At 41.6% G+C, this 115,393-nt stretch overlaps 1 protein-coding gene and 1 long non-coding RNA gene across 3 annotated transcripts; one reads left to right on the forward strand and one right to left on the reverse strand.

Annotated features, from left to right (window-relative positions):
• Positions 1-22,331: 22,331 nt before the first annotated feature.
• On the reverse strand, positions 22,332-31,795 carry NR2F1 (nuclear receptor subfamily 2 group F member 1). 2 transcript variants are annotated; one of them, XM_059694118.1, is made up of 3 exons: positions 31,336-31,795; positions 28,389-28,916; positions 22,332-23,375 (listed from the first exon to the last, which is right to left on the reverse strand). In XM_059694118.1, the coding sequence occupies exons 1-3, from the start codon at positions 31,793-31,795 to the stop codon at positions 23,095-23,097; spliced, it is 1,269 nt and encodes a 422-aa protein (XP_059550101.1). In that variant the 3' UTR covers positions 22,332-23,094. The 2 variants fall into 2 exon arrangements, with proteins under 2 accessions (XP_059550101.1, XP_059550102.1); XM_059694119.1 differs by lacking the exon at positions 31,336-31,795 and adding an exon at positions 29,578-31,102.
• Positions 31,796-35,391: 3,596 nt separating this feature from the next.
• Positions 35,392-86,080, forward strand: LOC132233429 (uncharacterized). The gene is made up of 6 exons (XR_009452625.1): positions 35,392-35,729; positions 35,824-36,057; positions 45,996-46,110; positions 59,157-60,369; positions 61,201-61,296; positions 83,365-86,080. It is a non-coding gene; the product is annotated as an uncharacterized LOC132233429 (long non-coding RNA).
• Positions 86,081-115,393: the final 29,313 nt, after the last annotated feature.

Below are 115,393 nucleotides of genomic sequence, written 5' to 3' on the forward strand. Positions count from 1 at the left end.
GGGGCTTAATAATATAAAATAAAAGACTCCAGGAGGTACTCCCTTTCAAAAATTGAATACTTTCCTTCCTTCCTTGTATGGAGTGACCGAGTGGGAGTCTCTTGAATTGTTCGTCTTCCTTTTATCTAATATTCTATTAATCTCCAAAAAGATCAGTTTGAGTCTGGGAAAGGGTTTTTAATCAACACTTCACAGAGCTTAAAGCTACCCTACCTAAAGTGTCAGCTTTGTTAGACGGTTTTAGATTTAAAGCATTGCAACTGTCATGCACTGTACTAAAAGTAAAGAATGTACACCAAGTGGAAGATGTTGAAAAGAGGGAAATAGCACAAAGTCGATTAACGGAGATTCAAGAATAGAAGTAACCATCAAAGCATTCCAGCGCTTATCTCAAAATCTATGTAGGGTTATAAAAAAAGCAACAATGATAGTTTTAAACCTCACACTTAGGAGGGATGAATGTTGATTTAATTGATTCATTTGGATCGATGTTTTTAAAGTTTCACATCACTGATCTTTCATGTAGTGATGTCTTTAGCAGTCAGTGGTCTGACATGAGCCTTCTCAGATTTCATCAGTGGGACTCTCCATGACATCTGAAATTATGCAACAGCCTGTGGGACGGTAACTTTGGAATTGGGAGACCTCAATGCCAAAGAGCATGGTTAGATTGAAGAACTCTTGTTAATTCTTAGCACAAAGGTTTTAGAGGAGCAGTAATTGTAAATGAACCATAAAGGTTAAAGTCACCAAATATTATATAGTGGGCTTTAATTGCTAGGTAGGAGAAAATCATCCTCAAAGATTGACCATTAAGTGGATATCATGCAGTGACCAGAATTTTCCCCTTGAATGTAAAAATCTTGAAAATGGAAATTTGACTTAATCCATGAGGCCTTCTAGGAAACTTTTCCCATTCCTTTGCCTTGAGATTTGTCAAAAAACTTTCACTATATTTTTGTATTGTTGGAGTTGAGTTCTATTTAAAACAGACATGGAACATGTTTCCAGGAAAAAAATCAAGGGAGGACCTGCATCTTTCCAGATCATTCAGCTTTTTCTTTCTTGGCTATTACATCTGGTAATATGAGAGACTGTCATAGGTAAAATAATGTTGAACTGTACTTTGCAGCCAGACTGCAGTACCAATACAAAGAATCTGAAATGAAAAGACAACCAACACCCTAAGAATGATATGTCTCTTTTAAAGTTTACAATTTGAATAATGAACTTGGATAGAAACTTGGCAGGAAAACAAATCATGGCACCATCACATCACCAACCATTTTCACTTTTCTGTCCAATTTCAGAGTGCATGTGTTTGTGAGTATTTCACTAGATCAGTGACAGCTCTTTATTTGCATAATTATATGCTCTGGTCTGAAGAGAAAACTAACCCCCAAATTTCATGGGTCACCAAACTGCAACAATCAATGTTTTATCACGTATGCTAAGCAAAATCTAAGAAGCTATATGAAGTTTCTTGGGGAGTTTTTACTCCTCAGAAAATTAAAGAGTTTTCCTCTCCTGAATAGATTCAAAATCTTTCCAAGTTCTTTGTAACTGAATTCTGTTTGAAGGCAAAACTAGAGATTAACATGTAGATCTGGATCTTAGACTCACTAGCATTACTTCAAAGTGACTTAAGAAGAGCAGCATTTTGGGAACACTAAACTTTTAAATTCTAAGTACTGCCCTTTATGCTATGAGGGGGGAAAATTATTGGTCAAATTATGCTTAGCCAAAATGAAGTCTGAATTAACTACAATTGAATATAAAGTTTATTTCTTTGAAATAACTCAGGGTTATTTTAAAGACCTAATAGAAAAATATGTATATATGCCACATACATATACATATTCAGCCATGAAATGCATATGCCCATTTCACCAGAAATAGATAATATATATAGAATGTCTTTTCAGTACCTGTAACATAGTAGGTACTCAATGTATGTTGGTCATAAGGATTGTTTGTAAACTTACTTTCTTTTTAATAAATTTTTCATGTTCAAATTCTGCAAGGCATTGAAATAAAAATTTTTAATGCCTCAAGTTCATTTGTATCTGTAGAGTCTCTTTGTATCTAATGTATGTTTGTGTATAAAGTGGCTTTATATCATTAAAGAAAAGTTTATTTAAATTGTTGGTGTCTTTAGTTTGTAGGCAATCTGCCAGACTTGAAATACAATGGAGCATAGAGACACATGCAGAGAGTGATTGTTTGTTGTAAGTTATTAAAATCCTGGAAAATACAACTTTACCTAGGCTATTCAGGAATACACTGGGTGCATGATTTAATTCTACTGCACAAGGGCTTAGTTAGATATGAGTTTCATTTAAAAGCATATAATAAAAATGCCTTTTATTTGAAGTGATTGGTTTGTATCATAACAGTTTATCAGGCATTATACTGTCATCAAGAAAAATGTTAGGAAAAAGAAACATGGAGCGGAAAAGTTTAAGAATTGCATAGTTTTGAAATATTCTCTACCTTGAAGGATGAGCGGTCTTTAGGTCAGGTATCAGAAGTTTCCTAAAATACTTCAAGTTTCACCCAAGTTTTTAATTAAAGTTGAATTACAAATGAAAGACTTTTTTTTTCTTTTAGTCTAAAAGTTTAAAAATCTGCTCATCAGGAACACTACCCCCAGTCACCCCATCTCAGCTTACTGAAATGTTCACCTAGTTATACTCCCTCTTGGGCTACCCCCATCATCTACCTCCCCAGAAATTGCTATTTGTACTGAAGATCTTGGATTCTTCTTGGTGAAAATTCCTCAAAATTGAGTCTGCAAAAACAAATACATACAAGGTTAGCATTTTTATCAAACAAAATGAGTTGGTAAGCGAATGAATTAATGCTACTGTCTAACTAAGAAATAAAGACAAGATAAAAAGTACTAGTAAAATCCTCCTAGATGACTGTTTAAAGGTTTATAGGTTGAGGACCTATGTGCCTCTGAGTTAGATGAACTTGCATTCTATTTTTTAAGGTATAAATTCTTAAAGGGGAAGTAATAGGCAACATGTATACCTAATTACTTTTTTTTCTTTATTTGACCTTTATGGGAACTTGGCTGTGAGTTTGACGGAAGGCTCTCAGTTTTATACTCTGCCTGGGACACAGAGAAATCTGTTATTTCCCACTGAATTCCACACATGAAGGGATTGACCGTAGAGCTGAAAGGCCTAGGTATTCTCTTTTTATCATTTTTCATTTCTTTTGGCTCAAGTGCCAGCTAATCCCATTGTGTCTGAAAAAAGTATCTCTGATCCAGTTCATCTTCATGTACCTCCAAATATTTTTTCCAAAGGTTTATTTTTTGTTTGTTTTTAATCACCAATGTTTTCCTAATAAATGTTTATAATTTTCCTGGGTACTTGCATAATCAGGATTTATCAACTGAAGAAATATCAATGGTTTGTTATGGTGCTGTGGGTTTAGGGGGGTGTTTTGTGAGTTTTTTAAATCTTTATTGTTGAAAATATTACATATGTCCCCCTTCTTCCTCCCCCCCCCCCACATTGACCCTTCTGCCTGCCTATGAGTGTTTTTTAATTCCTTTTTTGCTTTTGCTTTGCCTCAGTAAATTACTTAATATCATCCCCTGGAATAACCAGCTCTAAAAATCACCCTAGCACAGTGTCACAATTTGGCTTTCATACAGTTTTGAAAGAAAACCATTAAAATTGCATTGATCTCACAAATATTGATCTAGTGCTTGATATCAAATATCATATGAGATGCTGTCAGTTGCTGCTGATCATTGTGTCAGCTGTTTGAATTCCTGTCCTTTCCCTTCATTGTCACATGGATTCAAGTTACTGAGACTAACGTTTTCATGATTAACACAATTAAGATAAATTTTGTTCTTTTTTTTTCATATTTCTAGTTGCACCAAACATAGCATTCTACCTGCAATTGTGTCACATGATTATATATGTGTGTGTATACACACACTTTTGTAAAAGCATGTGTTTTACACCTGTGTAAAAACATTTTTAAAGTGATTCATCTACTAGGTAGCCTATGTTTCAATTTAGTTCTTTATGAAAATTTGAAATAATTTGTATCTGTATCCTGCTTTCTTTCTGGTCACCTGTCTTTTAAGAAATCACAATCTGTTAATAGATTGAAGTTGTTTAGAACTTAGAATAAAGTCTTAGCCATTTCAAATTTACACACATACACTACAATAATACGGTATGTCGCTCCTTGTATTCTTGCTGAAAAAAAATATATAAATGCAGCAATTGGCCAACGTGGCTGTTAGAGAATTATTGACATGAAATTGAATCTATATATTTTAAATACTTTCTCAATAAGCTCATGTTAAGTCGTGCTGTGCTTTTGTATCCTATCAGATCTGGAAATAGCTAGGTGCCTTTGGATATGTTTAAAATCTCAAATCACCCTTTTCCTACCCGCCTTCCTCTTCACTTTTACATCAAGAATTGATGGTTACATTACTTCGAAAAAACGGAACGCTTTAAGGAGGAAGCCATCCTAAAAAACGACCAGTTAACCCCGTTGTCTTCCTAAGCAGTGCAGGCTGCGAAAGGACGTAGAACTCCCCTAGAGTGCTGTTGAAATCGTACCTCCACGTGCGTACTTTCCACATTCGCGGGGAGAGAAAAAATTCTCAGCCGCGCGGATTGTTGGTTTCTCTTCAGCTCAAGTGCACCTGAGCTGTGTCTGGGTACAGTGAAATGGAGCCGCGGTCTGCCCAGCACCATGGACAGCGCTCGGCGCGCCCCTTACCCCTTCCCTCCCCGAGGACCCCCGAATCTGCCCCTGACTACTCTCTCCCACCACTACCTCACCATAGGAAACTAGCCCTTAAAATCTTAGGATCTGAGCCCAAAGCGACTATGAGTTGTTGTTGTTTTTTAAGTATGCACTGTATGGGTGGTGAGTCTTGCCTGGTGTTAACAGTGCCCCAAATGGAGTTAACACGCCATTTGCCTGCTCCCCGAATTTGCATCTCCTTTATAATGAAAGCAGCGCCACTCTCCGTCATTTTCGCGGTAGAAGTCTTACCCCACAACTTTCTTTGGCCAACTTTTCACTACCACCCCACAGCGGCCAAATCTGCGCCGCTCCAGGGCCAGAGGTCTGTACTTTCTCCCTGGGCTGATGACCTCCGTCGCGGGAGACCTGTGTTAGAGGAGACGTACGCCCGGACCCACCGACCCTCAGTCCCCAGGCGCTGCCGGGTCAGAGCCGTCGGTGGGGCTGGCGCACCCAGGTACCGGCTAATCGCCTCCCCGAGGGAGGGAGCTGTGCCGCCCGAGCCGGCGCCCGCTGAGGAGCCTGACAGCCACTTATCTGACAGCACTAAAAAGGGGGCGCGCCTGGCTCAGTACCCACCACCACCTCGCCTCCTACGTGCAGACCAACTCCAACCTGCAAATCTCAACACTCTCCCTGTCTGCTTCCTTTTAGCTGTCGCGCTAAGAGGAGTATGGTAAAGGAAGATCACTTCCCTGCGGTATCTTTCATTTCATGTCTCCCTGGAAACACTCAAGTCACCACTCCTAGGACAAGGCTAGTGTGTAAAGATTTCAAATTGCACTTTGCCTTATTGACACTCATCTCACTTTTTGGCTTTGAGTGAAATATCTTCCCTCCCACTGCAACCCTATTCTACTCATCTACTCCCTTGACCTGACTTTGAAGGCGAAAATATTACTTTTAGAGCAGGTGAGATGGCCAGAAACAAGTTTTTATTTAAATATCAATTGTAGAAAAAATAGTTTCAAACCAACTTAATCCAAACTTCACAAGAAAGGGCTGGGAAGGTGAAAAATAGAGAGAACCCTAGTGTCTTAAATTAAGGGGTTTCTTTCCTATAAAATAGGGTTAATAAACCGATTTCAAACTTGCTTTTTTATAGTAACATGCACTACAACAATTTCAGTATAAAATTATTCTCCACTTGACATAATATTACAATAAAATATTTTTGTGCTTCCTCCATGTAACAAGTTAGCTTCAAAACACTGTAATTTCATGTCCTTTAAGACACACATTTTACTAAATACTTCATGGGTTAACAATTAATCTTTCTCATACAGCGCTGCTTACACAAAGTTTTGGCCCGCAAAGTCACTGTTGAGTTTTCCCCAAAGATAATTTTTCCTCCTACTTTGGTCATTCTTAAGTCACAAGAGTCGTTTTGCTCAAATACTAGGACAAGTCCGTGCTACTAGAGAAACTGGGCCACTGCGGGAGCTGTTTAAACTAGCGGCACGGTCCTCCTACGAAAAAACGGTGGGGAAGTCACATTGGGGCAGTTTGGCAGCTGCAGTGTGCAGGACAGCAGCGGGGACCTGTTGAATAATAGTTAACTTGGAGACTCGCATATCCTAACCTGGGGTGCACCTCCCAAGATCGGAACCAGCAACTGAAATCTCTCCCTAATGTTTGCATGTCTTTCGCTGGTGTAATTTTCAGGAGCTTGGTCCATGAACTGAGCTTCCATCTTTGGATAAATAATATATTTCACTCTCACCTTCCAGAGGTTCAGGAGCAAAAGCAGGGGACCGGGTGTGGGGCAGGACGAAGCGCTTTGCTTTAGTGGTGCAGGGCGATTGTGGAGACGCGGGTGGGAGAGAGAGCACTTCACTGAACTCCTGGGTGCCTAGCACACATCTGGGTTTTGGGGAATCTCTTTCCTTCACTTGGGGATTGTCCTTATGAACTACAGGATGGGGTAGCTAAGATGTCTATTTAAATAATCAGGAATTTCTCACTTTTAGAAAAAGTGCATTGTTGACTCAATTTCAGAATGGCTTTTCTGGGTTATTCAAAGTAAATCAGAAACTCCCAGACCTGGGTGGATATTTCAGGACCACTTTGTCAGAGAAAAAAAAATGTGGAGAAAAGAAGTACAAGAAGCTCTTTAAAAATAATAATAATAAAACACTGAGTCATAGTGACTAGGTCCCCTCCCCCAAAAGGAGCGTCTCCAGGGATGTTTGCTCACCACCTGTTTGTGTTCAATGAACTTTAAAACACTTTACAGGATAGAGAGCATCCCCTCCCCTTTTATCAAGCTTTTCCTTTAATTCCAACTTTAGTTTTCTAAGGGATTGCATCTGCTCTATCCGCGTTTTTCCCTAAACCGTCTTTTAAAATAAGTTTCCTTGTCTCTTGCTCATTTGTCAATGTCAAATATACACTGCCTACTTAGTTAAAGAAAAGTGTGTATTTCATATGTTATAAAAGAACAGGCTTCTTTATTTGGTTTCTTGGAAATCAATAATCTCTTAAACACTTGCCAAGACCCCTTGGGAAAGGGAGAAATGTAAACAATAACTACCAAACTTCAACATGACAATATTGGTTAAAGTCTGCAGGACGACACGGGGAGGTAGGAGAGGGAACTACTGGGGACTCCGAGACTAGATAGAAAGGGACCAGAGGTATCTGCTGCCTTGCTCCACCCTCTGCAACCCACCCAGGGAGCTAGCTGTCTAGAAAGTCCAGAGTGAATTCTAAACTTCCTTATAAGACATCTTAGTAGCCACTTTGATCTTCAAATTATTGAGCTGGGAAATGGTTGGATAACCACAGTGAGGTTGCAAAAGACACCCCCACTTAAAAAAACACACACACCATAATTCCTTTCCTCGACATAATTAAAGGCTTTGGGAACACTGCTTTATTTTATATCATGCTGTAAAAAAAAATCACCTACTGCTCTGGCAAACCAAACTTTAAAGTAACTTTAAAATAAATTCAACCATTTAATTTCTGCTTTTTAAAGTTAGTATATATGTGAGAAAACAGACAAAGCATTAGAGCCGCTCAGTTACACATTAGCAGCTTAACATTAGAAGGAAGAGCACACCCAGTTTTTCACTTAGCCACTTTTAAAACTATATGTGTTCCCAGGAGGTAATACCCTGTTGTATTAGATTGGCAGGAGAGTCTAAACTAGGCTCTCGAGAAGGTAATAAAATATATGAACTTTCTTGAGTTAAGGGCTGGGAGGGATGTATAAACCTTTGAGGACCCGCTGATCCACTGGAAGCACAACTCATTCAAATTTGCATTTTCGTGATCAACTTTCAACCCTGAGAAAAGGAGAGCCATTTGCTCAACTTAATCTGGAACATATGTTTGCACCAGTAGCAGGCTTTTTGGTGTGTGGCTGGGGCTGATCAAGTTGTAAATTTTCCGCTTTAGGTTTTCAGCGCCTGCTAGTTTCAGCCTAACACCTAGAGAGAGACTTTGCGGGGTTCCTTACCAAAGCAGTCAAGTTTTGACAAAAGGTTTCCAAACCGCTTGGCTTTGATTGTTATTGATTTTCCCAAAGGTGGAACATATCTATACAAATGGGCTCTCTAAATCCTAAATGCAAGAACAAGTTAAACTCTCTTTTGTTAAAGGGTTTGTGAAATGTCTGCATAGAGGTTTTCTTTCTTTTTTCTTTCCTTTCATTTGCCTTCCTTACCTGCAACCTTTTCTTTAAGGGACACACAATAATAGGAGAGTGGTGGGTGCTGTGAAAGTGACATCTTCATTGGACAAAACAATACACAGGTCCTTTTGGCTCGTCTTAATTTTTTCCATCAGAAACTTAGAACTATTGGTTTTCCATCGCATTGTGCTTCAACACAAAGGAGTCGCCCCCCAAAGTGTTTTGAATAGTGATTAAAGTAAATATACATCAGAACCCACAAATCATCCTTCATGGGAAACAAGCTTTTTGGCAGCTTGTATGACTAATATTAAAACATACCTCACTATGGACATAAATGTTAGTATCTGGGCTTTAAACAAATTATAATTATTTTAGAATCGATTAATTATGTACCATAGTGATAAGTGAAAGTAGTAAGTTCCCTATGACCGGCTTAATTCATCCTGAAATAGGAGTGGGCAGTAGTGGTGGGAGCCGGAGGAGGACCCTGGTGGTAAACCTCAAGGATTGCAAATGCCCGTCTGGACTTGCTGATTTATCTTCTTCCTGAGAACCTCAATCAGATTGCTTAAGGAAAAGTTACTCAAGTGCTTTAAAATGTATCAGACCGAGCGATTGAGCCATAAATGTGCCTTAAATCCAGGTGCACAGTGGCACTCAATTTTATTACACAGATGGAGATGGGCCGCTCCCACTTGGATGCTACCTTCATCATAAAGTGAGCAAGGGTGACAAAAAACAGCGGCAATACTCGCATTACCAGCACTGTGCTAATCAAATGCCCACGAGTAGTTGAGAACAACGGTGCTAAAAAGCGGCTTTAATTCTGAAATGGAAGGTCCTGAGACACCGAGCGCCATCTAGCAAGCAAAGTTAGAATCAAAATGCGCCCCGGAGTCCAGCACAGAGTACAGACAGACCAGGGAATTGGGAGGCAAAGGGAGGACTTGAAGATGCACCTGCTGCGACTTAACCACCGGCACAGGCCCAGTTTCACCTGGGCCCAGCGCTGCCTGCAGGTTTCTGCTTTTCACCCCAGCAGCCAGCTCAAACAAACTTAACCACTGAGGTGAGACAGACCCTTCCTGCCGCAAGCTAAGGCTAAAGGACAGCTCCTCACAGGGTTGCTTATTGTCTTTAATTAGAACAAGCGGCCTTCCCGTTTCCAGCACCCTCAACCCCCAAACCAGCCTCGTGTCTAATTCTGCACCTTCCTCTCCATATGGGGACAAAGAGCAGCGCCTGAGAGGCTCACCTTGGACTGACATGACTCCCAGGGCTTCAGCGCAGAGGAAAGCACAGCGCAGGGAAGACCCAGCAGGGTTTGAGAAGTCATTCTGAGTTTACAAGGCTGCCCAAGGGCCTCCTGGCAGGCGATTCCAGCTATCTCCGAGTGGCATGAGCCACCGAGTTCCTGAACAAGCCATGGATGGTCATGGGAACTGAATGCTGCTTGCTATACATCACATATAACTTTATTCTTCCACAGGAAACTGCATCTTAGATATTTCCTTAGGCTGAAGAAAATCAAAGGTAGCTAGAATGCAACCAAATACTCCTGTTGGTTTGTGGCTTTGGGGGTAAAACAGACCTTTTTTATTTTTTATATTTGAATGAATGTACCTAATTACATGATATTCTGAGGAACTGGGTTAACAAGACAATGCTTCTGGGGTTATGATATGAAGACAGTAAAAGAGTAATCTGCTGGTTTCTGTATAAACAAGAACCCCATATTCTTCATTTAAACCAGTCGATCTAAATTCAAAAGACTGAGAGGGCTCATCTCAAAAATATGTCTGCTTTTAAAAGTACTTCTGTTGAGTCTTTTTGGAATTTCATTTTAAGACTAGGGCTGGGGGGATCCAGTGTACAGACATGCTGGCCTTAAACGACTCCTGATTTCCTGCTATTGAATATTGCCTTAGTAATAACTCATTGATTCACATTGTTCTTAGAGGACCGAGCCAGAGCTTGGGTTTTCTATTGTTCTGCCCTGCCTCCACCCCACACATACAGTTTTTCCCAGTGAAGTATTTTGTTTAGAAAACACACACATACATACACATACACATACACCCCCCAAAAATAACAAACACAAACCTTTGAAAATAAATATTAAACCATTACAGTGGAGCTTTAAATGCTACTCAGTCTCAGGTTTGCTTCTCCATGAAAACAGGCATAATAGATAGGAAATAACAGATCTCTTTATCTTCCTTCTAGGCTATTTACTGTGTAAAACATCCGCATTGAGAATAAAGGAAACATGAGACAAGAAAATGCTCCAAGTGCTTATTAAAATATCTCCATAGGTTATAGTATTTTACAGAAAGAATCCTACAAAAATCCCATCCCACCCAGCAAACTTAAGCCAATGCAGAGGGAATGTCAGAGCTTCGTCGACAATTTACAAAATATCTACAAGGGTTCTAGGAAACCTTGTCTCCTTCTGGCTGAAAACATGTGTAGAGACTTCAGCATGGAAAGTAGGTACAATTCAGGCTGCCTCTTCTTTCCGGCTTCCTCTCTGAGCTTCAGACAGGTTCCCAGGCCAGTCTTCCCTCGGATAACGATAAAAATTTAACTTTTTTTTGGTGTCTTGTTAAATAGCACATTTCTCCCATCAAGGTCTTCTTAAACAGGGAACCTTCCCCTCCACAGGGTACCCAGCTGTTTAATTTAACATTGATTTATTGCTTTTAAAAGTAAATTTACACACATGCCAGCAGCGCTCCGTTTGTTTCCCCAGACTCTGAGATTTATTTTCTACTTAGCGCTTGTCTGACAAAACAATGTCCTTTAACTTTATTACACATCGATGAGGAAATCCGTCTTATTTTTGTTCGGATTTATTGCTGTGCTGCTTGTGGGGACTTGTGTGATCCAGAAAGGCTGAGGTCCAAAAATAAATAGAAAATTAAACAGAGTTGATCACAAAATAATAGTCAAAACCTAGAATATGGCCCAGTCTATACCAACCAGCAGCGAGGGGGGGGGGGGGCGGGGGGGATGGGAGGGCAGAGGATGAATCGCCCTCGGTGAGGTGAGTGCTGTTGCTGAGAAAGAAAAATTACTTGGAAGGGAAAGGTAGCATTTGAGAGCAAAGTAGGCAGGGCTGGGCGCTGTCAGGTCTCCAAAGTGTTTGGAATGACAGGGCGGGGAGGGAGGCGCATCTGCATCCCTCCCCGCCCCGTGGCCACCGCACCTCCGCGAGAGAACTCCCAATTATCACACGTTCGTGATGGCTGAGCCCAAGGGAATTAAGATAGACTTTGAAGCAGCTTTTACGGTACACTTCATCTACATTTGAGTTTTCTTTAGTTCTCATTAAAAGGGCCACTTTCTTCTTTTCATTAATATACTGTCTTTGTGTCCTTCATTTCACACTCTTTTAAAAAGTTCTCTCATCAGATCAAGTGCAAAAAGGAGGGGATGACATAATAACCATCATAATCACGGTAACAACAACAAACAACTGGAACTGTGGCTTTCAATCTATTTCAGAGGCAGGTTTTCCTCTCCAGCAGGCAGGTCCTTCAGTAACTAAGGAAAACAAGCTGGGGCTGAGAAGGGAGATAATCCACGTGTTCCTAAGGTTAAATTGTAAGTACAGGCAGGCTTCTGAGACTCTGTGCGAGAGGAGGCTGCCTCCCCCAAGCTGATTTCTCACAGAGCCATCTCACAATCACCTGGGAGGTGGCTGAAACAAGGAGCCCATCTCTTTTCTGGTAAGGAGTAAAGATGTGTGTGACAGGCATGTCACTGGGGTGAGGGAGAACTTTGTCAGATAGTCCTTTGTTTGCCTCACCACGGTGCCACCCGGACTCCTCTGCTGCCATAAGCACTCTGGCCAGTGAGTCACAAAATCATGTGAAAAGCTTTCAGTCATTTTTTATCAACCCAACAAGATTGTTTAAAGTGAATGGTTCATCCTTTATCCTGAGACACACAAGACACGTTTGCACAGGCACTTCATACCTTAATGAAAAGGAAGGAAGGAAGGAAGGAAGGAAGGAAGGAAGGAAGGAAGGAAGGAAGGAAGGAAGGAAGGAAGGAAGGGAGGGAGGGAGGGAGGGAGGGAGGAAGGAAGGAAGGAAGGAAGGAAGGAAGGAAGGAAGGAAGGAAGGAAGGAAGGAAGGAAGGAAGGAAGGAAGGAAAAAGGAAAGACGAAAGAAAAGAAAAAAGATCCCTGTCCTACAAGGGAAGGGGGGGCGGGGGAGTAACTCTTCGGAACCTTGAGCATTCTCCCATTCACATTAGGAGCTGCTTCGCCCTCTCCTGCTTGCCCTTTGAAAAGGAGTCCTGTCACTCAGAAAGGAGCCTTTCCCCACCACCTCCCGCCCCCGGCCCCCTCGCCCCGCCCGGCCCAGCCCGCGGCCTCCCGCACGCAGTTCTCCCAAGTGCTTTTCCAGGGGGAGCCGGAGAGGGGAGGTGCGGCGCCTTTTCGGTCCAGAACCCCCGGGGCACCCCGACGGGCGGCCCCTCCCGGCGGCGGCCCGCGCGCGGCGCTGGGGCCCGTCACGTGCCCGCGCCCACGGAGCCCTTTGTTGCGCCCGCGGTCCCCACGCGCGGCCGCCGCCGGGGCGGTGCTGCCTGCGGGCTTCCCGGCCTCGCCCCCACTCTCCCGGCGGCCGGAGCCCCTGAGGCGGGCGCCCCAGCGCTGGGCAAACCCAGATTCCCATCACTTTGGGGGAAACAGACCTGGGCCACCCCCCTCGTTTCCACCAAAGGCTCAAAGGGGGGCCAGGGGCCCCGGGAGGGCGCGCCCCCGCTCGGGGGGTGTAACCACTGCGCGGCTTCCCGCCTCCTTGCCATTCCGCCTCACCGGTTTCGGGTCTTTTTTCCTCCTCCTTTACCCTCGGCCACGCTCAGAGGCGCAGTGGGTGGGAGTGGGAGTGCGTGTGAATGTGTCTGTGTGCGTGCGTGTGTGCAGCGAGGTGGAAATTTCATAAGAATATGGCCTACACTTTATAAACTTGCCGGGATGGGAAGGGTGCGGCGGAGTCCTCGCACCGGTGGGAGAGTTTAAGCGACTTATTTGGGAGGAAATAGGGGGTCAGATTTGGTCTAAGTAGAACATCTGCAAAACATTCAAGCAGCTTATTCAACAAAGAATCTAGCCATTTATTGTAGAAATAATAAAAAGCCACTAATGATTATGGTTCCCACCCCTTCCCCCAAAAGGCCAAATCCTAATGAAATAATTCAAAGGTAGGCCTCATTTCCTAATAGTGGAATTAAACAACAACAAAAAAGAGCCCAACTCAACTTTCCAGCTCTGCCTGCTAAGGGCCTGGGAACCTCGCTGAGAAAGTAGGCGAATGAAAGGCAAGTTGGAATTTCGGCGGACGCCGGCTGCAGGGCCCTGACTTGCACAGAGTTCTGCCTTGATATGCAATTAAATTACAGTAAATTCCTCTTTAAATAATAAAATTTGGAAGACTCTTCAGGATTCGAAGATGTCTGAGGTTAAGTAGCTTTTAAACCGTCAGTTTTTAAATGGCTGGTGCAATGAATAGCTACCTTTAACTCCTAAACCCATTATAAATATGCTATACATCTGGGTCCCCCGTTTATCTCTCCATATTTCTTTTTAAAATGAGGGAAGCATTCATAAAAAGCTACTTGGCACACTTTATTTTAGGAAAGCAGATGTTAATTTTTTCACGTATCATTTTATGACCAAGTACATGTGTAGCGTTGGAAAGCATCCAGAACGCCTCTATTATTTGCTAAATGACTGTTAGCTGAGGCATATTATTCTCAGCCTAACCATGGTATAGGTTATATCAATAAAGTAAACATCTGTGATTTTTTTTTTTAAACCAGAGGAAGGGGGCATAAAGAGTTACTATAAGCGAAGGGGGGAGGAGTTTAGGTAGGAAGAGCACACCTGCGTTGCAGCAAATACGATATTTACATTGTTCTGTGCAAAACAAAGTCCCTCAGCCGGGCACTCGGGGATATTTACATGGCGGGAGATAAAGTTGAAAGCCTTTCCCTGCGTGCCAAATGGGATTCTCCCTGTGGCCTTCTGCGTGGCGAGATAACAGGTACTGAGCGCTCCCGGTGGCGCCGGGCTTCCCCGCTGCACCCCCTCCCTGGCCCTCCACCCGCAGGCCCGGCGAGGTGAGCCAGGCGCTGGGCTGCGGGACTTCCCAGGCCCCGCGGAGACTGCGGCGGGGTTCCCAGCCTCGCAGTACGCGCAGGACGCGTCCTCATTTGCCCTGCGTCGCTCGAGGATGCCGGCGCCCAGGAGCAGCCGGTGGCGTGATAATTAATGGAATACAATATTTATGGTCCGAGGTATTGACTCTGAGGCCAGCGCGCCGGGTAGACCGTCCGTGGGGGTCTGACAGACAGGGGGGTGAGTGAACAAACATAATGACCGGAGTACTTATGTCTATCCGGTTTACTTACTGAAGCCCGAGGTAGGTAACATCATGATAAATATTAATATCCACCTCGACAGCCCTGCCGTCCTCCTAAGCTCTCCCTTCTTGAGCGCCGCCCTTACCAAAAGGCCAGAGAGGAGGGTTTAAAAAACAAAACAAAACACCAAAACATAAAATGCTGCAAATATGAAAAATAGGTCACCAATAAAATTGGTCTCAGCATGGAGCGTAATTGCAACAAAGTGCCGCCGAGTAAAATCGAGGAGTGTAGCTGGCTGAGGCGGCACAGTCGCGAACCATCTGGTGTGTATTAAAAGTGGTGCTGTAAATATTGCTGAGAGCTAATGCATTATCGGCTTCTATAAGTGCACGGGGCCTGTAAGCTTTCCATATGTTAGAATATGTAGATCGGGTGAGGGTAGAGAAAGGTGTCCTATCAATCACCAGCTTCTAAAGCATTGTTTTGCCCACTCTTGGTGGAATTTTGGCCCCAAAGTATCGGATATTCATTCTCATTCTCGCCTCCCCACCCCTCCCTCCATCCTCTTCTCTCTGCCTAGCTCTTTCTCTTTTTCTGTAGCCCTTTCTCCCAGCTCCTTCCCTCCATCCCCTCCTCCTCACTCCCTTCTCTCCAAGGGGATAGGACAGGCATTGCTGACGTCACTTCACATCAGTGAAGGAGAGTAACTGTTTCAGAGAGAGGGAGAAAAAATTCATCTGTTTTTCATCAGTGCTAAAGTTTTGCCTTTATTTTAATAGAAATGAGCTGCCCTGGCTGAGTACTCCTTCTGTTTTGAAGCTTTTTTGGGGGGTATGGGGGGGTGGTCTGAAGAGATTGGGAGGTGCTCTCCATCCTGTGAGTCCAATCATCCTACACCTGCGTCTAATGCCAGAATCAGCACAAATAGGTAAACATCATTAAAATAAGAAGCAAACCTGGTGTCTTCTAGAGAAGATTTCACACCCCACACTTACTAGGCAACTTTTGCCAAGGATGGTGGAGGGCTCCTAGCTCCATGACACTTCTGCTTTGAGTCCTGAAACTTCTTCCCTTCTCTGCAGTTCCTCTGGTTATAAATTCCACCCCCCACACACCAAAACCGCCACACACAGCACAGCTCATAATTTTCCTGCTGTCCCACTAGTTTTCTAGGGAAAACAGTCAGAGTCTTCCTTTTCCTGATGATACCCCACATTTAGGAGTTAACTACAATTATCCCCTCATCTCCTCTGAGTTCCCCATCCCCCATATTTCTCAGCTGCAAGTTTTTACTCAAATCTGCAAATCTGGTGTTAGGAAATTTCCTACATTACATGGTCCACAGAGATCATTTTCCCTCTCCCAGTGTTGTTGCCCTTGTCTCTTTCATTCTGCCTATTCCACACCATTCTCTCTTCCCCTTCCTTCCCTCCCCACCTCTCCCTCTTATGCACACACAGTACAAACCTCCAGCACTTCCAGTGTGGATAAACCTGCTGGTTATGACAAACCAAGTTCAATCAGCAAATAAATAAAACTCTTACTTTTTTTGGCTGCCGGCTGCAGTCCCCCTCTGGCCGTTGCCTCCTTTAATTATAGGAGCTATATTTCTTCCCTGGGAGACATTCGAGGGGATTTTTGGTTGGAAACTCGTTTCTGCTGAGTTATTTTGGAGCCAGGACCAGTGAGTGAGTGGCCAGTGCCCAGAGGCTTTGAGTGAAGTGCAGATTGAGACATATCGAGTTCCCTCTAAAAGGATCATTTCATGTGGGAGGTTGGACACAAAGTTTGTACTCGTGACTGGCATTCCAGTGAGAGACATGCATATTTTAAAACAACAAAGCAAGCTAGAAAGAAGGCGTAGGGGAGGGGGGAAACTTGGAAAGAAGTTACTAAGTGACAAACATCTGTCAACATGGGATAATTTGTACACTCTGATGTAAAACTACCTGCCTCCTTAGAAGAAGTTGAAGGCACAGGATCCAGGAGAGCCAAGTGGACACATATTTATTCCTGTGTGATATGGCTAACAGACACTTTCCCCAGAATAGGTATAAGGTGATTAAAGCTTCATAAATGAGTCTCATTTTAAAATGTTTCTTAAAGTAGTGGAGGCCTCATGAAATTGCTTCTTCCTGATAGTTGATACAAAATTAGGTCCATTTAATTTTGAACAATGTACTTTATTTAAACAAGGGAGAGTGATAAAGTAGGACATTTATTGTAGAAAAGAAAATGAACTTTATCATGACAAAAAAAAAAAGCAGAAAAAGAAGAGAAACAAAAAAGCTCAAACAATCCCTGGTTGCTATGCTCTAGAAGTCTTTAACTGAAAGTACCAACTTCACATGTGCATGTGAGCCAAACATATAAACATCCACCTCTCCGCAGTGTCAACAAGGAGAAATGGCAAAATGTTTTCAGAGGACATCTTCTCTCTCATTTAAGTTTGGAGTTTCCACGGCATGTTACACTTTGAGAGAGAAAAGCCAAAAAGTTCCTTCTTTAGGAAGGAAGTTTTTTTAAAAGCAGAGTGAACCATCAGGCAAGATCCTGGAACCTCCTTTTAAAAAAAAAAATAGCCTGAATCTCCAACAGTCACATGGAAGTTCAGGCTCCAGCTTCCACCGAGAAATCTTTCTCTCCTCCAGATCTGAAGACAAAAGGAGAGGAGGCCGGGTGGTGAGCGGGATATCTCTGTTAGTTGTCAGCGCAGGTCCATGGGCTGGGAATGCTAATGAGCCTCTTGGCCAGCTGAAGACGTGGTTCTCTCTGGCAGACCCTGCCGCTCACACACACGCGGGCTCCCGCCTGCCGACTGACAAGCACACAGACGGAGCCTCGTGCTCGACCCTGTCTCTCTCCTTTTTCCTCTGAGCCCAGAGATCGATCGCTGACCCCACCATTGGGCCAACGCTTTATTTATCTGGCTGCGCAATGATATTATCAGCCTTAAACGTTATATACAGCAAATGTCTTCGTAAATCAACACAATAGGATAGCCTGCAGAGACCAGCCTGGTCTGCCTTAAAGAAATCCCTCGCTATCTCTTTCTCCTTCTCCGTCTCCCCTCCCTTGCAGACGCCCCTTCTCCTTTCCATCTTTACAACCGGGGACATTTAAGACGCTGGACTTGAGGATTTGATCCCTTGCTTCCAGCCTGGTTGGAGAAGGCCTTAGCAGACTAGGAGATGGGTAGACACCATTATCCACCCATCACTGTGATCTCCATCAGAGATTCCCTTATCAGCCGGAACCAACTGCCTAGACCTACTCTATGGACAAGATCCGGATTTCTCAAAATTGGGGCAGGAGAGAAGGCGAGGGGTGGAGTGTGCCACCTTGCACCGTGTTAATTGTTTTCTTTCCTCTCAATTACATTCACAAACCTCTTTTCTGCGTTGCATGTTATTTCTTTGTGCTTTAAAATTGAAACCACGTGCAGCCTTCTCCCCTCCGCACACACAATAAATGCGCTGCCCCCTCCCCCAACCCATCGCACAACTATTTACATCTTGGTTACTCACTCCAGCTCCGGCCCGAAGAGGAAATTGGCCCCTTGGGACTAGGTGAGGCTTTGTGAACGCCTATCTCAAAGCCGTGTCCTGGGCCCCCAACTCCGGGAGAGGTTCCTCGGCCCCCCTCCCTCGCCTCCCTTCCATCCTCGCCTTGCACAGGTGGTTGAGGCTTCCTTTGGGGAGAGCTAGCAGGGGGACATCCAGGGAGACAGGCAGCTGTGTCTGGCCAGGCCCATCGGCTGCCCGCCCGCCCGCACACGGGCGGGGGCCAGCGGTGGCGGCGAGAGAGCCTCTGCCACACCCCGTCCCAGCTCGGGGCGCCCCGCAAGCCGCGCAGGCAGCAGTCGCGCCCCGGGAGCCCTCCTCGCCCAGGTCCTCACAGGCAAAGAAGTCCCACCACAAATAAAAAAATCAGTAAATAAATAGATAGACAAATAAATAAATAATCTCCAAGGGGGGAGGGGGCGCTGGGAAATGGCTTCGCTGACAGGGAGAGATAATAAATGAGAGGCGCTTTCAGATAGATATCTCAGACGTGAAATTGCGCCCAGCTGGTTGTGTAAGCAAACAAATAGTTTCATGTTAGGAACTCTCAACTTGTGGCTTGATGAATAGAACACGACAGAGGTAAATGGGTCTTTAACTCATTTAGGAATACAACTCTTTGGCTTTCCAAGTTAAAGGCGCAGTGACGCGGCGGACGCCGAGCAGGCCCTCTAACAAGAGTTTTATTAGTTGCCACTTGTGACTCCTGCACACCCACCCCACGCTCCTGCATGCTTTCCCCTCCGCAGGCATCAGGCGATTTGTCCTGAGGGACCAAGGAGCTTCTGGAGGTGACGCTACACTGTGGGAGATGTAAGGACTGCCTGGGAGAGGGAGGAGGAGGAGGAGAGGGAGGAGGAGGAGGAGGAGGAGGTGGAGGAGGAGGAGAAGGAGGATTTAAAAAAATAAACTTTTTGCCCGCTCCAAGCAGACAAGCTCAGGTGGGTCTCCAGTGCCCCCGAACGCACAGCCGGGCGGTGAGGCCTCTGGGACCTGGTGGCCAGAGACGGCCAACCCGCACCAGCCGGAGGGGCAGGGGTCTGGAAAGGCAGGGTTGTTCGCGTTGCCCCACCCCCACACTCACCCCCACCCCCACCCCGCCCTGGGGACCCGCCACGCCTGGTAGCAGATTGGGGTGTGCCCGCGGGGGCAAGGTCGTATTGGAACCCCTCGCGCCGGTTCCTGTCCGGGCCTCGGAGGAGGCAGAGGAGGCGCAGCCGCACTCCCCAGAGATTGCCGCAGGAAAGCGCGCCGGGATGGCCTTTCTGATGTTTTAAGGTTTAAACCGACTTCCAAGCCCTTAGAGTTCTGGTGGCTCCGGTGTTCCGGTGGGAAAGGGGACGCTTGACTTGCATATGTCACAGGTAGTTTCCAGAGGGGAGTCCTCCTGCGTGGGCCGCTCTGTGCAGATGCAGGTCGCTGGCCGTGGGACCCGTGGGCCCTGCCTCGCCCAGTCACCCAGCCTCCGCTCCCACTCCTCAGGGCGGCCAGGCAGGCCCAGGCCGCTGGGCGGGCGTCCGGGAGGCCGGCTGCTCCCCTGCCTGCGCCGCACACCGGGTGCCGGCTCCCCCTGGCGCTCAGCTCACCGCTGGGGGGACTCCAGGCGGCCACCCAGGCAGCGACTCCCACCTGCGCCGCGTCGCCTTCTGCCCCGTGGCTTCCAGGGCCGAGGAGGCGCGGGACCCGAGAGGGGCAGGCTGGCTACTGTGGAGCTGCCCTCGGCACCCACTGCCCGGCGGCCCCGCGCCTGGGCCCACGGGTCAGCCCTGCCCCGCAGCCTGTAGATCGGAGCCTCAAGGGCGATTCCTGGTGGCCAGAGGCTCACGCAGTGGCTCTGATGCCTGGATCTGGGATCCTAACCCTTCCCGGACGCACAGCTAGAGAAAGCCGCCTGTCCTGCCCCGCGGACGCCCGCCCGCCAGGCCCCTGAGTCGGGGAGGCTCTGTCTCCCTGGCAAAGACACACAGAGACCTCGTAAGACGGCTGCCTCTGTGTGTAATGCCGGCGAGGACTGCCCCAGCCACCACGGAGACAGCAGAGGGGAAGCGCACTGCTGCCAGCCCCCAGCCTGCCCGCCCAGCCCAGGGCCTCCCGGTTTTCAGCCTGAGCCTGTGGGGAACTCTGAGGCCTGGGATGGGCTGCTCTTCTTCCTGAGCTGGCTCTTGGGGGGGGGGGGGGGGGGCAAGGCCCCAGGGACTCCCAGGCAGTGGGCAGTGGGTGACATGCCAGCCTGCCTGGCACAGCAAAGTGAGTACTGACACCGCTGGGCCCTGGAGCGAGTGCCTCCTCCAATCCAGGCCTCGGTTTCTGGCCAGTCCCACACTGGGTGCCTTGAGCTTGGGCCTCCATATTGAAATTAATTGAAAAAATACGTTTCTGACCTATGAAAATGTTTATCTGTTTTCATCAGAGGGATCACACTGTAATGAATATATTTACATCTCATTTGGAGAAAAGCAGGAAAGATGGGGAGCTCTTGGTGACACAGCTTGGCTCCCCCCTCCCCCACCCTGCGCCCTGGCTGCAGCCCATCCCACCCCAATCCCCGCAGCTCCTCCATCAGCCCGAGGACTTCTTGGGAGGCGATCAGTGGTTAAATCTGACCCAACTGCCTTGGGTTACCCTAGGTACAAAGACAGAGCTCCTGAGTGCAGTGGGGAGGATGAGGGGCATTTCTGAGTGGGACCAGTTAGAGGGCAGGAGGGACTCCACACGCCACACGCCCTGTGGTAGGGCTCCGGCAGTCTGCAGGCGGGCTGGCTGGGATCATGGACGTGCAGGGCTTCTCCACAGAGTGCAGGGCATTGCCTGAACTGTGCTCTGCCCGGAGTATCCACACTCCACGCTGGTTGTAAGGCAAGCTGGTTGGAGTGTAGGAGCTCCTTAATGCGTTTTTAAAGGAGTGGGGTGGGGACCTGGAGACTTCTAGATAGCAAGTTGAAAGCAAAACTTTGCCAATTGCTTCTAAAAATGACACGCTAGCCTGAATAGGGCCTGTTTGGGGCTGGGGAAGGCGGGGGGGGGGGGGGCGGTTGAGAGGTGTTATTTTAAAAGATCTAGCTTTATTAATACGGGAAGAAAAAGCTCCTTTGGCAGTGTGTGCTCTCGAAGTGCCGCCTGTGATTTATAAAACAGCCCTGCTCTGAACGCTGTGTGAGAGAGCAGCCCCAGCACACCCGAGGAGAGGCCTGGCGGGAGGGTTCTGCCCTGACGGGGCCACTAGGACCCAAACACCCTTCTGGAAAGGACCTGCTCCAGCCTAGCTCCCCCACTCCCAGGTCCCAGGCCCACCACCCTTAGGGCCACAGCAAGGCCCTTCCACCCACCCAATACACCTGGAGGGCCCTGCATGGGACCCGTCACAGGGTATGGAAAAGGGCGTACCCTTGCCACCTCTGCAGGGGACCACAGAGGGAGCAAAGCCAGGGCTCCCAGCACTGAGGCCCCACCTCTCCCAGGGCTAGGGAGAGGCCAGACCCTCCCATCACAGGCATGAGGTACAGAGGTGCCCGAGCAAAGCTTTCCCTCCCTTGACCCTCCTCTTCTAGTGCTTCACACCCCTACAGCCAGGCAAGACCCACATGCAGTCCCGGAAGCAAGTAGTACCTGAGCCTGGACCAGCCATGTGACCAGGTTTGCCAGCCTGAGGCCCAGCTGCAGGCAAGCCCTCTAGCAGCCCACCAGCAGCCCACCACCACCACCCACAAGGTCACGTGGGATGTTTGCAACCAAGGCTCCCTGTCGTCTGGGACCACAATGGCCCACGCAGAGCCTGGCCCTCTAAATTTACAAAACCAAGCAGTGACTTGGTTTAGGAAATAAATCTAGCCAACTTGGTAATAGACCTTAAAAGTTTCCCCCTCTTAACCCCCCCCCTTCTAATAAGAATTGGAGTGGAGATTAATTGGAGTGTTCTTTTGCACTGATGACATCTGTCAAACAACCAGACGCATGGGTTTTGCTAAATTCTTTTATTTTTGTTTAAATTTTCACTTCAATTTTAATTCTTGAAGAACAGCCTTGACAACATATATCGCACTCATTATAAGAAGCAAAGGGTTATATCAAAAATTATTAGTATAGAATCACAGGAAATCTGGTTTGGAACCAGAAAAAAATACAAAACAGATATAGATACATAGACACAGGACAATTTTTTATAATTATTTGGAAAATGTTATTTTCCCCTAATTCTTGTTTCCTTTTTTATGTGCATACGATGTTTAAATTTTACAAAAAATGAAAATAAAGACTAGTATCTTACAAAATGAATAACCATGTTTGGGGGTGTGTGTGTGTTTCTACATAGGATTCAGTCCACTTCCATGTGTTGTTTTCTGTACAGAATATATCCACATCCGTCCACAATAAATCCTGGAAGGTCCATTAGTCTCCTTCTGTTTTATTAAAATTCTCTTGGTCCTCTCTTCCAAAGATTGTTTTCTTTTTCTCACCAGACACAAGGTCCTTTTCCTTTCCTTTCCAATGTGTTCACAGATCTGATCCTAAAAGAGTCTCTTTTTCTCCTGGATTGTAGCTTGGGTTGCATTTCTGTAGGGTGGGCTGCTCCTGCCTTCCCGGCCCTCCTCCCCCCTGCCCACCCTGCCCCGCACACTGCACCCTGCATCAGCTGCCCGGTCCCCCAGGCTTTGGAGTCCATGGCCCCGCAGGTCCTCTGAGTCTCTAAGGAGGTGGGGGCAGGTGGGAAGTGCCCAAGGATTAGGAACACTGGATGGACATGTAAGGCCAGTTGAAGCTGCTCCCAGACAGTAACATATCACGGATGAGAGTTTCGATGGGGGTTTTACCTACCAAACGGACGAAGAACAGCTGCTCGATGACTGAGGAGGACACTGTGCGCAGGGAGGGCAGGCGCAGCAGCAGTTTGCCAAAGCGGCTGGGCTGGTTAGGGTACTGGCTCCTCACATACTCCTCCAGCGCACACTGAGACTTCTCCTGCAGGCTCTCGATGTGGGCGGCATCCGACAGGCCACAGGCATCTGCCCAAGCAGCCACAGGAAGGAAAGACAAGGGGAGTGGGCACATGGTTAGGTCAGTGAACAGCAAAAGCACAAACAGCAAGCCATTAAAATAATCTTTTTTTGAGGAGAAAAGGAGAAAAAAAGAAATAGAAGAGAAAATGGGAGAAATCCACCCATCCATGCTTCCCCACTCCTCGACCAGCCCCCAAACAAATAAAATAAACCCACCCCCCACCAAGCCTAGGGGAGCTGGAGAGAGAAGCACTCACATGCAGAGGCAGCAACCTCTCTCATCGCTTTGTTTTTCCTCATTCACCTTTGGATTAAGTAACGTAAGGTGCTGGGGCCATGTTTGCTGTGGTAGCAACCTGTCCTCTGCCTCCAGGGGAGCATCCTTCCACTGTGCTCATTAAAGGGAGGACTTTGGCCCCACTCCCCCCTGCTTTCTGGGTGTTCAGGAGCCCTGCATGTGCAGCCTGAAGGCAGTTCTTAAAGGCTCCGTGGAGTCCCCCTCCCAACAAATGACCCCAACCAGAAACCTTAAGGAGCACCTGGACTGTGTAGTGAACAAACACTTAAGAGCAGGCAAGGAATCATGGGCTGGCAGTGCCTGGAATCAGATCAAGCCCAGGCGTTAGCAAGAGAGGATTTGAGATCCACTATCCATGCAAGCAAGGACTCCGCAGCAACGCCTTGGTGAGGGTGTACACTGCTATCTGTGCCTTAGATCAAGTAATTGAAAATTGGTCACATCTCTGTAAACTGTGTAATAATCAGAAAGAATGTGGCTCCGTGACCCCAGGCTGCAGAAAGGAGACATCTTTCGTGATCAGACACAAAGCTGGGTTAGAGGCAGCAGCAGCTGCTGCTGCTTCAAACTGGAAGATGGGGAGTTGAGGGGGGATTTGGGGAGATAGGCTTCCTTTATAGGACCAACGAGGGGGGGGGGGCTACACGCAAGGACGGCATCTCAAAACCTGTGTGTTTATCTCACATCAACCAAGGCTCCTCTTGGTCTCCTGAAAATATTTCAAGACAGCAGTTCATACTATATCAACTAGCTGGAGGCAAGCAAATGGAGGGGCTGGTGGAATCAGCGGAATGAGATGAAGGCTTCCTACTTTAAATGCCTGTGTTGTTTCTTATATTAATAATGAATATTTCAAAAACAGGAAGATCACAGAGGAACCCTTAGCCAGTCAGGAGGTTGACTAGAGATCAAAGGCAGAGTTTGCTAATATATAGATCTGGGAAGAAATCCATGCGTGGCAATGCCCCTAAAAGGACATTGTATGTTGGTGAATGGCAAGTGTGACCCTACAAAGACATAGCAAATGATTCAAAGTGAAACCTGTGTCTGCTGGGTTTCTGAGCTTTATGTCTTCATATTTTAAGAACCAGGGCTTACAAAACATTAGACCACCTTCATTTACAAGGCTATGGCCTTGAGCAAAAATACAAATAAAACTAGTGATGATGATTCAAGAACTTCTGAGGCAAGTGTCCTTTGACCCCAGATCCAGACTGGGTTCCTGTCAGATGTCTAATTACTCCAGCCAGCTGCTAGGGTGCATCCACACCCGCCTGCCTTGGGAAATCAGTCAGGTTTTATGGCTAGCAGGGTGAGGGCAGGAGCACTTTGGGGCTTTGCTCCTTAGAGAAGGGACCCTGCGGTCTGCCCTTGGCCCTGCTTGCTAACCTGGCTCTGCTGAATAGCCACCATGCATGCAGACTCATATTTACATATATCTTGCTTTACATGCATTATCTGCCCATTATACCTCAGGATCCCTTTCAGCCTCAGACAATGCAAAATGAAAAGGACCCACTGATACCCCAGCAGATTTTTTTAAAAAGACCCATATGGCATCCCCTCAGGTCCGTAAAATATTTATCTGATATTTATGACGAGGGACCCCAGAGTGCAAGGTCACTACCCTTCTCCCAGCTAGGCCACTCCAAGGGAGAGAAGCCCAGGAAAGTCTTGCTTGGGCCCTGTGCTGGCTGCTTTGATATCTTTCCTCCTTTGAAGGCAGAATGCCTGTAGCTCAGCAGCGGACTGCCAGGTGCCAGGAAGCAAGCCCTATGGCCCTAGTCCGGGCCTGGCTTCTCAGTGTAGATAGTCATCCCCACTCTGGATATTCCTGCAATAGGATTCCCCCAACTGTGGACAGACGGTGTGAGCTCTTAGATGGATGGGGTGGTTGTGGTAGCAAAGCAAGGTGAGCAGGGGGTGTAATGTAGTCCATATTTATACGCCATGAGTTATATATACCCCAGATCAGAAAAGGAGTCAGCATGTGCAAAATCCATGTCTTACTTTTTATGTGGCAGTGTCAATGTGGGAAACCTCAATATTTCTTCTACAGTATATGGAAAAGAAATTATGTAAATAAATAACCATTACTGTTCAGGCCCTCCCGGCTTAGCCTTTGTAGTGCAGAGAATGTATTTCATGTTGTGCATTCAGAAGAGTTTAGTGTTCAGGAAATATAGATGTAATCAGCTGCCATAACTAGAAATCAAAGTTATTATTGTACTGAAAATGGATTTATTGTATTTATGTTAACTAGATGGCTCCTTTCAGGGAAGGTCTCATTTATTTGAGGGAATATTTAGGTGTATGAATTAATGAATTTTTAAAAAAAGTAAGTTCAGGTCATGACCTAGCCTTTGGATGCTGTCCAGAATATTAAGGATTAAGCATACCATCCGGAGGCCAAATGTGAAAACCACCACAGGGAACCCCTGTGCCAGCTTCAAATACTTAACCAGAGCAAACCTCATTGGACAATATGTCTAAAACTGTCTTTTCCATCATTCAAAGTTTGCTCAAAAGTTGGATGACTTTGAGAAGGCTTCCCATGAATTCCCTTCTGGCTGGCAATCAAAACAAGTTTAGTCAAAAGTGGAAATGTGTTGTATGAAAGAGGGGGGTGAATTACTACTGACAGCTCTATTTCCATTTTCAGATACTCTGCTTGCAATTTTCCAGCAAAATAATGTTATTGTTCACTTCTTGCCTCCCCCTGGCACCTTGAAGACTTGAAGAAACTTCTTTGGGACTTTTTTTTAAAGAAACACTTTTCACAGGGATGTTTTAGGATGAAAAGTTGAAAGAAAAGCTAAGTAACTCCACAGTCTACTCTGCAGCCTGCACAGTCCTCGCCTCTCTCTGGGAAAGGGCAGGGGATCAGAAAAGTCAAGGGAGTTCAAAGAACCTTAGGAAGGACAAGGACAAGGGAGGGGAGACCTTTCTTGAGAAGACCTCTGTCCAGCTTCAAGTCACATATCTGCTTCAAGACACCTCACTGGATGAGATTTAAAAACCCCAGCCTCCCTGACACTGGCTTGCTTCCTGATTAATTTGGCTAAAGAGCCGGGGAGTGGAGAGCCAGCCAGGCCCAGGCCTGCCAGAACTAACGCAGCCCGGTCATTGCTTCCCAGGCTCTTTGTCACTTGTGAAAAACACGTTTCTATCAAGAAGACTTATTAAGATAAAACGCATTCAAACACCAAGGAGGCTATTCAATAAATCTTCCACTTGTTTTAAGGTTCTCACTTTATCCTCTTGCAAAGAATAACTCCCTCTCCCACTAGCAGACCTGTATTTGCACTGAAAGTAAAAGGGGGGCAGTCCAAGTCCACAGCTCTGGCCACCCTGCATACCAATGAGATGCTCTTGTCTAAATAAATTATCTGCTGCTCAGATCGATATTAATACTACATTTGCTACATTACAATATTGTGCAAATTTAAGGGTCATTTTAATACAACGTAAATACGATTCTTCACGCATGAAAGCCAAGAAATACTGATAGATTACACCACTGCTTACTGTTCAACAAGGCCTTGGGAAAGGGGTTTCGCCACCTCTGCTCAAGAATGGTTTTAATTTGGCCTTTGGGTGTCCTGGTTCTAGGCTAGATTTATTAGGATAGTTTATTTGTTCTCAGAATGGAGGAATTAAAAACAATAGTGGCAATCCTGGAGGTAAAACTGCAGCTAACCCTCCTCACAGTGGGCAAGGCTGAGCCCCAGTCTGGGCAGCTCTGTTCCCCACCAGCGTCCCTTCTGGCTTTGTTTATATTTCCCCCATTACCTGCTGTCCCGGGTGTTTATATGTTTCCCTCTTGCAGGTTACAATAATAAAAAAGGCGGGCAGTGTTCTCAGAGGCTCAGACCAGAGCCTTCAAAGGCAACGTTAATGCACTTTCCTGGAAGTTAATTTGAACCATCTATCATAAGAGAAATTGTTAACATGCATGTTACCGCCGCCCACATTTAATTTGATATTTTTAAGGCACTCTGTTAAATTTCCGATGTTCAAGTGTTGTGCATGGCGATGAGATTTACCTCCGGGGCGGGGAGCCTACCGCACTTCTGGATTCTACAGTCTTGCTTTTGTTTTTATCTTTCTTGTTTAGATCGAATCCGTTTTTTACGACCCTCAATAACCTCAGCAACTGCAAACATGAATGGTTTCCGATAAGGGAAAATCAGGCAGCAATAAAACGGGATTATTTATGATTTACTTGTGCGTATTCTTCTCTTTCCACCTGTGTGTGTATATGTATGTGTGCGCGCGCCTCTCTATCAGGAAACTCATCCAGGGAGCGTGCCACACAGAGGAGAAAGCCGCATTCCCACGTTCTTTCCTTCCTTCCCCTCCCCCAGAAACACACACACACACACACACACACGCACACACACGCGAGCACCCCGCACACACGCGCAGCCAGACGATCCACAACACCGCCTCCCCCACGAGACACGCACCGGCCGCCGCCCCGCGCGGGGGTCCAGGCCGCTAGGCCCGCTGCCGCCTCCGCGCCGCCGCCTCTCCCGCACCGCCACGCTCTCAAGATGGCAGCGGCGCCACCGGCCGCGTCTGTGCGCGGGGCCGCAGTCCCGGCCAGGCCCGGTCCGGCGAGGCCGGCGGCGCGGCGGCGGGGCAGAAGGCCGGCCCCGGCCGAAAGGAGCCTGCGGCGGCTCCCCGCGCGGCCTGCCCTCCTAGCGACCGCAGCTCACCTGACGTGAACAGCACGATGGCTTTGAGGCAGCTGTACTCGGCCGAGTCGACGTGCAGCGCCTTGAGCTTCTCCACCTGCTCCTGGAAGATGCGGATGTGGTCCATGAAGGCCACGACGCGGTCGGCGGACATGGGCGAGGCGTGCAGGCCGGCGGCGGCCAGCAGCGGCGCCACGTGCAGTGGCATGGAGCACTGCGCCGCGTTGAGCACGAACAGCTCGCTCCAGGTGAGGCGGAGCAGGGACACCTGGTCGGTGATCTGCAGATCCGGGAAGAAGGGGATGTTGCGGGCCCACTCGACGGCGCTGAAGAGCAGGCGCGCGGCCAGCTCGCAGATGTTCTCGATGCCCATGATGTTGTTGGGCTGCATGCACTGGCTGCCATAGCGCGATGTGGGGTAGGGCTCCGCGCGCAGCAGCAGAGAGATGTAGCCCGACAGGTAACAGTGGCCGTTGAGGGGGTCCCCGTTGGTGAGCGCGTACTGGCCTGGATTGGGTTGGGTTGGAGGCATTCTTCCTCGCTGAACCGCTGACAAAAAGAAAGAGAGAAAAGAGGCAATGTGCATCCAGGGGGCTTGCGGACATAGCCGCGCTGCAGAGCACCCGACACAATGCGGAGGCTCTTCCCACAGTCACAAGCTCCCGGCGCCTTTTCTCTTGCGCTCGCTCTTTTGGCCTTCACCAGCAGGAAACCTGGGGTGAGGCCCTCTTGCTCCGCCGGTCCATCGCCTGCGCACCTGGTCACCCCAGCCCCGCCAGAACTAGGCCTGACTTCAGGGCCCCCAGGCCCCGCAAGCCCAAGAAAGTCCCACCCAACCCCTCTACCACCAAGGAGTAGCACGCAGATCAATGAAATCCCACTCACCCCCTCCAGAATGAAACAAATCAGTGTAGAAAACAAACAGGAGGAACCAGAGAAAGGTTGTGGTTCTAGGCAAATGCCTAGCTGCCTCTTCATTCGCAAGCAAGCAACATTTTGCTCAAAATGCTCTCATATTCTCTAAAAATGCCATAGAATTACCCTTAAAATAGATACAAGTTACATATGCTACTAATCACTTACAACTTTTCAATAGAAAACAAGTATCCTGCTTCCCTCCTCTCTCCTCTCCTCCCCATCGCCCCACACAAAGTTCTCGCTGTTAAAAGCAACAGAAAATTGAAAAATTTCAAAAAAAAGTTGAACTTACAGTAGCCAAACATTATGGGGAAAAGTAGGAAATATAATTAATGTCTGTCCTGCGTGGTGCCACTGCAACCTGCAGCCAGCTTTTGCCCAGTGAATGCACGAGCTTGCAACTGCAAAAACACTGGATTCATTAACCATCTGAATGCAAAACGTAAGCATGCTTTGAGTTCTTAAAGCTGACCAAAGTTTTTTTTTTTTAATGTGTATGTTTTACTTCAACAGTGCCAGCGTTTTAAATTGCCATGTAAACAAAGACAACTCTAGGAAAAGTTAGGGCTACTGAACTCTCCCCCCAACAAATTAATGTAGATATGTCCATGTACACGTAGCTGTCTTATTTCAGGTTGTGCACTGTTTTCTTAAGTTTGCTTTGATTCCATTTTTAATGCGAGTCCCAATGCAATTTCAGATCTTGAAACATAATGGCTAGAATACTTTTTTCTAATTATAGTTTTGAACTTGGCAGTTATTTTTCAATTAAATGACAGCACAATTCAAAGTTGTTGTTTTTTCTCCCCCCTCCCCCCCAGATGCCTACAAAATCTTCCTGGAGCTAGAAATGAAGTCGTCATATTTGCCTGCTCTTTGAGATCTGAAGGAATTCAATTTCTTTTCCTGTGGCATATAAAATATAATTTTAAAGTCAATTACAAGAAGGAGTAATCTGCATTCTGCAAAATTGACTGGTTCGCTAATTTGACTATAAGACATCTTTAATGATTGTCAGGAGATAAACTTTAACTGTAAATGGCTAAATATATTTATAAGAAAAGTGCTGCATCTCTTGCCACATGAACATGAAGCATATCTAAATACAACATCAAAAGTTGCGTTAAAGAAACCAAAGCCATACAACACAGGGATTAAATGATGTGGAAGCTCATGCCAGCTGCAGTCTATCTATGCATTATAGCCAAATCAGAAGGTTCGGTAAATGCCGTTGTAAATTGTAATTTGTATGCAGTATTTAAGCAGAGGGTGGAGTCTGATGAAGAAATAAAACGAGTATCATGCTTTTTTTAAAAAAATGACACAACTATGAAAGCACAGCTCAGTCACAAACTTTCCTTTCAAAGTAGAGGGGTGAAAACAAGGCCACAGCTCCGGAGGAGGCGGCCCCAGCTCCATGAAGAAGAGAGGGAACCAGTGAACAGGCCAGAAGCGCCCCCCCCCCCCTAATTAGACCTACAAGTGCAATAAATCTCACTCCTCTTTTTCCATGCTAAGCTTCCAAAAGGATGATGCAGCAATGAATCTACTCAGGGCACTCTAGTCCCCAGCCCTCCCCCATTTCAAATAAAGGGAAGGAAAAGATGGAGGGGAAAGTGAGATGCAAAAACACAGACACAGAGTTTTCTGGGGGAAATAAGCACCCTCCCCAAGTTCATGCCAGCACAGCGCAAGCATCCTCACGCACACGCGGGAAAGAGACACACATCGAGCACATCCAAGACAGAGGAAGAAGGGGACTTTAAGCCACAGCTCACGATCCCAGGGACACAATCCCGAGCAGGCAGCGAGAGGGATGGAGGAGCCAGGGAGACGAGCGCAGGCCGGGAGGGGGAGGCAGCGGCAACGAGCTGGGGGGGGGGGGGGGCGGGATGCCGGGGGAGGAAGGCAGCGGGGACAGGGGAAGCTGGGACGGGCCAGGACTGCAGGAGCCCCAGCCCCATACAGCAGCCACCTCTGCTAGAGAGAAAGAAAGAGGGCCGGGAAGGCGGGCGAAGCTCAGGGAGAGAAGCAGAGAAGAAATATTCACCTTCCCGCCTCATGCCCACTTTGAGGCACTTCTTGAGGCGGCAGTATTGGCACTGGTTGCGGTGGTGCTGGTCGATGGGACAGTTCCTGTTGGCACGGCATGTGTAAGTTAAGTTCCTGCGGACGCTCCTCTTGAAGAAACTTTTGCAGCCCTCGCAGGTGAATTGGCCGTAGTGCTTGCCGCTTGACTTGTCCCCGCACACCACGCACTCGATGTGCTGCTGGCTCTGGCCTGAGCCGGGCGGGCCCTGGCCCTTGTCCCCTGCGGTGCCGGGGGTGGCGGGCGCTCCGGGCTGGCCCGGGGTCTGCGGAGTGTGCGGCGCGCCCGAGCCTGCCTGCTGCTGCTGCTCCCCGGCGCCGCCGCCGCCGCGGGCCGCCTGCGCTGCGGGGTTGGGGCCGCTGGGGTTGCCCCCGGCCACGTCGTCCTGCGGATCTCGCCAGCTGCTAACTACCATTGCCATATCTTTGGGCCCGGGGAGCGCTGGGGGGAGCCGAGCTGCTCGCCGAGGGCCACGGGGCGCGCGGGCGCGCTGGGAGGGGAAGGGGAAGGGGAAGGGGGGAGGGGGAGGGGGCGGGGGGCCCACCGGGCGCCCCGGGGTCGCGGGAGCCGAGCCCGAGCCGGGCACCGGCCGCTGCCTCTGCCGCCGCCGCCGCTGCCGCCGCTACTGCCTCGGCCGCCCCGCTGCTGCTGCGCGCCCGCCCGCCCTGCTGGCGTTTTGTTGTGGTTCCTGCTGTTTTCTTTCTCTCTTTTTGCAGCCCCCCCAGGCTCTCAGGATCCCCCCCCGCAACACCCCTGCTCCCCTCGCCCGCTCCCCCCGCGCTCCGATCCTGGGGGGGCCACGCTCTCCTTCCCCCCCTCCCCACCCCCCCGGAGAGCAAGCTCCCTTCTCTCGCTTTTTTCTTCTTCCCCAAGTTGCAAAATCAGAAATGGCACAGGCGGCAGCCGGGAGCGGCGCGGGGCGCAGCGCCGGGGGCGGCGGGCATGGGCCACGGCGCGCGCACACACTCGCCCTCCGCCTCGCCCGCACCCCCGCGCACACACACACTCGCACACACACTCGCTCACCCGCGCCAGGCGCCTGCCCGCCCGCCGGCCGCTCGGGCTACGCGCTGAGCGCGGGCTGAGCCGACACAGAGGAAGACCGCGAGGGCGGCGGCGGCAGCGGCGGCGGTGGAGAAGGAGGTCGGGGCTGCAGGCGCCGCTGGAGCCGCCGCCTGAGCTGCAGCGGCGAGCGCCGCTGGAGGAGCCGGGGCCCGGGCCGGAGTCCGAGCTGGAGTCGGGGCCGCCGCCGGAGCGCGAGCCCGGGTCGGGGGCCGCCCGCGCCGCCGCCGCTGTCCCGGCAGGAGCCCTCGCTGGGCTCGAGATGGAGGGGAGTTCGGTGAGCCGAGCGGGGCGCGGGGCAAGGCTGATGGCGGAGATCAGGGCGCGCTGGTGTCGGGGGGCCAGGTCCAGGGCCGGACGCTGCCAGCCATTCAGGAAGGCAGAGCTGGAAAGCGAGAGGCGGCGAGCGAGGAGGATCGCACACTTTGCTCTTTTTGTTGTGCCGGTGGCGCCGGGCTCTCACTGCCTTCTTCTTTGGGGAGGTGATGGAAAAGAAGAAAAATAGGAGATAATTCACGCCGGCGACGAGTTCACAGCGAAATAGGAAAAATAAAATTCAGAAGAAAAAGAATTGCAAAAAAAAAAAAAAAAAAAAAGCGAGAGAGACATCCAAAGTAGGTCGAATAAATAATCCTCTTCTTTTCCTCTTTCTTGCTCCTTCTTCTGCTTCTTCTGCTATAACACACAGAGCTAGTTAAAAAAACCCTGGAGATCGCCCAAAAATGTTCTTTTTTTAGTATTTTAAATAAGTGCTCTTCAGCCGGGAACCAACACCCTCCCTCCAAAAAAAATCATATATGTATAAAATAACGATAAGAAGAATACGAAGGGGGTGTCTCCTCCTCCTCCTCTTTTTTTTTTTTTTTTAAGTTTAGCCCTCTCTTTTCTGCAGGAATGGAGTAAAAAAGACAAGAAGGAGGGAGAAAAAGGAGAGAGAGAAAAAGAATACGGGGGAAACAACTAAGAGGATATGTAAGAAAAGAGAAAAAGGAGAGAAGAGAGCGAGGGAAAGAAGAGAGAGAGATTGAGAGACTGAGAAAGAGAGAGGCAGAAGAGGAGGAGAAGGAGGAGGAGGAGAGGAGAGAGAGAGGGAGAGAGGAGAGAGAGAGAGAGAGAGAGAGAGAGAGAGAGAGAGAGAGAGAGAGAGAGAGATCCCAAAATTGAATGCGTTTAATCGGGAGGACTCGCAGAGCAATGTTTCCGAAAGGGGGATCTGCGCGAATGTCTGTATATAGTGAACTTTGACACTACTATTGAAACTGACACGTTTCTATGGAGATCGCTGCCTTATATGGAGCTCGTGTCAAGGAGCCAGGAGAAGGGCTGCTGGCAACTGATAATCAAAGGAGACTGACTGGTCAGAGCCCTGAATGGGAGGAGGGGAGGGAGGAGAAAATGGGAGGCTAAGGTTAGCCATGCCTCCTGCACGCCATTGGTTGGAGAGTCCCGCCCCCTCCTCTTTTGCTTTCTCCCCCCCACCCCCCCACCTACTGACGGGGATGGTGAGGGGAGGAGGAGAGAAAGTGAGGGAGGGGGTGTGCTTCTGACAAGCGCAATTTACATTGAGATCGCCCTGCTCTGCTATTTACTCTGAGACCTGATTAGTATGGGTCGTCTATGGTCACACACACACACACACACACACACACACGCACGCACACGCGAACGCCAGAGGGGGGAAGGGATGGCGAGGGGGAGAATGCCTTGCAACGTGCAAATTAGAAGGAAATAATGTCGATTTCTTATGAAAAGTTTTTAAGATTAGGTTTCATGAGCTTGAAGACAGTGTCATCGAAAAATGTTAGTAATTTTTTATATGGGAATTTAACTCTCACCATTTTAATGACTCGTGAAATACACTGGGTTTAGATTGTTTTCTTCTTTCACATAGAAGCATAACCCAAGTGTGGACTGCGTTTATTTTATATCCTTTTAAGAAACGAGGCAGATAGAGACTCCTGTTTTTGGCTCCTTAGTATAACTTGGTTTTAAAAGGTTTAATTACGACAGGACACTCGTGGAATTTGCAGCTATTGCCACAAAATCAATCAGAATTCAACCGTTCCGATGGACCCCAGAGTTGAATTTAAAAAATAAACTTTCCAATCAATTTGATTTTTTTCTACTTTCTTCCCCCCTCCCCCCGCTTTGGTATCCCCAGGCTGTCCCAAACTCCAAACAACGCTTCCATAATTATTAAGAATACAGTAATAAGTCCTCATATTGTTGGGGGTGGGGTGGGGAGTTAGTGCGGCCGAGTCAGAAAAAGAGGAAAGGGGGGAGTGGGGGAGAGAAGGGAAGGGAGAGGGGCAGGTGGGAGGGAGAGAGAAAGAGGAGCGAGGGAGGGAGGGAGGGAGGAAGGGGGAGAGAGAGAGAGAGAGAGAGAGAGAGAGAGAGAGAGAGAGAGAGAGAGAGAGATTCCCGAAGGCGATTGGTCGCGGGAGGGGGGGGACGGGAGGAGGGGGCGGGCCGCGGGCCTGCGGAAATCGCTGGCTCCGGCTGCCACCTAGCGGACGGGAGCCGCGCCCGGGCGCGCACAGCCGGGTCCTCCTTCCCCTCTCCGCAGGCAGCCCGAGCCTTTTCTCCAAAGGAAGACAACACTTTGAAAATTCTTTCAATGGATTTTTTTTTTTTTACTTGAAAGACCGTACTAGGGGAAAATGATCTTTCTGTTAGTTACATATTCTCCAATAGCACACGCGCACCCCCCTCGTTTTGGGATCGCTCCCCTAGGCAGGCTCAGGCGGCGCGGAGCGGCTCAGAGTGACAAAGCCGCCGCCGCCGCCGCCGCCGGGGGTGGGAGCCGCGTCCGCCCGCCCGCCCGCCCGCCCGCCCCTCTACTCGGGAGAGCGTAAAAGTTTGTCTCAGCTCCAGCACCCCGAGCCTCAACACGCCCTCAGATAAAAGGTGCGAGTAAATGGCCACGCTGTATTGACCGAGGTAGGGCTTGTTTTTTTTTAATACTCGTTCTCACTTTAAATTCCACCAGGGAGGGGTTTGGGAAGCGCTGCGCTTTGGGGGTGCGTTTGGCGCTTCCCCGTCTCTCCAACCTCTGAGTCGTGAGCTGGCGGTCGCTTCGCGAGGAGCGACGATTTTAAAGAGCAGAATAAAGGCTTTTCTGTGCCTGCCCCGCAGCCCCTCCAGCCTGAATAATGGGAACAGTCAATGCACTCGGCAAGCGGCGGCCCATTGTACGCGGCTGATGGAGAGGAGGCGACTGGGGCCAGCGGGGGCTCCTTGCCCTTGTCCCTCTCCCCAAATAAACGCGCTCACGTCTCCTGGTCAGTTAAAAGGTGAAATGAACACGACATAAAAAAAAAAAAAAAGGACAGAGAGAACAAGAACCAGCGTTCTATACATGCATTCTAAATGTTACTCTCCATCCAGTGCAGAGACAAGCAGCCGAGGGCAGGCAGAGGACGCAGGCAGAGAGGGAGACAGAGAGAAAAGGAATGAGAACGAGGAGGGAGACGGAGCGAGTGGACGCGGAGGCGAGAGCGAGCGCCAGGGAGTGGAAGGTCCGCTGGCCGCCGGTGCGCAGGCCCAGCCGCCCCCGCACCCTGGACCGAGAGCCGCGGGCACCGGAAGCGAGACTCTGCCAAGTCCTGCCGCACCAGGCAAGTAACGCAATGACTGTGGTTTCTTTTGAACTCTGGGTCGACGACGCGGGCAGGCCAGGAGGGAGCCTGGGCTCGAGTGGCCTCTGTCGGCCGGGGCCGGAGTCCAGGCAGCCAGGGCGGGACGAGGAGAACTTTCCGCGGGGCCTGCTCGGGAGCCGCCCGCGCCGGCCGGTGCCCAGCCGCGCGGAGGCAGGGAGAGCGCCGCCGCGCCGCAGCTGAGCGTTAGTCCAAATTCAAAGCAGGTCTCCCCAACCCCCACTTTCTACCCCTCCCCCCCCAACACACACGGGAATCAGCTACGGGGCCTCCAGCGCGGAGGCAGGGGACAGGGGGCCGCGGAACGGCAGACTTTGCACCGCGCAGCCGCCCCCGCCCCCGCCGGGGCCGAGCTCCAGCCGCGGTGGAGCGGGCCGCCCAGTCCCGCCGGGCTGGCCCGGCCGCCCGCACGTTGCCGGGCTGCGAGCGGGGCCTGGCGAGCTCGGCTCCTGCCGCCCACCTGCGGGCGCCGTTAGTAACGGGATCCCCTAACGTAAGGCGATCGGTGGCTGCCTGTTTGATGTGGGCGATAGTGTCAGGGAATGAAAAGGGACACGGAGCCGCTTTCTCCAGCGGAGGACCCGCGGCAGCGGCGGCGAGGGAGCCCCGGGTCCTCAGCCCCACAGCCCAGCCAGGCTCCTGGCCCGCAGCGAGAGGGCTGAGGGCGGGGAGGGGGTCACCTCGCGGGGTGGGGACCGAGGGGGCGTGTGTGAAACCAAGAGCTTGAATTAAAACCAACGGCAGCGCTTCCTTCCGCGCGGGGCAGAGGCGCGCGTTTGCGTCAGAGGGCGCGCGGGGCGGGCGGGCGGGCGCGCGGGGCGGGGGCGGGGGCAGCCGACGCCCGCCCGGTGCCGCGCCCGGGGGCTCGGGAATGAGCCGGTGTGGAGCTGTTGGCCTCGTCCGGCCTTGCAGGCGGGGGTGGCGGTGGGGTTGGGGGCGGGGGCGGGGGCGGGGGCGGGGGCGAGGCTTGGCGGGAGGATGAGCTGAAACTTGCCTGAACAGCGGCGCCCACCCGCGCTCACTGCGGGCTCTTCCTGCCAGCCCCCATATTGAGCTTCCAAATTTGGGAGAGGCCCCTGGGATCCCGCGTGACCCGGGGATGGGGAGCGGCGTGGCCCTCGCTCCTCCCGAAAGGAAGGGAAGGAGGGGTGCAGCCCCCAGCCCCTGCCCCGGAGGGTGGCTGCTGTTGGTGGTGGTGCGCGGAGCAGTGGAAGCCCTGGGCTTTGGGGCAGGGAACAAATGCGCCAACTTTCTGTCTCGAAAGGGGGCAGGAAGAAACCTAAACGTTTTGAGGAGAGGCGCCGTCCCCTTCTGGGACTTGTCCAGCCCTAGCGACACTCAGGCCTCGGTTTCTCGCCCTGACCGCGTTTTCACACCCGCAGAGCGCCTCCACTGGTGCTCACCGCCTCACCAGCAAAATGGCTTCTGTGGAGGGACTGAGGGTCCTGGGGACTCCTGGGGAGCTCTGGCTGGCGTTTGTCACTGGTTCAGCTTGCCACGCTGGACCTAGGGCCCGAATGATACTCTTGTTGTTTGGTAGGGCACCTAATAGAAGAGTGACCATATTTTGTGGAAGCACGTAGGTCCCCACATTGTGCAATTCCACACACGTGTCCAGGCACACTCAGCGGCAGAAGCAGAAAACGCAGTTGCAAATTTCCGCCCATTTTTCACTCGTCCTCTCTTCTCCAGATCGCTCTCCCTTCCTTCTCGCACATAACCTCAGGCTGTGGCCCTTTCCCCAGCACCCTACTTGAGACGCCAGCCCTGTGGCCCTATCTCCTTGGCCCTATCCAAGGCTTCTCCTCGGGATCAGAAAAGCCTCCCAGGGTCTGGACTCCTGGGCCTCCCTCCTTAAGTCTTTCTCTGCCCTCCTGTTTCCTACAGGCTACTTCACTGCATACAAAGTCTGCAGTGTAGTTCACCCAACAGACGAAGAGAGGGAATTAGGCTGTAAACTTACACTGCCCCTTTCAGATTGCTAGCATCATGGCCCCTAGCCTTAATCACCTTTTAAAAGAGCTTCCACAAAATCCTTGATCTCTCCTAGCCAGACAGCCAGTAAACAGTTGTGACCTGGTGGGAGGAGAGAAGCAGAGATCTCAGCATTGACTTGCATTCCAGGCCCCAGAGTCTGATCTATGCAGACTTTCCAACTGATTAATACCCCCTCCCCAATATCTTTCTTTTGAGGAATGCTGAATCATTCTTCACTAATCCTATGACATCTTTGATATTGGTATTTTGCTTTCCTGAAACTCACTGGTTCATTCATTTTGGCTTTTTGGCAAATTACACTGAACAAAGGTGTCCTTGTAAAAAATATTTTCAAAATCTAGTTCAAGAGCCCTGAGATCCTACAAATAACCAGATATGTGTAAAAGATTCTCCCCCCCCTCCCGCCCCCCCAAAAAGATTCTCTCCCATACCTCTTCCCTACCTTCTAAATAATTAAAAATGGTATTATTCTGTTTAGAGAGACCACAGAACAGAAATAGCCCTGTTTTATCAAGCCCATCTGGAGAGATGAACATGCCTGCAATCATTGGGAGAAAGGTCAGTTCTTCTGATCTTATTACAGACCTTTCCCAAAGAGCTTATTTTAAAGGTGCCGAATCAATTAGTCTCCGTTGGCATGAGATTAATGCTGGGAAGGACGCAGTTGAAGATGTATTTAACGTGGTCTTGCATAGATATTTTGAAGAAAAGGGAAGAGAGAAAGCCACTGGAATGCCTGCCTAATGTTTCGTGCTTATTAAAAAAAACAAACAAAAGCCTGGCCTGTGTCAGAAACCCCCTCCCAAAAGGTTGAACTCAGTCTGTATTGTAGCTTCCCAACTGTAAAAAGTTCTGTCTTTGACAACCTGAAAACAAGGGTGGAAAGGCCAAGTTGGGAGTGGGCTGTACTGCTTGCTCTTACCCTGTTCATATAGTTGGACAACGGATCCAGCGGACTCCTGTATTCACTATAACTCTGGTATCCTGGGCATTTCTTCTTTGTCACCTTTGGGTGGAAACACTCAGAGATAAGTGCTTTACTTTAGAAGCAGTTTAGTTTTCTATCACAAACTGGCCATTTAAAGCACGGGTTTTGGAAAACAGAGATAAGGGAAGTACTTCCCCTTTCTGCTTGGGCCCCAAGTTAGAGGGTCCCCCAGTAGCCAGCCACAGGAGAGCAAGTGTTGACCTTTGGATGCAAAACAAGCTTTTTGTAGGAGGAAAAGTGACAATCATTCATAGCACATCAGTGAAAGGGGTGGGGTGGTGCAAATTTTACTTTTTGTAAAAATCAAAAAGATAAATGCATTTGTACAAAAAAGAAAATGGAGAAGTTTATGTTATAAAACGCATTTTAAATGCCACACTTGAGTGAAGACTGACTGCAAGGCTCTTCTTCCAAGAGAAAATGGGTTGGGTTTGGATGAAAAGTTTTGGTTTTAAAAGGAGTTTGACGCTTATTAAAGTACCCTGACAATACAATCAACTAAACTATATTATCATTTTTCTTAATAATTACCTGTCAGAACACAGATTTCTTTTATTACAGGATTAGCCCATCAGAAGTAGATTTGAATTGGACATTCATTGATTAAGGACTGTTCAAGTATGTTTAAGTTTTTAAAATCTTCACTGCCTATAAAATAAACTAGTGGGAAAGTACTGGCTCACAAAGCCAGCAGATCTGTTGGTAACTATTGTCATGCTTCACTTGTACCTACCTATCAGAAAGTTGATCTAAAGAATAACCCTAACCTGTCCTTCTAAACTGTCAGTGGAAAGATATGTTTATTACAGTGTCCTCCATCAGTCTCCATCAGTAAGGAGAAAGGGGATTTAAGTAAAGTTTAGATGAAAAAGAATGAGCATAGTTCACCACTGATACAAACCACATGGAGCAGTAAATAATTATGCCCTCTGTTACACTATGTATATTTTATTTACCCATTTCAGAAGTGGATAATAAACCTAGCCCATCTATGGGAGGAGTTAATAAGGTATTTCAAATGCATGATCTAACAAAACTCCAGGATAGTTCTATGTTTTATTGTTAACCGTTTGCATGAAATCTTCTGAAGCTGAAAAGAAAAAAGGAAAGGGCTTTTGTGTTAGTTGATCCTTGGCTAGTCTAGGGCTAAGGTTGGTGTGAAAGGGACAAGGAGGTCACTTGAAATCTCCTTTTATCTACTCTTATTTTCTCTCTGGATCAGCAACTTTGAATAGATATCTTCTAATCGCTCTTAATGGAAAGAAACTATGGGAGCAACGAAACTGCTTTTTAGCAGTGGATACATATGTGGACAGCTAGCCAAGTTTGCATATGACTACATCTTTACACACATGTGCTTAGAGTTTTTGCATGATGTAAATGTTTCCCACACATTTGGTGGGTTATTGATTGGGTGGGTTCTATTTGCCCTTATACTTAAGTATGCATGCACACCCACATTAGCATTCTCTACCAGGTCTAGGTGATACTTTCAACTGGTTCTCCCTTCAGCTTTTTCTTGCCCTCACTCTCTGGGATGTCATATTTAAGTCCTGGAAAAAAAGCAAATAATTGAGAACACGAGGGACAGTTTTTTTAGTGAAGACATCTTATTTCAACTGGGAGCTACACTGACGGGAGGATTTCTCTTCAAGGGCAGAGATTGTGTGACAGGTGGGAGGTGATGGGGTAAGATGAGACTATTACTTTCAATCTCTCCCCCATATTTTTTCTTCTTGGTCTTTCTTGGAATCAAATTGGTTAAAACACAATAAGTAAGTGGCAAACAAGAGGCTGACCTTATGCAATTTAAGTTTTTTTTTGTGTGTGTGTGTGTGTGTGCTATAGGTTTGTATCTCCAAATCGTTGAAGTTGAGCAATTGATTACAATTGGTTTTGAAATTGGAATTATTTTAGTAATTCTATGCTGACTGAAATACCACCTAAGTTGTCTTCTTTAGGTGGTGTTGTGTTTGCTTCAAAAAGGAGAAACAGCCCTCAGGTTGTTAAGTATGAATGGCTCTCCAGAAAAAGGACATTAGATTTCTAGGACTGAAAGCACTTGGCTTTACCTCCTAAGAAGTCTCTCCCCGCCTCCAAACCCCGTGTTCTTCTAACTAAAATTCAAATTGCTCCCAGAGCCTGGGACACTTAGCTGTAAATTCTTTTAAGGGAATACTCGGTTACCAGGGCTACAAGTTCCCATCTCAACCTGCCAGCCTTCCGGCCCCCTGCTGCAGATCGCAGAGACCCTTGGCTGTCTGGGCTGGGACCTTGAGCCCCCTCCGCTCCTACCCTCAGCCTATCAGAAATCACAGTGACAACGTTTGAGGTTGGGTGGGAGAGGATTAATCCCTCTTTAACTTCTCTCCCTCCCTCCCTCCTTTCTGAACACCAACAGATCATTTCCCAGGTTTCCTGGTGAATATGAGTGTAGGAGCCACCCTGTCCAATAAAGATTAAATTAAGTAGAAGAATCCCAGCCACTGGATATTTGGAAGCTCCGGTGGGGCATCAAACCAACGTTTAACACATTTTTTCCACTCACTGGCGCAAATCGTGGACCTATTGGGCTTAACTTTAGACAAGAAAGAAAGAAAAAAAAAACGATAAGGAGGGAAGAAGGGGAAAGGGAAAAATGAAAAAGAAAAAAAGTCACAGAGCAACACCAGTTTCAAGGGGAGAAGTGACCTTGTACTCAGAGAGGACGAAGGCAAAGTAGGGCTTCTTGCCCTGTCTGGTCTTTTCTTTCTACTCCAAGAATTGGAGTATGAATGGCTCTCCCAGCTGAGGGCTCGGAATTGGGCAGTTTGGGCTGGTTTTTTAATCTGTGTTTATCCGTTAGGGATGGAGATACACGTGGCCTAGGGTCAGAACTGGTGCTAGAAGGTGCTCTCAGAACCCAGTCAGCTCTTCTGTGCTGACTTTCCTTTTTATAAACTAAGGTTTTGGTTGCGGGAACTGAAGAGTTTCCTCTAGTTACTGCCCAGCAGGAGAAACAATGGCTTTCTCTGTCAGCTGGTTCAGCACACTGGACACTGACCTTGAAGCTGAGGCCGGGTCAGGCACTTCCTCCCCTGGGAACCGGCCCCCAGCCCCTGAATATTGGCCTCTGGCTGCCACCGGCTCCTCCAGTCCCAGGGCGCAGTTCGGAGGGGCAAAAGGCAAGTCCCTTTGTGGCAATGGCTTCTCTGTGCAAATACAACACTGAATAAATTAACCTCAAACCAGCTAGTTGGGGTGTAGTAGTTTAGCAGGACTAATTGCAGACAATGGAGCTGAAATGACTTTTCCAATTAGCTGCTGGTTGGAGTTTAGTTGGAGGAACTGTCAGCTCCAACGATGGGTAATTGCTTTATTGCTCACAAAACTATCATCTATTTAGAACATATGTGCTAATTACTCTGGATGGGCCTCGAAAAAGAGACCATAAATCTAATAGCACTTAAAAAAGTCTATGGTGCTTGTAAGCAACCCCAGGCCCTCGCATATTCTCTTCTGCCCAGGCTGGCCTGATGGATGGCTGTCTTTCAGAAAGGAGAGGCTTGGACTGGAGGCACTGACGGGGATGCTCTGGTCACCTCGCGGGTGCAGGAGAGAGCGACCAGCGCACGCTGTGCCCAGGCGATACATCACTGTCATCAAAACCAGTCCCCTCTTTAGCCATGCACCCGCCCCCCCATTTTTGCCAAAGATGACTTCAGAAATCTTTTAATTGGATTGTGCTAGGAAATTAATCTCCTTTAGCCTTGGCTAAATTTGTGGCCACTGTCAGGAGGAAAGCGGCAAATGCTCTCAGCACATGTGCATAGAGACGCAGTCCTCTACAAACTCAGCTGGCCGTCCACACACATGCGCCCACTTGCACAGTGACTGCCGGGAGGCCACGTCCTCCTGCTCCGCTCCCCTCAGCCCCCCAGGATTCCCAGCCGCGTGCGGGCCCATCCCGCGTCCCCAGGAGTGACTGGGGGTGAGGGAGGGGGGAAGGACACATCTGGGCGAAAGGCCGCGGCGGTCCCGGGGTCCCCTTTGTGTAAAAGCCACGCTTCCGTCCCGGATTCCCTAGGTCTAAGTCCAGCAGACCCGCAGCACCCGGCCTTCCTTCCCAGGGGTTTCTGGGGCCGCTACCGGGGAAGAAGGAGGCTAGAGCGGCGGGAAGAGGAAGGAGGGTGTGTCGGCGGCGGCAGCCAGATTAACTCTCAACTGTGCCCTCTCCCTCCCCCCACCCCCACCCCTTTCTGGGCGAAAGCGCCCGGCTCGCCGCCGGCACAACTTTGGAGACACTTCCCCAGGACAGGCGCTGCGCTTGAGGTCTGAGAGCGGGCGCTCCCCGCTCCCGCCTGTCCCGGGAGCACCGGCGCGGCGCCCGCTCCAGCTCCAGCGCCAGCTCCGCGGCCCGAGCGCTAAGCCTGGCCCAGCGCTGCTCGGGCGGCTGGGGAAGCGGCCGGCCGGGTCCCACGGGCTGCTTATCTCTGCGGGAGGTGACAACATCTGCCTGAAACGGGATCTCTACTTTTGCAGCTCAATTGAGCTCTTAATAGCAGCCCTCTGAGGTGTGGGTAATTGATGGGGATAAAGGCGTAATGACTTGACGGGGAGACGCCAGCGATCCTTTGATAGACTTTTACAAGAACACCAACCACCCCAAACACTGGCAAGGCATCGCCGGGTGGGAGGATGAGAGGAGGACCCGGGGGCAGGGAAAGCGGCGCCCGTGCAGTTTGTATCAGGGAGGGGGGAGCCCTGGCTCCCGGGGCCCGGGCACTGGTGGTCGCGTGGTCACGGAGAGCGGGGCGGGACGAGGACCCGGGGAGTTCGGGGTGACAGGTGACAGGACTGGAAGGCGGGGAGGACCCTCGGGCCGGTGAGAACGCCGCCCTTCCCAGGCTGGGTCACTTATCAGCCCTAACCTTGCGCGGGGCTGCGTCCCCACAGGACGGGCGCCCCCAGCTGCTCTCTCAGCCCCCCTCAGCCAGTGTGAGCGCAGGGGGCTCCGCTGAACGGACCACCTCAGAGGAACTCCAGCGCTAGCAGAGAGAGGCAGGCGCTGGTGTGTGTGTGTGTCCCTGAAACCCGGAGCCGGAGCCCAGCGGCCCCTGAGCACGTGGCCCTGTTGGCCCGCCAGCCCGCAGCGCCCTGAGACTCCCCGCGCGGGAGCGGGCGTCGCGGGTCAGAGCAGCCTGCGCGCCCCCCACCCAGGTTTCGCTCCGCCCGCCACCTCTCAGCACCGCCCGCTTGTGTGCCTGCCTTCCCTTTGCGCGGTTCTAGTTTAGTCTCCAGAGGGTCAAAGCAGCGTCCCGCACGGCTCAGGCCTCCACGTTACGGTCACACAAGCACTAAGTGGAACAGAATATCAGGCCGCCTTTTCTGTTCGCAAAGGGGGAGCCCCCGGGGGACAGGCGCAGGTGTCCCTGGCAGGTACCCTGTTTGACACGTTGGAGAGGGATAATCTTGACGCATCAGGTCTGAGCTCCCCTGGAAACGGAAGGAGAAATGACTCCACTCACGTCCATATTAGATTGTATTGAGAACTCGCAGGTGTTTTGGCTGCCGCTGTTCTTTGCCCTCCTCCAGGGCCTCACCTAACAGGGATCAGATTCCCCAGAAACTTACTTTCCCCAAACCCTCTTGTGGAGAAGGCGCACGTTGTCACCGGAGGACGCGTTGGGGTCAAGGACGGGAAGAAATGCAATTAGTCCCAACGCGCCTTTCCTCCTCGCCGCCTAACCTCCTCTAGCACGACTCTGCCCTCTGCGAGGTCTAGGGGGTCGGGACTCACTGTCGCTGAGCCTGGGAGCCCCGTGCCCCCGCAGCCCCACCCATGGAGGCCTGCGAGGCCGTGGTCTTGTCCCCAGGCCCCTCGGAGTCAGGGACAGGGTCCCGCTCAGGAGTTCCAGCCGAGAAGCAGCCGGTGACCTGGCGGCGGGTCCCGAGGCTTCCCTGGAGGCCTGCGGTCTCCCTCCCGGCCGCCGGGCCCTCAGGAGCCCGCGGCAGCCACCGGTCCCCCCAAGCGCTGGGATCGGCGTGGTCCGGGCCCGCAAGGGCCGCGGGGGCCACCGTCCCTCCAGCAGCCAGGGCCCTGCTCCGCGTGGCTCCTCATGTCCTCACCCACAGGGCGCTCCCTTGGGAAAGATCAGCGCTCTGAGAACCAGGCCGCCTGGGGAGGGCCCGGGAGCCTCCACTCTTGCCCTCGAGGCCGGGGAACTGGACCCTGCGCCGGACAGGAGCGCATAGTGCGTGGAGCCTCGCTCGCCGGGTCGCCTGCGGGCACTGGGCGCGAGTGGGCGCCGGGCGGGACCTGGTCGGACGGCAGGAGCCGTGCCCTGGCCGGCGCTGAAGGTCCCATCCCGCAGCGACCAAGACCCAGGCCTGCTCCCCGGAAGATCCTAGGAGGAGGCCAGGCCCGACGGGGTGGGGGTCGGGGTGGGGGTCAGGGTGGGGTTGGCACACGCAAACTTCTTTGGAATGGGCCCCTAGGGAGAGTGAGGCAGCCTCTGCCCGACGTGGTGAGGCTCAGGGACCCGGTGGATGGAGAGCCCTTGGCTCGCCCTCCTCTCTCCTGCCAGAGCGCTCTGTGCCTCGCGCCCTCGGGGCTGCTCCCAGTGGCCCAGCCTCCAGCGGCCAGTCCGCCTCAGGCCGACAGGGGTCGGTGGCCAGGCCCCGGGCGCGGCTGGGCAGCCTTAACCCGGTTGTCTAGTGTGAGCAGGAGCTTGGTCAGTGGGAGTTGACTGTGGCCTTAGGCGTTTTCTAAAACACCCATCTACAAAGCGGCAACAGCACAGAGACACTGCTGTGTAGTTCCTTTAAAGAGAGTTTGGGAGAAGAGTTTTCCTAGCGATTGTTTTATAGCCTCTCACATTGGAAAGTTGGTATGTGTCTCACCAGCAGCACACTGAGCGGCGTCTTCCTTCAGACAGGGACCGAGCAGCGGAAATACCACCAGCCTCCGCCAAACTCGTGAGGACGTGAGGACCGATGGCAGGGGGACTGGTGCTCCAGATGTTGCACGAGAGGCGCTGCAAGTGTGAGCAGGTAATGTGGAGAAGAGTGACATTGTTAACAGAAAGCATCTAATTAACAATGACTTCATTTGATTGGAAGGATGAAAAAACCTTTTTAAATCAATCCAGATTCACTGGCCTAAGCTCAGCCAATTTATGAATATGGAGCCTGACTGGGGTCTGCTTTCTTTCAAAGATGTCATCCTAGGGGTAATAGCAGAGGTGAAGTCATTTGGTTACACTGTGGAAACTTTTATAGTGCCTTCCTTGGGAATTTAATTCAGTGCTTCTTCATTTTATTAGGAACAGACTGACTCCATCCACTGTGCTCTCCCTGTTTAGAGGCAGGGCTGCTTGAAGCAATTAGGTTCAGCAATTAGCATAGTTTTACTGACCCCAGCAGCAGCGCGCTTCTTAGGTTATCCACTTCTTCAAAGTCAGGGGAAAGCTGGAGCACAACATGCTTCCCAGGTGTCCGGGTTGGGGAAATAAGCCCACAAGCAGGTAGCGCAGCAGCGCAGAAAGCTTCCTGATAGTCCTCAAGTGTTTGTTTCAGCAAATACAGGTGGACTCCCGCCCGCGCCCCCCCCCCCCTTTTAAATTCTGGATCACATAATACCTCCTTACTTGGATAGAGCCTTTAAAGCCTATCTCCTTTGGTTGTATTTTTGGCAGGATGGCTTTTGAGAAAGTACATTTTCTCCCTTCTTTTCTGTCTGCATCAATGATGCTGGGGCTAACGTTTTGAAGGAGTACCTGCAAGACGTTTTGAAGGAGTACCTGCAAGACGTTGCTGCAGTCCTCTCAGTGTCACCTCAGCCTATTGGTAGCCAACCTCTTAGAAAATGTTTGGAGCCCAAAGCAGTCTGGGAAAGAAGGGACATTGCTTTTGCCACTGTCCTGGGTAATGAAGGGATTCCATTTACATAGCTGTTTAGTGTCTCTCACAACTCTAAAAAATATATATTCCTCTGTAAGATTTCACTAGATTAAATTGCTGACAGTTCATCAGTAGCAGCAACAATGTAATACCCCTAACCTTATTAAATCAATAAATACTAGATCCATGCATTGAATTAAAAATGTATCAGCATAGCCAGGAATTACAATCATAGGGCCATGGGCCTCAGAATCGAAGATGCCATTCAAAAATTGACTAGTTAGCATTTATTTCACCTTCTTTTTCTGTTTTGGGTTTATGACTAGATATTTGGGACCATTGTGACAAGTTTTGCTTGTTTATTTCTTGAAAATCCTTTTCTTTCACTAATTCCTCACATTTAACCATGAAAACGATGTATTTAACAGTAGTAATATACTTTGACTTTATAGTTTTTCTCATTAGTTTTCATCTAGGGAATATACTTCCATTCAGAATGCATTACTCTAGTAAAACATACTCAGGTGCATAAATTTCTACATAAGCACCAATAAATTTAGATGCATATGTTTTTGTATATGTATAAATAAATATACTCAGTGTGAATGTATGGCTATACATTGATTATAAGTTTATTTTTAAAAAAGAAACCACATTTAAATTTATCTTTCAGCACTGTCAACTATAATTACAAGCCAAAGTACTATTTATAGTTTTAAAACAAGTTATTGATTTAGAATCTGATTTGCTTATTAAAATTTATTCCACAAGAGATGAGATTTAAATTTTCAAGTCTTTAAACTTAACACAGTACTTAGGAAGTTATACACATCTTAAATGGTTACATTTTATGTGTAAAAAAAATATCTCAAATGTGGTTTACCAGGAATTGGTCAGTTAAATTGTAGATTATTATGTAAATTTACAGTTAGTCCCTACTGAAAATTGGGAATGTATTTAACACCTGGAAGTTTAATGGAAAAAGTAATATTACTTTAGCCAGATATTTGTTCATACTGATTAATGATGCTAATTATTTATAAACATTCATCCCTATTAATGTCAGCAAGCATATATGGTACTGAATTCTGAAGATAGAGTCACTGGGCCTTGGGTTCCCCACACTGTGAAAGAAAAAAATCTTTGACAAAATAGGCAATCAACTGAAATCTATCCTCTTTAAATAAACTGATTCCTCAGTATTTTCCCAGTGTTGGTGTAAGTTGTTGTCTGTGATGTCCCCCAGGGCTCCGTCCTCTGCTCTCTGATTTGGTATATAAAAGCAGCTCTGAATGATGGATTACTGTGTCATTGCAGCCTGCGAAGGATTAATTTGTTTCATTGATTTCTCTTTAGGCAGATTGCCAGAATTTGCTGCTTCCCACCTTTCCTTAAGACTTCTAGAAGTAGTAGACAGTAATAGCCTAAGACAAATCAGCTTCTTCTCTTAAAAATACAATCATGAAACTAGGAGTCCTACAAAAGCTGTGTCAAACTTTTTATTGGCAAACTGGGAGAGCAATTAATAGGGTACTCTATTTGCTTTAGAAACATTTTTAATTGAAAAATTTCCTTGACATGGTGACTGAAAACACATTATGTTAATAGCTCTTAAGTAAACATTTATAATGTTTATCCTATAAAATTTTTCTCTATTTTGTAAAGATTCTGTTTAACTCAGGATAAAAAAATGTGTTGTCTATGTAATTGACAAATACTTTTCTTTCTATGCCAGATTTTAGGATCAAATAACATATCAATGTAACTTAAATCAATTTACCTAAAATATTTATAGAATTATTTGACCCAAAGAATCTTCAGTAACTTTGGACAAGGACAGAGAGTATTAGAGCATAGAAATAGAATTGTTTAATTGTTTAAAGGAAAAATCACTTTTCTAATTAAAAAGTAGTATCTGCTCATAATAGAGAATTTTCACAAGTTAAAAATGACATTTTGTGTATTTTCTCTAAGCCTTTTTCCTCCACTTATATGTTTTTATATATAATATATTTATAAAAATATGTAGACATCACTTCATATTCTGCTTTTTTTTCAGTTTGTGTAGTAGAATAAAATTTTTTGTATATAATTAAAATTATTATTAAAGTCATTTATATTAACTGTATAATGTTTTAACATATATAATTTAATTAATTGTCATTCTACCACTGGAGAGTTAGATTTTAATTTTCCATTATAAATAAAGTTATGATGAATAACATTTTAAATGAATCTTTAATCATCCCTGTGGTTATTTTCTTATGATATATTATTAGAATAGAAATTACTTGGACTGAGGGTATAGACTGTATTTTTAAGGTTTTTAATATTGATTGCCAAATTGTTTTCTAGAAAGGTTCTTTCACTCTGTACTGGCACTGTTTAAAAAAATTCCTCTGTAGAGGCAGCATTCCAATTCATGTTACATGAGCAAATAAAACAGAACAACAATCTTTTCCTTGTGTTCTGAAAGTAGTGGTAGTATTTTGCATATACTTAATTTCTCAGAAGTATTTTCCCAACTGCAGATGTGAAATAGGCTGGTTATACAAATCTATTTGTTTCCCTTCTGTAGTGCTGAAAATTATATTGATTTAATGATCTCAAGTTATACTTTTTATGCAATTAGTTGTGTAGTAAAAACTAATATTGTCATGTGCTAATGTCTTTTTTCCTTTATTGTGCTATGGTAGTAGTCCATGCAGTATCAGCAAGTTTGAGCTTTTCCTGTGCTTTGCTGAAAGGAAAAAGGAACATCTGTTTCCATTATATATCTGCATCATAATGATAACAATTAAATAGCTATTATGGTAGTATACAGTAAATATATTTTGCTGAATGACCTATACTTTCTTGTTGGAAAATTTCAGAGATTTTAGAGACACTTAGTTTTACAGGTAGTTTCGTGTAGAGGTTTGGAAAAGTGTTTGCTTACTTTAGGTAAATCATTGCAGTTCATTTTTTGTCTCAGTAAAAACAAACAAACAAACAACCTGATGATTGAGTACGAGGCTCTCAGATGTGACTCTTGAATATATTTACCTTAGGCATGTTTGGAGTACAAATTATTATTGTTTCTCTCAATATATATATTTTTAACATTTTGAAATTATTGATTTGAGTGGGAGAGAGAGAAAAGAAAAACATCAACTCATTGTCCCACTTATTTATGCACTCGTTGGTTGATCCTTGTATGTGCCCTGATCCGGGATCGAACCCACAACCTTGGGGTATCAGGACGACACTCTAGCCAACTGAACTACCTTGCCAGGGCCTCTCTCAATATCCTTAAATGGGCAATAATGATACTAATAATAAATAATACAGTTTATTTTGTGTTTTGTGCCACTTATGTACTGTTTATATTTTACTAAGCTGGAAGATTGTGTGTGTGTGTGTGTGTATTTATTTATAGCCTATTTCACTTTTTTTTCCTTATATTAGGGGGACACAGTGATATTTACCTTTCAAATTCAGCAGGAGAATGTTTGAAACCACATACTATTTCCATTGACCTTTAAATTTTCAGAGAAATGTTTTGGTTAAAGATGTTTTGGTGGTTACTTAAAAAATTGATTAGAAACTATTTCAAACAAAAAATAAAAAAATCATACATATAACTCCATGTACTCCAAACTCAATTTGAGAAATGAAATGTTACCAGTACAACTGAAGCTCTTCCTGAAACGATGATAATCATCTTAAATTTGATGATTTTAATCCTTTTTGCCTTATAAGTACCTTTTTTTACATGGTCTAGAATTTTGACATAAGTGAACTGTCCTTTCAAATGCCTGGGTATGTTCCTCTGCTTTATTGTCCTCATCTGTGAAGTCGGGGATAGGTCTACATGTTTTCTGGTGGCCTCCTGGCCATAATTGCAAAAGGTTTTTTGATTACCTCTTGTTTTCCATATGAAACAAAATAAAACAAAACAAACATAAGACAGAGGCCCAGAGAAGTTAACTAACTTGCCCGAAACAGAATAGTAAATCCCAGAGCTGGTTATACTGGTAAAACTTAGTTCTCCCGACTTCCATTCAAGCACTCTTTTCTTTAGTTCACATTGTCAGCTTTTGGGTACTAGCTGACTGACCACTGCTCTGGACTATCCACAGGCTTGTGTGATTTTGGGATTGTGCATGCAGGAAAGTTTTCCTCTTAGAATATCTTTTCTGTGGGTAAAAATATTGCAGCCATATCAGCCTGGAAGTTACTTATAGAAGAACACTGTGTGTCCTGCAGAGCCTGTGGTTCCCTTCTGGACTTTTCTGGAAAGAATAATAGTTTGGGTATGATGAGGCTTTCGATAGCACCTTACTTTACAGTTAATTTCCTGATCTCTGTGTGGTAACCGGACCAGGAAAATGCAAGTGTCTCCTTATGTGTACATGTATCTCAATTTCACTATATTTTGGCAGTCAGGACTTTGACAGGTCTTTCATATTTTTATTATTTTATATGTTTTTATTGATTTCAGAGAGGAAGGGAGAGGGAGAGAAAGTTAGAAACATCAATGATGGGAGAGAATTATTGATTGGCTGCCTCCTGCACGCCCCCTACTGGAGACCGAGCCTGCAACCTGGGCATGTGCCTTTGACAGGAATCAAACCCTGTATCCTTTAGTCAGCAGGCTGACACTCTATCTACTGAGCCAAACCAGCTAGGGCTTTGACAGATTTTTTAAAAAATATAGCTTATTCTGTGGTCAAATCACAAGCCACTTTCTATTTGAAAATAAGTTTGCTTTTTGTTTCTGTTTAGCAACCAACTTACCAAGTGCTAAAGTGAAAGCAGCACAAATAGAATAACGTGGAAACACATTTTAAAATCCCTTTGGAGAAAAACCCCATTCTAAAAATGGCAATTTAGAATTACATGCATGTACGTTTTCTCTCAGGATTTCACTCTAATAAATTTAATTCATTCTTAGTTGAGATGAGTAGGCTTGACTCATAATATTCACACAGTATCATGCCTCTTCTATGAAAAAAATAGCATTATAACTAGATGTGGAGTTACGTATCTTATTGTAAAACCACCTTTTCCAAAATCTGTTGCTTCAAGACCAAAAAGTTGGTTTAATAAATTATTTGCTTCCTTCTATAAATACATACTTGGAAACTTGTAATAATAGAATCATTTTTCTTTAGGGCAGATGAAGCTACTACTAGGGGCTTTGCCAATGCTATAAATATTTCCAGGGTGGTTGTGTTTTAACAAGCAAACCACATAACATTTTTTTTCTGAGTAGTTTAGGTCAATTATCTTATGTGTTCAGCAGCTTCTAGTAAGAAAATTTCCCTAGCATATTAGGTTGGGGAGGAGAGATCCAACATAATCAGATATCCCTTTTATTTAGCCTAAATTATTGGTTTATTTGCTTAGACCAATATGATTTCTTTCGTTTCTATAGCATTTTTATCTGGAGGAAAGGAGTGTGTGTGTGTGTGTGTGTGTGTGTGTGTGTGTGTGTGTGTGTAAAGATTTCACAAGGTAATTCTTGTCTAGTTGAAAATTCTGGTGAACATCTGTAATATGTAATGTAAGGAATTTTTTGCACTGGTTAAATGTCCCCATGTTGCTCTAGCAAGTTTATGAAATTCATGAGAAAAAGGTGTGGGTAAAGGAAACAAGCCCCTGGCTAACCTGTTTTCTTCCTGATCACAATATGAATCTGCCTGATGGTGGCGAGAATATGGAATCTTAACCACCAAATCAGCAATGCAAAACCAGAATGACCCCAGTGAGACATGAGAATGGATAGTCCATATACAATCCACATGTGTTACCTTACTCTCTTAGTGAAAATTGCTCTCTGTGGAAAAGTTATGTGGTGTTTACAGAAATAACAGAACATGGTAAAAGGTTATTTATTTTTTTGCCATTTAGAATAGTAGGATTATAGTTTCTTAATATTTTCACTTTTTCTACTCAGTTCTTAATGACTTCACTTTAGATCAAATTGAGATTATTTCAAAAATGGCATTGATTGTATATTTTCTGTTGACACAACCAATGCATAATTTTTAGCTGTGACTTCAGAATTTGTCTATGGTAAGAGACATAGAATTTTCTTCTATTAATGTTAGACTTGCCTGCTCACTAGGATTATTTCCCATAATTTTTAGGATAATTATGTTACTGTTGTGCTTATTGTTTTTGAGATATAGAAAATTACACTTTATTGAGTTCTTGTCATGTTTAAGGTATATGAGGTAGATAAAGGCATAATCCCTGCCTTCAGGGGTATAATAATCAGTATGGTCTTTTTGCCAATAATTTAATAGATTATGTTTTCTTAATGTAATGTATTTGTGTTATTTATTAATATTTATTAATATTAGTATTTTAAGAAAAAAGAAAATATATTTAGTTTTTTTTTCTATTCTTCACTTTTTGAAAAAAATCTTAGAATTATAATTTGGTGTCAATCAAAATGATATTGTATTCTTAATAGAGTATCTTGAATAAATAGAATATGGCCGTTGCTAACTTCAAGTCAGTTTTTAAAAAATATAAGGCCTAAGAATTTTTCTTCATACTATAAGTAATTTTGTTTAACTTGAGTATGCCAACCTAATTATTTCTCTGCAAAAAGTAAAAAATAAAATACTTGTGTAACAATGTTTTTGGAAAAGTGGACTTTATGTTGCTTATTTAGCAAGAAGGAGGTTCATTTTTTTTTACATCTCAACTAACAAAATCTATTTGAGTTTAAGTTAGGAATTATACAAAGTATGAAGGCAAAACATATTTTCATAAGTATTTAGAAAAATACCTATGATTGGTCTTGACCCCACATTACTTTGATGCTAATATTACTGAATTTAGTATAGCATTCAATATGTATTTATAGTTCATCAAAGTGTAAAAGATGCTAAGAATGAATACTGTTTGGCTTTCTCACAAGTATTGGATTATTGATATATTTTCCAACAGATTTGACCAATGTAGATAGATAACTTTTATATAAAAAGGTCAACAAAAATACTACCATTCTCTTTATAATATTTGTAGTCTTTTTGGACTTAATTATTTAGTTTCTTCTATTTAATGTGTAGGTGTAGATATAAATTTTAGTTTATAAGTACTATTATGATTAGCAGTGGAAATATAATTTGTATTTTGTGTAGAATGTTTATAAGATATAACAAGGTCCTTTTGAATTTTGGTGATCAACTGGGTTTTGCATTATTTACACATTTCTCAAAATGAGTATATAAATTCCAAAATAAGTCCCTTTTCAACTAGTTACATTTTTGAGATGTATATTTTAATTTAACAAGTTTTATATTTAAAAAGAGGCAAAAACTACAGCAGTAATACCTGGTATAAGGTTACAGTGGATTATATCAGTCTGATATCAGTCTAAGTTGTAGTTTTTTTGGACTGGCTAGAGCTTAGTGATCTGAGGAAATAAAGGAGTGTTATTATAAGAACTTTGAAAGCCACATTCCAACTGATGTCTATGAGAGAGCCCAAAGTCACCAATATCCTATTTGTATTTCAGTTCCAATATTAATAAATTTAAATGTGTTTTGAGTTTTAGCAAATGGTTGAAAGATTTTGAAGATCCTACATTTTATAGTAAGGAAGTAGCCAAAGGCAATACTTTTATTTTCATATACGCTTGCCTAATTATTGTCCTACTCTAGCAAAGTATATAATTTTGTTAACCAGTGTCACCCCAATAAATTCCAAATAAAGGAAAAAAGTAAACCCTTAATTTATGAATTTTATTTTTTCTTTCTTTCTTTTTTGGGTGACTATTACTTTTTATAAAACTATTAAAACCCCATTATCATCATTATATATTAAGCACATCTCATATATTATTTGATCTATTCATGTAAAATATAAATTTTCCATTATACTGATGAAGAATTTGAAGCCCAAACATGGTTTTTTGCATAGATCACATGGCTGATGAGTAACAGAGCAGGAGTTCAAACTGAAGTATGTCACTCCAGAGCCCATTCCTGATCCATGTTGATTTGATTGCTCCTTATCAAGTAACTCATTATGCTACCTTATGATTTTATTATAGGTCAATTAGAAACTCACAGGTACATACAATTCCATAGAACAACACTCTTACAAAACAAAGGGACATCTATGTAATTTCATGTTATTCTCATGTTCTGGTATTTATAGGGTAATGATATTCTCCAGAGTTTATGTGATGCTGTATGTATAAAAGGTACTAGAGGATGAAGGATGACTCATATCTGAGAGGTGTTTTTTTTTTTTTTTTTGGCAGTAGGTTGGCTTAGCTATTAAATAGCACTTTTGCTACCAGATTGAAAACTTAATAGCAAGGAATTTTATTATTTCTGATTTGAAATCTTTCTTCAAAATGGTTTTGTCTTTAGTGGCTTTCAGGGAAAAAAATCATGGTTTCCCTTAGTAGGTATATTATTTTGCTAGAGCTGCTGTAACAAAGTAACAAATATGGGGTAGCTTGAGCAACAGACATTTATTATCTCCCAGTTCTGGAGACTGAAAGTACAAAATCATGGTGTTGGCAGGGTTGGTTCCTTCTGAGGGCTGTGAGGGAGAGGATCCATTTCATGCCTCTCTCCTAGCTTGTGGTGATTTGCTGGCAATCTTTGGTGTTCCTTGGCTTGTAGATGTAAATCACCCCAATCCCTGCCTTCCTTTTCATATGGTGTCCTCTCTGTTCAAATTTTCCCTATTCATAAGGATACTGGTCATATTGGATCAGAGCCCATCCTAATGACCTTATCTTATCTTGATCATTTGCAAAGATCCTATTTTTAAACAAGGTCTCATTTGCAGGTACTGAGAGTTAGGATTTCAACATCTTTTTTGGGGGACCCAATTCAACCCATAGCAGTAGGCAATTTTTTTCTAAGACAATAGATTTGGAAACACTTTAGTAGTGGTTATTTACATAATTTGCAGTTTATCAAATCAGCAGTATAATTATATGCACATCCTATATAATAAAAGGCTAATATGCAAATAGACCAAACGGCGGAAGGACCGGTCACTATGACACACACTAACTACCAGGGGACAGATGCTCAATGCAGCAGCTGCCTCCTGGTGATCAATGCGCTCCCACAGGGGGAGCACCACTCAGCCAGACATTCCTTGAGGGCTCCCAGACTGCAAGAAGGCTCAGGCTGGGCTGAGGGACCCCCCCTAAGTGCATGAATTTCGTGCACCAGGCCTCTAGTCTATATAATAAAAGACTAATATGCTAAGTGTCCTTCCCACTGTCTGACTGGTTGCTATGATGCATATTGACCACCATGGGGCAGATGCTCAACACAGGAGCTGCCATGACGCACACTTGACATTTACAAGAAGCAGCAGCGTGGACCTGGCCGACAAAGCAACGCTCGACTTCCCCCAAGTGGGACACAGGCCCTGCCACTACCCCAGAGCGAGCGACACTTCACCAAATCATAGCTGTTGCTGCCGAGACCCCATGGCCAGCCCAGAGGCAGTTGCTGTGGGCTCTGGGTTATGATGTCATGTAGCAACGCCTGGCTTCCTCTCCATAGCGACTAGCCTCCTTGGAGTTTCTTCAGCCCAGGAACACAACTTGCTTTATAGCCAGATGCAAACATTTTACACTTTAACCAAATGTTTGTGAAGCATTTGCCCATGCCTCACCTCATTTGATCCTCACAGAAGTCCTGGAGTAGGTAGATAGGAGACTCGGTGAAATCCTATTTTCTTTTCATTAGCTAGAAAACAGATTTAGAAAGCTTAGAAACTTCACCCAACTGAAAAGAAGTAAGAAATGGTGGACCTTAAAAAAAAAAAAAAAAGAAATGGTGGACCTTCAAAATGACTTCACGTTTTCTCACTGTGCAGAATATAGTCAAACACTGCTGCAGTTAAATATTTTAACCTTTTTCTCCCTACATGATCTACAATAATAATCTGCTTTGTGTTGATATTTACTGCTGTGTTGCTGACAATTACCTGAAAGAAGTTGGTGTGCTTCACTGGGCTGGAAAAAGTTTAGCTAAGTCAGAAAGCAGGTCTAATTAAGTAAGTTTATTCTATATCTATAAAAGGCTAAGTTGACTCACGCATGCACAATACTTATAAAGCTCTTGTTGGTGCCAATCGCACGTGTGTGTTTCCATCTGTCATTGTCGATTGTGAATTTGGTTGACACTTCTATTATAGAGAAAGGGTGAATAGCAATATTAAAATATTTCTTCTAATTAATTTCCTTTTAATGTGCATGAATTCATGCACCAGACCACTAGTATATTTATAGCTGACTCGTGTGAATATTTGTTCTAGAATAGGACTGATTTTGCACTAGTATTCTTGTAAAATCTTGTTGGAAGAACAAATTGGAGAACTGTTCAAAAAGGCTTTCAATAAAAGATGATTGCATATCATGATGTGTGGGGCATATAATGAGCTATTGGTATTGTATGTACAAGATGGGTATAGCTGGTGGTATGATCAAATTGGGATATAGGTAGGCATTCAGGGCAAGCAGATGTTGCAGAAGAAACAAAAAGGACATGAGTTTAGATCCTAATGTAGGAATGAGCATTTTATGTATAACTAAAGGCCTGGTGCATGGGATTCGTGCACTGACGGGGAGCGTGGCCTGTGGGGATCGGCACGCTATGGGAGTGCTGCTCATCGTGGTCAGCTGAGTGGCTGTGGACCCGCCCTCTGAGTGGCTGCTCCCACTGTGGGAGCGCACTGACCATCGGGGGCAGCTCCTGCATTGAGCGTCTGCCCCCTGGTGGTCAGTGTGCGTCATAGCGACTGGTCGACTGGTCATTCTGGTAGTTTTTCCGTTCAGTCACTGGGCTTTTTATATATATATATGGGCTTGGTGCTAAAGGGAGGTTTCGGGGCCAATTATGTTGTCAAGGAATCCTGGCTCCAGCCCTTTAGGGTTAATGCCAGTTTTAGCTAAGTTTCAAGCAATTGCCCTAGGATATATTTTAAATATTATCATGTAGAAAATTTGAAATATATCAGTAACAAGAAGAAAAACATGACCTGTAGGCCCACTACCTAGAGCTAGTCATTATTAACATTTTGGCATCTTGATGTAATTTCTTTGTAATTCTTGCCATGATTTTTCATTGAGATCGTATCACATAAACAGTTTTCGAAAATACATTAGAGTCTGTATTCTCTAAATATAAATCTAAATTTGAGATATATGGGGTAACAGACCTAATGGTCATTAGTGATGAATTGGGTCACCGTAATTACATAAGCCATTAGGTCATACCTGCTTTGTCTTGTCTGATTTGGTCCTTTGCCTTCAGTCTTGTCCTTCCTCCCATCTTCCCCATTGCTTTCAACATCTTTTCAATGGTCACGTCATTCTCCTGGCTTACCTCCTTCAGTCAGGACAGAGGTCCAGCTTTTTAGCATAATAAGGCATTTCTGTAATATTTCTCGTGCCTTTTTCTTCTCATCTGCTACTTTCCCAAAAGTCTCTTGAAGTTCTCAGAATATCATGTGCCCTTTTGCAGCTCTATAATTTTTCATCTCTTCTCTCCACTGAGAGTGCCCTTTCTGTATTTCTCCCTCCGTCCAGGAGCTACTCATTCTTTAGTACTCATCTCACATGTCATTTCGTTTCTAAAGCTTTTATTCTAAGCCAGTTTTCACTTCCTTTTAGTATCTGTAGCACTTTCTACAAAACTTGTTATAAACTGATTACAGGATATTATAATGGCTAATTTCCATCTTTATCTTTCTTACTAGATTGAGTTATTTAAGGACAGGAATCAGGTGTTACTTACACTAGTATTCATTGTACTTAACAGGGTACCCCGTAGGTGTTCAAGCAAAAATGTTTACAGAATGAATAATAATCCTGTCTTTTCATCGGGAATGGTGGCTATAGCTAGAATAAGTGATTATTGGGGGTGGGGGGTAACAGGTGAAGGAGTAAGATGACTAGTTAACTTCAATTTATCAAACATTTATTAAAAGTTTATAATTTGTAAGGTGCACAGCTGGGCATTGTGGAAATGGGAAACTGAAATGAAGAGGAACTGTAGGGTTTGCAGTTCAGTGGACGACTCAATTTCAGTAAGTTGGTGTGGGATGATGGTAATGAATGTAACACAGAGTTGTTAAAGAGAATGATTCATTAAAATGGAATTGTGATTGGAAATATTTTTAGTGTCTTAACATTAACAAAGTTTATTTGTCTACAGGTGACAGTAGACCTACATTACAGGTTGTAGCAGATGTTCTCAACATCTCTATTGAAATTTCCTTATCTTCACTTGCAAGAGGAGCCCCAGGATTCATCCCTGTGGTAGCTGCAATGAGCTGGTATGATGCCATGCTTTCCCACCTCATCCTTTGTTTTGGCGGAGGATCTGGGTTAGAATTTAGCTGTTTGTTATTGCAAACAAGTATGTAGAACGGAAGATGGAATGTTTCAATAATATTAATATTGTGATTTCTTTGAGATTGCGTACCACCTGTTCACAGAACCCCCATATAGTGAGTGCCTTGCTTATAGATAGTTAGCATTGTGAGTTTGTCTGAATTATGCCTAGTTGTTAACTCTTTCTCATTCATCTTTAGCAGATGTTAATCTAACCTTTTATTTTTTTAAATAATAAAGAAACACATAACATTAATTTTACTTATACTTAAAAACTACATCTTTGCGTAATGTTTAACCAGCTCTTCAACTCTTATGGGGATTGAGCAGGCAACTGATAAAATTTCATATCAGAAATATTTAATTACAAAACCTTTGCATGTATTAGTATGAATGAACACTGTAGCTAGTAACAAAAATATTTTTCTTCATAACAAGTTGACATATTTTTGAGAATTCTGGAAATGTCAAAGTAGTTTTGCCTGTAGTCATATTACACTTAATGCTATTGAGAATATCGCTAACATTAACAAAAATATTCTTAATTTCCTCAGTTATTGCTACTTGTGATGAGGAATGTAAAATTGACATGCTTTCAAGTTTGGAGCATTTTCATTATATACTTCTGATTTTACATGTCAGAAGCAATCTCTTTTATCTAAGACAGCTCAGAAGATTTTTATTTAAGGATAGAGGTCAGGCTCTGATTGTATTTTTAGTTCAGTAAATATAGAATACAGTGAATGTGTCTAAGGAAATGCATGTGCAACTTTGTATGTAAGTATTATACAGTGTTTATATATTTCTGTGGCTTTATTTGTAGGCCATCAGAACATAGTGGCTTGGGATCAAGGCACAAGTTTAATTTCTATGTTGATTATTTAATTTAGTTGTTTTCTGTAACTACTGGTAACTAACACTCATCCTGCAGATAAAAGCTTTCGTTCACCAGGGAACTTTGGCAAGGAAACTGGCTCGATCAGCAAGTCCATTTCCATTGTGGAAAAACAACTTGAAACTCATCTCTACGGATGGTGAGTCAATGTCATTTTCATACAGGAAAGATCATGCTAGTATTATTTTATGTTTTCCGTTTTATCAAGTGATAGGTTGGTTTAAATTTTGTTTTATGAGATATTAAACCATAATGCATTATTACTTGAGTATAAGGATCACACAGAAATAACCTAACAATGAAAAAGAATGGAAATAATAATTTGGTGTTTATGAATATACCTAAAAGTAGTTTGATTAACTTCTCTCTCACCTTCATTCTTATTTCCATATAACACATGCTAACTAACTTATAATTCATGACTTTTGTTTGGATGAATATTTACTGAACAGAATGACCTGTTCTAGACTTACTTTAAAACATATTACTGATTTCAGGAAATTTCACTAGCAATCTGAAAATTCTCTTCCATTTTGATCTTTCAACTGGTAACCATCATTAATGCTTGCTATTCAGAGATATAGTGGATGGCTACATATGTTTAATTTTATAAGAGTTAGTCATGTATATGCTTAGCAATCTGTAGTTTAGGTCAATATCATTTAATACATATTTAATAATCATAACTTCATTTTACTCTACTAAGTCCTTTTGTGATTTGAACCAATCTTATCTGACCATGAATTATGTACATATTCAAGAATATATGTAAACATATGGGAGTATACAGAAATAACTTGATACAGTTACTAATGTTGCTTTGATCCTCATTTTTTCTAGTTGTTTTCAATTGAGTCATTTATTTGTCAGGCTGTCAAAGTAAATTTTCTTTTATAGTCTTGCTTTGCTAGTATTCTGCTTTTTTTGGGTTGTTGCAGTTGTTATTACATTTTTATTTTCTTTCTTCCAGGGTATAAACAAATCCCAAGATCACAGACTGGTAGGACTGATGCTCACTGAAGGCAGATGAAAGGCCTAACTGTAAGAAGGGGTTCCTTTACTACAGGTACATGACATTACATGATTATAACCAGCCTTACTATCTGTACTATATGTTTTTTTTTGTAAGAGGCCATAAAATTAAAAGAGGTAATAACATGGCACTATAATTTGAGAAAAAGTTTTATTGTACAATTTTCTTTTCCTCACAAAGGCTCTGAGTATTTCTATATTAAGATTGGACTATTTCAATTTTTCCAAATTCCCCACTAGATGATTTGGACTATGGTTTTATTTTTGACCTCTTATGGATATATGCATATATATTCATACAACTTTCTAGCATAAAACAAGATAATTTTCCCCTCTGGATGTTAAAAATTCAGTATTTGGAAAAAAAAGATTGGACTCTTTCTTCCCATGCTTTATAAGTAATTAGTCAGTGTAACTTGATGCATTTAAAAAATTTTTTTTTCTTGAATACATTATTTTATATGATTTGCCTCAGTATAATGATTATTATTTTCACATTTGGCCTACCTCAAACATTTTCATTTGGACTAGATTTTGGAAATTTCTTTAATAATGCAAGTCTAACAAAATTAGTTAGTATATAAACTTGTTTGTCATAGCTAGAATAATTTCTATTGTAGTTATAATAAAATACTATTTATTGAATAATGAATATTTGCTTAGTTCTATGCTTAAGTGCTTTCTATATCTTATTATATCTTCACAATAGTTATATGAGGTAGGAATAATTGCCCCAGGTTTATGGACAAGAAAACTAAGACTCAAGAATTTAATAATTTGCACAAGTGGCTGACCCAGGATTCCAAGTGTGGATACATGACCTCAGAGCTTCTGTGGTCTACTATTTAGAAGTTCTGTGTTAAGCTGCATGAAGTTTTTATGTATGTAACTCAGGACTGAACTGCTTCACTTATGAAACAGTCTGGCTAGTTCACAGTGATTTTATATTGCTTATTAAGGCACACCAAAATGTGACTGGCCAAAACATTTGCTTTTGTGACTTCACGTGGGCATAACTTTGGACAATCTGTCAATAGATTGTGAATATTTAATGTTGTGTGTATATGCAAGTGCATATATCACATATATGAATTCTTTAAGTAGAATCTTGATGAATCCCTTGGAAATTGGTGTATCTTTAGTATCTACCCCACTTTTCAGGGAGTAGAATTGTTATTTTACTCACAAGTTTGCTAGAGGCTGAGACCCTTTTTCTGGAAAATCATTTGCATATGAATATAAAACAGGTAGGCTAAAATGGTGATAGTTCTCTAACAGATGCATAATTAAATGTGAAATGTTGGTTTGATCATTTTTGAGGAAAGCTAAATGCATAAGTTGTTTAGACATCATGGAAATCTATGATCCTATGATTTTTATACTTAAAATCCTTTGATGGTTTCTATTGTTTATAAAAGATAGATTGTGTTCTCTTTAGTGTGTGTACAAGGTCTTTTGTTATTGAGCCATAGCGTACTGCTTTAGGCTTACCTCTGGCAGCCCTCCCTTACCACTTAATATATATACTCCTTACATGTCGGTCTTAGACTAAATAGCTTGTAGTCATCCTACCATGATTTGTTATTTGGTACTTTTTAATCTTCATTATATTTTCCTTCTTACCATTATGATCTTTCCTCTTTGCTCCTGGTAAGTAGCAACTTTTCATTTAAGACTCAGCTTTGTTATTTTTTTGAAGCCTTTCCTGACTACTGACCTCTGCCAGTGAATCTTACGTTCTTCTTTTTAATATATATTTTAAAATTGATTTCAGAGAGGAAGGGAGAGGGAGAGAGAGAGAGAGACAGAAACATCAATGAGGAGAGAGAATTAGTGATTGGCTGCATTGTGCATGCCCGGGATTGGGGATCGAGCCTGCAACCCAGGCATGTGCCCTGAGCAGGAATCGAACTGTGACCTCCTTGTTCATAAATCGATGCTCAACCACTGAGCTACGCTGGCCGGGTGAACTTTACCTTCTTAAGCCTTTCCTGTACATAGGTTATTCTAGAACCTATATTTTATTGCACTTATTTATATGTCTCTTTTTAACTAGACTATGTATTTCTTAAGGGCAAATAAAAAGGTGGTGTGTCTAATTTTTATATCCTCAGTTTTTAGCACAAGGAGGAGCATAGTAGCTTCTTAATAAACATTTTTGAATCACTGAGTGAATGAATGAAGGAATGGTTGGTTAATCTTGATAGGAAAGAAAAGATAAATTTTTTTAAAGAAAAGATGATTCTCATAGTTGGTATGACAGGACTGATAAAGTAATTCTAAGGTGGAGTATTGCTGTACTTTTCAGGGGCCATTCAATGTAGAAAATAGTTCCCTGAGTTCTCACTATAATCATATTGGCTTCTTGGAGTTTAAGATATTGTTATCTTGAACAACCAAACATTTATTATTGGAAATTTACCCATAAAATTTAGGTAGTTGATTTTTCATAAATATCTCTCTATATAAAGAACCAGTGGCCATCACAACCGAACGGATGACCAAACAGACGACCAAACAGGCTGTGTGGGGTGACCAGGCCGGCAGGGGGCACAGTTGGTGGCAACCAAGCCAGCTGCGGGGGGGGGGGGGCAGTGAGAGGCGACCAAGCCAGCAGGGGGGGCAGTTGGGGGCAACCAGGCCAGCAGGGGGGGGGCAGTTAGAGGCAACCAGGTCAGTAGGGGTGTGCAGTTAAGGGCGACCAGGCCAGAAGAGGAGGGCAGTGAGGGATGACCAAGCTGGCAGGGGGGCAATTTGGGGCAATCAGGCCTGCATGGGGGGCATTAAGGGGTGACCAGGCCGATGGGGGGGCAATTAGGGGCAACCAGGCCAACAGAGTGGGGCTGTTGGGGGAGACCAGGCCAGTGGGGGGGAGTCATTAAGGAGCGACCGTGCTGGCGGCAGTTGGGGGCGACCAGGCTGGCAGGCAGAGGTGGTTATGGGTGATCAGGCTGGCAGGGGGGCCAGTAGGGGCGATCAGGCAGACAGGCAGGTGAGCTAGTGGTCCTGGATTGTGAGAGGGTTGTCCGACTGCCCTGAGGGGCCTTGGATTGGAGAGGGTGCAGGCTGGGCTGAGGGGATGTCCCCCCCACCCACGCACAAATTTCGTGCACAGGGCCTCTAGTATTTCAATAATGAGTATGATAGATCTTGACTCAAGGACTCTATTACTTTCTTTAAAGAGGCCCACATGTGCTCTGGTGTCATGTCATAATCAATCTAAAGTTGGAAAAGGACCCTTCTGCTTGAAAATTATGAAAAGGAAGTAAAAAATGAGCCTATTGGTTATCACATTTAAAGCTCCTTTTGCTTTAAACTGTAGTTCTTATGTAATACACTCCTGACTAATGGTCAGTATTATCAGAATGACAAAGTCTTACATAGCTTAGTAGTTTTACATTTTGAAAAACACTAATTTATCACATCCTTTTAATAATATGCCAAGCTTTAAGTTGATTTATATTTTCTCTGTTTATAATTTAATAAGATTATATGGATTAGAGGTAAAATGTTCTTTGGCCATCAGCTTATATTATAATTTTAACTGAGGAAATGCTATGCAATTAAAATATTAAAAGCAAGCTTAAGACTTCTGATAACAACTAGATTCTGTTAAATGATTTTATTTGTTTTAGACTATATAAAACAACTTAAGAAAATATACTGAATTAGAATGAGCTGTGCTGAAATAGCATATTCACTAAATAATTTAGATAAAATGAGGCAAGTGTTGAGGAGGTTGGAAGGAATGCAATTTTCTTTGCTCCAGCTATAAACATGAAGACTTTTAATTTTGTAGGAAGACATTAAATACTCTGGCCATTCAACTTGTATATCCTTTAGCCTATTTAGTAGAAAAAAATTCTAAGTAAATATGTGATTTAATTTGTGATGCTGAGAAACAGAGATTAAAAATAGCAATAAAAGTCACATAATGAAATAAGAATACTAAAAAAATCCAGGGGTTTTACTGTGGCTCATTATTCATCCAATTTATGGCAGCCTTCATGATTACAAATCACTTGATTGACTAACTAGACATTCTCAAAGTGAATTATGAATCATGTTCATTTTTCCTGGTTGATAGTTGGCACATGCTGTAACTCTTATATTTTGTGATGTATCAAATTCTTACAACAGTAATAAGAGATATAATCAAGTCTTTCTTTCAGAAAACTAAATTGCCTCTTCAAAAAATGAAATGTAGTTGCTAACATTTTAACAACGCAATGTAATTCCTGCCTTTGTATTCCAGAGCAGAATTCACAATGGTGATGTCATTTTTCACAATAAAAAAATCTTTAGAATAATTTACCATCAGGCATAAAACCCATACTTATATCAGCTCTATAATCTCCTTGAGCATTTGCCTGAGTCAAGGTTTCAAGAACAGTTAGTATTTAAAAAATGCATGATGGAGGAATTGTACATACTTAACATTTTCTTTTAAAGGAAATGCAGTTTTCTCTAAATACCTAATTTGTAATGAGGCCATGATGCTGCAAACTTAAAAATGTGGAGCATTTTAATGGTAATTAGTAGAGAGGGTCTCTTTTTGAGTAGGGAGAAGAGTCTATAGTGACTGTAATCTTTCCATTGGTAAAACTGAATCCAGGGGGTCAATTCTGCTTTGAAATGCACTCTGTTCTCTTTTGACTTAATAAGAATTCTTCATATATAACTACATTGGCAGTTCAGTAGCAGAAAATTCTTATAGTACAGCTGCATTTTCTTTAATCCCATCCACCCAAGCAATTGAAAATAAAGTGAGTGCTTTTTAATGTGATATACTCAAAATTTGAGAATCTTGAACAAAATTCAGTTATTACCTTAGTAAAAGTGAGGTCCCTTCATTGAAAATTCTCAGGCATGGGAATGTAGGGCCCTAGTTGTGTAACAGAGTTATTATGAGATCCTCTTACTAATAATAGAATTGCATATGATAAAGTAATTCTGTGTTTCCAACAAAGGCAAAATCATCAAAGTTAAGGGAAAATTTGTATATATAAGGATCACAGAATTGTGCTGTTATACTTTCTAGTCCTATGTAAAGCAGAGTAATTAGTGTGTCAATGTTCCCGTGCTTTCTAACTTAGTTTCTTTAATAAATAAGATTTATTTATATTTATCTAAAAATTGTTTTGTTGCTATTCCATTGTCTTTAAAAATGTTATATAAGAAAAAAAAGATGGCGGCTGGCAGGACGGAGGTGAGGGATAGGAAGTGAGTGAGTGAGGGGATGAAAGGAGAGTGTGTGGATGTGTGTGTGTGAGTGAGTGAGGGACAGTTAAATCCGGCAGGAGCTGCAGAGGCTGGCAGACCAGGCTCTCTTGGACAGGGAGAGACTACCACTGCTGTGGGCACTCCCCGGACTGCAGGACTTGGGCACGGAGCCCATGCCATCTTGAAGGGGAGAGTGGCCTCTTCTAGAAACTCATCAGCACTACCACCCAGACAGGTCTTGGACACTGCCCCGCAACCCAGCAGCCACTCCAACCAAAATCCTGCTGCCCCACCCTCAGACCCGCGGACCCTGGAACTTCTGCCTCCAAGGGTGCACCACTCCCCACAGCAGTAAGTGCAACTTCCCCCCTTCCCAGTGGCAGAACTCCAGATGCCACATTCATATGTTTCCAACATTTGCGCGTTTCCAGCATGCAGACTTCCAGGGCACACCACTCCATAGGCAGCTCTTGGATGCTGTTGTAAACCCCTGCTGGGTGTGATTTTGAACAGACAAGGGCGTGCTGCCCTGCAGTAGAAATTCTGAATTCCCTCTTCCTGAATAACTGCCCACAGACAACCCAGCTATGCATCTTTAGCACCAGGGCCCCTCAGAGTGTGTCAGAGCACTGCGCCGGCTAACTCACTGCCACAGTTGCGCATTTCCAAGGAGCAGGCACCCAGAGCTCATCTATGACAGAGCGCTCGTGGGAGCTGCTGTGAGCCCCCGCTAGGTGAGATCTTGGACAAATAGGGACACACTCCCCCCAACAGTAGAAATTCTGAATTCACTCACCCTGGATAACTTCCCACAGATGCTTCAATTATGTGGCTTCAGTGCCAGGGCCCTTCAGAGTGCTTCAGTAAGCCAAGCTGGCAAATGCACCGCTGGTGCCCCTGTGAGGGGCCACTGGGAGTGTGTGCCTATCCACCATAGGTGCAGCAGCAAAAACTGAGTCTGCCCACCCCACAGCTGCAGAACTCTGGATACTACAGTTGCATGCTCTTTCAGTGCCACTGTGAGTCTCCGCTGGGCACACACAACTTCCACCAAGGGCATAAGACAGCAAAAATTGGGACACTGCCCTCCATGGCTCCATGGCTGCTGCTGACTTCTAGACACCGCAGTTGCGCATTTCCAACTCATAGGCATACATAGGAGAACCCAAATAGCTCAAGTAGGGAGCTACGCTAGATTACCAAGCCCAGGAGACCTGAGATATCACACCAGTAGCACCATTCCCAAAAGAGCCTAAGTAGCAAAGCAATTGGATCTACAATTAAAACATTACAGCAAAACATGGGAAGACAAAAAAGCAATCCCCAAAGGAAAGAAAAAAAAGATCACCAGAGAGGGAGTTAAATGAAACTGAGGCTAGCAACATATCAGAGAAATAATTCAGAGTAATGGTTATAAGGATGCTCAAATGGCTGGATAACAAATACACACAAATCAATGACAAATACATAATAAGAAGCTGAATGAGAATGTCACCAACATGAAAAGGAACCAAGAGGAGATGAAGAATGACATAGTTGCAATAAAGAACACAATGGAAGGCTTAACAGTAGACTACAAGAGGCTGAGGACCGCATCAGTGAATTAGAAGACAGTGTAGGAAAAAGCACACAAACACAGCAGCAACTGGAAAGAAGATTTAAAAAGCAAGAGGAGAGCCTAAGGGAGCTTTGGGACAACACAAAACGAAACAATATTCACATAATAGGAGTACCAGAAGGAGAGGAAGAGAAGCAAGGAATAGAAAACCTGTTTGAAGAAATAATAACAGGAAACTTCCCTGATATTGGCAAGAAAAAAACTATGCAAGTCCAAGAAACACATAGAGTCCCAAACAAGATGAACCCCAAAAGACTGACATCAAGACACATCATAATTAAATTGGCAAATACCAACGACAAAGTAAGAATCCTAAAGGCTGCCAGAGAGAGAGAGAGACAGAAAGTTACTTACAAGGGAGCTCCTATTAGAATATCAACTGATTTTTCAACAGAAACACACCAGGCCAGAAGGGAATGGAATGAAATATACAAAGTGATGCAAAGCAAGGGACTGAATCCAAGAATACTATACCCAGCAAGGCTATCAATCAAAATTGAAGGTGGAATTAGGAGCTTCACAAACAAAAAAGGGCGAAGAGAGTTTATTACTACCAAGCCAGCAATGCAAGAAATGCTAAAGGGACTTCTTTAAAAAGAAGAAACAGAAAGGCAAGAAGAAACACAAATATTAAGAATAAAAGTGACAACAAACAAGTACTTATCAATAATAACATTAAACGTAAATGGATTAAATGCACCAATCAAAAGATATAGGGTAGCTGAATGGATAAGAAAATATGACCTATATATTTGCTGTCTACAAGAAACCCACCTGAGAACAAAGAATTCACACAGACTGAGAGTGAAGGGATGGGAAAATTTTTTTCAGGCAAATGGAAATGAGAAAAAAGCTAGGGTAGCAATTTTTATATCTGACAAAATAGACCTCAAAGTAAAGGCCATAACAAGAGATAAGGAAGGCCACTACATAAACTAAAGGGAGCAATTCAACAAGAAGATATAACTCTGGTAGACATATAGGCACCCAATACAGGAGCACCCAAATACATAAAACAACTTCTGGAAGATATGAAGGGAGAGATCAATAGCAATACATAGTAGGGGACTTTAATACCACACTGACACCACTGGATAAATCCTCTAAACAAAAAAATCAGCAAAGAAACAGCAATCCTAAATGACTCACTAGATCAGATGGACTTAATTGACATCTTCAGAATATTTCACCCCAAAGCTACAGAATATACATTCTTCTCCAGTGCACACGGGACATTTTCAAAGATAGACCACATATTAGGATACAGGCAGAGTCTCTTCAAATTCAAGAGGATAGAAATCATAACAAGCATCTTCTCAGATCACAATGGCATAAAACTAGAAATAAACTACAATAAAAACAATGAAAAAAAAACCAAACAGTTGGAGGCTAAATAGCATGCTATTAAACAATGATTGGGTTACCAAAGAGATCAAAGAAGATATAAAATACATCCTGGAAACAAATGACAATGAAAACACAACAATCCAAAATCAATGGGACACAATGAAAGCAGTCCTGAGAGGCAAGTTCATAGCTCTACAGGCCTACCTCAAAAAACAAGAAAAACTGGTAATAAATTACCTAACCTTGCAACTTAAAGAATTAGAAAGAGAGCAACAAGAAAAGCCCACAGTATCCAGAAGAAAGGAAATAATAAAGATCAGAACAGAAATAATGACATAGAGACCAAAAAAAAAAACAAACAAAACAAAAACAAAAAACACACCACACAAAAAAAATATACAACACAATTCAAAAGAGCAATGAAACCAAGGGCTGGTTCTTTGAAAGGATAAACAAGATTGATGAACCTCTCACCAGGCTCACCAAGAAACAAAGAGAGAGGACCCAAATAAACAAAATCAGAAATGAAAGAGGTGAAGTGACAACTGATTCTACTGATATACAAAGGATTGTAAAAAAATACTATGAACACCTCTACTCCAAGAAACTGGATAACCTCGACAAAATGGACACATTCCTAGAAAAATACAAGTTTCCAAAACTCAATCAGGAAGAATAAAAAAACCTGAATAGGCCGATAACTACTGATGAAATTGAAACAGTAATCAAAAAGCTTCCAGCAAACAAAATCCCTGGACCAGATGGCTTCACAGGGGAGTTTTACCGAACGTTCAAAGAACTGAAACCAATCCTTCTCAGACTATTCCAAAAAATTCAAGAGGTAGGCACACTTCCAAGCTCTTTCTATGAAGTCAGTATTACCCTAATCCCAAAACCAGATAAAGACACCACAAAGAAAGAGAATTACAGGCCAATATCCCTGATGAATGTAGATGCTAAAATCCTCAACAAAATTCTAGCAAACCAGATCCAGCATTACATTAGAAAAATTATACACCATGACCAAGTGGGATTTATTCCAGGGATGCAAGGCTGATACAATATCCGCAAATCAATAAACGTGATACATCACATAAACAAACTAAGAGACAAATATCACATAATCATATCGATTGATGCAGAAAAGGCATTTAACGAAGTCCAACACCCTTTTCTGATAAAAATACTCAGCAAAGTGGGAATAGAAGGATCATACCTCAACATAATAAAAGCCTTATATGACAAACCTACAGCCAACATCATACTCAATGGGCAAAAAATAAAACCATTTCCCTTAAGAACAGGAACAAGACAGGGATGCCCGCTTTCACCACTCCTGTTCAACATAGTACTAGAAGTTCTAGCCATAGCGATCAGACAACAAGAAGAAATAAAAGGCATCCAAATTGGAAAAAAAGAAGTAAAATTGTCATTATTCGCAGATGACATGATACTGTACATAGAAAACCCTAAAGATTCTATCAAAAAATTATTAGACTTAATAAATGAATTTGGCAAAGTAGCAGGATACAAAATTAATGCCAAGAAATCTATGGCATTTCTATACACCAAGAGTTAACTTACAGAAAGAGAGACTAAAAAAACAATCCCATTTACCATCGCACCAAAAAAAATTAAGATACCTAGGAATAAACTTAACTAAGGAGGTAAAAGACCTGTACTCAGAAAACTACAAGATTTTGAAAAAAGAGATAGAGGAAGACATAAACAGATGGAAGAACATACCGTGTTCATGGATTGGTAGAATCAACATCATTAAAATGTCCATACTACCCAAAGTAATCTATAAATTCAATGCACTCCCAATTTAAATACCCATGGCATATTTCACAGACCTAGAAAGAACACTCCAAAAATTCATCTGGAATAAAAAAAAACAAAACAAAACCCTGAATAGCTGCAGCAATCCTGAGAAAGAAGAACAAAGTAGGAGGGATCTCTATACCAGATATCAAGATGTATTACAAAGCCTCTGTTCTCAAAACTGCCTGGTATTGGCACAAGAACAGACATATAGACCAATGGAATAGAATAGAAAACCCAGAAATCAACCCAAACCACTATGCCCAATTAATATTTGACAAAGGAGGCAAGAACATACAATGGAGTCAAGACAGTCTCTTCAATAAATGGTACTGGGAAACTTGGTCAGACACATGCAAAAAAATGAAACTAGACCACCAACTTACACCATACACAAAAATAAACTTAAAATGGATAAAGGACTTAAACGTAAGACGGAAACCATAAAAATATTCGAGGAATCCACAGGCAGCAATATCTCAAATATATGCCAAAGCAATATCTTCATCGACATAGCTCCTAGAGCAATGGAAACTAAAGGGAAAATAAATAAATGGGCCTACATCAAAATAAAAAGATTCTGCACAGCAAAAGAAACCAAAAAAACAACAAGAAAACCCATTGCATGGGAGAACATATTTGCCAATGATATCTCCGATAAGGGTTTAATCTCCAACATTTACAGGGAACTCATGCAACTTAACAAAAGGAAAACAAACAACCTAATCAAAAAATGGACAATAGATTTAAATAGATACTTTTTGAAAGAAGACATAAGGAAGGCCAAGAGACACATGAAAACATGCTCAAAGTCACTAATCATCAGAGAGATAAAAATTAAAATGACAATGAGGTATCACCTCACACCTGTCAGAATGGCTACCATCAACAAATCAACAAATGACAATGCTGGCGAGGTTGCAGAGAAAAGGGGATCCTAATACACTGCTGGTGGAAATGCAAACTGTTGTAGCCATTATAGAAAACAGTATGGAGTTTCCTCAAAAAATTAAATATGGAACTGCCATTTGACTCAGTGAGCCCACTTCTAGAAATATATCCTAAGAAACCCGAAACACCAATCAGAAAGAATATATACACACTATGTCCATAGCAGTGCAATTTACAATAGCTAAGGTCTGGAAACAGCCCAAGTGCCCATCAGTAGATGAGTGAATAAAACAGCTGTGGTACATTTATACCATGGAATACTATGCAGCAGTGAAAAAGAAGGATCTCTTACCCTTTGAGACAGCATGGAGGTTACCTGGAAAACTTTTTTTTTTTAAATCTTTTTTGTTCAGATTATTACAGATTTTTCTCTTTTTTCCCCCCATAGCTCCCTTCCATCCAGTTCCCACCCCACCCCAGGTCTTCGCCCCCGCACGGGGGGCCTGGTGGTAGTTATGCCTAGTGGTAGTTATACCTATGTACTCGACCATAGGTGTAAGATCTTTGTCCACTCTTTTCCCACACCCCCACACCCCCTTCCCCCCGAGAATTGTTAGTCTGCTCCCTTTCCATGCCCCTGATTCTGTTACATTCACCAGTTTATTCTGTTGATCAGCTTTTTTATTCATTTGATTTTATTATTTATTTATTTATAAAATAAATCTTTATTGTTCAGATTATTACAGTTGTTCCTCTCCCCCCCCCCATAGCTCCCCTCCACTCGGTTCCCACCCCATGCCCTTACCACCCCCACCACTGTCCTCATCCATAGGTATAAGATTTTTATTGAGACTTTTCCCACACCCCCCTCACCCCCTTCCCCCCAAGAATTGTCAGTCCACTTCCTTTCTATGTCCCTGATTCTATTCTATTCACCAGTTTATTCTGTTCCTCAGATTTTTTATTCACTTGATTTTTAGATTCACTTGTTGATAGATATGTATTTGTTGTCACTTTGTTGTTCATAATTTTTATCTTTACCATTTTCTTCTTCTTCCTCTTCTTAAGGAATACCCTTCAGCATTTCATATAATCCTGGTTTGGTGGTGATAAATGTTCTATAAGTGAGAATAATAATTGTATCAATTTCATAGGGTTGTCATGAAGATTAAATTAGATAATCCATGTAAAGTACATACAGCAGTGTTCAGCACATTCAATAAATGCTACCTACCTATCATCATCATCATTGTCATCATTAGATTAAACACAGAAGCTCTTTTCCAAAATTAAAAACCATATTTACCATTTATCAAGTGGTAAATTATTAAATCAACTTCACTCTTGTCATCAGTGCAATTAATTTTTCCTTAGTGGTGAATACATATGTAAATACAATGATACAGTCTTCTTCAATTAAGAAAATTCATTGACATTGTACTTATTTCAAAATAGTTGATATTTCTGATAAGCTGTGTGCATATAATATTTTGGCAAACTTAATTATATTTTGAGTACAGTAAGGACATTAATAAAATAACTCCTGAAAATAAATTCATTGAATAATGAAGGACCCTTTGAAATGTGATTGCTCACTAATTTATTCATTCTTAAAATAAATTTTCACATTTAAAAAATAAATCTGACTATATTTATACTCCTTAATAATTTGTCAGACTTAAATTAATTATATTACCTGTGTGAAAGGAATCACCAAAATAATCAAAGCAGCAGCCTTGAAGGATCAGTTCAAACATGCTGGAGGTAATGAATTTAATCAGGTAATTTCTTTAGGTAAATGCCTAATGTAAAATCTGACTAAAATAAATGCTGAGTTTTGAAAACACATGAATAACTGACTGAAAGATTGTGTGATTTTAAAAAAATATTCTGGAGAACCAAGATGGCGGCATAAGGTATATAACTGTACGTGCCGCCCCCCACAACCACATTAAAACTACAATGAAAAGATGAACCACGGGAAAGCTGGCTGAGTGGAAGTTCCACAACTAGAAGGAAAGAAAAAAGCGCATTGAGGCTGGGTAGGAGATGCGGAGGTGCCAAGAGCAGAGGTACAGAGGCACGCGAACCGGGATGCACCTGGTTGCATGTTTTTTTTCAATTGGGAGATACAAGCTCCCGACTGCACTGAACTCATTCCTGGCGAGACTCTAGGGACCCAGACTCCTACGGGGAGAAACTGGACTGTTTGGCATTGGGTTGGAAAGCGAGGGTGGCTATCTTGCAGGGATCATTGTTACTGTGGGGGTGCGGGACTCGGGGACTCAGGGACACAGAGACACTGAGACGCGAGGAGAGGCGTGGAGAGGCGCGGAGTCATGGAGACGGCTGACGACAGCCATCGCTGTTTGCTCCGCCCTGGTGATTCTCTGAGACCCCGCCCCACTCAATTTACAACCCCACCCAAACTGTGCCCAGTGGTGCAAATGGATCACCTGCCCTTTTGCAGCCTAACCTAACAAACTGCAGCTGGGTCAGAGAGCTCCAAAATCTCCAAACCCCAAACAAAGAGGAGAAATCTGCAGATCTTGCGGTAGCGCCTGCTGGGCGGACTCACACAGTGGTTGAATTTGCGCCTCCTTGGAGATCCAGGAGCCAGTGTACCCAGTGGTCAGATACCAGATTTCAACTCCTCACATCCATAAGTGACACACTCAAGAGGCAGACTCAGTGAGCACCAAAGCCCCACTGACGCAAGTCCTGCCCCATAAGGGTGTCTCCAGCACAGCAGTTCTTCTACTATAGACACAGTGGGTCCTTGCAGTCAATTGGTCTGGAGATCATTTCCTCCCAGGGATACCAACAGCAATCAAGGCTTAACTACAACAAGACTGTACACCCAGCCCACAAAGGGGTGCAACAAGAGTGTCCACCTCAGGTGATTGGGGAGGCTGAGCCACTGGGCCCAATAGGACACCTACTACACAAGCCACTCTATCAACACAGGGAAGCAGCCAAAATACAGAGACAAAGAAACATATCACAAATGAAAGAAATGGAGGAAAGCAAATTACTGGATTTAGAGTTCAAAACTACAGTTATAAGGTTACTCAAGAATCTTCTAGAAGCATTCCAAGGAACTTAGTGAGACCTTCAAGGATCTTAATGAGAATGCCAAAAAAAATGGAAAAGGACAAGTCAGAAATTAAGCATACACTGACTGAAATAAAGAATAATATACAGAGATCCAATAGAAGACTAGAGGATCCCAAGAATCAAGTCAAAGATTTGAAATACGAAGAAGCAAAAGACACCCAACCGGAAAAGCAAAAAGAAAAAAGAATCCAAAAATATGAAGATAGTGTAAGGAGCCTCTGGGAAAACTTCAAACGTACCAACATCCGAATTATGGGGGTATCAGAAGAAGAGAGAGAGCAAGATATTGAAAGCCTATTAGAAGAAATAATGACAGCAAACTTCCCCTACCTGGTGAAAGAAATAGACTTAGAAGTCCAGGTGAAGAGAACCCCAAATAAGAGGAATCCAAAGAGGACTACACCAAGACACATCATAATTAAAATGTCAAGAGCAAAAGACAGAGAATCTTAAAAGCAGCAAAAGAAAAATAGTTAGCTACCTACAAGGGAGTACCCATACAACTGTCAGCTGATTTCTCAATGGAAACCATGCAGGCCAGAAGGGAGTGGCAAGAAATATTGAAAGTGATGAATAGCAAGAATCTACAACCAAGATTACTCTACCCAGCAAAGCTATCATGTAGAATTGAAGGTCAGATAAAGAGCTTCACAGACAAGAAAAAGCTAAAGGAGTTTATCACCACCAAACCGGGATTATATGAAATGCTGAAGGGTATTCTTTAAGAAGAGGAAGAAGAAAAAGGTAAAGATAAAAATTATGAACAACAAAGTGACAACAAATACATATCTATCAATAAGTGAATCTAAAAATCAAGTCAATAAAAAAAATCTGATGAACAGAATAAACTGGTGAATATAATAGAATCAGGGGCATATAAAGGGAGTAGACTGACAATTCTCAGGGGGAAGGGGGTGTGAAGGCTGCTGGAAGAGTTTGTACAAAAATCTTACACCTATGGATGAGGACAGTGGTGGGGGGTAAGGGCATGGGGTGGTGCGGGAACCAGGTGGAGGGGAACTATGGGGGGAAAAAGAGGAACATCCTATCTAATAAAAGAGAAAAATGGTAATTGGCGTACGACGATACCCTTTTCATTGGCTAATCAGGGCTATATGCAAATTAATTGCCAACTAAGATTGGCAGTTAACTGCCAACAAGATGGCGGCTAATTTGCATATGTAGGCACAATGCAAGGAGGCGAAAGGGAAAGCAGGAAGAAGCCCCCTGCCACTGACAGTGATCAGAAACCCAGTGGGGAGCTAAGAGCTGGGGGGCAGGGCCATGATCGGAGAATCAGGCGCCTTTGCCGCCCTGGCCAGTGGTAGCAGGAAGTAGGGGTGGAGCCAGCGATGGGAGCTGGGCACGGTCAAAGCTGGCAGTCCTGGGAGCTAGGCGTCCCTTGCCTGGGCCTAAAGCAGAGCCCACGATTGCAGGGCCGCTGCAGCTGCGGGTCCCCGCTGCCTGGGCCGGACGCCTCAGCCAGAGGCGTTAGGCCTTGGTAGGGGCGGAGCCTGCAACCGCGGGGAGCTGGGGGTCCCCTGCCCAGGCCTGACACCTCTGCCAGAGGCCTCAGGCCTGGTCAAGGGGCCGATCCGGTGATTGGTGATTGGAGGGTGATGAGGGTCAACTCCTCTGGCCGAGGCATCAGGCCTGGGCGGGGGGCGGAGCCGGGGATTGGGGGATATGATGGTCCCCTTGCCCAGGCCTGAAGCCTGGGTCAGAGGCGTCAGGCTTGGGTGGGGGTGGAGCAAGCGATCAGAGGGAGATGGGGGTCCCCTGCCCAGGCATGATTCCTGGGCCAGAGGCCTCAGGCCTGGGCAGGGGCCAGAGCCAGTGATCGGGGGGAGATGGGGGTCCCCTGTCCAAGCCTGACACCTCTGGCGGAGGCGTCAGGCCTGGGCAAGGGGCTGATCAGGCGATCGGAGGGTGATGGGGGTCTACGCCTCTGGCCGAGGCATCAGGCCTGGGCAAGGGGCAGAGCCAGCAATCGGAGGGGTCTGGGGGCCAGAGGCATCAGGCCTGGGCTGGGGGCAGAACCAGTGATGGGGGGAAATGAGGGTCCCCTGCCCAGGCCTGACGCCTCTGTCAGAGGCGTCAGGCCTGGGCAAGGGGCCAATCCTGCGATTGGAGGCTGATGGGGGTCAACGCCTGAGGGCTCCCAGTATGTGAGAGGGGGCAGACTGGGCTGAGGGACACTCCCCCCCACACACACACCCAGTGCACGAATTTTGTGCACCGGGCCCCTAGTCTGTAATAATCTGAACAATAAAGATTTATTAAAAATATTTTTATTGATTTCAGAGAGGAAGGGAGAGGGAGATAGAAACATCAATGATGAGAGAGAATCATTGATTGGCTGCCTCCTGCACACCCTCCACTGGGGACTGAGCCCGCAACCTGGGCATGAGCTCTGACCAGGAATTGAACTGTGACCTTCTGTATCATAGGTTGACACTCAACCACTGTGCCACACTGGCTCGGCAAGACTGTGTAATTTTTGTCGTGAACTGGTAAATTTAGCAAGATCTAGGGTAGTATAATAGTTGAGATTAACTTGTAATATTCAGGTTAAAAATTTATGCTTTTTCTCTCTTCCATGCAAGGCATAATTTATACCACATAACACAAGTATGATTGCTTTTACATTTTTTGTGTTAATCGTTTGGTGAAGTGTACAACATAAAAATGAATTAAATGATTGATGATTGCTACACAGTCCAATACTGATTTCAACCAGTCAAAATGTTGCAGTTTTGGCTTAATTTTAAGAAGAGTCTGAGGCACATAGTTTCTGGGACAACCCAGGTCAGGTGACCTGGATATGTCCTTGCCAAACTGTTCCTGTAGAATAAATAGGTTGTTTGTAAATAGTAGGATGGCAAAGCATTCTCTCACAAGATTTCAAGTTCACAAAGTATGAGGCAACTGGGTAAAAGGTCAAAGGTGAAAGGTAATAAGCCATTTAGAACCTGTTCTTTTGTGGAGCCTTTGGCTGTCTTTCAGACTGAGGTCTTGGAAATAGTTCACACACAGGCCTTTTGCCAAAAGACTACTGAGAGTTGGCTCAAGCAGGATTCTATTACAAAGCCCTCTCCCCGTCTTTCTCTCACTCTCTCTTTCTGTCTTGCTGTATGAAATTTATAAAAGTGCAAGGATTTAAATAACAACTATGTATGGAAATGAAGCAACCAAATAAATTCATGTTTTACCTAAAATAAACTTAGAATGACTTTTCCATTTAGGAACAGAGGCCCACAATTGAACCTATTGTTACAAATACTTGCAAAATTGATTGCAAAGTATATTTTTAAAAAAGACTAAGTTTATCAAAACAACAAAGAAGATTAAAACTATTGACAGAAAAACTATAGGCAATTGTAGACTCTTAAAAGAGGCAGTATATGTCTGTTCCTCTTAAATCACCAGAGGCAGAGGCAGCCTTTAAGCAGCTAGTGTGATATTTTAATTAATGAGCTCTTCTCCGAGTGTATGTTATCTATTGAGTGTTAAGATTTGCTGTTGTATTGTGAAGAAAAAAGATGTAATTAGGCTTCCTCAAAATTTCTTGTCTCCTTTTAGATTTACTGCTGTTGTTATTCTTGCTTAGAGTAGGAATTCATTCTAGGAAAAATAATAAAAGCGAATGTTAGATTTACCTTCTCTGGCATTAAAACTTGGCTTAAAGATTCTTCTTTAGTTCCTTGGCTATCATATTTGTCTGCATTACTAGTCTGTTTTATCTTGTTTGTTTTATCTAACTACGACAGAGTTAAAACTTCTATTGTGGTTAATTTTGGTATATTTTCATCCTTGGATTTGAAATATTTGTTAATAAAGTTTTGGGACACTTTAGGTTAGAAAAGGTGGGGAAAGAAACAGTGAAACCAGGGCAAAAAAATTTTTTCCAAACACAAAGTATGAGCTATAGGCTATTTAACTATAAGTACAATTCTTTGGGATAGTAGCAATTATAAGAAATCACTCAGCTAAATGGAAAATAGAATAGTTCATAAGAAATTTAGTGTAAGTCCTATTGGGAACCAAAGCATGCAGTTTGGATCATAGCCAGTGATACCTTGGCTTTCATTTCTGTATTGTACTAATAAGGATAGACATGGAAAGGATGGGACTTTCCAGTGTGTTTCATAAAGTCTGATTTCTTTTTTTCATGTGGAACAATAAAACAAACACATTTATTTTTCAAACAGAATTTTCTGAGACTATATTAATTCACAGGTGGTCTTGTCTTTATCTACTTTCTTCAGAAAACTAACTCTAAAAGAAAAATATTTCCCTGAAGTTTGGGTAGTCATTTGCCATTGTTTTCCTTTCTTTGAATTTCTTGGATTCAGGAAAACTGCTGCGAGTATACGTTATTATATTGTTGATAAACAAAGTTCTCTTCTGTTTTTTTTTTAATTAAACAGAATGACAAGTTCATTTTCTTTTATTTATTGACTTCTCACCAGACTGTGTTGGACAAATTAGAAAATGGCAACTTTTAAAAGATTGTATTCAGCCCTGACCGGTTTGGCTCAGTGGATGGAGTGTCGGCCTGCGGACTGAAGGGTCCCAGGTTCGATTCCGGTCAAGGGCATGTGCCTTGGTTGTGGGCACATCCCCAGTAGGGGGTGTGCAGGAGACAGCTGATCAATGTTTCTCTCTCATCGATGTTTCTAGCTCTCTATCCCTCTCCCTTCCTCTCTGTTAAAAAGTCAATAAAAATATATATATTTTTTAAAAAAGATTGTATTCAAAAAGTTTGGGCAGATCTTTACTTTCTTTTCTCATGCAAAAATTGTTAAAGAAAAACTTGAAAAAAAATATATTTTTTTTCTTTTTAAGAATCAAACTTAAGAAAATTAACCCTGGCTAAGTCACTGAGCCTCTTTTAATCTGTTTTCTTATATATAAAATGAAGGCTAGAACTCAATTTTTAAGGTTTTCCCAGTTCCAAACTATATTGTATCTGGCCAAATATTGTTTCTAGGATTGAAGAACTCTCTGACTTGCTATAAAACTTGGTATTTCTGTCTCTTTTTTTCTTCAGTGAATTACAATGTTAGGGAGAAAGTAAATCAGGATCTTGAGGTATGAAAGATGCCATGAACCCATATTCAAAGGGCAGTTAGCATCATATCCCCTTGTTTGTCCATTTCCTTTTGCCACTCTTTTTCTTCATGATCTCTCTCTCTATTTTTTTTAATTCTTTGTTGTTGAAAGTTTTACATGTCTCCTTTTCCCTCCCTGCCCTCTCCTTGCCCACTCCTGCTCCCCAGCTCATGCCTTCACCCCACTAGTGTCTGTGTCCATTGGTCATGCTCATATGCATGGATACAAGTCCTTTGATTGATCTCTTACCTCATCTCCCCCACCCTTCCCTGCCTTTCCTCTGAGGTTTGATGGTCTGTTTGATCCTTCTGTGTCTCTGGATCTATTTTTGTTCATCAGTTTATGTTGTTCATTATATTCCACAAATGAGTGAGATCATGTGATATTTGTCTTTCTCTGACTGGCTTATTTGCTCTCCAGGTCCATCCATGTTGTTGCAAATGGTAAGAATTCTTTCTTTTTTACAACAGCATTGTATTCTATTGTGTGAATGTACCACAGCTTTTTAATCCACTCACCTGCTCATGGGTTTCCAAATCTTAGCTATTGTAAATTGTGCTGCTATGAACATAGAGGTGCATATATCCTTTCTGATTGGTGTTTCTGATTTTTTGGGATATATTCCCAGAAGTGGGATCACTAGGTCAAATGGGAGTTCCATTTTCAGTCCTTTGAGGAAACTCCATACTGTTCTCCACAGTGGCTGCACCGGTCTGCATTCCCACCAGCAGTGATGAGGATTCCTTTTTCTCTGCATCCTTGCCAGCACTTGTTATTTGTTGATGATAGCCATTCTGACAGGTGTGAGATGGTACCTCATTGTCATTTTGATTTGCATCTCTTAGATGATTAGTGACTTTGAGCACATTTTCATATGTCTCTTGGCTTTCTGAATGTCCTCTTTTGAAAAGTGTCTATTTAGGTCTTTTGCCCATTTTTTCGATTGGATTGTTTATCTTCCTTTTGTTAAGTTGTATGAGTTCCATATAAATTTTGGAGATTAAACCCTTATCAAATGTAACATTGGCAAATATGTTGTCCCATGTAGTGGGCTCTCTTGTTGTTTTGTTGATGGTTTCTTTTGATGTGCAGAAGCTTTTTATTTTGTTGTAGTTCCATTTGTTTATTTTCTCCTAGTTTCCATTGTCCTAGGCGATGTATGGGTAAAAATATTGTTATGACGTATGTTGCTACTTCACTGCCTATGCTTCTTTTAGATTTTTATGGTTTCCTGTCTTACGTTTAAGTCTTTTATCCATTTTGAGTTTATTTTTATGTATGGTGTAAGTTGGTGATCTAGTTTCATTTCTTTGCATGTATCTGTCCAATTTTCCCAACACGATTTATTGAAGAGAATGTCTTGATTCCATTGTATGTTCTTGCCTCCTTTGTCAAATATTAATTGAGCATAGTGGCTTGGGTTGATTTCTTGGTCCTCTGTTCTGTTCCATTGGTCCTTTTGCCACTTTTACTACTATTAAACATATTACTTTGGTTCTGCCTTGAATGAGAGAAAAAGACTAGGCCAGTGAGGCCATCAAGTGGGAACTTTCTAAAGGTCTAAAGGGGAGAGCTAGCTGATCCCAGGTGGAAACAGAAAGTCATATTTCTGGTACATGGGTTTGTTTCTGGGCTCTCTATTCAGTTCCTTTGATATATGTGTTTGTTTTTGTGCCAATACAATACTGTTTTGGTTACTATAGCTTTGAAATGTAGTTTGAAATCAGGGAGCATGATGCCTCTGGCTTTGTTCTCCTTTCTCAAGATTGCATTGGCTATTCAGGGTCTTTTGTGATTCCATTCAAAGTTTAAATTTTTTTTTCTATTTCTGGGAAAAGTACCATTGGGATTTTGATAGGGATCTTATTGAATCTGTAGATTGCTTTGGGTAGTATGGACATTTTACCAATAGTAATTCATCTAATCCATGAACCCACACTATCTTTCCATGTTGTGTCTTCTTCAATTCTTTCATCAATATCTTATAGTTTTCAGTGTTGTATAGAGTTTTTACCTCCTTGGTTAAATTTATTCCTAGCTATTCTTTTGGATGTGCTTTTTAATGGGTTTGTTTTATTAATTTCACTTTCTGATTGTTTGTTGTTAGTGTACAGAAATGCAACTGATTTTTTACATATTGATACTGTATCCTACAAATTTACTGAATTTTTTGATTAATTGTAATTTTTTTTGGTGGAGTCTTTAGGGTATTCTGTATATATTATCATGTCATTTGGAAATTGGGGTAGTTTTACTTCTTCTTTTCTAATTTGAATGCCTTTTACTTCTTTTTTTTAAAAAATATATTTTATTGATTTTTTACAGAGAGGAAGGGAGAGAGATAGAGAGTCAGAAACATCGATGAGAGAGAAACATCAATCAGCCGCCTCCTGCACATCCCCCACTGGGGATGTGCCCGCAACCCAGGTACATGCACCTGACCAGAATCGAACCTGGGACCTTTCAGTCCGCAGGCCGACGCTCTATCCACTGAGCCAAACCAGTTTCGGCTGCCTTTTACTTCTTGTTCTTGGCTAGTTGCTCCGTCTATGACTTCCAGTACTATGTTGAATAAGAGTGGGTATGATTGTCTTGTTCCTGATTTAGAGAAAAAATTTTCATTTTTTACCATTGAGTATGTTATTATGTGTGGCCTGCATATATAGTCTTTATTATGTTGAGGTATGTATCCTTAATATCTTGAATGGCTTTTGAATTTTTTCAGATACTTTTTCTGTACCTATTAAGATGATCATATGATTTTATCTTTTATTCTGTTAATGTTTATGTTACATTGATTTGTGGATGTTGAACCATCTTCATATTTCTGGATAAATCCCACTTGATAGTAGTGTATGACCCTTTTAATGTATTACCCTTTTAATGTATTGTTGAATTCAGTTTGTTAATATTTCGTTGCATCTATGTTCATCAGGGATATTGGCCAGTAATTTTCTTTTCTTGCAGTGTGCTTGTCTGGTTTTGATATCAGGGTACTCATTATAATTGGAGAGCATGTAAAGAGCTTCCCAGACAAGAAAAAGCTAAAGGAATTCATCACTACCAAACCAACATTACATGAAATATTAAAGGGTCTTCTTTAAGAAGAAGAAAAAGAAAAAGGTAAAAGTATAAACAATAAAATGGCAATACATGCATATCTATCAACAATTGAATCTAAAAAATGAAATAAATGAATAAGCAGAGCAGAAACAGACTTATAGATACAGAGAATATTTTGACTGTTGCCAGATGAAAATGGTGTTGGGGGCGACGAGTGAAAAAGGTGAAGGGATTAAGAAATATACATTAGTAGCTGCAGAATAGTCATGGGATATAAAGTACGGCATAGGGAATATAGTCAATAATATTGTAATAACTATGTATAGTGTTAAATGGGTACTAGATTTATTGGGGTGATCACTTAGTAAGTTATATAATATCTAATCACTGGGATGTGCACCTGAAAATAATATAATATTGTATGTATGTCAACTGTAATTAAAAAATTAAAGTGATTTAAAAATATATTCAATTTTAGAAAACAACAAAAACATAAAGTTAAGCATATACTAAAAACAATCTTTTATAAGTGGACCTGTAAAATTCAAACCCATGTTGTTCAAGGGTCAACTAACTGTATTATCATTTCATCTGTTTATTAATGAAGTACTGTGACTTTTCCAAATGTTTAATTTTATAATTTACATACTTATTTTGGTCGAAGAAGTATAAAAATCACGGGTTCTCTTTTAAACTAAGGATATGTAGAAGCTTTATTTTGCCACAGAGGGAGAGCACTATGTTATTCTTGTGTTTTAGCTATGACTAATCTACATTTTGCTCACTTAAACAATTTCCTTTGTTTTTGATGGAAGGTGAGAATTTATTGGGATTCATTGGAGGAGTCTCCATCACTGTGTGTGCCAATCCACTTACGAATATACTGTTACTCTTGAAAAAAAATTTGAAGTTCATAGAATGATAATCTGGCCCTAGATTGAATACTTTCTAACTTAGATCAAGGAATTCTTCAGTAGAACTTGTAAATTTCTTCTTGTTGAATGAAAAAGGAGGATAGTAATACAATAAAATTACTTTTGTTTGATCTGATTAAAATTTTAATGACTAGTCTACTTGTCTAGAAATTTTCCCTTGGATAATTAAGTGTGGTGAATATGTGAAAATGAAGTTGTGAATTAAACAACTTTTTTTTTTTTTTTTTTACGTGTAGCTTTCATTCTTCAGAAATAGGACAATATGGAAGTGTTCATTAACAAAAAAGTAGAGACTAGTCAAAACAAATCTATTTCCAACCTTAAAACATGAAAAAATAAACAGTTAAAAGTTGAAGTATTATAAACAAATTTTAGTTTTTGAGAATGTGGCAACTATTATAATAATATGTATGTAGGTAGTTCTGTTTCCAAATAAATAGACCACATTTTCTTTTTGAACTATGTGATTTATATGGAGCTTATTAGGACATATATATTACTATAAATAATTGTGAATATGAATTTGTTCTTAAAAACCCCGATTCTTAATATTCAGATTTTAGGTACAGTAATGCTCAGTTTTTGTTTCTATAAATAGGATTTTTTAAAAATCTTGGCTAGGAGAAATGTCAGTTTGTACTTAGTCATCATAGATGAGTAATATTCTAGAAACTCTTTCTCCTAGTTTAGACTTCTTAATGTTATTTTAGTGTATTTTTTCAGTCACAGTGTATTGTATTTTAAGTGTTATGTTGAACAAAATGTGTAGTAACAGTTGTTGTAGAGTCCTTTCCTATAAAAGATCACAAATGTAATAGAGTTGGGTATCTCTATGTCAAACATTAAGAGTTACTGGGCAATAGCAACAGACAGGAGGCTCTAAATAGCATTGTTTTAGTAGAGGATGGGGATGTGATATTAACTATCAAGCATGTTATTACCAAAATTCAGTATAGAAATAAAAATTAAGGGTCCTCTCAGCATCCTAAAATGTTATTTTGTTTCATTAAAAATTTTTAATAGCCTACCAAACTATCCTAATGTACCTTAAATCTGCCTTAATAGATTTATCTACTGGGTGTATCAGGATGATTTCTCAGATGCATATCATAGGGAGCCCAAAGAAACTTAATAACTGTGGGTTAAATTATCAACTTTGGTATTTATGTCCTTTAAGCCAAGTTTCTTTACTGTTACCATCCTACATTTGTGTGTGGATGTTTTGTTTTTGTTTTTATACAGCACCCAATGTACTTTCATGCATATCATTTAATCTTGCCTGTCATGTAATTGATAATAAATACTTGAGGAATAAATGAAAAACTGCATCATATACATATAATGGTTTTCATTTTAAAGATAAAGAAGCTGGAGTAAAGATGAAAACAAAGGTATTATCTTGCAATAAAAATATCTGGGTTCATATCCCATTTCTGAAATTATGTGCTCTTTGGAAAATTTCTCTTTTTGAGTCTCTGTTTCTCATGTGTAAAATGGGGATCTTATTCTCCTTGAGGGTTATTGGGATGATTGAATAAAGTAATCTACACGAGCACATCCGATGTGGCTCAGTGGTTAAGGGTCGACCCTGGATCCAAGAGGTTGCCGGTTTGATTCCTGGTCAGGGCACATGCCCGGGTTGTGGGTTTGATCCCTGGTGGGGGCTGTGTAGAAGGCAGCTGACCAATGACGTTTCTATCTGTCTGTACCTCTCCTTTCCTCTCTCTCTAAAAAAAAAAAAAAAAATCAATAAAAACATATATAAAAATCATCTACATGAAAATGTTTTGAACTCTAATGTTCCATACAAATACAAATCAGGATTATAATTTTTTAATATACTACAATTTGTAAATCATCTACTTAATAGCACATTGGAAAAGAACAGTTCAATGGTCTTTCTACTGTGTCTACACCACCTCAATTCTAGAGACACTAAGTCTATTGTAGGTCTGTATAACATTATTAATATTTATTATAAGTGCAAAATGATTGTTCTCATGAGCCCAAGACTTAAAGGTCATTTTATGCCTGTAATATATTATAGAAGTTAATATGCCTGTAATATATTGTAGAAGTTAATATATTGTAGAAGTCATTTGAATGAATGTTTCTTTATTTTTATTTTTTTATTGATTTCAGAGAGGAAGGGAGAGGGAGCAAGAAACAGAAACATCAATGATGAGAGAGAATCACTGATTGGCTGCTCCCTATAGGCCTCCCATTGGGGATCGAACCCACAACCTGGGCATGTGCCCCTGACTGGAATGGAAGCCGGGACCCTTCAGTCTGCAGGTTGACACTCTATCCACTGAGCCAAACTGGCCAGGGCTCTTTTTTTCCTCCAGTTGAAACCTATTTAAATTTTGTGAACTACAAAAAAAGGTTATGTACTAGGTCACTGACACAGTTTCATTTTATTTGCTTTAACCAGGTCTTTCCCAGAATATGGGATACAGGTTTTGATGATCACCTTATTTATTTCCTTTATCTCTTCTTAAAAGAAGAATATAAACTTGATTAATTATGACATTTACGTTTTATGATAAGTGTATGAAAATATGTTACCTAATTATTGACCTGTAACATTCTAAATCTACTAGGGGCCCAGTGCACGAATTCGTGCACCTTGAAAGGAACTGTGGGCCACAAGGCTGTGGTGGGCACAGGGGCGGGTCTCGACCCATCCTCTGTGCCCCTGCCAGGACCCTCCCACCACCGCCCCTGGTACCCTGTCTACCAGCAGCCCCACTCCCACCGCCGCCACTCCCATGTGCTGATGGCGCAGAACGATTGGGGCTGGCACCACCAGTGGGTGTGAGCAGCGGCTACTGCTCCAATCACCCCTCAGGAGCAGGGGGAGATGGAGAAGCCTTCAGCGGTGATCAGGGCCAGTGCCAAGCGCTGGCAGTGGGTGCAAGCAGGGCTGGTGCTGGCAGCAGGTGCAAGCGCCGGGCGGGATTGTGGCATGCAAGAGCAAAGAATTTTCAGTAACCACCAGAGGCTCACCCTGATGGCAGCGACTGGCCGCCTTGGTCTGGTGCCCCTGCTCACCTGCTCCACCATCTAGTCATGGCTGATGCCTGCCATGTTTTGTGCTCTACTGCCTGCTGCTGATACCCACCATGTTCCGCACATGCCCCCTGGTGGTCAGAACACGTCATAGTGACTGGTTGTTCGGTGGTTCTCCATTTGGTCTATTTGCATATTACGTAGCCTTTTATTACACAGGATAAGAAAAGTACCCACTTCATAGTTTCTACATTTGTTTCCCTTTCTGATGAGATCTTTGATAATTTTCTGAAATTTTATTTTTTTTGGTTTTAAATATCTAATTCAATGTTACTTTGAAACAATAGGATTACATTTTGAAACCTACAATATACAAATAAGCTAACAAAAATTAGCCATCATAGGAGAAAATGTGAAATGGAAATATAGGGTGTCCTAAAATTCACGCAAGATTTAATATTGAATTGAATTGCAAATCTTGCGTGAATTTTGGGACACCCTATATATAATGAAATAAAGAAATAAATGAAAAAAAAAAGTTTTGAGAATTGTAGAGGATTAACAGGAGATATCACAGTGTGTTTTTCACTTAGTGTTTTGTTTTCTTTTAGTAAGAATCTTATCAGTTGGAGAGAGTTGTTCTTTTATTTGAACTAAGTTCTGTTTTTTCTGAAATCATATTTTGTATCCCCAAGGCCCACTCAGCAATGCCAGTATAAACATACATTAGCAGCTGTACAATACTTTAATGAGTTAGCAAGAAGGTATAAAGCAACTACTTCATTTTAGACCCCAAATGCTAACCACCGAGCAACACCGGCCAGGGCAGTTCTATACGTATTTTATGAAAGATGATAGAAGTCAGAAATGTCTCAATAATTTTGTCACAAAAAAATTAAAAGGTAAGAGATAATTACCGTCATTCCCGCCATTTGTACCAACATCCAAAATAAATTTTCCCAAAGCCTCACCATTTAATACCAGCCATACAGTTTAGTCAGAACAGATCATAAAGAGTCAAACTTCTCTCTTCTGATCTGGACATTTCTGTCACACCCTTAATGATATAATTAAAAGTAGTGTGGATGAATAGCATAGAGAGACCCAATTATTCCACATTCTTTGTATGCATTATAACATGGGGAGAGCACTGAATAAATTGAGATCTCTGGCTAATGTTATAAATGAGAGTCGTTGTATTTACCTTTCCTTCTTAGAAAGATCTTCAGTATTTTTATAAAATGAAGTACAAATATACATTGGAACTATGTATAAGTTTTAAATTTTTGTGAGGTAAAAACATTCATGTGAGCAAAGATTCATCTTATATAGAGAATCACATTTTCTGTTGAGGATCTTGGAATATCCACAAGAGAATCATCCACCCAGTAGAAAAGTTTCCTGCTCTGGAAAATGAGGTTCCTTGAAGGCCATGGATCACTAACTAGCTGAGCATGTACTTACTGTCTTCTCTCTTTTTCTATTTTATGGACAATGAGAGGTAGGACTAAGGGAATTTGGATTTTTGGTGTGTAGATTTTTGACATTTTGATAGAGGAATTATTATTCTAAATAACTTACTAGGTATGTATTTTTAGGAAGAAATGAAACTTGATTAAAAGTTTAAATGTCATCTTAAAAAATTGACATTGAATTCAGAGACTCTAGTTCATCTTGTACAAATGAAGAAACTTAGGTGAATAGAACACAGAAAGTTAATATGGACTGGAACTGGAACGTAATGTAAACTGCCCTAGCTCCTGGTGCAGTGCTATTTTCAGTGTTTTATGTAATATATTTTAATGGTTCTAATTTATAAGATGAACACATTGTCCATTTGTTATATTTAGAATCTAAGTAAAATAATACATTTTTGAAATGTCTGTGTTGGACTTTTGAAAATAAATTGTAAAAATGGTGTAAGATAGGAGCTATATGAGTATATTGTATCAGAGGTTTGGCTCTCTTGACTGTTTTACTTAATTTTATGTGTATCTATTGAGACTATACATATGATAGTTGATCCCCTGGGTTTAGCTCTGCTGGTATAGCAAAGGTTTAAATACTATTTACTTTCAGGAAGTTATTTAAAAATTTAAGTTAGTAACTATTTCAAAGAAACTAAAATAAAGCATTTAAAATTGGAAATATTAGAAAAAGTAAATTAGAAATTTTCCAAACATACTGAAAGAAAAAAAAAGAGACTAATTTTATTTTAACAAATGTTTGTGATTTGACATGTTTGCTTTATATTTTTTGTTGTTTTAAGGAAATAAAAGGTAATAAAAACTGTTGAGTTTCTTCACACCTCATTCCGGCCCACTCCACTTCTTCAGAGGCAGCCACTATCTGGAAGTTGGTGTGTTTCCTTCCTCCAAGTTTTCATATTTCTATGTATGTATGTACCCATAAATTATAGCATATACCTGTTCTGCTAGGATGGTGGTCTCTAGTCAAATCTTGCTATTTACATTTAAATTAGTTAAAATCCAATAAATAAATAACTAAGTTAAAATCCCATATAATAAAAGGGTAATATGCAAATCAACTGAACAGCAGAACAACCGGTCGTTATGACACACACTGACCACCCGGGGGCAGACGCTCAATGCAGGAGCTGCCCCTGATGGTCAGTGCACTCCCACAGGGGGCGTGCCACCCAGCCAGAAGCTGGGCTCATGGCTCATGGCTGGCGAGTGCAGCAGCAGTGGTGCTCCCACCACCGCCTCCGTGGCAGTGCTAAGGATGTCCGACTGACGGCATCCCCCGAGGGCTTCCGGACTGCGAGAGGGTGCAGGCTGGGCTGAGGGACACCCCCCCCCCCACCTGCCCCTGAGTGCACAAATCTCGTGCACTGGGCCTCTAGTATAAAATAAAATACATTTAGTTCCTCAGTAGCACTGGCCACATTAGAAATGTTCAGTATCCCCATGTGGTTTAGGCTACTATACTGGACATTTTCATCATTGAAGAAGTGCTGATACATACCATTGTTTGCATGTGCTTAAACTTCATACTAATGGTATCACACTATTCATATTCTGGAGCTTTTTCCACTCAATATTATATTTGAGGTTTATCTACAATGACACACTAATTTGTGCACATTTAGGCTATTTTCTATTTTTAAATGTTAAAATAATGCTGTAGGTAATAGGGTTATGCTTGTTTTTATACACACATGTGTGAAGTTTCTTTAGGGTATGCATTTGTTGGTTGTAATCATTTTTAACTTTACATGATGTGACCAAATAATTCCTTCAAGTAGGTATACCAATTTAAGCTTCAACTAATAGTATGTAAGATTTTCTTTCTTCACATCCTTGCTGATACTTAATATTGTTAGCATAGAGTGTCATATGTTATTTTGTTTTAATTTTTATTTTACTGATATTTAGTGAAGATGAACAGCTTTTCATATGTTTATTGGTCATTTGGATTTCCTTTTCTGTGAATAGTCTATTCACATTATTTTTTTTTAAAATTATTTTTCTTTTTGATTTAGGAGTTCTTAATAATTCATTTTTGGTGATGCATTATAAATTTGTCCTATTTTGTGGCTTGTATTTTTTACTTGTTTATGGTGTCTCGATGCCTAGAAATTTAAAAATTTATTGTGTAAAAATTTTCAGCCTTTCCCTTTAATGCTTGTACTTTTTTAGGTCCTGCTTAAGCAAGCTTTTCTTATTTTGCTGCCATATGGTTCATTTCCTGCTTTTCCTTCTAAAAGTTTTATAATTTTGCTTTCTAGATTTAGGTTTTCTAAATCTACCTGGGATTTATATTATGAGACAGTGATCTCATAATACATTTACAAGATGTAATTAATTTTCCCCATGAATATTACTAATTTTCTAAGCATCAATTTTTGAATAATTTCTCCTCTCCTCACTGATTTGTATTGCCATTTTTAATCTACCAAATTGCTGTATATGGGTGGGTTTTCTAGTCTGTGCAGTTGATTTGTTGATCTCTGCGTCAGTGTCACACCATCTAAATTATTAGAGCTTTATGATATGATGATGACTATTAGGGTAAATCATCCCACGTTGTTCGTCTTTTTCAAAATCATTCTGTTTTCAGTCTTTTTTCTCCCATGTGAATTATAGGGTTATGGTATTAGGTTCTGTTAACAATCCTTCTGGGATTTTTATTGGAATTGAATTTAGAGAGTAATTTAGTGAGAATAGACATTTTTATGAAACTTAGTTTTCCCATCCACCAACACGGTTTATCTGCCCATTCATTTGTGTTTCCATTTATGCCTGACAGTAAAGTATAATTGCCTCAATAGAGGTTTTCTTGTGGCCTGGTGCTTTCTCGTGGATAGATATTTGACTGCTGATTTAACTTTTTTGATGTTTAGGAATATATTCAGTTTTTGATACTCTTCTTGAGTCAAATTTAGGTTACTTACACAAAATGTTCCAAAAGTATTAGTGCAGTTTTAAATTTAAATGACTTCAAGAGTATAAATGCCACAGAGTTGTACAACAATTACTTGGAAGTTTATTTAAATTTCTTTTTAAGTTTTATGGTTTTTGAATGGCAATTTATAGGTTTTCCCTCATTTTTCCTTGTGCAATTTATTTGTTGAAGAAATCAGCTTATTAATCTGAAAAGTTTCCACTGTGTTTGGGTTTCCGAAGACCACCTCGAGTTTCAGTGATTCACTGGGAGGACTCACAGCATTTATCAGATAGTGGGACTCATGGCTGTGATTTATTATAGCAAAAGCATACAAAGCGATGTCAGAAAAGGAACAAGGCGAAGGGGGGCCAGGTCAGCAGGAAACCTGGCACAAGCCTCTTCGGAGTCTTTTCCTAGAGGAGTCACACAGGATGTATCTAATTTCCTCAGGAACGAGTTGTGACAACACATGTGAGATGTTTAAAAGGGAAGCTGACTGGAGACTCAGTGCCCAGGGTTTTTATTGGAGGCTGGTTACATAGGCATCCGTTGCGCCCAAATTCCAGACTCTAGGACGGAAAGCAGGTGCTCAGCATCAACCGCATTCTCCACACAGTTCATCGTTGAAGATTTTATGTAATATATTTGTGAGGTAAAAACAGGTTACTTAGGCATCCTCGGCACCCAAATTCCAGACTCTCAGAAGGAAAGAGGCACACTGAGCACTGTTATCAGTTCCTAGAATGGTGGGAACCCTGCTGAGATCCACGTTCCCAGACACCAGTCAAGGTCCAGCCTTGCAAACAGGATTTTTCTCAGGACAGCAGTTTCAGGCCTGCCCTGTAACTCTCTCTGCACACCCACATTCAGGGCTTTGCTAATTGCCTGCTAGGTGGTAAATACGTTACTCTGTCTCCTCTGTTTCCTGTAAACCAGTAGTTCGGCTTACACAAGTTTGATTTTTTTTTTGACAAGAACATTTCATTGATGGTGTTGTATACTTTCTATTGCATCTTATCAGGAAGCAGATATCATCTGGTTGCTCTTTTTTATGTGGGTGTGATGTTAAGTTTGATTAGAAGGTTCAAGTATTACCCGCCTGATATAGGCATTATAAAGTTCCCCATCGGCTATTAACCTAATGATTTTAGCAACTGTTGATTTGTCATGCCATTCAGATTTGTAAAATCTAACTTTCTTTTTCACTTATTAGCTGTACTATTTCTGTAAATAAGAATTTGCCCTCATCAACTATTCATTTACTCTGAAGTACAGTTAATAAAAGGTAGGGGAAAAATGCAAAATTCTTTCTTTTACTTCAGAATTCCTTTTATTTTCAGTATTAAGGATAATACATTGGTCCCTTAGCATACTCCAAAGACAAGTATGAGTTTTTATTTTTTATTGTTATGAACATGTGAATATTAAACATATTTAATATTTTAATACACTGAAATAGAAATCTTTTCCCTAAAATTGTCCCATCTTTTGCCACCTCAAGTTAGCTACTGAGCATTGTGATACAACACCATCCATTGACCCTTGATTTCTTGTTTTCTGGTACAGCAAGATATTTCAGGCTCATTTTATGTTTCTTGCCCCAGATCTAAATCCAGCTGTTTTTCTATGCAATCCTAGTACTTTTTAGTGCAAAAATGATATTTAGAGACCACAGTCAGGATTATGAGGTGCTCAATGCCTTGGATTTGTCATTGTTTCTAGGTTTTTTTCAATGAAAATATGAATATCTAGGAAATATGAACTTTTTTTTAAAATGAAAAAATACTTTGAGTTTATCCTGATATTTTCAATTCAAATTTGGGGGTATGGGGTTTTTACTTCTTTTGGTTTTGTGATTTTTTTTTCTTATGCTGAAAATGTTGGTTCCTAGTGATGTTAATACAATTATTTGCTCTCTGTATATTAATATCAGTGTAACAACACCAATGCCATTACTAATAATATGGTTACTGAAATTGTTTAAAATTTCTTTGCAGTTCTTTTGGTCTTTGTTGTATATCCCACTAAAGTATTTTTAAAAAATCTTTATTGTTGAAAATATTACATATGTCCCTCTTTTTTCCTCATTGACCCCTTCTAACCCACTCTGCCCCCCGCCCCAGGCCTTCAACATACTATTGTCTGTGTCCATGGGCTATGCCTAATGCATACAAGTTCTTTGGTTGATCTCTTCACCCGCCTCCCCCCCCCCCCACTCCCTTGCCCCTTGCTTTCCCTCTGAGATTCAACAGTCTGTTCCATGCTTCTATGTTTCTAGATCTATTTTGTTCATCAGTTTATTTTGTTCATGAGATTCTACATATGAGTGAGATCATGTGATACTTGCCTTCCCTGACAGGCCTATTTAGCTTACCATAATATTCTCCAGGTCCCTCCATGCTGTCTCAAAGGGTAAGATATCTTTCTTTTTTACTCCTGCATAGTGTTCCATGATATAAACGCACGATAGCTTTTTATCCACTCATCTACTGATGGGCACTTAGGCTGTTTTCAGATCTTAGCAATTGTAAATTGCACTGTGATGAACAACAGGGTGCATACATTCTTACTGATTGGTGTTACTGATTGGTGTTTCAGGTTTCTTAGGATATATTCCTAGAAGTGAATCCCACTAAGTATTTACAATATAATTACTCTATTCTGAAGTAACTTGAAATAATTACTCTCAGTGTTTTTAGGCCATCAACTCGATACATAGATTTGTTTGTTTCATTTTACTTTCACTTTTTAGAAATTGCTTTTTAAATTCTTGATTCAATTTTGTTTTATAATTATGTTAGATATTTACCTTATTTTAAAGTCATATCTAAAAAAAAGGTAAATTTAGAGAAGTCTAGCTTCTATTATTCTCCCTTTTACCCTTTACTCTCTTTCCCACAGGCAGTAATTTAATTAGTTTTTGGTTGATCTCCCCTTTGTTTGTTTTTAAATGGAGCCAACTATCTATACTAATAAAAGGGTAATATGCTAATTAGACCGAGAGACCTTCCAGGAGACCTTCTGAACGTCCTTCTGGACAAAGGCATGGTGGCGGGGCCAGGGCAGAGGAGGTTAGGGCAATCAGGCCAGCAGGGGGGACAGTTGGGGGCAAGCAGGCTAGCAGGCAGAGTGGTTAAGGGTGATCAGGCAGGCAGGCAGGTGAGCAGTTAGGAACCAGTGGTCCTGGATTGCGAGAGGGATGTCCATGGGATTGTGCCTAAACCAGCAGTTGGACATCCCCTGAGGGGTCCCAGATTGGAGAGGGTCCAGGCCAGGCTGAGGGACACCCCCCTCCCCATGCACGAATTTTGTGCACTGGGCCACTAGTGTGTTTATGTATTTGTGTTTTCTTTCTTAAACACATGCATACTATTCACATTGTTTGTCACACAGCTCTTTTCATTTAATAATATTTTCTGGAAATCATACCATAATAGTATCTAAAAATTCCTTATTAGGATCTGTTTTTTATCGGGTATGGGATTACCATACCATGCATATAATGTAAATTTGGACCCCAATCCTATCTTTAGGTTTTACTCTTTCATGGGAAACTTTTTTCCTACCTAGAGCTTTAGGTAGAGAACCAGCTTCCTTGCTGCTTTCCTGAGCTGTGAGAAGAGATTCTGTTTTTACTTTTAATAGTTCTTTTAACAAAATATTTTTATTGATTTCAGAGAGGAAGGGAAAAGGAGAGAGAGATAGAAACATCAATGATGAGAGAGAATCATTGATCAGCTGCCTCCTGCATGCCCTCTACCAGGCATGTGCCCTGACTGGTTCATAGGTCAAGGCTCAACCACTGAGCCAAACTGACCAGTCTTTTAATACTTCTTTTTATGGAATAAACAATCTTTTGATTTTCTGAACTCTTTACTCTAGTATCTCAGTTATTTCATTCTAACTCTCCTACTTATGTGGGCCCCAAACCATATATTCTGTCCCTACACACAGACATTACATCTCGGCTAACTAGCTCTTAGGTCCTGTTTCTGCTCTGTAGAGTTTCCTAAATTGTCATGCTGTCAGCTCCTCTTGTAGCGCTGGGATTGAGTTCTCTCTTTGTTTCTGGAGCCTGGGTATTTCTAAGCTATGTATTAATTTTTGGTATGTATTTTATCCAGCATTTCTTTGTTTGGAGCAGGAACAGTTCACTTTGTCATGTTGCCAGAAGTAGATCAACAGCATTTATTTCTGTCACCCATGTTTGTCATCCCTTTTCTATAATTAGCTGGTTGAAGGAACACACACATACATTCACACATATGAAACAATTTTATAAGATATATCTTATAACTGAAATTATTTTATTTTCCACCAAACCTTTTCCCCTTTCTTTCACTTGAAAAGATGATTGATGATCTGCAATAGTTATTTTAAAGTGTTTTTCCATACATTCTCTTCCTTTTTCTCTTCTTCGTCTTGCTTATTTTCCTCTTTTTTTCACCTTTCTCTTAATCAAAGAAAAACTTGTGTAGGAAACACAGGCCAATTAATCTTAGTGCTCCCTCCTAAAGGGCAATATATATATAGTCACAAGGCTTTTAGACAATAACACTATAGTAAATATAGTCTTTTTAGTAAAATAGATAAAAATTACCTAAGTATAATTTGTGGATATTAGTGTAGATTCTTTTTTTTTCCTGGAAAAAACGTTATTGTTTTCAGTTGGTCCAATGCATGGGAGAGGGCTTCAGGGGGGTTAAAAAAATAGCTATTAGTTTTGGGGAGAGGCTCAGGCAAAAGCCAAACACAAGGGGATGCAGAGAGGCCCCTCAAAGGCCTCTGGGCTCCACAGACTCCTAGTCCTGCTTAAGGGTGAGCCTTTTGAAGAGATACTCACTCAGCCCAGCCTGGGGCCGCCAGCCTGTGGAGGTGAGTCAGGTGTAGCCCATCTTCTTGATGAGTTTCACCCCCTCATCCCGGAAGTGGTTCTCCAGGAAGTCACAGAGACGAGGGTCTGCACAGGTAGAACCCGGGGCCTGCAGCTCCACAAGGGCCTGGTTCGGGTTCCTCTCCAAGGCCAGGGCGGCTTCCATGGTATCCTGAGTTTTGCCCACTCATCTTGGGGAGGCTTCAGCATGTCCTGGAAGAGAATGTGACCATTGTGCTGGTATTGCAACTTTAAGAGACGCTCCGTGCCCTTGTGCTTCCCCGCCAACTCTGTGAAGAAGTGGCCCATGCCCTCGAGAGCCACATCTTTGGGGTGAACTAGAAGCCCAAAGAGAGGTAGGTGTGGGAGGCCCGCAGATGCCCAGTGGCCAGGTGGTTGACTGCAGCCTCCACCTCGGTGGAATAATTCTGATGAATTTGGGAGCTCATGGCTGTTGGGCAATAAGGAGTTAAGGTAGAGAACTGGTGTGTTGGCTAGTCTCAGAGCTGGTTCTGAAGGTGGTGACTGGCTATGATGCTGTAGAGTGGTCAGAGGCTGGAAGAAGGTGTCCCTGGGTCTGTTCCGTCCAAACACTTCAAAGCAAGAGACAGATCCGGGACCGCCGAGGGCACTTTAGATTCTTGATTTAGGATATATATTTGTCTTTGAAGAGCCCTTATCCAATGACATTCATTTCTGTTTGATTTATAATGTTTGTTTCACTTGTACTCCTCTCTGTGCAGGGCAGGTGTTTCACTAGAACTGCATCTGCTATTGGCATGCCACCTAAAGGAACCTTTGTATTTCATATATTCCAGATAGATCTTTTGCTATGCATTTTTTCAAGTTAAAATATGGAGGCAATATTAATATGTAGTGAATAGCTTAGAAATATATGTCATAGTTAAATCTACAGATTCCTTAAAGAGACCTGTAGCTTTTGGAAAAATTCTTTTCCCCCCCCAAGATACATTTACTTGTAACTTTAAGCATTGGTAAGAATTTTTAAAAAGTATGAGAAAAATTGTTTTAATCATTTTGAGTTTCTTAAGTCATCACAATTAATAGTAATTTCATTCCTACTTGTTTTTGTTAGCCTTTAACTCATATTATATATAACATTTTAACCAGAGAGAAAAATACAGGAAAAAGTATTAAATCTTTTTTTAGACTACTTTGAGTGGCTCCAAGGGAAGTTAATTTTCAGGATAGCCCCAAAGATATTATTATTATGATTTTTTTTGCTATAATTTATTTTTAAAGAAACTTCGAAGCATACTTCTTAAGTTATTTTAAAAAAAGAGCACAGAAAATTTACGTGCAAAAATGGCATACATGCCATTGAAAGGTTTGCATTGTTTAGCAAACTTAAAAGTGAAATGTTTTACCCTGCTGGTATGGCCTAGTGCTTGACCTATGAACCAAGAGGTCACAGTTTGATTCTGGTCAGGACACATGCCCGGTTGTGGGCTCGGTCCCCAGTGTGGAGGAGGTAGCCAATCGATGATTCTCTCTCATCATTAATGTGTCTATCTCTCCCTTTCCCTTACTCTGAAATCAATTAAAAAAAGGTGAAATGTTTTCTAATTGAACCTTGATTCAAATTATGAGAGATCATGCAGTGTAGCTATTTACTGACATGTTTAGTGAAAACATGAGGAAGGTGGTAAAGCTAATGAGAATCTTTTATTTTTTTTTTAAATCCTCACCTGAAGATATGGTTTACGGATTTTCTTGAGAGAGAGAGAGAGAGAGAGAGAGGGAGAGAGAGAGAGAGAGAGAGAGAGAAACATCAATGTATGAGAGAAACATCAACCCATTGCCTCCTGTACATGCCCCTACTGGAGATCAAACTTGCAACCTAGGTATGTGCACTGACCACAAATTGAACTGGCAACTTTCGGGGGAACAGGATGATGCTCCAATTAACTTACCCACATTGGCCAGGGCAAATGAAAATCTTAATGTGGAATTTTTCTGATATTTCGGGCTATGATATTTGTTACATTCATGATGTCACCTCTGTCAAAGTTACATCAACTTAGATTTACAAATATGTATTACATTGAATATACTTGAGTATAGTATATATACATTTAAATATGAGTTTATAGGTGGAGACAATAAAACACACATCAAAATTAATAAGTATAAACAGTGTTGCCCTGGCCGGGTGGTTCAGTTGGTTGTAGCGTTGTTCTATGCACCAAAAGGCTGTAGGATAGATCCCAGTCAGGGTGCATGTGGGAGGCAATGGTTGGATGTTTCTCTCTCTCCCTTTCTCTTTCTCATTTCCTCTCTCTCTCTCTCTCTCTCTCAAATCAATTAATCCATATCCTTGGGTGAGGATTAAAAATTAATAAATAAAAACAGTGTTCAACAAGATAACAGTTGAAGGCCCTGTAGTTGTCACTGTTCCATAGTGATGTGGAACTAAGAGAGAAGGCTCAATTTTTCATCTAATTGAATTTGCCAAAGTAGGATCTTTCATCCACATTTTTAAAATAGGAGCATATCTTTGCCCAGATCTTGCAAACCAATGAGTTGAAAGATTGACAGGTTGGTGAAGAGAACACAACTTTATATTTGGTTTCAGGGAGCCAGAGTTTTAATTACAGCTCTGGTGATGAGGGAAGTGGGAAGGTTTGCATTTCACACAGCAACTTAAACAAATACAGCATAATATCTCCATTGCTATCCAAGTCATTTCCTGCTCCATCATTGTTCATGCACACCCTACACTTTGCATTAATAGAAACTCAACCAGAAAACAGGGCTTTTGAGATATTTGGTATCTACCACAGTCTGTGGGAATGACTAAAGTTACTACTAATCACTGAAGCATGTGAAAGAATATCTCTTTAAAAAAGTACTCTACTGAATGTATTACAAAAATTTAAGAAAGGGCTACATTTTAGAGGTCTGTTCTTTGGGCAGACTATTTCAGAGTCATTGGATTTTTTCTCATGTAGTATGTAAACAGCCTTATTGAAAAACTGTACCATTTAGTGCAGATATGTGTTTTTACAGTAAAGCAGAAGCTAACTAAAGCAAACACTTAGAAAGTGACCCATGTAACTGCATATAATATATTTCTTTTTCGGGCAAGGGAGTTGACTGTCTCTTTATCATGCACCCAGGAATCTTGAATTAGAATTAGGAAACAAGTTATTGTGCTTTGAGATAACAAAGATGAATATTTAGTTAACAAGAACAAACAAGAGAAAAAATCACAAAAGTCATGGTGTGTAAATTAATAATGCCTGGGAACAATTACTCTATATGGCAAAGCCAGAAAGACTTGAAAATCACCTTGTATTTCTGTTTTTAACTTACGAACAAATAAATGTAGAAAACATATTTACCTATTCAACAGAGCAAATAGTTCCCATAATGCATATATTAAAGAAGATGACTCTTTCAGAATACTCAAGGTAGGGAGACATAGTAGAGAGAGAAGAAGATAACAGCCAAAGTAATGAATAAAAGCAATTCTGACAAAGAGGTGGGGGTTCTTTCTACAAGGGCCAACCCATGCCATGTTTCCAATTCTGATTTCTCCTTTTGTTGTTATAATAACTTAAATAATTTTTTAATTGAATTCATTGGGGTGACATTGGTTAATAAGATTATACAGGTTTCAAGTATACTATTCTATAATACCTCATCTGTATATTACATTGTGTGTTCATCACCCCAAATCAACTTTACTTATGCCCAATTCTGAATTCCTTAAGTAGATTTCTTGCAAAGTGTATTTTCCCTGGATTCTAGAATTTATAGGATGGGCTTAGCTAGCATTAACAACAGCAGTTTATTTTTCTCATAGACAAACCTGCTTGATCAAAGCAAGACATAAACAGAATGCCTTGCTAATTATTTACATAAAGACAAAGATGAAATGTGGGTTTTGTGTTTATTTCATATTACTGTGTATGAATGAGTAAAGGAATTTAGAGTTTCTTTTTGTTTCACTTTGATTTTTATTAACTTTTGGGGATACCTAATAATATGTAAAAAATAGATATTTAGTCTTGGAGAAATAATTCATTTTTTTCTCCTGGTCTTTTAGCATGTGGATATTGAGTTTCTTCTTTCTGTTCAGATAATATGCATAATGTTTAGCAATAATGCTATCTATATTCTACAGTAGTTTTTAGAATTGTGTACTGTACTTAGTTTATAATATCAAAAAACATTATTTTTCTGATTTTAATGTTGTAAAATACTTTCAGAAAAATTGCTTGAGAACATTTCCAGAATAATTTATAATTAATTGAGTAAGTAGTGTTTTTATTTTCTCTTAAATAAATTTCTCTTAAATAAAATTATTTAAATTTATTTTTTCTTAAAAGTTAATGTTAAAGATTGATAACTTTGTGAATAAAATATTATTTCCAAATAGAATAAAAGGGTAGGTATTAGGAGCTTTAACTTATCTCCATTACATGTTCTTGAGCAAGCCTAGGTTCTCTTGTCTCTTGGTGAAAAGTCTGTAAACATTTACATTTCATTATAGAAATAGTGCACTTTTAAGGCTCACATGTTAGAATTTTTGAAGAGGTTCTCACTCTTTTGTATACACACAGACAATACATACAACCCCAATTTGTTTATCCATTTATCCACTGATGAGCACTTGGGCTGTTTCTATCTTTTGGCTATTATGAATAATGCTACTATAAACATTCATGTACAAGCTTCTGTGTGGACATATGTTTTCATTTCTCTTAGCTATATACCTAGTAGCAGAATTTCTGAGTCATATTGTAATTCTGTGTTTAACTTTTTGAGGAATAGCCAACTTGTTTGTTTTACACAGCAGCTGTACCATTTTACATGCCTACTAGTGATATACAAGGGTTCCTATTTCTCCTTGCCAATAATTATTTTTTGATTAACACTTCCTTAGTGGATGAGAAGTGTTTTCTCCTTGTGCATTTTCTTAAATATCAATGAGGTTGAAATCTTTTAATGTGCTTGTATGGCTATATATAATCTTTGGAGGAATGTCTATTCAAGTGCTTTGCCCATTTTTTATTTGGGTTGTCTATTTGTTGTGTTGTCAGGGTTCTTTCTATATTCTGAATATTAATCTTTTATCAGGTATATGACTTGAAAATATTTTCTTCCATTCTCTAGCTTGTTCCTTCACATTCTTGATAATGTTCTTTGATGTACAAATGATTTTAATTATGAAGCCCAGTTTGTCTATTTTGACTTTTATTGCTCATGCTTTTGGTGTCATATCTAAGAATTCATTGCCAAATCTGACGTTAAAATTACTTCTGTATTTTCTTCTGACAGTTTTATAATCTCCTGTATTTAGGCCATTAATTTATTTTAAATTAATATTATATAAGAAATAAGATACAGATTCAACTTAATTATTTGTATGTGGTTATCTATTTGCTCCTACACCATTTGTTGAAGAAATGCTTATTTCCTGTTGAATGATCTTGTAAAAAAAAACACCAAAGTCACAGATTTGGCTTATTTCTGGACTCTCAATTCTATTCTGTTGGTCTATATCTATCTTAATGCCAGTATCACACTGTTTTGGTTACTGTAGCTTTGTATTAATTTTTAAAATGGGAAAAGTGGGTCTTCCAATTGTGTTTTAGTTTTTCAATATTGTTTTGGCTATTTGAGGTCCCTTGCAATTCCATGTAAATTTAAAGAACTGTAGTTCACTTTGTGAAGTATTGTTATCTTAATATTAAGTCTTCAGTTCATGAACATGGAATACATTTCCAGTTACTTAGGTCTTTTTAAATTTCTTTCCGCCATGTTTTGTAGTTTTCAACAAATGTCTTTCACCTTCTTGGTTAAATTTATTCCTTGGCATTTTATTCATTTGAAAGCTGTTGTGAATGGAATTGTTTTCTTAATTTCCTCTTCAGATTGTTTATTGCTGCTGTAAACACAACTGACTTGTGTGTGTTGATCTTCTACTCTACAACTTTACTGAATTCACTTTTTAGTTGTAGTAGTTTTTGTGTGGATTCTACAGGATTTTGTATATATGGAGTTATGTTACCTGCAAATATAGTTTTACTTCTTTCTACTCCTAAAAAGCATCATCAATTTAGGTATATTTTATATTTTTCTTGACAAATTGCTCTGGCTAGAACTTCCTACAGTGTTGAGTATCAGAGGTCAAAATGGACATTCTTCTCTTGTTGACTTAGGGAAAGCTTTAATTCTTTCACTATTGAGTATGATGCTAACTGCTGGTTTTTCATAAATATCTTTTATCATGTTAAGAAAATTCCATTCTATCTTGTTTGTGAGTGTTAATATCATGAGAGGGTGTGAAATGCTCCTTCTGCATGTATTGAGCTGATCATGTAGTTCTTTGCTTCATTCTGTAACGTGGTATGTTTTATAATGATTGATTTTCATATGTTGAACAACCATTCATTCCTGAGTTAAATGCCACGTGGACATAGTGTATAAATTTTTAAAATGTGCTGTTGGATTTGCTTTGGTGGTATTTTATTGAGGAATTTTGTGTATATATTCATAAGAGATATTGGTCTGTACTTTTCTTGTGATATCTGTTTGTCTTTGACATCAGGTTAATGGTGACCTCATAAAAAGTTTTATAAAGTGTTCCTTCTCTGAGATGTCTGCTTTCACCACTCTTATTCAACATGGTACTGGAAGTCCTAGCTACAGCAATCAGATAAGAAGAATTAAAAGACAACCAAATTGGAAAAGAGGAAGTAAAGCTGTCATTATTTGCAGATGACATGCTATTGCACATAGAAATCCATGACGACTTCATAAAAAAACTACTAGATCTACTAAATGTATTCAGCAAAGTAGCAGGTTACAAAATTGATATCTAGAAGTTGGTAGCATTTTTATACACCAATAGTCAATTCTCAGAAATAGAAACTAAGAAAACAATCCATTTACTATTGTAACAAAAAAATAAGGTTCCTAGGAATAAATTTAACCAAGGAGGTAAAAGACCTCTACTTGAAAAACTATAGGACATTGAAGAAAGGAATTGAGGTAGATACAAACAAATGGAAGCTTATACCGTGTTCATGGAATGAAACATCATTAAAATGTCCATACTACCCAAAGCAATCTATAGACTCAACACAAAAATCCTATTAAAATACCAATGGCATACTTCACAGATCTGGAACAAATATTCCAAAAAATTTATATGGACCCAAAAAACCCTGAATAGCCTCAGCAATTTTGAGAAAAGAGAGTAAAGTTGGAGGGATCACAATACCTGATATCAAACTATACTACAAGTCCTTTGTAATCAAAACAGCCTGGTACTGGCATAATAGGCATATAGGTCAATGGACCAGAACAGACAGCCTAGAAATCAACCCACATCTCTATGGTCAATTAATATTTGACAAAGGAGGGAAGACCATACAAAGGAGTAAAAATAGTCTCTTTAATAAATAGTGTTGAGAAAACTGTTTCAATTTATGCAAAATAATGAAACTAGACCACTAACTTACACCATAACAAGAATAAACTCAAAATGGATAAAATACTGAAATGTAAGTCACAAAACCATAAACATCCTAGAAGAAAGCATAGGCAATAAAAATCTCAGACATCTCTTGGAGCAATATTTTGGTAATACATCTCCTAGGGCATGAGAAACAAAGGAAAAAAATGGGACTGCATCAAACTAAAAAGCATCTGCACAGCAAAAGAAACCATTAACAAAATGAAAAGGGAACCCACTGTATGGGAGAACATATTTGCCAATAAAACATCTGATAAGGGGTTAATTTCCAAAATATATAAGGAACGTATACAACTCAACACCAGGGAAACAAACACTCCAATTAAAAAATGGGCAAAGGACCTGAATAGACACTTCTCCAAAGTGTGATGAATTGCTGTCTTAGCTACTTAGAAGAATCTCTCTATCTTTCTCTTTCAACAGTTTGATAATAATGTTTTATGTACATTTTTATTTTCTTGGGGATTACAATGAACATCCTAAGTTTATAAAAATCTAGTTTGAATTGATACCAACTTAGTTTCAACTTTAATCTTTTAAATAATTTATGTCTCTTTGTTGATTATTCTTACTTGTTCATACATAGTTTACCTAATTTCCTTTAGTTATTTGTCTATAGTTTTCTTCAGCATTTTGAGCATATTTAAGGCAATAAATTTGTCTTTGTCAAATTTTATTAAGTTCAATGTTTGGGCTTCTTCAGAATGGTTTCTGCCCATTTCATTTTTTTCCTGTGAAAGAGTCATACTTTACTCTTTTTTGTAATTTTATTCTTTTCATGTTGAGACCTGAACAGTTTGAATATTATAATGTAATTCTGAAAATCAGATTCTCTCCTCTACATCAAGTATTGCTTTTGTTACTTGATGAAGGCTGCAGTTGTTCATTTGTTTAATGACTTTACCAAATTGTTACTGTTTTTCCCCCCAAAGACTGTATTCCTTGTCATGTGTGCTCACTGAAACTTATGTGTTTTATTTCTGTGGTTAGTCAGTGACTTGACAGAGATTTCCTTAAATGCCTGGACCTGGTAAGAGAAAACAATTTTTTAAAGGGTATTCTGACTCTCTAACTTTCTTCAACAATACCTGTGAATCTTCTGTGCTGACCCCTTAGCAAACTCAAAGTAGATCAAAATACAGATCCCTGGTTTTTGGAGGAGAAGGTTCCCATTGTCCACCATGATGCCAGAAAAACTACATCAGGATCAGGATATTGTCGCTGTGTTTTTTTTTCCAGTGGGGCTTGAGGATTGTGGCTGCTATGAGTAATGTTGAAACCCACCAAAATTTACCAGGCACTTTTTTTTTGTCAAGCACTCCCCTGTATGCTTCAAGTGTTCAACTAGATTGTAGAGTTCTGAAATAGTTTATTCTAAGAGATCCTACAAGCTCATTAATTGTTTTGGTGGAGGGACTGATTCTAGAGCTTCATCCCTTGCCATCTTCCATGATACCTCTCCCTTTGGACAATAAGTTTTATGGTTACCCATTTATAATTGAATGACAGGGGCAAGAGAAATAGGTACACACAAGTTCTTACAGAAAATATAAACCATGGGGGTTATCAATAAATATTTATTGACTGCTGAAAGAGTATAAGCTGTCAGGTGAATGCTACAAGGTTTTCCTAGTTTTCAGCTCAATATTCTTCCTGCTTTTTAGGTAGTTTTTATAGTAGCCCAGCATTGGTACAGTACACACCTCTGTTGGAAGGGTTGACATACCACATTGATTTTTCATCCCGAGTTTAGATCTGGGTTATTGTCATTATAACATGTGACCTGAAAGGTGGAGTCTGTGGAACAGCCTTGGCTCTTATTGCTGACAGGGGTGCCATTTGCCTGTCTTTCTACTTGCTCCCCTTTTTCACATCTGTGGGTGGGTCATGAACAATTGCTTCATGACTATGTGCAGTCTGCAGGCCTTATGTTGTGTAGGCCTGCTATAGACAATTCTCTTTAATTGGGCAGAAAAGTTGCTGCATTGGCTTCTCTCCCATTTAGAAAAGCTGAGTACACACTGTTACTGCAGCATTTCCAGGCTATGCCAGCTCGAGGAGCAAGATCCTAGGATTAAAAATCAGACTAGGGGCTCCACATGGTGATAAATAGCACTGCATTTTGACTATTGAGTCTGATTGTATTTATAACTGTAAGGAGGTGCTTTTTTGAACGTGGTTTAATATGCATTTACTCATTCTGGAAATTCACTAGATTTCAACTGCTTTTAAAGTCCCACTTAAGATGATTTTCATTAAAGATTTTGTGGTAAGTACTCAGAAAAGAACAATAGAGTACATTTGGGGAAAATGCTTTCAATGAGAGTCTTGGGTTGATTGACTGACTCTGTCTCTCTCACACATACCCAGAATGCTACAGGTGGTAGCAAATTTAATCTCTTAAAAATGTGAGTGAATTGACCTGTTTATCTTTTTCTTTGATCTGTACTAAATATGAATAAATCAGTTTTGGTGAAATTAAGTAAAATAATTTCCTATTTCTATAAGTAGCCACATTTTATGGTTGAATTTTAAACTCTGGAAAAAGGGGCAGTTGTGATGGAACTATCAAAATATAAGCTATATTATATGAAAGGATTGCTTATAGTATATTGATAGTATAAAAATTTCTTTAAAAATCTTTTCCTTATAATTAAAATGTCTAAATTATAATCATCTATGAAGAAACAAATAGTTTTAATCTATTCCATGGTTCTCCATGTGATGTTAATGCTATGTACATTAGTATTGATGCTTGAGTTTAATATTACTTTCACTAGCATTAAAATTGCTAACACCATAGCTTTGGTAATGCATATTTGAATATTTAATCATGTTGCTATAAACAGCTTTTCTAATGCTACATTTTCAATGAATATGATGGGCCTTCTGTTAGTGCTGGCGTTTAAGCAATCTTGCTTTCTATTTTCCTGTTGTATATACAAAGCAAAGTATTCCCACCTGAGATTTCCCCAAAGTTTCACTTGGGAAACAGAACATGATTTGAAAGATGTTTTCTGTTGCATGTTGCTCAAATCAAGCTTTGCTTTGAATCAAGCCAAATGATGAAAACATAGTCCAGCCTTCTTTCCAGCAGAATGCAATTACCTCTAAGGCCTATAGTAAAAAGACCAACTAATTGAGAACACTTGTCTTTGTTTTCAGTTACCAAATATTTTTATTAAGAATGCCCATTCTTTGGAATAAAAAAGGTGGGTTTATTTTTAATGAACTGAAGAGTTGGAAGCTCTGAAAAGTAAAGCAGGTTATCTTCTTCCTCAAGGGGACATATACTAATGCTATGCTCGTGTGAAGTATTACTGAGATATCATAAGCAAACAGTAGATGATTCATGTCAGATGGTTCTCCAATAATGTTGGGGGGGGAGCAGCTGATGTATGGGATATTGAAGGCAGATTAAGTTGTTAATGTATATTAGTATATTCTTAATTTCCTTTTAATTGAAAAAGACATATTGACTTTAATTAGAACCATTTCACAGGAACTGTCAATTAGCACATGTCAAACTAGTTAATTCAGAACAGAATTCTTTTAATTAGGGTCTGCTTTCCTTTAACTATGGGGCCAATGAAATCAGCCTTTCCTTATCTAGATTTTAAATGTCTCTAAGACATATAATACAAATGTAGACTCTTATCTATTATTAGAAGCCCATATGGATAACATTAAAATGATGATGCTGGCATTGTTCATGCAGCACAAATCAGTCCCTTTATGACTGTTAGGAAAAAAATGGCTTTGAACAAAGACTATTTTAAATACCAGATTTATCCTACTTTAAAGAGACTACAAAATTTATGACATGCATGTTCACATTTAAAGTATTATTTAATACGTCTGCTCAAATAAATGGGCCTATTCAAACGTTTTGTGTGTTCTATCAGCTGAAGACACATAAAACATTGTCAAGCCATACAGCAACGTTTTTTTCCTTAAATGAACTGTAATCAAAAAGGGAAAACAGACTGAATGATTTTTTTTTTGCACAACATAAAAATAGCATTAACTTTCATTGCATCCAAAGATTTAATACTATAGTTGATACAGTGACTAAACCACTAGTAGTGGGCTAATCTGATTTTAGTAATCAGACAGTGTAAAATCTGAAACTTAGCTCTTGCTTAATGTACTGATGTGGAATTGTAGCATTTTAGTTGCATTTGGTATGAGGATGGACATATACAGTGAGCTTGGGGCAGGGCTATATGGTATTCACCTACAAGTAGGTATGCTCAGAATTAAAAGAAGATGTTTTTAGTTTTTTTCTTTATTGATTAAGGTATTACTTACACATGTGGGATGTAAAGGGAGAATTAATGTGAAATCTAGCCTACTTTATTATGTGAGGTTTAGCCACTATTTTACTGAGTTATACCAAGCAAGTATTCCAAAATTTAATAAAAGGAATATTTAATAAGCTAAACTCTGGATTCCACAAGAATTATCTAGAAACATATTTTATGTACCCTGGTAGGTTCAGTTCTAAAGTGTGCTTTACTATGACTGTCTCAGTGGCTGCATTTGTGCCAGTTGAACTAAATGAATAATTGTAGCAATCTTTTAATCTTTTAATTTTGTTTAACATAGGCAAAACAACAAGGGCAACAAGCAAACAGATGAAAACACACACAACCAAAAACTCCTTTGTTTTTCTTCCAGAGTTGACCTTTCTCTTCTGAACTATGTCTAGAGGTGCCTTTGCCCTCTACTTTGTGTTTGAGAAGCACAACCTATATTCATACACACTAGAGGCCCGGTGCACAAAATTTGTGCGGGGGGGGAGGGGCGGGGCGGTCCCTCAGCCTGGCCTGCACCCTCTCCAATCCGGGATCCTTCTCGAAATCCGGAACCACTGGCTCCTAACCGCTCACCTGCTTGCCTGCTTGATGCCCCTAACTGCTCCCCTGCTGGCCTGATCCCCCTAACTGCCTATCTGCTCTCCAATCCTCTCCTGCCCTTCAGACCCCCCAGTGCAGGTGTGCTGAGAGCTCTCTGCTGCAGCCCTGCCCCTGTCCTGATTGGTCGTTATGTGATAACATCCCAGCCAATTTGCATATTCCTCTATTATTAGTATAGATATATATTTTAATCCTCACCCAAGGATATTTTTTTCACTAATTTCTAGAGAGAGTGGAAAGGGGGGAGGAGAGGGAGAGAAAGGAGGAGAGAGAGAGAGAGAGAGAGAGAGAGAGAGAGAGAGAGAGAGAAACATTGATGTGAGAGAGACACATTGATTGGTTGCCGCCACCTCACCCTTACTGGGGTGGGGAACCTGCAACTGATGTATGTGCTCTTGACTGGGAATTGAACCCGCAACCCTTCAGTACATGGGCCGATGCTCGGACCATTGAGAAAAACTGGCCAGGGTAGCATGTGCATATTTTATTTAGTTCTATAGCTTTTAACATTTTTGGTGTTATATAATCTCTGATGAAAAATATGGATTCTCTTCCCAGAAAAATCCACATAGGCATACATGCACTGAAATGTTCAGGATGGGAAATTTTCTTAAAAAATAATTGGACTCAGACTGCTGAAAAATATATGTTTAGCTTGATATGATTTACTAACTGCAATGCTCTAGTCACTATGCTTGGTTCTGAGAATATAACAATGAGTGAGATGAACAACCTTAGCATCTGAGACACTGACAAATTATTAACAACTTTTCAGAAATTATTATGTGATTTTAAAAAAAATTTTTACTTTCTGAACTGGTTAAAATTTGATCTATATTTAAAAATCTTGTACAAGTTATAAATGTGACAGGATTGACAATTTTACATAAAAATTGCCTGAAAAATATAATTATTGAAACATTAAAGGTGATTAATTTTATAAGTGTAACTTAACAGGTTTTATTAATCCATTTCATTTTTATCTATAATTCTGTTTTGGTTAATAATCTCAGGTAATATTAACTAATAGAATACTTTTGATCCATCTCTTAGTTCTGTTTATTTAAATTATATTATTTATAATTGTTTATAAAGAAGACATAGGCATACTAATATAATTTTTATAAATTAGTCTCATTTTAAACTCAAACTGTGCAAATGATCTTCAGTGGGGGTGGTGGTGGTTGTAATTAATTTCTTGATTGTCCATAAGTAGGTTATCCATGCTATGCCAGGGTTTAAAGTTGAACAGTGGCTGAGTGAGGTCTGCTTTTCACAAATTAACATACCCAGACTCTATTATTCCACCAGATAGTGTTAATTCCTTTGTATGTTAAAAGGGATAGTGTGTGTGTGTGTGTGTGTGTGTGTGTGTGGTCTTTAAGAGTATACTAAAGCATTGTTAAATATAGTTTTATCTAAGCATACTTATGTACTTTAGTGTGTATGTTTTAATCCCAATTGATCCTTGATTGTCCGTAGCAGTTTAAATGTATTTCTATTTTAATTTACTGAATGTTGACCATTGGTACATTTACCAGCAAAAAATTTTTTCTTTGAAAATTTATAGGACACATGGGCCTTAACTTGGTTTAATCATCTTGATGGTATAGATGGTGTAAGTTTTATATATTGATAAAAATATGTATTTAGATAATATGTTTGTGAATGAAAACCACAGCTATTTAATTCTGATGACAGATTAAATTATTAGGAGCTATGATTTGAAATAGTTTTATCCAAATAGGAACATTCTAGAAATCACTGTAGTGCTTCATTTAAAAGGAAGTAAGTTTCAGATTAAATTTTTAATTGTTTGATTTTAAGAGTTAAAATGGAAAATTGTAAAATTATTTTATCCACTTCTAGATCCTTATTCAATATAGTATTGAGTTTTTTAGGGACTACATACTGCACTCTAAGCATGGTATTACTGTTTATTCTGTGTAGAAGTGACCAACTCCACCCCTCTTTTTTTTTTTTTTACCTAATGATCAACAGTTGTCTAATATTAATATTATAATTTGGTAAATATAAATTTTTATTATCTTAAGTGATATTGTATTTAGCTTTTGGAAGTGACAGGAAGATACTTATTTGTTTCTATTTTTATTTTTATTGGTTGTTTCAGGTTAGTTTGGTTTAATACCACAAGTATTTATTCATACCTGTTATTTCCAGAAACAGTTAATATTAGACATTATCCTGTTGAACATTAGTTAAAACATTTATTTGTCTTCCTTTTAACTATGAGGAATCTGTTAAAAACTATTAAATCTAGTAGTTTTTGTGTGGAGTCTAAAGTTTTCTATGTACAATATCATGTCATCTGCACATAACTTTACGTCCTCCTTTACAATTTGGCTGCCTTTTATCTCTTCTTGTCTGATCACTGTGGCTAGGACTTCCAGCACAATGTTGACATTCCTGTCTTTTTTTTGATCTTAAGTGAAACGTTTTTTTGACCATTGAGTATATTGGCTATAGGTTTGTCATATATGGCTTTTATTATATTGAGGTATGATCCCTCTATTATCACTTTGCTGAGAGTTTTTATCATAAATGGGTGTTGGATTTTGTAGAACTTTTCTTCTGCATCTATTGATATGATCATGTGATTTTTGTCTTTCATTTTGTTTATGTGATGTATCACGCTTATTGATTTGTGAATATTGTACCAGCCTTGCATCCCCAGAATAAATCCCACTTGGTCATATTGTATGATCTTTTAAATGTGTTGCTGGATCTGATTTGTTAATATTTTGTTGAGGATTTTAGCATTTATGCTCATCAGGGATATTGACTTATAATTTTCTTTCTTTGTTGTGTCTTTATCTGGTTTTGGAATTAGGATAATGCTTGCCTTATAAAAAGAATTTGAAAGTCTTCCCTCATTTTGAATTTTTTTGGAATAGTTTGAGGAGGATAGGTGTTAGTTCTTCTTTGAGTGTTTGATAAAATTCACCCGTGAAGCTGTTTGGTCCAGAACTTTTGTTTGGTGGGAGTTTTTTTTTTATCACTACTTCAATTTCATTAGTTGTTATTGGTCTATTCAGGTTTTCTGATTCTCCTGATTCAGTTTTGGAAGATTGTATATTTCTAGGAATTTGTCCATTATGCCCAGGTTGTCCAGTTTCTTGGCATCTAATTGTTCATAGTATTTTCTTACAATCCTTTGTATTTCTGTGATGTCAGTTGTTACTTCATCTCTTTCATTTCTGATTTTATTTATTTGGGTCCTGTATCTTTGTTTCTTGATGAGTCTGGCTAAAGGTTCATTAGTCTGTTTATCTTTTCAAAAGACCAGCACTTGCTTTCATCAATCTCTTGCATTATCATCATCATCATCATCATTATTATTAGTCTCTATGTTATTTATTTCTGCTCTCATTTTTATTATTCCCTTCCTTCTACTTACTCTGGGCTTTTCTTGTCCTTTTTCTAGTGCTTTTAGGTGAGATTTTTCTTGCTTCTTGTGTTAGGCATGAAATACTATGAACTTTCCTCTTAGGACTGCTTTTGCTGTGCCCCATAGATTTTCATTTGTTTCCAGGTAAATTTTTATTTCTTCCTTTATCTCATTTGTAATTCATTATTGTTTAACAACATGCTGTTTAGCCTCCATGTGTTTGAATGTTTTGAGTTTTTTATTTATTTACTTATTTAATTCTTTATTGTCAAAAATATTACATGTGTTCTTTTTCCCTCATTGACCTCTACCAGCCTGCTCCTGCACCCTCCAGTTGAGTTTTTAAATTGTAGTTGATTTCTAGTTTCATGCCATTGTGATCCAAGAAGATGCTTGATATGATTTATATTTTTGAATTTGTAGGGACTTATTTTGTGTCCTAACATGTGCATCTTTGAAAATGTTCCATGTGCACTTGAGAAGAATGTATATTCTGCTGCTTTGGGATGAAATGTTTTGTAAATATCTATTAAATCCATCTGATCTAGTATGTCAATTAAGGTCACTGTTTCATTATTAATTTTTTGTTTAGAAGATATATCCAGTGATGTCAGTGGGGTGGTAAAGTCCCTCATTATTGCTGTATTGCTGTTGATCTCTCCCTTAAAGTCCACCAAGAATTTTTTTAAAAAATATTTAGGTGCTCCTATATTGGGTGCATATACGTTTCCCAGGGTTATATCTTCTTGTTGGATCGATCCCTTTAGTATTATATACTGTCCTTTGTCTCTTTATGGCCTTTGTCATGAAGTCTATTTTGTCAGATATAAGTATTGCTACCCCAGCTTTTTTTTTTTTTCATTTCCATTTGCATGGAATATTTTTTCCCATTCCTTCACTTTTTTGGTGAATTGATTCTTTTTTAACTGATTGAGTTTGGTACTAATTTAGGAAGAGGCTAACACACTAATGACTCATGTGAAATTGCCAGGAATTTTTAAAAAGATAGCTTTTAATTTAAAAGTAATGTTCAAAGTTGTATTTGGTATAAGTGGTAACTAGTTTGCCAATTTGACATAATCTTATCTTGATTTTTGTTTGTGTTATAAGGTCTCTTCTAGGCTAATTTCTATAGTAATTTTTTTTTATCAGAACATGAGATTCTTCTAATGTGCAATTAAAGTCTTTGCATTATTGGCAATATACTTTATAGAGAAACTTAGGGATAAAAATCAGCTCATTTTATTTTGTAGTAAAATCAGAAATAGGAAAAATATGCTAACATGATAATATCTAATGAGGGAAATGTTCCATGCAGATGTCTGTTTTTCTATTAATCCCTAAAATGACTGTATGCTTTTATTTATATGAGTAACATAAGATACAAACATGTTATTAGGAATATATCCACTTCTAAAAAAGTTAAACACCATATGAGTTTAGAATTTTAAAGAAATTATTTTAAGAGTGATTTAAATCTTTAGATAATGTAAGCTTTGAGATTTCAACAAAGATATAATATCTATGTATGCTACTTCTGAGAGTTATTTAGGTATTTTTGTCTTGTTCATCTGCATTTAATACAGCTTTTAACATAAGGAAATGAGAACTGGGTCTTGTATGATGAATCTTTTATTGGTACAGAGAAATATTTTCCTTAGTTATTTTTGAAGTCTCCATCTAGGCACACTGGTAATTTTATTTTTATTATAGTATGTAGATAATAGGGTCATATGTTCTCAAGCTATCACAGAGGGCATGTTAAAGGAAAAGAGAAAACATAATTTTTGTTTTTGCTGTTGTCATTAGGGATTTTCATATTTTCTTTGTACATTGGGCACCTTTTCATGTTTATTGTACTATGCTGATAGTAATGTCAGATTTTATTAAGCTAACACCAAGTTAGTGAACATGAAAAGCAGAATATTTTGCTATTAGTATTGTTCTAGATTTTTGTCCTTTAAATACTTACTTTTTATGGGTTATAATTTATTTTACAATGTGAATTCTTTAGGACAGTGGTTCTCAACCTTCCTAATGCCACGACCCTTCAATACAGTTCCTCATGTTGTGGTGACCCCCAACCATAAAATTATTTTTGTTGCTACTTCATAACTGTAATTTTGCTACTGTTATGAATTGTAATGTAAATATGTGATATGCAGGATGTATTTTCATTGTTACAAATTGAGCATAATTAAAGCATAGTGATTAATTACAAAAACAATATGTAATTATATATGCATTTTCTGATGGTCTTAGGCGACCCCTGTGAAAGGGTCGTTCAACCCCCAAAGGGGTCACGACCCACAGGTTGAGAACTGTTGCTTTAGGAAGATGTATTTTGTTTTAAGCTACATTAGGCTGCTAACATAAATTTGGACCTATCCCTTTACTATTAGTAAATATGTTGTGGAACTAATACAAATGATTACAAATAGTTCTTACATTCTGTACTTTCACATTTTATATTGAATATATGTTAGTGAATGCACAGCTTTGGTGAAGGTTGAGGAGAGACATATCTCTCTATATAAAAGGCTAAGCGACCATCCGTCCAACCAGTAGCTATGACATGCAATGACAACCAGGGGGCAGATGCTCAATGCACGAGTTGCCAAGCTGTGGTGACTTGGCAGCAGTGGTTCTCTGGTGACGGACCCTGGAACCAGAGAGGAGGGAGCCCGATTCCAGGGTGCGTCACCCGAGAACTGCCCTCTCACAATTCAGGACCCCTTGGGGGATGTTGGAGAACCAGTTTTGGCCCAATCCCTGCAGGCCAGCCTGAGGGACCCCACCTGCTGGAGGGACCCTGCTCACTCCACTGACACCCTTCGAGTCCGCGGCACCACCCCTGGTGCGGCC

Source organism: Myotis daubentonii, chromosome 4 (assembly GCF_963259705.1).
Source record: "Myotis daubentonii chromosome 4, mMyoDau2.1, whole genome shotgun sequence".
NCBI classification, from domain to species: Eukaryota; Metazoa; Chordata; class Mammalia; order Chiroptera; family Vespertilionidae; genus Myotis; species Myotis daubentonii.

What these genes read in the sequence shown, in the direction of transcription:
- NR2F1 (XM_059694118.1), bottom strand. Translation starts at nt 31,795, where the DNA reads ATGGCAATGGTAGTTAGCAGCTGGCGAGATCCGCAGGACGACGTGGCC. An exon ending in AGTGGGCATGAGGCGGGAAG is followed by an intron (nt 28,917 to 31,335) that starts GTGAATATTTCT and finishes TCTTTTTGTCAG; the next exon opens with CGGTTCAGCGAGGAAGAATG. An exon ending in CATCGTGCTGTTCACGTCAG is followed by an intron (nt 23,376 to 28,388) that starts GTGAGCTGCGGT and finishes CTGCTTGGGCAG; the next exon opens with ATGCCTGTGGCCTGTCGGAT.